We start from the raw sequence: 113704 nt of genomic DNA on the forward strand, positions 1-113704 counted from the left end.
ATACTCCTCAATCACCTTCCTGATCTTATCACAAAAACTTCAGTCCCCTAACAACCCCGCATCCATTCTACCCCCCCCCCCCCTCTCTCCAGGACCACATCCACCCAATGCGGCGCATGGCCTGAAATCGCTATCACCGAATACTCCAATCTCCTAATTGGTGGCCACAGTATTCTAATGGGTTATCTTAACACAACTTAAAAATCACAATCTCCTTGTGCGTTATTTCACCTGCCTCGACAGGAGTTTCATCAGAGGGACATAGAAACCCGATCATTGTTCAGCTAGTCTCTGGACCTAGGACCAGTATTAAGGACATCAAGGAAGTAGAGCTTAGGAAGTGGGGGTGGGAAGGGGGGGAGCATTTTGCTGAACGGGGGACGGTTGGGGTAGAAGAAAACAACAACAGAATATACCGGACAATAGCAGCAGTCCTGACAGTATATGTGGAGAGAGAAGAGAGCTAACATTTCCCCGCTGGGTCACTGTTCGCGGAGTCTGCACGTTCTCCCCGTGTCAGCGTGGGTTTCTTCCGGGTGCTCCCGTTTCCTCCCACAGTCCAAAGACGTGCAGGTTAGGTGGATTGGCCATGCTAAATTGCCCTTAGTGTCTAAAATAAAAGGTTAGGAGGGGTTATTGGGTTACGGGGATAGGGTGGAAGTGAGGGCTTAAGTGGGTTGGTGCAGACTCGATGGGCCGAATGGCCTCCTTCTGCACTGTATGTTGTATGTTTCCAGTCTGGGTGACCCTTTGTCAAAGTAGAAGAGTAGGAGATGTCTTGCTGAAGGATAAAGTGACTCCCTTCATAATCAGGGGGCAAAACGAGGGCTGCTGTAAACTCAGTGAAACTGATCTGCTCATCATGGAGGAAGCTACATATCCCACTTGGGGGGGGGGGGGGATTAACTTCACAGGGTTTCTTAATCTGAAAAGAATCGCAGAGAAAAAAAAATAAAGAGCACAAAATGAATAATTTTTAAGGTTAAATTTCAACATTTTATCAGGAGAATCTGTGTCACAATTAATTTTTTTTTAAAAGCCCAACTGAATATTTGTGCTGGGAAAAATCTGGGTGCAAAATAAAGTAAGAAGCATGAGAATCGTTCGGGGGGGGGGTGGCTTTTCCTGTTCAAAATGGACCAATGGAGACTGATGGTTGGAATTGTGAGAAGGAAGGGCAGGCTGGCTGGCTGACGTCGCCATCCCTCAGTCAGTGTTTGTTTACAGCGGGTGGGGGGACGCTTGTTGCTCCAGCTGAGGAGATCCGGCAGTGATCAAACAAGACTCCATTTATACAGCCAGAGAGAGGGGAGGAAATAAACTCCAGAGGGGGAGGATGCAATTGACAAGGCAAGACATGAAACTGATCAGATTCATTCAGCGCCTGGTGGCAGTGCGAGGACCATTGTTTCCAATCAGTGACTGATCAGGGATAGAATGTAACGTTCTGCGGCCGATGTAGCGAATGTCAGAGGTTCCCTCCCTGCCTCTGCCTCGGAATCATTTTGTTTCGCTAAACCTCAGGACTTTATCTCTCTTTGAATGTTGATGACATGGGATTCTCGATAAGCCGGGGAGGTTAAGAGATCTCCTCCCCCCCCCCCCCCCCCCCCCCGGCAACCCTCATCCCTTGCCCGTGCGGACCTGGGGAGGGGGAATTGGTCCCGACCAGAGAGTGAGTGCCCCCCCCCCGCCCCTGTCTTTTATGCAATTTGTCTCTTTGTTTTTGGTTGCTGCAATGCTGGCGGATTTGCCCCGATCGGGAGGCATGTCCTTGCGGCGGATCTTGAGTGAGACGCGGTGCTGCTGGACGTGTTTAAGCAATGTCCTCCTCCTCCTGGGCTGCTTCCTGCCGTCGGAAAATGGAATAGGAGCTCGGGCCCAGGATATTATCCAAGTGGACGGGATGTTCGACCATGCCTATCTGGTGGTTGTCAACAACAACGTCCAGAATATATTCGCCTTCAATCACACCGTTTCACGAAACAAGGTAAAGAGAAAACTACAAATCAAATGGTGAATGTTTCGGTTGTTGCAATCCACAGTTTCATTAGTGAGAAAGTTTGTGCGCCCCTCCCCCCTCTGATGAAGTCATAAGACATGGGCCCATGTTATATTGTGACAGTGAGAGCAGCCAAGCAGCCGGATCCCCAGGATACACTCAGCTTGCGACCCGGATCTTGCACAGTACAAACCGAGTCAGCTGCAGATCATTGCAAAATAATTCCTCTTGCATGTTGAATTTCTCGTTTTGTTTGTGTGGGTGGGGGGTGGAATACTCAGGGCCTCCAACTGTTTGAAATATTAAATCAAAACTGCCCCATTGCTTTCATTTAGAGATGTGTTTAATACAATTGTGATGTTTTTTCTGTGTGTGGTTGTTACTGATTTTCTCCCCAGTGTCACCTTCATGCCTTCACCGTGTGGTTGTGGGTGCCCCCTTGAACCTAAAGTAAAAGCAGCTATGTCAATAAAGAGAGCAGTTGTAAAAAGAAGGATTTGCATTTGTAGAGCTCCATGCTGGGTAAGAGTGGGCCGCAGAAGTGTGCCCTCCTTCACCCCAGTGGGCCGTGAGATTGATATTGGGCATTTGGTATTGATATCGGGGCGGCATGGTAGCACAGTGGTTAGCGCCGTTGCTTCACAGTGCCAGGGTCCCGGGTTCGATTCCTGGCTTGAGTCACTGTGTGGAGTCTGCACGTTCTCCCCGTGTCTGCGTGGGTTTCCTCCGGGTGCTCCGGGTTCCACACAAGTCCTGAAAGATGTGCTGTTAGGTGAACTGGACATTCTGAATTCTCCCTCTGTGTACCCGAACAGGCGCTGGAGTGTTGCGACTAGGGAAACTTTACAGTAACTTCATTGCAGTGTTAATGTAAGCCTACTTGCGATAATAATAAAGATTATTATTATTTGCACTAACCATGACCCTGTGATTAAGGTCAAATAAATTAAACACACACCAAATATTTCATAACTATTTACAGAAGATGCTTAAATAATCATTCATACATGAATAGAACTGTCATCAATTTCAAATGGCAGAAACAAATGAAATCTTTACTCTTTAGCTACATTAATGTGCTTTGTTGGATTTGAAATTCACATTTGAAACCTGTTGAGCACATTGGGCAGAGACTACTGGGAACTTTGCCATGTGAGAGGAAAGACGTGTTTCATGATGTCTGTTAACATTGTAATTTTTGGGGACTGCTATCTCCTCGTTGCAAATTAAGCACAAATGGTCTCCCTTTCTGTTCAGTAACAAAATTATCCAGCTCCCAGCCCTCTGACCATTCTGCCTTCATCACCCGTTTTTCCCAGTTTTGCTGCTGCTGCTTCTTCCTCTACATTTTTAGATTTTGCTCTTGATTCTCCCTCTTCACCACTTCAACACAAAGCCATCCATGATGCAGGAGCAAAGTAAATAACCGGCAAAAGATTAATATCAAAAAGCATAACCTCCCATACGTGGTCTGGCATCATGAACACAAGGGTCTCCCTGCACCTGTGCACCCTGCATGCACAGAACATGCTGTTTGAACTGCTTCATCTGCAACAGTGTGATTCCAGCATGAACTATCAACGTGATTCCAGCATGAATTATCAACGTGATTCCAGCATGAACTATCAAAGTGATTCCAGCATGAACGGAACGTGATTCCAGAATGAATTATCAACGTGATTCCAGCATGAACTATCAACCTGATTCCAGAATGAATTATCAACGTGATTCCAGCATGAACTATCAACGTGATTCCAGCATGAACTATCAACGTAATTCCAGAATGAATTATCAACGTGATTCCAGCATGAACTGTCAACGTGATTCCAGAATGAATTATCAACGTGACCCAGCATGAATTATCAACGTGATTCCAGCATGAACTATCAACGTGATTCCAGCATGAACTATCAACGTGATTCCAGCATCAACTCAACATGATTCCAGATGAATTATCAACGTGATCCAAACATGAACTATCAACGTGATCCCAGCATGAACTAGGAATGTGATTCCAGCATGAACTATCAACGTGATCCCAGCATTAATTATCAACGTGATTCCAGCATGAACTGTCAACGTGATTCCAACATGAACTATCAACGTGATCCCAGCATGAACTATCAACGTGATCCCAGCATGAACTATCAACGTGATTCCAGCATGAACTATCAATGTGATCCCAGCATGAAATATCAACGTGTTCCCAGAACAAAATATCAACGTGAACTCAGCATGAATTATCAACGTGCTCACAGCATGAACTATCAGCGGGATCGCAGCATGAATTATCAACGTGATTCCAGCATGAAATATCAACGTGTTCCCAGCATGAAATATCAACGCGATCCCATCATGAATTATCAACGTGATTCCAGCATGAAATATCAACGTATTCCCAGCATGAAATATCAACGTGTTTCCAGCATGGAATATCAGCGTGCTCACAGCATGAAATATCAACGCAATCCCAGCATGAATTATCAACGTGTTCCCAGCATGAACTATCAACGTGATCCCGACATGAACCATCAACGTGTTCCCAGCATGAATTATCAACGTGATCACGACATGAACTATCAGCGTGATCCCAGCATGAACTAGGAATGTGATTCCAGCATGAACAATCAACGTGGTCCCAGCATGAATTATCAACGTGATCCCGACATGAACTATCAACGTGATCCCAGCATGAACTAGGAATGTGATTCCAGCATGAACTATCAACGTGATCTTAGCATTAATTATCAGCGTGATTCCAGCATGAACTGTCAACGTGATTCCAACATGAACTATCAACGTGATCCCAGCATGAACTATCAACGTGATTCCAGCATGAACTAGGAATGTGATTCCAGCATGAACTATCAACGTGCTCCCAGCATGAAATATCAACGTGTTCCCAGCGCAAAATATCAACGTAAACTCAGCTTGAATTATCAACGTGCTCACAGCATGAACTATCAATGGGATCGCAGCATGAATTATCAACGAGATTCCAGCATGAAATATCAACGTGTTCCCAGCATGAAATATCAACGCGAACCCATCATGAATTATCAACGTGATTCCAGCATGAAATATCAACGTGACCCAGCATGAATTATCAACATGATTCCAGCATGAACTATCAACGTGAATCCAGCATGAACTATCAACGTGATTCCAGCATCAACTGTCAACATGATTCCAGATGAATTATCAACGTGATCCAAACATGAACTATCAACGTGATCCCAGCATGAACTAGGAATGTGATTCCAGCATGAACTATCAACGTGATCCCAGCATTAATTATCAACGTGATTCCAGCATGAACTGTCAACGTGATTCCAACATGAACTATCAACGTGATCCCAGCATGAACTATCAACGTGATTCCAGCATGAACTATCAATGTGATCCCAGCATGAATTATCAACGTGCTCACAGCATGAACTATCAGCGGGATCGCAGCATGAATTATCAACGTGATTCCAGCATGAAATATCAACGTGTTCCCAGCATGAAATATCAACGCGATCCCATCATGAATTATCAACGTGATTCCAGCATGAAATATCAACGTGTTCCCAGCATGAAATATCAACGTGTTTCCAGCATGAATTATCAACGTGTTCCCAGCATGAATTATCAACGTGATCACGACATGAACTATCAGCGTGATCCCAGCATGAACTGGGAATGTGATTCCAGCATGAACAATCAACGTGGTCCCAGCATGAATTATCAACGTGATCCCGACATGAACTATCAACGTGATCCCAGCATGAACTAGGAATGTGATTCCAGCATGAACTATCAACGTGATCTTAGCATTAATTATCAGCGTGATTCCAGCATGAACTGTCAACGTGATTCCAACATGAACTATCAACGTGATCCCAGCATGAACTAGGAATGTGATTCCAGCATGAACTAGGAATGTGATTCCAGCATGAACTATCAACGTGCTCCCAGCATGAAATATCAACGTGTTCCCAGCATGAATTATCAACGTGTTCCCAGCATGAACTATCAACGTGATCCCGACATGAACCATCAACGTGTTCCCAGCATGAATTATCAACGTGATCACGACATGAACTATCAGCGTGATCCCAGCATGAATTATCAACGTGATCACGACATGACATATCAATGTGATTCCAGCATGAACAATCAACGTGATCCCAGCATGAATTATCAACGTGATCCCGACATGAACTATCAACGTGATCCCAGCATGAACTAGGAATGTGATTCCAGTATGAACTAGCAACGTGATCTTAGCATTAATTATCAGCGTGATTCCAGCATGAACTGTCAACGTGATTCCAACATGAACTATCAACGTGATCCCAGCATGAACTATCAACGTGATTCCAGCATGAAATATCAACGTGTTCCCAGCATGAAATATCAACGCGAACCCATCATGAATTATCAACGCGATTCCAGCATGAAATATCAACGTGTTCCCAGCATGAAATATCAACGTGTTCCCAGCATGAACTATCAATGGGATCGCAGCATGAATTATCAACGTGATTCCAGCATGAACTATCAAGGTGATTCCAGCATGAACTATCAACGTGATTCCAGCATCAACTGTCAACATGATTCCAGATGAATTATCAACGTGATCCAAACATGAACTATCAACGTGATCCCAGCATGAACTAGGAATGTGATTCCAGCATGAACTATCAACGTGATCCCAGCATTAATTATCAACGTGATTCCAGCATGAACTGTCAACGTGATTCCAACATGAACTATCAACCTGATCCCAGCATGAACTATCAACGTGATTCCAGCATGAACTATCAACGTGATCCCAGCATGAAATATCAACGTGTTCCCAGAACAAAATATCAACGTGAACTCAGCATGAATTATCAACGTGCTCACAGCATGAACTATCAGCGGGATCGCAGCATGAATTATCAACGTGATTCCAGCATGAAATATCAACGTGTTCCCAGCATGAAATATCAACGCGATCCCATCATGAATTATCAACGTGATTCCAGCATGAAATATCAACGTGTTCCCAGCATGAAATATCAACGTGTTTCCAGCATGGAATATCAGCATGCTCACAGCATGAAATATCAACGCAATCCCAGCATGAATTATCAACGTGTTCCCAGCATGAACTATCAACGTGATCCCAACATGAACCATCAACGTGTTCCCAGCATGAATTATCAACGTGATCCCGACATGAACTATCAACGTGATCCCAGCATGAACTAGGAATGTGATTCCAGCATGAACTATCAACGTGATCTTAGCATTAATTATCAGCGTGATTCCAGCATGAACTGTCAACGTGATTCCAACATGAACTATCAACGTGATCCCAGCATGAACTATCAACGTGATTCCAGCATGAACTAGGAATGTGATTCCAGCATGAACTATCAACGTGCTCCCAGCATGAAATATCAACGTGTTCCCAGCGCAAAATATCAACGTGAACTCAGCATGAATTATCAACGTGCTCACAGCATGAACTATCAATGGGATCGCAGCATGAATTATCAACGAGATTCCAGCATGAAATATCAACGTGTTCCCAGCATGAAATATCAACGCGAACCCATCATGAATTATCAACGTGATTCCAGCATGAAACATCAACTTGTTCCCAGCATGAAATATCAACGCGAACCCATCATGAATTATCAACGTGATTCCAGCATGAAATATCAACGTGTTCCCAGCATGAAATATCAACGCGAACCCATCATGAATTATCAACGTGATTCCAGCATGAAATATCAACGTGTTCCCAGCATGAAATATCAACGCGAACCCATCATGAATTATCAACGTGATTCCAGCATGAAATATCAACGTGTTCCCAGCATGAAATATCAACGTGTTCCCAGCATGAAATATCAACGTGTTCCCAGCATGAAATATCAACGTGATCCCAGCATGAATTATCAACGTGATCCCAGCATGAATTATCAACGTGATCCCAGCATGAATTATCAACGTGATCCCAGCATGAATTATCAACGTGTTCCCAGCATGGAATATCAACGTGCTCACAGCATGAAATATCAACGCGAACCCATCATGAATTATCAACGTGTTCCCAGCATGAATTATCAACGTGTTCCCAGCATGAAATATCAACGTGTTCCCAGCATGAAATATCAACGTGTTCCCAGCATGAAATATCAACGTGTTCCCAGCATGAAATATCAACGTGATCCCAGCATGAATTATCAACGTGATCCCAGCATGAATTATCAACGTGTTCCCAGCATGGAATATCAACGTGCTCACAGCATGAAATATCAACGCAATCCCAGCATGAATTATCAACGTGTTCCCAGCATGAACTATCAACGTGATCCCGACATGAACCATCAACGTGTTCCCAGCATGAATTATCAACGTGATCACGACATGAACTATCAGCGTGATCCCAGCATGAATTATCAACGTGTTCCCAGCATGGAATATCAACGTGCTCACAGCATGAAATATCAACGCGAACCCATCATGAATTATCAACGTGTTCCCAGCATGAAATATCAACGTAATCCCAGCATGAATTATCAACGTGATCCCAGCATGAATTATCAACGTGTTCCCAGCATGGAATATCAACGTGCTCACAGCATGAAATATCAACGCGAACCCATCATGAATTATCAACGTGTTCCCAGCATGAAATATCAACGAGTTCCCAGCATGAAATATCAACGTGTTCCCATCATGAAATATCAACGTGTTCCCAGCATGAAATATCAACGTGATCCCAGCATGAATTATCAACGTGATCCCAGCATGAATTATCAACGTGTTCCCAGCATGGAATATCAACGTGCTCACAGCATGAAATATCAACGCAATCCCAGCATGAATTATCAACGTGTTCCCAGCATGAACTATCAACGTGATCCCGACATGAACCATCAACGTGTTCCCAGCATGAATTATCAACGTGATCACGACATGAACTATCAGCGTGATCCCAGCATGAATTATCAACGTGATCACGACATGACATATCAATGTGATTCCAGCATGAACAATCAACGTGATCCCAGCATGAATTATCAACGTGATCCCGACATGAACTATCAACGTGATCCCAGCATGAACTAGGAATGTGATTCCAGTATGAACTAGCAACGTGATCTTAGCATTAATTATCAGCGTGATTCCAGCATGAACTGTCAACGTAATTCCAACATGAACTATCAACGTGATCCCAGCATGAACTATCAACGTGATTCCAGCATGAAATATCAACGTGTTCCCAGCATGAAATATCAACGCGAACCCATCATGAATTATCAACGTGATTCCAGCATGAAATATCAACGTGTTCCCAGCATGAAATATCAACGTGTTCCCAGCATGAACTATCAATGGGATCGCAGCATGAATTATCAACGTGATTCCAGCATGAACTATCAACGTGATTCCAGCATGAACTATCAACGTGATTCCAGCATCAACTGTCAACATGATTCCAGATGAATTATCAACGTGATCCAAACATGAACTATCAACGTGATCCCAGCATGAACTAGGAATGTGATTCCAGCATGACCTATCAACGTGATCCCAGCATTAATTATCAACGTGATTCCAGCATGAACTGTCAACGTGATTCCAACATGAACTATCAACGTGATCCCAGCATGAACTATCAATGTGATTCCAGCATGAACTATCAACGTGATCCCAGCATTAATTATCAACGTGATTCCAGCATGAACTGTCAACGTGATTCCAACATGAACTATCAACGTGATCCCAGCATGAACTATCAACGTGATTCCAGCATGAACTATCAATGTGATCCCAGCATGAAATATCAACATGTTCCCAGAACAAAATATCAACGTGAACTCAGCATGAATTATCAACGTGCTCACAGCATGAAATATCAACGTGTTCCCAGCATGAAATATCAACGCGATCCCATCATGAATTATCAACGTGATTCCAGCATGAAATATCAACGTGTTCCCAGCATGAAATATCAACGTGTTTCCAGCATGGAATATCAGCGTGCTCACAGCATGAAATATCAACGCAATCCCAGCATGAATTATCAACGTGTTCCCAGCATGAACTATCAACGTGATCCTGACATGAACCATCAACGTGTTCCCAGCATGAATTATCAACGTGATCACGACATGAACTATCAGCGTGATCCCAGCATGAACTAGGAATGTGATTCCAGCATGAACAATCAACGTGGTCCCAGCATGAATTATCAACGTGATCCCGACATGAACTATCAACGTGATCCCAGCATGAACTAGGAATGTGATTCCAGCATGAACTATCAACGTGATCTTAGCATTAATTATCAGCGTGATTCCAGCATGAACTGTCAACGTGATTCCAACATGAACTATCAACGTGATCCCAGCATGAACTATCAACGTGATTCCAGCATGAACTAGGAATGTGATTCCAGCATGAACTATCAACGTGCTCCCAGCATGAAATATCAACGTGTTCCCAGCGCAAAATATCAACGTGAACTCAGCATGAATTATCAACGTGCTCACAGCATGAACTATCAATGGGATCGCAGCATGAATTATCAACGAGATTCCAGCATGAAATATCAACGTGTTCCCAGCATGAAATATCAACGTGAACCCATCATGAATTATCAACGTGATTCCAGCATGAAATATCAACGTGTTCCCAGCATTAAATATCAACGCGAACCCATCATGAATTATCAACGTGATTCCAGCATGAAATATCAACGTGTTCCCAGCATGAAATATCAACGCGAACCCATCATGAATTATCAACGTGATTCCAGCATGAAATATCAACGTGTTCCCAGCATGAAATATCAACGTGTTCCCAGCATGAAATATCAACGTGTTCCCAGCATGAAATATCAACGTGTTCCCAGCATGAAATATCAACGTGTTCCCAGCATGAAATATCAACGTGATCCCAGCATGAATTATCAACGTGATCCCAGCATGAATTATCAACGTGTTCCCAGCATGGAATATCAACGTGCTCACAGCATGAAATATCAACGCAATCCCAGCATGAATTATCAACGTGTTCCCAGCATGAACTATCAACGTGATCCCGACATGAACCATCAACGTGTTCCCAGCATGAATTATCAACGTGATCACGACATGAACTATTAGCGTGATCCCAGCATGAATTATCAACGTGATCCCGACATGAACTATCAACGTGATCCCAGCATGAACTAGGAATGTGATTCCAGTATGAACTATCAACGTGATCTTAGCATTAATTATCAGCGTGATTCCAGCATGAACTGTCAACGTGATTCCAACATGAACTATCAACGTGATCCCAGCATGAACTATCAACGTGATCCCGACATGAACTATCAACGTGATCCCAGCATGAACTAGGAATGTGATTCCAGTATGAACTATCAACGTGATCTTAGCATTAATTATCAGCGTGATTCCAGCATGAACTGTCAACGTGATTCCAACATGAACTATCAACGTGATCCCAGCATGAACTATCAATGTGTTCCCAGCATGAAATATCAACGCGAACCCATCATGAATTATCAACGTGATTCCAGCATGAAATATCAACGTGTTCCCAGCATGAAATATCAACGTGTTCCCAGCATGAACTATCAATGGGATCGCAGCATGAATTATCAACGAGATTCCAGCATGAAATATCAACGTGTTCCCAGCGCAAAATATCAACGTGAACTCAGCATGAATTATCAACGTGCTCACAGCATGAACTATCAATGGGATCGCAGCATGAATTATCAACGAGATTCCAGCATGAAATATCAACGTGTTCCCAGCATGAAATATCAACGCGAACCCATCATGAATTATCAACGTGAACCCATCATGAATTATCAACGTGATTCCAGCATGAAATATCAACGTGTTCCCAGCATGAAATATCAACGCGAACCCATCATGAATTATCAACGTGATTCCAGCATGAAATATCAACGTGTTCCCAGCATGAAATATCAACGTGTTCCCAGCATGGAATATCAACGTGCTCACAGCATGAAATATCAACGCAATCCCAGCATGAATTATCAACGTGTTCCCAGCATGAATTATCAACGTGATCACGGCATGAACTACCAGCGTGATCCCAGCATGAACTATCAACGTGATCCCGACATGAACTATCAACGTGATCCCAGCATGAACTAGGAATGTGATTCCAGTATGAACTATCAACGTGATCTTAGCATTAATTATCAGCGTGATTCCAGCATGAACTGTCAACGTGATTCCAACATGAACTATCAACGTGATCCCAGCATGAACTATCAATGTGTTCCCAGCATGAAATATCAACGCGAACCCATCATGAATTATCAACGTGATTCCAGCATGAAATATCAACGTGTTCCCAGCATGAAATATCAACGTGTTCCCAGCATGAACTATCAATGGGATCGCAGCATGAATTATCAACGAGATTCCAGCATGAAATATCAACGTGTTCCCAGCGCAAAATATCAACGTGAACTCAGCATGAATTATCAACGTGCTCACAGCATGAACTATCAATGGGATCGCAGCATGAATTATCAACGAGATTCCAGCATGAAATATCAACGTGTTCCCAGCATGAAATATCAACGCGAACCCATCATGAATTATCAACGTGAACCCATCATGAATTATCAACGTGATTCCAGCATGAAATATCAACGTGTTCCCAGCATGAAATATCAACGCGAACCCATCATGAATTATCAACGTGATTCCAGCATGAAATATCAACGTGTTCCCAGCATGAAATATCAACGTGTTCCCAGCATGGAATATCAACGTGCTCACAGCATGAAATATCAACGCAATCCCAGCATGAATTATCAACGTGTTCCCAGCATGAATTATCAACGTGATCACGGCATGAACTACCAGCGTGATCCCAGCATGAACTATCAACGTGATCACAACATGACATATCAATGTGATTCCAGCATGAACAATCAACGTGGTCCCAGCATGAATTATCAACGTGATCCCGACGTGAACTATCAACGTGATCCCGACATGAACTATCAACGTCATCCCAGCATGAACTAGGAATGTGATTCCAGCATGAACTATCAACGTGATCCCAGCATTAATTATCAGCGTGATTCCAGCATGAACTGTCAACGTGATTCCAACATGAACTATCAACGTGATCCCAGCATGAAATATCAACGTGTTCCCAGCACAAAATATCAACGTGAACTCAGCATGAATTATCAACGTGCTCACAGCATGAACTATCAGCGGGATCGCAGCATGAATTATCAACGTGATCACGACATGACATATCAATGTGATTCCAGCATGAACAATCAACGTGGTCCCAGCATGAATTATCAACGTGATCCCGACATGAACTATCAACGTGATCCCAGCATGAACTAGGAATGTGATTCCAGCATGAACTATCAACGTGATCCTAGCATTAATTATCAGCGTGATTCCAGCATGAACTGTCAACGTGATTCCAACATGAACTATCAACGTGATCCCAGCATGAACTAGGAATGTGATTCCAGCATGAACTATCAACGTAATCCCAGCATGAAATATCAATGTGAACTCAGCATGAATTATCAACGTGCTCACAGCATGAACTATCAATGGGATCGCAGCATGAATTATCAACGTGATTCCAGCATGAAATATCAACGCGATCCCATCATGAATTATCACCGTGATTCCAGCATGAAATATCAACGTGTTCCCAGCATGAAATATCAACGTGTTCCCAGCATGAAATATCAACGTGATCCCAGCATGAATTATATACGTGATCCCAGCATGAATTATCAACGTGATCCCGACATGAACCATCAACGTGTTCCCAGCATGAATTATCAACGTGGTCCCAGCATGAACTATCAACGTGATCCCGACATGAACTATCAATGGGATCGCAGCATGAATTATCAACGTGATTCCAGCATGAAATATCAACGCGATCCCATCATGAATTATCACCGTGATTCCAGCATGAAATATCAACGTGTTCCCAGCATGAAATATCAACGTGTTCCCAGCATGAAATATCAACGTGATCCCAGCATGAATTATATACGTGTTCCCAGCATGAATTATCAACGTGATTCCAGCATGAACAATCAACGTGGTCCCAGCATGAATTATCAACGTGATCCCGACATGAACTATGAATGTGATCCCGACATGAACTATCAACGTGATCCCGACATGAACTATCAACGTGGTCCCAGCATGAACTATCAACGTGATCCCGACATGAACTATCAACGTGATCCCGACATGAACTATTAACGTGATCCCAGCATGAACTATCAACGTGATCCCGACATGAACTATCAACGTGTTCCCAGCATGAATTATCATTGTGATCATAGAACATAGAACATAGAAAATACAGCACAGAACAGGCCCTTCGGCCCACGATGTTGTGCCGAACCTTTGTCCTAGATTAATCATAGATTATCATTGAATTTACAGTGCAGAAGGAGGCCATTCGGCCCTTTGAGTCTGCACCAGCTCTTGGAAAGAGCACCCTACCCAAACTCAACACCTCCACCCAACACCAAGGGCAATTTGGACATTAAGGGCAATTTATCATTGGCCAATTCACCTAACCCGCACATCTTTGGACTGTGGGAGGAAACCGGAGCACCCGGAGGAAACCCACGCAGACACGGGGAGGACGTGCAGACTCCGCACAGACAATGACCCAAGCCGGAATCGAACCTGGGACCATGGATCTGTGAAGCAATTGTGCTATCCACAATGCTACCGTGCTGCCCTTAAGAACATATAAATCTACACTATATCATTTTACCGTAATCCATGTACCTATCCAACAGCTGCTTGAAGGTCCCTAATGTTTCCGACTCAACTACTTCCACAGGCAGTGCATTCCATGCCCCCACTACTCTCTGGGTAAAGAACCTACCTCTGATATCCCTCCTATATCTTCCACCTTTCACCTTAAATTTATGTCCCCTTGTAATGGTGTGTTCCACCTGGGGAAAAAGTCTCTGACTGTCTACTCTATCTATTCCCCTGATCATCTTATAAACCTCTATCAAGTCGCCCCTCATCCTTCTCCGCTCTAATGAGAAAAGGCCTAGCTCCCTCAACCTTTCCTCGTAAGACCTACTCTCCATTCCAGGCAACATCCTGGTAAACCTTCTTTGCACCTTTTCCAGAGCTTCCACATCCTTCCTAAAATGAGGCGACCAGAACTGTACACAGTACTCCATTGACATGAACTATCATCGTGATCCCAGCATGAATTATCAACGTGACCACGACATGACATATCAACGTGATCCTGACATGAACTATCAACGTGTACCCAGCATGAATTATCATCGTGATCACGACATGAACTATCATCGTGATCCCAGCATGAATTATCAACGTGATCACGACATGAACTATCAACATGTTCCCAGCATGAATTATCAACGTGATCACGACATGAACTATGAACTTGATTCCAGCATGAACTATCAACGTGATCCCAGCATGAAGTATCAACGTGATCCTGACATGAATTATCTACGTGTTCCAGGCATGAATTATCAACGTGATCACGACATGAATTATCAACGTGATCACGACATGAATTATCAACGTGATCCCAGCATGAATTATCAACGTGAACCCGACATGAACCATCAGCATGATCCCAGCATGAAATATCAACGTGATCACAGCATGAACTATCAACGTGATCCCAGCATGATCCCAGCACAACACGTTGGGGGCAGCACGGTAGCATGGTGGTTAGCACAATTGCTTCACAGCTCCAGGGTCCCAGGTTCGATTCCGGCTTGTGTCACTGTCTGTGCGGAGTCTGCACATCCTCCCCGTGTGTGCGTGGGTTTCCTCCGGGTGCTCCGGTTTCCTCCCACAGTCCAAAGATGTGCAGGTTAGGTGGATTGGCCATGATAAATTGCCCTTAGTGTCCAAAATTGCCCTTAGTGTTGGGTGGGGTTGCTGGGTTATGGGGATAGGGTGGAGGTGTGGACCTTGGGTAGGGTGCTCTTTCCAAGAGCCGGTGCAGACTCGATGGACCGAATGGCCTCCTTCTGCACTGTAAATTCTATGATGAATTATCAACGTGAACCCAGCATGAAATATCAACGTGATCACAGCATAAATTATCAACGTGATCCCAGCATGAACTATCAGTGTGATTTCAGCATGAACTATCAGCGTGGTCCCAGCAGTAAACATCAGTGTGATCCAGACATGAACTATCAACATGATCCCAGCATGAACTATCAGTGTGATCACGATATGAACTATCAGTGTGATCCCAGCATGAATTATCAGTGTGATCACGATATGAACTATCAGTGTGATCCCAGCATGAACTATCAGCGTGATTCCAGCATGAATTATCAACATGATCCCAGCATGAACTATCAGCGTGATCCCAGCATAAATTATCAGTGTGATCACGACCTGAACTACCAGTGTGATCCTAGCATGATCTATCAACGTGATCACGACATGAAATATCAGCGTGATCCCAGCATGAATTATCAGTGTGGTCACGACCTGAACTATCAGTGTGATCCTAGCATGATCTATCAACGTGATCACGACATGAACTATCAGCGTGATCCCAGCATGAATTATCAACATGATCACGACATGAACCATCAGCGTGATCCCAGCATGAACTACCAGCGTGATCACGACATGAACTATCAACTTGATCCCAGCATGAATTATCAATGTGATCACGATATGAACTTATCAGTGTGATCCCACAATGAACTTATCAGTGTGATCCCACAATGAACTTATCAGTGTGATCCCACAATGAACTATCAGTGTGATCCCAGCATGAATTATCAGTGTGATCACGATATGAATTATCAATGTGATCCCAGCATGAATTATCATCGTGATCACGATATGAATTATCAGTGTGATCCAAGCATGAACTATCAGCGTGATCACGATATGAACTATCAGCGTGGTTCCAGCATGAATTATCAACGTGACCCCGACATGAATTATCAACGTGATCACGATATGAACTATCAGTGTGATCCCAGCATGAACTACCAGCGTGCTCCCGACATGAACTATCAACGCGTACCCGCTGGGAAAATTTTCTGGTCTGTTCCGCTCTTGGAGTCATCTTAGACGGGTCGGAAGATTTAATGGAAATTGAACGTTGACCTCAGGAGGGAATTCCTGACCTGGCAGCGGGAGCAACTGTAAAATGCCGCCCACAAAGTTTATGTTTCGCGTTTGTTTCTCTCTCCACAGACTCTGCCAGACTTGCTGAGTTCTTCCAGCATTTTCTGTTTTTATTTCTGATTTCCAGCATCTGCGGCATTTGGTTTGATTTTGGCCATTTCTGAACTTGGCGTGCCCTCAGTATTTGCACCCAGAGACGCCCGGGCAATGTGATGCAAGCCAATTAGGCGGCTTAATTCCAGGCAGCTGCCTGAGACATCGCATCAGGCGATGACGGTGCATTTGCGCCTGGGTGGGTAGAGCTGGAGTTGTCAAGAAAATGTGCCCTTTAAAAATCCAACTTCTTTTCTCCACTCAGTTTTGAATTATAATATAATCATCTTTATTGTCACAAGTAGTCTTACATTAACACTGCAATGACGTTACTGTGAAAATCCCCTAGTCGCCACATTCCGGCGCCTGTTCGGGTACACCGAGGGGAAATTCAGAATGTCCAAATTGCCTAATAGCACGTCTTTCGGGACTTGTTGGAAGAAACCGGAGCACCCAGAGGAAACCCACGCAGACACGGGGAGAACGTGCAGACTCCGCACAGACAGTCACCCGAGCCAGGAGGAGACATTGGTCTTGCTAAATAAGATCACAGTCTTCAAAGCCTGCTTTGTTTTTGGGATGTTAAATATTGAAGAATGGCAGAGGTTTTCCTATTTTTCATTAAGAAAGGAATAAATTTCTTCTCGCGCAATCAATAGACACTGCCCGGAGACAGTCAAGGGACCAATCTCCAGCAACCTGGATCGGTTCCCTCTCAATGTTGGCACTCATTGCTTCGATCAGTCTGCAAGCTCTGCTGAATTGAATTCTTGCCTCTCTCCAAATTCCTCCACCTCCCTATGGTTACTGCCTTAATCCTTAGTGAAACTGCCGAACAGAGTCAATGTTTCTTTTTCCCACGAGTCACTTACTTGACATTGAAGAGTGAATGGATTTTTTTAATAAGCTGAAATTAAAATCTTATATTTTGAAAGGTGCTTCAGGGCACAATTGGAGCTAGGGCACCAAACTGATGGATCAGAGTTTGACAAAGCAAAGTCGCTTGTTTGTTTCAGTGGACTGACGGAGTCCAGGTTGCTGTGGCAACATACACTTTTCCATAGATGTCGTCTCCTGGGGCTATGGATAGTGATGGCGGAGGCTGCAACTTTCCCTCCATCATGTGACTAATCAGGAATATCTCCTCTTACCACTTGCCCGTGGTATATGTTGGAAGGATTTGCAAGTTGATACTCAACCTCCTCAACCTGTTTGGCACCTTTCTTGGGCATCAAGTCCTGGAGTGGGAAGCTTCTGACTCGGGCACGGATGCTACCCACTGCACCACAGGATATTCATCATAAGCAAGTCGAATATACATAATTTGTGGTAGCAGCTCTCAGATGGAACATAGGAGGGTTCCAAGTTTTTCTTCACAGTTAGATTCATGTCATGGAGCATTACAGGTTACAAATAAAGGGCGTGATCTAATGGCCTCGTCTCGTCTGACTTGGTGACGGGACGAGGCCGTTAAATCTCGCGAGAGGGGCGGCACGGTGGTGCAGTGGTTAGCACTGCTGCCTCACAGTGCCAAGGACCCGGGTTTGATTCTCCCCGTGACTGCATGGGTTTCACCCCCACAACGATGTGCAGGGTAGGTGGATTGGCCACGCTAAATTGCCCCTTAATTGGAAAAACAAATCTCATGAGACGCTTTTCGTGAAATTTGCGACGCTTGGAATTCCACGTCAGATCTATTGAGACCTTGAGAGATGTTGCGATCTGGATCCCGCCCTCGCTGGCCGAGATCCAGATTAGTATAGTGAGGTGACTCATTAGGCTCATTTAAATATGTCGACGCCTGATTTTCCTGAGACCCGGGATCGAATGCCCGCGCATAGGAGACCTCGACGTTGGACCAGGCGTAACATCACCTGGGAAGGCTCCCAGGCCATTGGAGGTGGTTGGGCTCTGGACAGGGTGGTACCCGGCACCTTGGCACTGCCAGCATAGCACCTTGGCACTGGCACCCTGGCAATGCCAGCATAGCATGTTGGAACTGGCACCCTGGCAATGCCAGCCTGGCACTGCCAGGGTGCCAGGCTGGCATTGCAAGGGTGCCAGTGTGTCAGGCTAGCAGTGCCCAGGTGTCAGGTTGCCTGTGCCAGGGATCGGGCCTGATGGTGCCCTTACCTTAAAAGATGGGATGAAGGCTGGAGGACTCCCTAGGAGGTCAATTTGGGCGTTACGGATGTCTGGAGGCCGCGATAGGATGTCCGAAGGGGCCATGAGATTGGGGCAGCATTTTACAATGGTGCCCCGATCTCTTCCTGCAGTGGCGAGCTCAAAGTCTCACATCTTTCCTGTTTAATGCCACCAGCTCCACATTTTCAGCTCCCTCTCTCCCTTGTTCATCCTCTCCAGCTCACTGCTTCCCAGATTTTGCAGATTCCCACTCTGTTCCCTCTTTCTCTGTTTCCTCTCCCCAATTCCTGATCTGAAACCCCTCTCTCTCTCTTTCCAGCTCATGATCTCATGCTTCCTCTTTGTGTGTCGGTCAGTGGCTCATTCACCTGCCATTCACAAGGTTGTAGGTTCAAGCCCCACTTGAGCACACAAATCAAGGCTGACACTCCAGTGCCATCTGTCAGACCCGACATCAAACCGAGGCCTCAGCTGCCTACTCAGGTGGCATGTAAAGATCCCATGGCACCGTTTCAAAGACGAGCAAGGGAGTTAAGCCGGTGTAACTTGGCCTGTATTTATCCATCAATCAATTTCAAGCGGTCAGCTCCACGTCGCTGTTACTGGAAGCCTGCTGTGCACACACTGGCTGCTGCGGTTCCTACATTACAACAGTGACTGCACTGCAAGTAGGCCATTGGCTGCGAAGTGCGGCAAATGTGATAACAATGCAAGTCTTTCTTTTTGTTCTCACAGAATTTACAGTGCAGAAGGAGGCCATTCGGCCCATCGAGTCTGCACCGGCTCTTGGAAAGAGCACCCTACCCAAGGTGCACACCTCCACCCTATCTCCATAACCCAGTAACCCCACCCAACACTAAGGGCAATTTTGGACACTAAGGGCAGTTTATCACTGCCAATCCACCTAACCTGCACATCTTTATTCTGCTCCTGAACTGTCTGTACCACATGGAAGATAAGAGTTTTGCTCTCCAGGAAGCAAAGATAATTGACGTGGGGGTTGGCAGGGGGCGGTTCTTTATGGACTTCTTGGATACTCTTCTGTTTGTTGATTGGGAAGTGGAGGGGAGCCATCTTAAGCATGTGTTGTCTCATTATACAAGTGATCTTCTGTTTAAAAAGTGTCAAGAATTAGGCCTTCCAACATCGGCTTTCATTTCTGCTTAAATGGATTTGAAACTTTCTCTTCAGATGCATTGATCTGTGAAGGTGGAAGGCCATATTGAGAGAGTAGCCAGCAAGGCATTTGGGATCTTGGCTTCATAAATGGAGGTATTGAGAACCAAAGCTGGGAATTTATGCTGAACCCATATTAAGATCAAGTTCAGCCACAACTATACAGTATTCCATCCAGTACTGACCAGAGCACTGCAGGAAGAATGCGAGGGTCCTCGAGATGGTGCCGAGGAGATTTACCAGAACGGACGAGGGATTTTCGTTCCAAGGTTAGGTTGGAGAAGCTGGGGTTGTTCTCCTTGGAGTGAAGGAGATTGAGGGGCGATTTGATAAATGTGCACAAGGTTATGACAGGCTTCGATGGACAAAGAAGAGCTGTTCCCATTAGCTAATGGAACAAGGACCAGGGGACACAGATTTAACGTTTTGAGCAAGAGATGGGAGGGGGGGGGGTTGATGTGAGGAAGAACCCGTTTACACAGTGAATGGTAATGACCTGGAACACGCTGCCTACACATGTGATAGAAGTGGAAATGTTGAATGATTTCCGAAGGAAATTGGATGAATGTTTGAGGGAAATAAATTTGCAGGATCATGAGGATTGAGCAGGGACTGATTGGATACCTCAGAGAGCCAGCATGGATTGCGTCGAAGGAATTCTGACAACGGCGGACAACCTCTCTCCAGCTGATTGTTTGTTTGTTTGTTTGTGAGGATCCAGGCGGCTGAATGCATCTGAAGAAATTGAATGTTAACCATGTGAAGGATTGGGATTAGCATTGGGGAAATTGTCCAGATCCTTTTAGACTTTCTGTTGTCAAAATGGATCAGTGCTTCGTGGTTGATCAAACAGAGAACATGTGTTCTGCCGACATGCTCCGAGGAGGTAAAGGCAGGATGGTGCATTAGGGAAAATACCCCTGCCCTCTTCTCGTGGATTCATTGTTATTAAAAAACCCTCTCCCCGTAAAACAGAAATAACAATAATCTTTATTATTGTCACAAGTAGGCTGACGTTAACAATGCAGTGAAGTTACTGTGAATATTCTTCCAATCTGCTTTAATTAACTGTTTTCTGTTCTTGCCACAGACCGAGGGGGTCCGTGTCCATGTGAATGTTCTCTCCGAACAATCTAAAAGCCCGGTGCTTTTTGTCATCCGACAACAGAAAGCGGTTCTCTCCTTCCAAGTGCCATTGATCCTCAGGGGGCTGTGAGTATCGCTGGGCCGGCAGTACTAGGAATATTTTGAAGTGCGGACGCTGTTGTTAGGCCCACAGCAAGACTCCACAAGCAAAGAGTGAGATGAATGACAAATCCATTTGGCTTGGTTGGGGAAGGAATTCTGGTCAGTAGCACCAGGATCATCTCACCTGTTCTTCTCCAAGTATTGATGCGGGATCTTTGACATCCTGGTGAGCAGGGACGCATTGCGTCAGCTCAGCTTCTCCTCTGAAAGGTGGCCGCCGGAATTCTCCGCCCGTTCGCTGGCGGCGGGATTCTCTGGGGGTCACCTTCAGCGGGACTAGCAGGTCCCACCGGCAGCGGGAAGGGCCGGTAAATGATGGTCATAGTCTTTTGAACGAGGTGTGAAATCCAGATCACACTTGTCTGTTTTGCATGTGAAAGTTTATGTGGCGCCGTTGAGAAAAGAGCAGGTTTCCTGGCCAAGCCTATCCTTCAATCTAGCAGCACCAAAGCAGGCTGAGTATGTGTGTTGTATGTGTCTGATGTGTGAATGTGTGTGTTGTATAGGTGTGTGTGTATGTTTTGTGTGTTGTCTAGGTGTGTGCTGTGTGTGTGTTGTATTTGTGTGTATATGTGTATGTTGTGTGGTGTGTGTGTATATGTGTGTCGTGTGTATATGTGTTATGTGCGTGTGTATATGTGTGTTGTGTGTGTATATGGGTGTGTTTGTGTGTGTATGTATGTTGTGTATATGTGTATATTTGTGTGTGTACGTATACTTGCTGGAAGCAACATTTCAAAGATTAATCATCAGCTATAGTGCTGAGGACAGGTTTCGTCATATTTATCAATGATCAAACTGCTTGAGAAATTGACCTCAGATTCGAAAATATAGCATTGTTCTGATCAAGCTTGCAGTTAATGATGGTCTGATGAGGCAATGTTCAACAACTCCCGGATGTGTACTGCTGATACGGTTATGTCACGTATTGTGCGGGTGTGCGGCTGGAACCTGTGAGTGCCAAGTTCAGCAGCTGACAGCCCGTGGATACTTGTTGAATGCGTGGGACACACACACACACACCATCTGACTTTACACTGCAGGGAGCTGTCAGTGAAATATTACAAGTAGCCATTGATCTTTCCCGATGGTTTCTTTGTGTTTTGAGTTTGAATGTCATTGCGCGTCTGACATTCTGCTTTATGAGAGCAAAGGGCATGGCAGGTGACCCCCAGCAGCGTCTAAAGTGCAATTAGGGATGGGCAACAAATACTGGCCTTGCCAGAAATGCTCACACCCGGGAAAAAAATCCGGGATTGGATTCTCCGGCTCCCCAGTTGCATTTTCTCGACAACGGGAGGTGGCGCGCTGGGATCGGCACCTGGCCATCTCTGGTGGGGGTCTGGGGGGGGGGGGGGGTGGCGTGGTCAGGTCACCCACATGCCTGCATGCTGTGGTGGGGCAGTGATTTAGCAATTCTTGTGCTGGGAGGAGGGGGGAGGATACCCCTGCCCGTCAGCGGGGTGGGCAGGCTTTATGTTGAAGGGAGAAAATGGGGGGAGGGCCAGCGGCCGAACCTTGGTAACGGGCCACCCGCTCATGATGATCCAGCAACGCAGGTTCAATTCCCGTACCAGCTTACCCGAACAGGCGCCGGAACTGGGGGTGACTAGGGGCTTTTCACAGCAACTTCACACTTGTGCTAATAAAAGATTATTATTATTATTATGATGATTGCCCGATAACGGGATTCAGAACGGAATCCCTCGGTATCCGTCCATGCATAAATTAGCATGGCGGGACTTCCGGTTGCGGCTATACTGAGCTAAGTCGCACGTTCGGCAGCTCCCGCCAGAAACTGACTTTTGGGCTCTTTTGAGGGGCCCCAGCGGCATTTGTTCGACGGTTCCCAGTGTGGGAAGGTGACAGTACGATTTCCCCGGCACTGTATGCATTGGACCAGGAGTGGAGCGGTGAAAAAAGTAATTCGGGTGCAGCGAAAAGTGCGAGGGAGGAAAGCCAAGATGGCAGCGGGAGGAGACCAGGCAGCGTGGAGGCAGTGGGCGCAAGAGCAGCAGGAGTTTCTCAAGCGCTGCTTCACAGAATTGAAGGCAGAGCTGTTGGAGCCGATGAAGGCTTCGACCGACAAGCTGGTCGAGACCCAGAAGGCCCAAGGGGCGGCGATCCGGGAGGTGCGGCAGAAGGCCTCGGAGAATGAGGACGAGATATTGGGCCTGGCGGTGAAGGTGGAGGCGTACGAGGCGCTGCATAAGAAATGGCAGCAGAAGTTCGAGGACATAGAGAATCGGTCGAGGAGGAAGAATCTGCGGATTCTGGGTCTCCCGGAGGGAGTGGAGGGGTCGGATGCTGGAGCATATGTGGCCACGATGCTGAATACGTTGATGGGCGCGGGTGCCTTCCCGAGGCCCCTGGAGCTGGATGGGGCCCACCGAGTCCTGGCGAGGAGACCCAAGTCTAACGAGCCGCCGCGGGCGGTATTGGTGCGGTTCCACCACTTGGCGGACAGGGAGTGTGTCCTAAGATGGGCAAAAAAGGAGCGGAGCAGCAGGTGGGAGAATGCAGAGGTCCGTATATACCAGGACTGGAGCGCGGAGGTGGCCAAGAAGAGGGCTGGGTACAATCGGGCTAAGGCGGTTCTGCATCAGAAGGGGGTGAAATTCGGGATGCTGCAGCCGGCGCGACTCTGGGTCACGTTTAAGGACCGGCACCATTACTTTGAGACGCCGGAGGAGGCGTGGACCTTTATTCGGGCCGAAAAGTTGGACACGGACTGAGGGTCGGTTGTGAGGGGAGGTCGCGGGGGGCTACTGTGGTTACTGTGCTTTGGGGGATGTTCTGTTCTGTATTGTTTCCTTGGGTGCTGGGTGGGGTAGGGTGAATTGGTTCGAAGGGGGGGTTTTGTGAGAGTGTGGGCGTCGGTGGTTGGAAGGACGGGGCCCCGTTGGGGGGGTGGGGAGATGGGAGGCCCGAGGTGGGGGAGCTAGGATTAGGCCGCAAAAGGGAGGTGCGCCAGAGAGGGTGGGCCGGTCTGATGGAAAGCGTGGGCTTTTTCCTGCGCTAGGGAAGGAAGGGGGCAGGGCTGAGGGGGAAGGGTAGTGTTGGAGAGGAGCGCCCGCTGATGGGGGGGGGGGGGGGGGGGGTAGACTACCACACTGGGTTGGAATGGCCGGAGTCAGCTGACTTACGGGAGTGCTATGGGGAGAGCAACGCAGCTAGGGGGGACCTAGCTGGGGGAGGGGCGGGGGGGGGGACTGGGTTGCTGCTGCATTGGCCAAAGGTGAGCTGGATGGTGAGTGGTGAGCTGCAGGGGGTGCGGGTGGCATTAGTGAATGTATATGCCCCGAATTGGAACGATGCTGGATTTATGCGGTGCATGTTGGGCTGGAGTCCGGACCTGGAGGCAGGGAGCTTGATAATGGGTGGGGGGACTTCAACACGGTAGTGGATCCAGCATTGGTCCAGGCCCAGGACGGGGAAGAGGCCGGCGGCGGCCAAGGTGCTGATGGGGCTTATGGACCAGATGGGAGGAGTGGACCCATGGAGGTTTGTCAGGCCGGGGGCCAGGGAATTTCCCACGTCCATAAAGCCTATTCCTGGATAGACTTCTTTGTTATGAGCAGGGCACTAATTCCAAGGATGGAGGGCACGGAGTATTTGGCCATAGCCATCTCAGACCATGCCCCGCATTGGGTGGAGCTGGAGCTAGGGGAGGAGAGGGACCAGCGCCCGCTGTGGCACCTGGATGTGGGTTTGCTGGCGGATGAGGAGGTGAGGGAGTGGATCCTGGGGTGTATTGAAAGCTATCTACAGGCTAACGATAATGGGGAGGTGCAGGTGGGGGTGGTCTGGGAGGCGCTGAAGTCGGTGATTAGGGGAGAGCTAATCTCCACTAGGGCCCACAAGGAGGAGAGGAGAGAGAGGGAGAGGTTGGTGGGGGAGATTTTAAGGGTGGATAGGAGGTATGCAGAGGTCCCTGAGGAGGGACTACTCGAGGAGCGACGAAGCCTCCAGGCCGAGTTCGACCTGTTGACCACCAAGAAGGCAGAGGTGCAGTGGAGGAAAGCGCAAGGGGCGGTGTATGCGTACGGGGAGAAGGCTAGCCGGATGTTGGCACACCAGCTTCGGAAGCGGGAGGCAGCGAGGGAGATTGGGATAAATGGGGGAACACAGTGCGGAGTGCGGTGGGAATAAATGGGGTATTTAGAGACTTTTATGAGGGGCTGTATAGGTCTGAGCCCCCGATGGAGGAGGGGCGGGGGGAGGCCTCGATTTTTGGATCGACTGAGGTTCCCGAGGTTGGAGGAGGAGCAGGTGGCGGGGCTTGGGGCACCGGTAGGGCTGGAGGAGCTGACTAAGGGGCTGGGGAGTATGCAGGCGGGGAAGGCACCGGGGCCAGATGGGTTCCCGGTGGAATTTTACCGGACGTACATGGACCTGCTGGGCCCTCTATTAGTGAGGACTTTCAATGAGGCGAGGGAGGGAGGGGGGGGGGGGGGGGCCCTACCCTACCCTACCCTACCCTACCCTACCCTACCCCCAACGATGTCCAGGGCGCTGATCTCGCTGATCTTGAAGCGGGACAAGGACCCATTACAGTGTGGGTCGTATAGGCCAATCTCTCTCCTCAACGTAGACGCGAAGCTGTTAGCGAAGGTGTTGGCTACCAGAATTGAGGTCTGTGTCCCGGGGGTGATTCACGAGGACCAGACGGGTTTTGTTAAGGGAAAGAAGCTGAATACCAATGTGCGGAGGCTCCTTAACGTAATCATGATGCCCATAGTGTAGGGGGAGGTGGAGAAGGCCTTCAGAGAAGGCCTTCGATATGGTGGAGTGGGGTACCTCTGGGAAGTGTTGAGGAGGTTTGGGTTCGGGGAGGGGTTCATTAGTTGGGTTAGGCTACTTTACGAAGCCCCGGTGGCGAGTTGGCCACGAATCGGAGGAGGTCGGAATACTTTTGGCTGTACCGGGGGACGAGGCAGGGGTGCCCCCTATCCCACCTTGCTATTTGCATTGGCAATTGAGCCTTTGGCTATGGCTCTAAGGGAGTCCAGGAACTGGAGGGGGCTGGTCCGGGGGGTTGAGGAACACCGGGTTTCGTTGTATGCCGATGACCTGTTACTGTATGTGGCGCACCCGGTGGGGGGGAGGCCGGTGGTGATGCGGATCCTCAGGGAGCTTGGGGACTTTTCCGGGTATAAGCTCAACGTGGGGAAGAGTGAGCTCTTCGTGGTACCCCCAGGGGACCAGGAAACGGGGATAGACGAGCTTCCACTGAAGAGGACGGAAAGGAGTTTTCGGTATCTGGGGATCCAGGTGGCCAGGAGCTGGGGGGCCCTACACAAGCTCAACTTGACGAGGCTGGTGGAGCAGATGGAGGAGGAGTTTAAAAGGTGGGATATGCTGCTGCTCTCCCTGGCGGGTAGGGTACAGTCGGTGAAGATGACGGTGCTCCCGAGGTTCCTTTTTATATTCCAGTGCCTCCCCATCCTGATCCCCAAGGCGTTTTTTAAGCGGGTCAGTAGGAGTATCATGGGATTTGTGTGGGCGAAAAAGACCCCAAGGGTGAGAAGGGTGTTTCTGGAGCGGAGTAGGGACAGAGGAGGGTTAGCGTTACCTAATCTGTGTGGGTATTACTGGGCTGGCGATGATACGCAAGTGGGTAATGGAGGGGGAGGGGGCGGCGTAGAGGAGGCTGGAGATGGCATCCTGTGTGGGCACGAGTCTGGGAGCACTGGTGACTAGGTACACCACGAATCCGGTGGTGGTGACTTTGAAAATTTGGGGGCAGTGGAGGCGCCACAGGGGTGAGGTAGAGGCTTCGGTTTGGTCCCCGATCCGGGAAACCATTGGTTCGTTCCGGGGAGAATGGATGGAGGGTTCCTGAGCTGGCACAGGGCAGGAATTAGAAGGATGGGGGACCTGTATTCAGATGGGACATTTGCGAGACTTGCGGCGCTGGAGGAAAAATTCGGGCTTCCCCCCGGAAATGCCTTCAGATACATGCAGGTAAGGACGTTTGTAAGACGGCAGGTGAGGGAGTTCCCGCTGCTCCCTGCACTCAGGATCCAGGATAGGGTGCTCTGGGGGGTGTGGGCTGGAGAGGGCAGGGTCTCGGCGATCTACCAGGAGATGCAGGAGGAGGAGGAGACCTCGGTGGAGAAGCTAAAGGGTAAATGGGAGGAGGAGCTTGGGGAGGGGATAGACGAGGGTACGTGGGCGGACGCCCTGGGTAGGGTTAATTCTTCCTCCTCTTGCGCCAGGCTTAGCCTGATACAATTTAAGGTTCTTCACAGAGTGCATATGACAGGGGCGAGGCTGAGCAGGTTCTTTGGAGTGGAGGACAGGTGTGGGAGGTGCTCGGGGAGCCCAGCAAAACACCCACATGTTCTGGGCGTGCCCGGCGCTGGATGGGTTCTGGAGGGGTATTGCGAGGACGGTGTCCAAGGTGGTGAACACCCGGGTTAAGCCAAGCTGGGGGTTAGCACTATTTGGGGTATTGGATGAGCCGGGAGTGCAGGAGGCGAAAGAGGCCGGTATTCTGGCCTTTGCGTCCCTGGTAGCCCGGCGGAGGATTCTGCTACAGTGGAAGGATGCGAGGCCCCCAAGCGTGGAAGCCTGGATCAGCGACATGGCAGGGTTCATTAAATTTGAGAGGGCCAAATTTGCCTTGAGAGGGTCTGTGCAAGGGTTCTTCAGGCGGTGGCAACCGTTCCTAGACTTCCTAGCGGGGCGTTAGGAGGTGGTCAGCAGCAGCAACCCAGAGGGGGAGGGAGGGGTGGGGGGGGGGGGGGTACTTTGTGTTTTCTACTGTGTGAATTATTGCTTAATGGGGGGTTTGTATATTGGGGGAATTTGTGATGTAGTTGTAAGATGCTTATTTATGTGTTCTTGGTTTTTCTTTTTTCTGTAAGGGGGGGTTTGTTGAAAATACGTAAACATTTGAATAGAAATATTTCTAAAAAAAAGAAAATAAATTAGCATGGCAAGGGAGAGAGAATCTCACAGACCAGGAGCAATTCCGCTCCGGCGGGAGAGCATACTCTCCCAAACGGAGAATCCTGCCCAATATTTATGCTATTGTGCGTTTGTTTATGTGCTAATTTTGAAGAACAATCCTAGTTTTTTAAACAAGGGTTGTTTTGAGTTACTAATTGGGTCACAAATAGCCCCAAATAGGCAATCAGAGAAAAAAAAAACGAAACCATCTATCACTCGGAGAGAATGAAACGATGCCAAAGTAGATGAATCACCTCTGCCCGGGTTTTGTGCAAGTTTGATGTGTGTGATGAGGATGTGAGAACCAGTGATTGGGTTGAATTTCTTGCTGCAGATTTTTGGAAATTGGATCACAGGCAGGTTATTTTCAGCATGCAAACCTGTTGTTTTTCTTTTATTATTAATTTCCAGGGATATGTGTGTCACGACAAGAATAGCATAATAATAATAATGATCTGTATTGTCACAAGTAGGCTTACATTAATACTGCAATGAAGTTACTGTGAAAAGCCACTCGTCGCCACATTCCGGGTACACTGAGGGAGAATTCAGAATGTCCAAATTACCTAACAAGCATGTCTTTCGGGACTTGTGGGAGGAAACTGGAGCACCCGGAGGAAACCCACGCAGACACGGGGAGAACGTGCAGACTCCACACAGACAGTGACCCAAGTCAGGAATCGACCTTGGGACCCTGGCGCTGTGAAGCAACAGTGTTACCCACTGTGCTACCATTCATTGCCCATCCCTACTTGCCCATGACAAGATGGCGGTCAGCCACCTTCTCGAGCTGTTACAGACCGTGTCGTTACCATTCACTCTGATGTTGGGGAGGGAGTTCAAAGATTTTGACCCGGTGATGGTGAAGGAACGGCTGATATGAGCCCACGTCAGGATGATGTGTGGCTTGGAGAAGAACTTGGAGATGATGGTGTTTCCGAGCACCCGCTGCCCTTGTCATTCTGGGTGGTGGAAGCTGCTAGTTTGGGAGGCTCTGACGAAGAAGCTTTGACAAATTGCTGCAGTGCAATCTACACATGTAGCGCTCGAGGCAGGCAAGGTACCCCAAGAGTGGAGTTAGCGGGTGTTTAAGCCAATGGGTGAGGTGTTGGTCAAACAATCTGCTTTGTTGCAGTTTGCCTGCTTTTATCTGGGGTTAAGATTAAATTTACACTAATCTCTGGGGGAAGTTTCTGAGTGTGCGCTCCTAGTATGAAGCCTCACCCACTGGGAAGAAATATGGGGAATGAAGGAATTTCTGACCAATGTGTTCCCGGCAGGGAAGGCTCCTTGCATGAAGCATGGGCTCATAAATCAGCCCCCACACTGAACATGGAAGATGATGCTGGCTGTCACTCTCCTTCAACTCCTTTGTTCCACCACTTTCTTCAGAAATCACTTAAAACTGTAACTGTGCCCCGCCCTTTAAACCTTGCCGGTCTCTCCTGCCATTCTCTCATTCTCTTTGTGATTAGGTACCTTTGTATGAAAGAACCATTGCGCAGTGTGAGAAACCCTCATTCCCAAACCAGGTTAACAGATTCCCAGGATCACCGATTCACAGGGACGCAATTGGTCAAATCCATACACATCCTTTTGGGGATTTTTACTGTCTTTTAGGTTCGCAATTAAGTCCACTCTTCTGTGAAAACTGCGAACTTGCCGATTTCGTGATGAGTTATTTGTAGCAGGACCACTCACCACATTCCCAGCAGAATCCAATAGCCGGGGGATTCATTGGTACCTATTTCCCAGGTGTGAAACCGATGCCTAAACATCCAATATGGCGGAGAACACGTGTGTGAGATTCTGCACCAGACATGCACCACCCACCATATTGGCAAAGGCAGGAAAAGAAGGGTCCATTGTCCATGTCCCAAAACCTTTGCAAATATGGTCCAAAAATCTGTTTGGAGTTCCCTTTACACAGTTTTTCTGCCTTAATTCCATTGACCATCGCGGTGTATATCTTCACTAGGGGACCACCACCATAGAATTACACTTCTTAAAATGCGCTTTAGGATGTGGAGCCAATGGTGTAGCAGTCCTTCTTCATCTCTCTATGTCCTACTGGAGTGGAGGAAACATTGACAGCTCCTGATCACCCACCCCTCCTTTCTCGATTGCCCCTCCCCCATCTGCCTGTTTCCCTCCCCCAAACTCTCCTGGACACTTCCACGCTCCATTATCCCAGCCAGAAAATGAACTCTTAAGTGTTGACCTTCCTTAATGTGGAGTTCAAGTACCTGCTCCTTGTGGTTTGAACCTATGTTGTGTTCTTAGAATTATAGAATTTACAGAGCAGAAAGAGGCCATTCGGCCCATCTGCACCGGCCCTTGGAAAGAGCACCCTACCTAAGCCCACCCCCCCGCCATATCTGCGTAACCCCACCCAACCTTTTCAGACACTGGGGCACTTTTAGCACAGCCAATCCACCTAACCTGCACATCTTTGGACTGTGGGAGGAAACCGGAGCACCCGGAGGAACAGACACGGGGATAAAGTGTAAACTCCGCACAGACAGTGACCCAAGCTGGGAATCGAACCCGGGTCCCTGGTGCTGTGAAGCAACTGTGCTAACCACTGTGCTGCCCCGTGTTGGCCAGCTGTCACTTTTCCGAAGGTGCGTAAACTCTCAGTCATGACAGTTAAGTCGGGCAACCTCAAGTGTGATCCACAAGTGAGTCCATGCTTTTTGCAGAACCTGCCAAACCCCTCCCCATGGTGTTCGAGCAGGAGCGCCTTTTAACACTAAAATATTTTTGTTTTTTGTGGCTGCTAGATGTTCTGTTGGGCAAGACATGGACAGAATGCAGACTTTTCCTCGAATTCTGAACTCTTTGAGTTTCCTTCACATGTACTTGCATTCACATAGCGCCTTTAACATAGAATCAATGTCCCAGGGTGCTTCACAGGAGCATTGTGGACAGAATCCGACGTCATATTAGGACAGTTGACAAAAAACCTGGTTAAAGAAGCTCTGGATTGCTATTTAGCTTGTTCAATATTTGCACAGACAGCTCCTGTTACATTCCCTACCCACAAAGTAATACAGCAAAATCTGTGTATAACTGGGTTAATCGCATTCATGCCTCAAGTTGACCTGTAGTTGACCACGTCTATCCAGATAAAGACATCATTGAATCAGGCTTGTGTGACCAGAAATAAAAGGGAACGTAACTTCTAAAACAATCCTTTTTTTTTATTCTAAAACAATCCTGACAACTCCTGAGTGTCACAAGTCAACTAGTTAGTGAAACCCTGAGCAGCCCGGATACTGAACTGAACACAGGAAATGCTGGCAACACTCTGCAGGTCAGACAGCGTCTGTGTAGAGAGAAAAACAGAGTTTAGTCTTTTCAGGTCAATGTCCTTTCCTGAGAACCCGATCCTAACAACGTGGCCGGTAGTTGCTATTCTGTAACAACGTTTGAACTTCGCAGCCAGGCGTCGGATTATATTTACAGCCCCAGTCCTCTCTGCTTGAGAACAGAACATCATTTACTCAGGTGGAGAGGCTGAGCTGGACTCAATGTTGGTAAAATTGATTGCGCAAACAGAACTCACAAGATACTTGGCAGTTCCTGAGAGTACCCGAGGGGTCCCTGATGTCCTTCGGATTTCTGTATTGACTGACGGAGGCAGTTTCAGCTTCTCCACTGTCCGCATTCATTTTGAGGTTCCCCCGACGCACGGTAACGTCTTGAGCACCACTCAAAGAGGAGAGGGATGAGTTGAGAAAAGTTCAGATGAAAAACTGCACATGATGATTTGAAGACATGAGTTTGAATCCCACCGGGGGGGGGGGGGGGGAGGGGAGGGGAATTTACCATCTTTACTCGGCCCAGCTCACATGTGACTCCGGGCCCACCGCAGTGTGTTCGACACTTAGCTGTCCTCTGAAACAGCCGAGCAAGGCATTCAGTTGTATTCAAGGTGTTAGCTAACCATCACCTTCTGAAGGGCAACTAGTATTGGGCAATAATTGCCAGCAACGCCCGTATCTTGTGAATGAATTAAAACAATGTATAGATTTTGGTAGATTTTTACAGGAAGGCGGCACAGCAGCAAAGACAAACGGTTCAGGGAAAGAGTTAGCGATTGAAAATCTGGGCCTCGAATTGTGGAGGCCAGCGTGAGGGGTTTGCGCAATGGGCCTCAGGTGGAGTGGAGGAGGGTGTGGGCCGTAATGCATGGGAAGAAGATCTTTTGAATAAAAGATGGCGAGAATGCGGATGGAGTTGAAGCGCCAGGATGACTGAGTTGACGTCAGTGAATGGGAAGCAACGCAGCTGGGTGAACATTACAACCAATAAGCGGTCGTGAGGAGGTCTTGATGAATTCTACCAATTGAGACAGTGTTCCACTTTTTTTGTGTGCCTTGTCTGATAAATCTCCTGAGAAGAGCCTTGGGACCTTTGACTACATTGAAGAAGTTGCAGGAATGAATGTTGTTGCCTTGGTCCAGCGGTGAATTTCCATTGTATCTCTGCGGAGGTCTCCCTGTAAGTCGAGTCAGAGGCAAAAACAAGGAAGCAGTCTTATCACTGAGAGAAGTGGGTGGGATTTTCCAGCCATCTTGCTGATGGGATCTTCGAACCCCACCGAAACTGATCCCCTCGTGACGGGTCCCCCAGCGGTGAGGCGGGCAAGCCACACAGAATCCCACAGACTCCGGTGGGACTGGAAGATGTGGCCATCAGCCAATGGCTCGCTGCGGACAGCTGGGGGGTGGGGGGGAAATCCCAGCTATTGTTAACTCATCCAATCCACAAATCTGATGGAACTCAGGGACCCCAAGCGTGCTGCGAGCCATGTTTGAAAATTTACCAACGTTGACTCCAGTTGAGCCTCTATATCTAACAAATTCCTCTGTTTGAGGAATAAAAGGAAATGGAATAAAAGTTGCGCTTTTTTATTGTACTTTGAACTTTATGGGCGCATTGTCAGAGATATGGCCTTCTCCTTCCCCTCAGTCTTTTCCGAAACCCATTCAGTTGCTGGTTCTGCTGGCACAGTATGCTTCTAGTTTATAAATAACCGGTGTAGAAGCTGCTGACCACTGCCTCACAAAGTGGGCTTCTACAGTCCTGACAGTAGAATCCAGTGTGAATGAGCGCGCAAACCTCTTCGGCAGATTTCACAAAGAATAGATTCTGAGCAGTTTAAATGTCAACCTCGCGCATAGTGCTTAACCCTATTCAAAATGCATCTGCAGTGAGTCACTTGGCGAGGTCACCATATAGACCGGCTGAGTTTTTGCCGCGTTTTCTGCTTTTATTTCATGTTACGACCCGCTGGGCTAGTGCGCGGTCAATTCCAGCCCCACTTGACCCGGAGTCACAACACAATTGAAATTAACGAATAATTCTCAGAAAAACACCAAAGGTCTTTGGCTGCCCAATAATTACAGTCACCAGGTTTGTAAATTTAAACGCAATTAGATTTTATTAACAATAACTATAATTCAATAGGCAGCAAATGCAACTGTTTAACTATTATCTAATTCCTAACTCCTCCCCCCTTTAACTCACCCCACCCTCTGAACACACACAGACAGACAAACACAGAGTGGAAATAGGGAAGTCAAAGAAAATAATCCGAAAAGTAAAAAGGATCAAAGGCTCTGTTTCAGATGGATGTCTTCCGGTACACGTTTCTTCAGCCTCTGCCTTCATTTGGGCGAGGTCTTTGCTTTCAATCTATAATGGTTATCACTGTGGATTCATCAGGATCGCAAAACTTCTCTTCAGGTTCAGAAACCAACAGGCACAAAACATTTTTGGAGAAAGAGAGAGAGAGAGAGCAACTCACGGCTTCGTCTCTCGGTGTCCAGGAGAGTTCTGATTGACTCCTGGGTCCTCTGAAAAGCTCCAACCTGACTGAAGCCAATCATGGTCTATTTCCGGGCAGAATAGGGCTTTGGGCTAATCCATTGACCACCAGCCAACCAATCAAACCAAAAAACCCTCTGATTTCTCGGGCGCCATAAAGCCTGAGCTCTTGTGTTCAGAATCTAAATTTTCATAGCACAGTGTACTATTTTGTAACTTCTGAGTTCCTCACTTCCTCTGCTCGACTTAAAGGTATATATCTATTAAAGATCCATGGATCAAAAATGATAATGACAAAGTAAAGGAATGGGAAATAAGGGAATCAGCAGAAAGGATCCTTACATCTGCATAATCTTCTATTCCTCTATTACAATCCCAGACCAGACCTCAATAGTGGCTGGGACACGACTGAAACCCCAATATTTTAGTTTATTTTGTAAGACTGTGCGGAAAGTATACTTCGCTCCAGGAGTGATTGCAGGAAGAAATAGGGATTTGGTATTTTAAAACAAAACTTTATTATTAACATAGCATTAAAATCTTTAACTTCACACCCAAAAATAACTTACAATTACCCCTTAAACATTACACTAAATGCAATATCCTTAATTACTATCTCTATTCCCAATTAAACAACAAGAAAAAACACATACAGCTCTCATTGTGTCCCAATGGCACAGAGACTTGTTTTCCCGAACAGATTTGGCTCCCTTTTGAACCCCTGCAGATTCTGGCTGGATGTCTTCAAAAATCTTTTTCAACTGGTTTGATTCAGCTTCCTGCTTATCCTCAGACAAGTTTGCACTGCTTTAAATACTATTAATCTTAATTTAACTATCTTACTGTGAGAGCAAAAGGTCTTACTTGTGGACTCAGTGTTAGCCAGATCAGAACACAACTCCAAAGCGTTCTCACAAAATATCTGAATACCTTAACTCCACCCAGTTATGACATCATCTCCCCAAGCTGAACACAAATCAACTCCCCAGGTTGAAAACACATTAACTCCCCAGGGGCTCCCCCTAGTCAATCAACAGTGCATTAGCCCAGGCTTTCTACGCTGGTCAGTTTCACCTCTGGCTCCTAAAAACTTTCTGGAATTGCAAATCAAGATTATTTTTTAAAACGTGACTACTGCAGTCAAACAAACACTAACCCAACTTTTAACCATTAAATTGTCACATGTTTATAACCCAATGTATCTAAAATCCTGCATTTGTCACACCTCTCTCCCTTCGGTGGTTACCTAGCTTCCCCTTAATGCATCTATGCTGTTCTCCTCAATTACCACTTGGGGTTGTAAGTTCTGCATTTTAATCACTCTCTCTGGATAAAGACGTTTTTCTTGAACTCCCTTTTGGATTTATTAGTGACTTTTGTGAGGGCCACGAAGAATCCAGCACGAGTTGAAGGATAGAAAGAAATAACATTTATTTACAATAACATTTTTATATACACACACACAACAACAGCAGCAACTCCCTTGCTGCTCACTCCTCTCTCGCTGGTTCCATACTGGCCAGCTTTATTTATGCAGGGAATATGTTAATGATTTCTCCGCCCCCCCCCCTTATTGGGGAAGCTCATACACTAAGAATTGTGGCATTGCCATTAGTCCCCAGCCAGTGGTAAGCAGGCAGGTTATAACATCCCTTCCCCCAAAGTCCAAGGAATCCACCGAAGACCCCGGCTAAGGAGGGCGTCGGACTCGTTTACGGTACTGTTGTTTGCCCGGAAATAGTAACGCATCCGTTGTGCGTACTGGTTACAACTTTCCAGCGCAGCATCAAAGACATCCAAACGTCCGTACAGAGGCATGGTGTAACAGAAAAAAAACATCCAACCTGTATCCAACAAAGATCCAGGGAAGTGGCTTCAGCAGCGTAGACAGCTGCCCACTTTAACCCTCGTCGCCAGTTTTGTGAGGGCCACGAAGAATCCAGCACGAGTTAAAGGACAGAAAGAAATAGCATTTATTTACAATATCACATCAGCAGCAGCAACTCCCTTGTTGCTCACTCCTCTCTAGTTGGCTCCATACTGGCCAGCTTTATTTGTGCAGGGAATCTGCTAATGATTTCTCCGCCCCCCTCATTGGGAAAGCTCATACTCTCTAAGAATTGTGGCATTGCCATTAGTCTGCAGCCAGTGGTAAGCTGGGAGGTTATAACAGTGACTATTTTATATCCATTGCCCAGAGTTACGCTCTTCCCCCACAAGTGAAAATGTTTTTTCTACACTTACCATACCTTCATAATCTTAAATATCTCTATTGGATGCTCCTCTGCCTCCTTCTTTCTAATGAACAGTGTTCCAGGCAGTTCTGTCAACAGAGAGTTAGAATTGATAGTGCATTCCTGGGCCAGTCAGGGGCGACCAGAAATTAGCCACTACTTTCTCGCTCCTGATTGCTTTCCTTCAACTCTGCTGGGAACTGTTTCTGGCTGAGTTCAGGGTTGGGCTTCGTGATGATGGTTCCCACAGGCCAATAGTTTGCAGGCGTTCATTATGTGGTCCCACACAGGAAGAGTGGCTGCTTGGGGGAAATAGCAGAACGTGCCCAATGCTTGCTGAAATGTCCAGGAAAGGTGAACACGATCCAGGGTTTCCAGTTTGACTGGTTGATGAGCAGAAGCTCACAGATTGAAACGTTCTCTGGGATCAGCTGACTGCCTGCGGCAGATATTACTGTGCAGTTCAAGCCCAAAATAATCTCCCTCTTTCTCCTGTAGTTACCAGAGGAAATACATCTATCAGGATGTGAGTCGTACACTTTGTCAACCAGAGATAAAGAGTGAATCGCAGATGCAATACTTCTATGTGGACGTTTCGACGTTGTCCGAAAAGAACGCTTCAGTTCAACTCTATGTGAAACGCATAGAGCATTTCGTCCTGAGGTAGGTGACATGACACAGAGATACGTTAGGCACCTTCCTTCTCACTGCTTCCACAAGTAAGATTTTGATGCTCTTTCACCAGCAAGTTCTTAGCATATGGATGGTCACCATTACGAAAACAGGTCTGGTTGTTGCGAATCGACCGTTGACTGTTACTCCTCTCCATTAAATACTGCAAGTTTTATCCTTATCCAACTGTCACTGTACACTGTCACTGGACTTGTTGTGCAGTGGATAGTGTCCATGCCTCTGCTCTGGAATGTCTGCGTTCGAGTCCCACCCCAGGACTTGATGGCCAATGAAGGTGGGTTCATAACGCGGCCAAACAGGTTTGAGCGTGTCAACTTGCAAATTCTTCTTAACATGCCAATGGCTGGTGTTAAGAGGGGGAGGGACTCCTGGACGGATCCCTTGATATGCTTGAAGTGGAGCGGTGCCCCTCCAGCTATAAACCCCTGGCAACAGACTAGTGACCTGTTCTAGGAATCACCAGCTATGGAAATGGCCGAAGTCTCAATTTAATTGCACAATTTCTTTAAACTAATCTCTTCCATCGAGTCAGGGTTAGAGATAGTGGAGGTTACTTGACTCAGGTGGGAGAGACAGAGGAGGCCCATGGGAAGATGGATGAAGGGGAACATGGAAGGAAAAAGAGAAGAGGGGAGGGAGAAGATCGAGGAGAGCGGTGAGAATTGTAGTGAGGGGTAAAGGAGAGGGGGAGAAACAAACGGGGAGGGGCATGGGGAGGTGGCATGATGAAAAGGAGATGAGGGAGGACTGGAAATGACAGCGAAGAGGAAAAGGGAGAGAGGAGAGTATGGGGAAGAGAGAGCATCACAAGGAAATAATCCAGGGAGCATGAAGGCAATGAAGGTGACACCAGGATGAATGAGAGGAAGAGGGAAGAGAATGAGTGGATGAGGTGAGGGAAATAGGCAGTGCTGATGGAGGATCCTTAGATGATATTGCAATCGATGGGTAGATGGTGCCCCTGGGAGGTAATTTTCTACACATGACATGACACCAGACGGCCATTTTCTCCTCCATTAGTGCCTCAAACATTCTTGGCCTTTACTCTGAGTGTAACATCTGTCCTTATCAGATTAATATCTAACTACTAAATTGTTCTTGGGAGCAAGGAAATACATCAGAGCTCCACTCTCTGATTCACAATGCCCCCATTGTCTAAAGATTCGGTTAAATGAAGAGGAATGACCTCATCAGTAAAATCAGATGGAATTGGTTGAATGACCTTTTTCGTTTGAACTTATCTCATGATGCTCAAGGTTATCACTTATATGCAAAAAAAAACCTTTCTCCTTCTAATTAGCTTTCTGAGGAACCGTCAGAAAATAATAACTTGTGTTTTGAACAGCAAACTCCTGTGGTGACATGGAGCTGAAACATGTCTGGGAAAACATCAGGAGCTTAGCTCTGACATGACACTCCTGATTCACTGCTTCTCCCTCTCACCGACCTGTTCAGATGGGGAGACAGTGGCATAGAAACCCTACAGTCCAGAAGGAGGCCATTCAGCCCATCAAGTCTGCACCGACCCTCTGAAAGTGGACCCATGTCCACTCCCCTGCTCACCCCACCCTACCTCACACTTCCCTGGACACTAAGGGCCAATTTATATGGCCAACCCAGCTAACCTGCACATCTTTGGACTGTGGGAGGAAACCGGAGCACCCGGAGGAAACCCACGCAGACACGGAGAGAAAGTGCAAACTCCACACAGACAGTCGCCCGAGGCCGGAATTGAACCCGGCTCCCTGGCGCTGTGAGGTGGCAGTGCTAACCACTGTGCCGCCTGCCGCCCATTACGATGAGGTCACTGGGCTTGTAATCCATAAATCTGGGATTGGAGGACATGGGTTCAAATCGCACCTTGGCAGCTGGGACATTTAAAACACAGTTAATTTTCCGGTTACATGAATATTAAATTTATGTTTTACAAATCTAAAATTGAAATAGCCTCAGTAATAGCAACCATAAAACTATCATCGATTAATGATAAACCCATCTGGTTCACTAATGCTCTTTAGGGTAGTGTAATGGATTCATGGAATAACTGTGGTCATGTGTGATATAGACCGTGATGTAACACCTGCTAGACTCTCAGGAAAGAGGATGGTACATTCTGGGCTCATTCTGTACCTACTCTGTAACCTAACATAAATATAGTGTTAATTGTTAAGAAAGCAGTTTGAAATAAGTGCCAGAATAAAACTACAGTCTCTCTCGATAAGATAGGCCACAGCTGCCTGGAACCACACCGCAGGTATGTGGAACACGGTAGCCAGAGTGGTGACAGTTGGTGTCATTGATGAGGCCATGGGAAGAAAGTGGAGGAAACCCGGTGGAAGGAAGAATCTATACATCTGCCAAAGAAGGAGGCAAACGGGGGAGAGTTAACGGTGTCCGTGCCTGGCGAGCAGCCACTGCCCCTGCCCCGCCTCTTCAAAGGTCTCGAGGGTCTGCCGAAAGTGGCCGAAAGTAGGAGTTATGGAAGAAACATTTTCTCCAATATTGGTCAGCTTTGGAGCTGCATGCTAAAGATCAGAAGCACCAAGTTAATTCATTCCATTATGCGGTAGGACCTGTAGCCAATGATGTCCTCTTGAGACAGGGGATGAAATACATTTCCACAGACTTCGATACCATCCTCAATGCCTTCAATGTGTATTTTAGCACAAAGCAAAAACCTCATGGTACCCGAGTCTGCTTGAACCAAAGATCTCAAAGCCCAGGGGAATAAGTCGAATGGTTTCTTATTGAACTGTAACATCTCTAGCTAGCTGTCGCGGATATGGGGCATTGAAAGATGAACTCAGTCCCGACCGCGTCGTCGCCTGGCTCTGTGATGAAAATCTCTCAGATGCCAAGGACGACCTCACTTTAGATCAAGCGGATCAGTGAGCGAGGCAGGCCGAACTCGGAGAGCTAAATCGGGCTATAATCCGTCACAACACCAAGGCTTTAGATTACCCCGTTAACTTGGGGGGGGGGGACAGGGCAATGGCCCCACCCTCTCAAAAGCCCGCCAAAACAGGGGAAAGGGTGGGAAACCATCTTGAGATGGGTTGTTGTTGTGCAAAGAAAGAACACCAAGATTTCCCAGCAGGGGGCGCAGGATGGTTCCAGTGCAGGAAGACTGGATCTTTCCAACGATATTAATAGATAAAAAAGAGAATATTTATAAAATGCTTTCCATCTAAGAAATTGGAAATCATGACTGACAAATTATAACATTTCTAGGAGAAGTAAATGGTCTTAATGAAGACTATTGGCAAGTTACAATGCCAGTTGAAGACTTTGAGACCAACTTTAAGATTGACACTGGAATTCATGTTAACACATTCGCTGATTATCTGGACTAACTTCCGCCAATACCCCTTCATCCATCAGATATTAAATTGCAAAATCCGGGTGCCACAAACATGCCAATCAAAGGCAGGTTAATTGCCCCTCTTCGTTACAAGGGACCTCAGATAATTAATTCTCTTGATGTTGTTCACAATCAAGGGACATCCTTATTGAGTGGACATATTGGCATACTACTGGGAATTCTGGGACAAATTGGGTGATGACCCACATTTAGACATCTTGATGCCTTTCATGGAAGAATTTCCGAACCTTTATGTGGAACCAGTGGGCTTTCAGGCCACAGCAGCTGAGGAGGCTCACTCATTGAGCAGCGATATCCTTTCCATCACAGAGAGACACAATCCACTCGCCCCCTGGTGGATATTGCGGTTGTGGATCTCTGAGTTCTGAAACAAAGCAAGGCCTGAGGATGTAGATCCCAGAAGCCACTGCAGCAGACAGTGACCATCCGCAAGAAGACCTTTTGGACCAGGGTTGGCTCTGTCCTGAACAAAGTAATAAGGACAAGGCCACTGAAACACCAGGCGACCAATAGGAGATGAGGTCCTTGAGGTTTGTACCTTATTCAAATCTACAGCCGAAACATATGAAGTCTCTGTTGTTTGTTTTTGAGGTCAGCTGCTGTCACTGTGACAGTGCAGCATTCAGAACATTATTCCAGTCAACCTTCTAATGCAATGCCTTGTATATCACTGGGTAACCTTGAATAGTTGTCCAGGGAGTACAGGCTTGAGTCCGGAGAGGATCACACTGCCAGAGAGTTAGCAGCACATGTGAGGTAGCGGTGCTAACCATGGTGCCACCCTGATTGTTTTGTATACTCATGGCATGGTTGCTGTCTTATGGTATGTGTGGCCTATCTTCCCTCGAGAAACTGCAGTCTTACTCTGGCACAAACTTCAAACTGGTTTATTAATCCTAGGCCCAGTTGGCAGCAAGAACTTTGAATCGTCCATTTTGTTAGAACAGTGGTGGAAGCTCCTGAGTTTAATTATGTGCTAAAAATTTTACACTTTTTATTGATATCACAGAACTGCAGAACCATTCCGATTCAACGCAACACCATCTCAACCTCAGGTAAGGGCTGACACTTAAAATTGCTGTTCAGCCTAAAGAGGTTTCTTTTGTGCATGGAGGGACCGTCAACTTTTCAGCTTGTTCCCTCATCAAATGAAAAGGATAGAATGAAATGTCAGTGGGATTTGGATATTCATTCACAGAGGTGGGACTGAACAGACTATGTTGCCCAGATTTTGTCAGTTACATGTCAAGATAGATCAACAAGGTTGGCACCAACAGACGTAGGTGCCTTGTGTCATGTGAGAGCACCTTTAAGAAATGGGTGTTTATTACTGCAGTGATGTCAGAGAGTGGGTGGAGCTGGGCTGTCTGTCGGGTTTTTGAGCAGGCTGCAGGGTGTGTTTTAGTTTCGTTTTCAGTGTTGGAGCTGAAGCCAGACCAAGCAGGCGTACTGCTGTTCTCTCTGCCATCAAAAGACTATCACTTGATCATTTAGTGAATTCAGAATTATAAATGTTCTCAGTAGTGAATGTGAACTTAATGTGGTGAATGGTATTTTAAGTCTTATGGATGTTAAAAGGAAAGCTTAAAGCATTATTTAGTGTTGTATTCTTTGGGGGTTGTATTTGAATTGATGGTTGCTAAGATGTTCACTCTATGTTTCAAAAAGGTTAACTTGAGTTCATAGGCTAAACATTGTTTTGCTTTAAAAAATACTTTTCGATTTCTGCTGTACCACACCCGTAGAGTGGGCCGTGTGCCCCCCATACCACAATCTATTAAAAGTTATGGGTCAGGTGAACTCCATAATAGACTTTGGGGTTCTCTAAACCCTGGCCCATAACACTTGGATTGTTGGAACTTTCCCTTGTTCCCTCCCAAAAGTTTTGATGCCCCTTGCTGAGGGTGGGTTCCGGGCCCAGTGGCTGTGACTCACTTAGACCATCGATAATGAGCACTGATTGACAAGTGTGACGCCACCCTGGGCTAGTGCACAGTCAATGCCACCCTGGGCTAGTGCATAGTCAATGCCACCCTGGGCTAGTGCGTAGTCAGTGCCACCCTGGGCTAGTGCACAGTCAATGCCACCCTGGGCTAGTGCACAGTCAATGCCACACTGGGCTAGTGCGCAGTCAGTGCCACCCTGGGCTAGTGCGCAGTCAGTGCCACCCTGGGCTAGTGCACAGTCAGTGCCACCCTGGGCTAGTGCACAGTCAATGCCACCCTGGGCTAGTGCGCAGTCAATGCCACCCTGGGCTAGTGCGCAGTCAGTGCCACCCTGGGCTAGTGCACAGTCAATGCCACCCTGGGCTAGTGCGCAGTCAATGCCACCCTGGGCTAGTGCGCAGTCAGTGCCACCCTGGGCTAGTGCACAGTCAATGCCACCCTGGGCTAGTGCGCAGTCAGTGCCACCCTGGGCTAGTGCGCAGTCAATGCCACCCTGGGCTAGTGCGCAGTCAGTGCCACCCTGGGCTAGTGCACAGTCAATGCCACCCTGGGCTAGTGCGCAGTCAGTGCCACCCTGGGCTAGTGCACAGTCAATTCCAGTCCCACTTGACCTGGAATCGCAACACATTTTATTTAAAATGCCTGAGGTGTCCTTGGTTGAGCCCAATAAACTGCAATCACCAGGTTTGCAACTTTAAAACACAAGTAGCCATTTATTATGCACAGTATGTACAGTATTATAATTGAACAGACAGAAAATGTCACTGACTATCTAATACCTCTTTCCCAACCCCTCTTCCTAACTCATCTCACTCTCTACACACACACACTAACAAACAACACAGAGGGGAAAGTGTGGTGGAAAGGGAAATAAAATATAAATAACATAAGGATCTCTGATGCACTGGGATGACTTCCAGTCAATGTCTTTCTGGAGTTCAGGCTTTCGTTTTGATACTTCTTCCTTCCAGGCTTGAGCTGGTTTTCTCTGGCAAGGTTGTCTACTTTCACTGCTGACTCAGCATCACTTCAGATTCACAGCAAAAGATGCGGCAGGAATTCACTGCTTTCAGAGCAGTTCTTCCATTTCAGCAAGCAGGAGACAGCAAAAGTGTTCCTTTCACTTCCAAGGTCAAACACCTTTGCTAAGTTCTCTCTGAAAGCGTCGCGCTGAAACCAATCACTGACCGTTGTCAGGCAGAACATTGTCCCTTGCTAGCCTACTTGCTGCCAGTTAACAAGTTGAACTGACTCCCTCCAAAGCTGGTCCCTAAGATCCGCTTGCTGCCGAAGAGTCTGGCTTCTCCTTTCCAAAATACAAAACCTGGGAACACAGTGTCCTGACAAGCAGGCTGTTTCACCTTTGAATCTTCTGCTTAAAGGCACATCCCGATTATGGGTCCACGGACCAAAATAATAAAAAGAAAGGAAAAGAAATAGGAAGAAAAGAAACAAGCAGGAAGGACTCTTACACAGGCAATCTGATTAAGGAGGATGGCAAGGCCATCCCATTACTGGCTTCACCCAGTTACTACACTGCTACTTTACTCATGTTTGCAAAGGAACTTGGAACGTTGCTTTATGTTAATTGCTCTATAGAAATGTGAGTAATGTCTGTTATTGTTGTTACACTGTGCAATCGGCAGTTAAATTTCCACAAGAGGATCGCTGGATGGATATTGGAAGCATAAAACCTAGCCAGTTTTGCCTTACCTGACCCAGGACACCTGAAAGCGGTTGCAATGTCCTCGTTCTCCCAATTACAGGGTATTTATTACACACTCTAGAGCACCGTCTATGACAGTGATAATGCGTGCCCAAGTGGTGTGTTGTATGGGAGCTTGAGATGATCGATGTGCAAGTCTGTTGACTCACTCTCTGTTCTTTGTTTTTAGTACTTTAAATACAAGTTCCCTGACGGCGAAGACTCCGTAATAGTGAAGGTGACATCGGATTCAGCGTTTCCCTGTTCTGTAATCTCTATACAGGATGTTCTGGTAAGTGAGAAGTACAGATTAGAGAGCTCAGGCATTTGTATACGTTAGGGACCTGTGTGTGACTCTCAACGTCAGTTCTGATTTTGAAATTGAGACTACCAATTTGGGATGTTGCAGGATGCACCTGAATGATGGCATAAACAAGTTAGCGTCCTTGAGGGATGGGTTATATGGAACTTGGAATCCTTTCTTGTGGAACTGTGGGTCCCTTGCTAACAAAGGAGGAGGCAGCAACTAAAGTGCAGGGAAATAGGACAAATAACAGGTTTTTTTCAAACATGTTTTTGTGTTGCCGTTAATTTCTCGCGCATTTCAGTTTTTTCATTCATTCTTGAGAAACGAGCATCACAGGCAAGGTCGGCGTTTGTTACCCATCCCTAATTGCCTTCTAGAAGGTGTTGCCAAACCATCTCCTTGAACCGCTGCAGTTCACCTACTGTAGGTACGCCCATTGTGACGGGCTGATATAACTGAGTGGCCTGCTCGGCCATGTCAAGGGAAATTTAAGAGTCAGCCATGCTGGTGCGTGTCTGGTGTCACATGTCGGCCAGACCTAGTAAGGGCAACAGATTTCCTTCCCTGAAGCACATTAGTGAACCAGGTGGGTTTTTATGACAATCAGGATCATTATCAAAGAGACTCGCATTTTATTGAATTTGAATTTCTCAATTGCTGTGTTGGGATTTGAACACATCACTTCCAGAGTATTAGTGCAGAATATTACCACTATGCTACCAACCTGAAATCTCCATGTAGACTGGTGAAACACTTTGAGCAAAGCGGCCATGAGGATTAACTTAATTGAATTTTATATAAAAGCAGCTTGAAAAAGGCAGTTGCTTGGGAGCACTGGCTATTTTTGTTTAGCACCTTAAGATGGAGGGGCTCACTGTTATATTTCGTCCTGCCCAGTTCCCAAAATTTATGTGGATCTCTTGCCAAAACCAGGGCCGGGATTCTCCCCTACCCGGCGGGGCGGGGGGTCCCGGCGGGATGGAGTGGCGGGAACCACTCCGGTGTCGTGCTGCCCCAAAGGTGCAGATTTCTCCGCACCTTTAGGGGCCAAGCCCTCACCTTGAGGGGCTAGGCCAGCGCTGGAGTGGTTGGCGTGCCGCCGGCCGGTGGGAAAGGCCTTTGGCGCCACGCGAGCCGGGGCCGAAAGGACTTCGTCGGCCAGCGGAAGTCCGCGCATGCGCGGGAGCGTCAGCGGCTGCTGACGTCATCCCCGCGCATGCGTAGAGGGGGGTGTCTCTTACGCGTCGGCTATGGTAAAGGCTGTGGCCGAGGTGGAGGGAAAAGAGTGCCCCCCAGGGCACAAGCCCGCCCGCGGATCGGTGGGCCCCAATCGCGGGCCATGCCACCGTGGGGGTACCTCCCAGTACCCCGGAGCCCGCCCGCGCCGCCTAGTCCCGCCGGTAAGAGAGGTGCTTTGATTCTCGCCGGCAGGACAGGCATTCCAGCAGCGGGACTTCGGCCCATCGCGGGGTGGAGAATCGCGGGGTGGAGAATCAGGGGGGGAGGGGGGCGCCGACGGGCGTGGCACGATTCCCACCCCCGCCAAATATCCGGTGCCAGAGAATTCGGCAACCAGTGGGGGGGGGCGGTATTCACGCCAGCCCCCGGCGATTCTCCGACCCGGCGGGGGGGTCGGAGAATCCCGCCCCTGAACTCAAATGCTTGGTTGAATGGCACCCTTGCCAGTTTGAACATTGAGGATTCTTGATTGAAACTAAACATGAGAAAATCTGGCAGAAACTAGGAACCCATTAATACAAGGAGATTGCTAACATTGAGGAGCTTCTGGAGAAACCTGTGCCTCATTTGCTCTAAGGCCTTATTTACTAATCTTACTTTCTTTCAATTTTTTTTTCAGTGTCCAGTCAATGATTTGGACAATAATGTTGCGTTTATTGGCACCTATCAGACTATGACTAAAAAAGCAGCAATTACTGTACAGGTAAGCTAAGTGTCACATATGTGAGAACAGGTGAGTTCTGTTAGTAGAGGCAACCAGTGTCTTCCATTAGTGTCGTACGTCGCCTTGGTAGTTCCCCCACCTCTCAAAACAAAGCCTAGACTGACATAGCTTGAGGAGCTGCTGCACTGTCAGAAATGACACCCTTTGGATAAAATGTTGAACTGGTGATCTGACTGTCCATTGGGATGAACTTTTCAAAGAAGAGTTCTCCCAATGTCCTGACCGATATTATTCTTTTAACCAACACCATTCAAAACAAGTTAATTCATGTCTCAATGGACCATTCATCTCCTTTGCTGTGCGTGGGATCTTGCTGTGAGCAAGATGACTACCTCCTTTGCTTACATAACAACAGTGACCGCACTTCCAACGCAGAGCTTTGGATGAGGTGCTATATAAATACAATTATATTTTTTCTTTCTTTCAAAAGTCGAAGCAGTGTGTGAGAGTATGTGTGTTTTTCGAAAGCCTTGCATTAGCATCCATTGATAGAACTGTATTTAAGGCTCTGTGTTGTGGCTATTTGATGATCTTCCTTGGAGTTTAGAAGAGTGAGGGGTGACCTTATTCAAATATGTAAGGTCCTGAGGGGGTTTGTTAGGGTAGATGGTGAGATGTTTTCACTAGTTGAAGAGTCTCGAAGAAGGGGATAGCGACAGGATAAAGAGCCGGTCATTTAAAACTGAGATGCGTAGAAATGTATTCTCGCAGAGGGTGGTGAATCTCTGGAATTCTCTGCCCCGCAGCGTGGCAGCGGCTGGGTCGTTAGAAGTATTTAAAATAGAGGTGGATAAATATTTGATAAATGGAGGAATAGAGGGCTATGGGGAAATGGCACAGAGAAGGAATTGAAGCCGGGGTAGGTCAGCCATATTCATATTAAATGGTGGGTCAGGCTTGAAGGGCCTACTCCTGCTTCTATTTCTTGTTCTTGTATGCCATGTAATATATGCCATTTGTTTGGCCTTATTTGGATGCCCAGCAATAAAGTGTTGCTGAACATTCTGGCAAAATCAAGTTTCCCACACTCGCTGCTCAATATCAGCTAAATCTCGCCCATTTAACAGGTTGAAGTAAATCTCACGCATCCCTCGCGAATCGCCCAATTGTACCTCAAAAGGCAATGTGTAGGGTGGGTCAGTGCGTGGTGGGTTGATGTAGTCACAGAGTTCTGGGGTCCACGTGCTGGTCCCTGATCGGGGTTCAGCCAGCAAGGGGGAGGCAGCGAGTGGAGACTGAACATATTCGCACAGGGAGTGAGCAGAGCAGGAAGGTACGTGAGCTGTGGCCTCCTGGCGTCCACCTCTCCTTACCCCAGTGCTTTAGAGGGCGGAGAGTAGAGAGAGCGAGAGAGAGCGAGAGAGAACTGAGTAAACAGATGGGAAAATTTATATTACCAAATGTGGAAAGAAGAAAAAAATTATATTTGAAAGAATTAATCTGATGTTTCTGCTGAGATGTCTTGTACAGTAGAATATGGATTGTATGTTAATGTCTTGTCAGTTCTTGTTAAGGTTAAGAAAAACAGGTGATGGCTATTTATTGTCTTTGAGCCCTTATAAATAGGGGGCAGCTGGGACACTGGGCTGTGTGGGAGGAGAGACTCTCTCAATATGGAAAAGCTCCTTTCCTTGGTTTTTGCTTCACCGATTGGCTTGGATGGTGATAACATTGTGCTGCTCCATTCCTGGCGATCAGACATTTATTATTCTGCTTTTCATGTCCTGACAGAAAAAGGATTTCCCAAACAGCAGTTTTTATGTGGTGGTGGTGGTGAAGACTGAGGATGAGGCATGTGGCGGAGCATTGCCCTTTTACCCATTAAAGCAAGGTACGCACAAGGGGTCCTTTCCTCTGTCAAAGGTCAAAGGTACAGAGGTGTCCTAATATCCATTGGAAATAAAGAGACTCAGCACTCGCCGAAAACAAGACAGGGAAAGCACTCTGGTATTTCAACCTATCAGGATGAGGTGTCAAGTAGGCCAGCTGATTAAACAAAGGTACTATCCATGTGAAGAGCACACATACTCTTGGGATGCTAGCACAGTGGTCACGTTAGTGGACCAGTGATCTGGAGATGGTGAGTTCAAATCCCACTGGAGGATTAGAATTCAGTTAGGTAAATGGATATGGAGTAAAGAGCTAGTCTCAGTAACGGTGACTGTGAAACTACCTGGTTATTGTAAAAAAACATCTGGTTCACTAATACCCGATAGAGGAAGGCAATCACCCATCTTTACACGGCCTGGTCTACCTGTGACTCTAGACCCACAGCAACCTAGTTAATCCTTAACTGCCCTGAGGGACTTTGGGTAGTGTGAGAAGATAGAGTTGAGGGAGCAGGTCAGTATTGATAAGTATTGAGTGGTGGAGCAAGGCTCAATGACCTACTCCTGCACCTATTTCTTATGCTCTTGCATCCTCTGCATTGGCCTATCAAGCCACTCAGCTGTTCCAATTTCCCGGGAAAATAATTCACTTTGGTCGTACCTGCTGTGTTCATCAGTGATTCCCACATCCCATGACTGAATAAAAGTAGCACTCTGATGTAAAGGACTATAAGCCAGCCATTCAGCCCCTCCGGCCTGTTTCGCTATTCACTATATTACAGGGCGACACATTGGCACAGTGGTTATCACTGCTGCCTCACAGCTCCAGGGACCTGGGTTCAATTCCAGCCTCGGGTGACTGTGCGGAGTCTGCACTTCCTCCCCGTGTGTGCGTGGGTTTCCTCCGGGTGCTCCGGTTTCCTCCCACAGTCCAAAGATGTGCAGGTTAGGTGGATTGGCCGTGCTAAATTGTCCCTTAGTGTCCAAAAGGTTAGATGGGGCAATTTAGCATGGTTATGGGGATAGGGTGGAGGCGTGGGCTTAAGTAGGGTGCTCTTTCCAAAGGACGGTGCAGACTCGATGGGTCGAATGGCCTCCTTCTGCACTGTAAAATCTAAAAAATAGCATTCTGATATATAGGACTAAAAGCCAGCCATTCAGCCCCTCTGGTCTGTTTCGCTATTCACTATATTACGGCAGATCCTTATCTGAACTGTCAGATTGTGCAGCTATTCTGGTAGTATGATCTGAATGTGTGTTTCTTGTCTTCTGTCTCTCCTCAGACGAGCCTGTTGATCGAGGGAACCGGAGTAAAATCCTCACTGTGACTGTGGCGCCTGCTGTGAATTGTAAGCACTTCAGCTTGAAGTCGGCAATCAGGCGAACAGAGTTAATAAAACTGCTTCCTGGGGATGCTTTTAGTGTCTAGAATAAGATAAAAGCAAATTACTGCAGATGCCAGAATCTGAAACAAAAACAGAAAATACTGAACAAACTCAGCAGGTCTGACAGCATCTGTGGAGAGAGAAGGGAGCTCACGTTTCAAGTCTGGATAACTCCTTGTCAAAGCTTTAAGTGTCGGTGGTCTCATAATGAGCCAGCTGTGTGGTACTGAGATGGGGTGGCACTGACACTGTAGGCCTTCCCTTCACCTGGACATCTCGTGTGCCAGAGCCTCCCATCATTGCCTGCCTGACTGTGAGAGCTCGCCAATGTGGAATTCACGGCTGTGCCATTGTCCAGCAGACGCAGGCAGGAGAGGGCTGTTATTCCAGTGACCTGACAGCGAGGGACGATAAGAACCATTAGTTTCCTCTTCATGTGGCGAAGTACCTGTAACCCTCCAGTTAAACTGATGTTGAAACCAGGAGCTCCCTGTCTGGAGACTCACCTGTGTGTGCGCCCCCCCTCCCCCTCCCCCACTGCGTGATGCCCACACGATGGAGCATGGCATTGAGAAAAAGATTGGCTTGGATTGTGGCCCCATATAAACAGCTAATGAAGAGGCCCCAGGCTCTTGTTCCTCGTAAATTTACACCCGTCCATCTTTCAAATGCTCGTACTGAGTGCGATTCCATTTTGTAAATTGTGAATTATTTGAGGGCAGTACTTCTGCTTCTGAATGAAAAGCACGTTAGCTCAGGTCTCACTCCAGAACTTGAGTCTAAAAAAAAAATCAAATATGACACGCTAATGCAGGACTGAGGGGGTGCTGCACTGTCAAAGATGCTGGGCTGGATTCTGCGCAGCCCCGCGCCGAAATCGGCATTCGCACGGGGGCGGAGAATCAAATTTCGAGCCCGTCACCGGTCCGGCGATTCTCCGGGCACCAAAAAACGGCGCGTTCGCGTAGTACTCCAGGCAGCTGGGGGGGGCCATTGCCGGAGACCTGCCCAACGATACTCCGCTCCCGACCGGCCGAGTTCCCGACGGCGTGGAACTAACATGGTACTGCCGGTCAGGATGCTCGCGTGGCGGCTGAGGACTCAGTCCGCGGCCGCCCTGGTGGAGGGCGGGGGGGATCAGGCACCGAAGGGGGCAGCTGGGGAGTGCTTGTTTGTGGTCGGATATAAGTGCGCGCGGCCCTTATGGGGGGGGGCCTACATTTTCCAGCAGCCTGCGTGGTCCAAGTCCGCCATGGCGCTCGGTCCGGCCGCGGGAAGCCCCCGCCGTGCGCATGCGTGGACTTGGAACCGGAAGTGCGGGGGCCCGTATCCGCAGCTAACGCTGCGTGAATCACTCCTGCTCCCTGCTAGCCCCCTGAAGGTGACTGAATTAGGTTTTATTTTTTTGAGGGATCTTCTTACACCAGCGTGGGGACATAAGTCCCATTTTGGGAGAATCCAGGCTGCTGTCGTTTAGATGCGATGTTAGACTGAGATCCCATCTGCAGCCCCCTCTGCCCGCCAGTGGGAATATGAAAGGTGCCACTTTGAAGATGAGCAGGGGAATTATCCCTGGTGCCCGGACCAATATCTATCCCTCAATCAACGCTTCAAAAACGGATTGTTGAGTCATTATCACATTGCGGTTTGTGGGGGCCTGTTGCCTGCAAATTGGCCGTTGTGTTTCCCGCTTAAAACGGGGACGATACTTCAAAAGTACTTTGTTGACTGTAAAGCAATTTGAGATGACCATAGTCTAGATAAACGAGAGTCTTTTTTTATTCTTTTCATTCATCAGAATGATGTTATTGCAACAATTTTCAGAAATGTTTTATCAGTCTGAAAGAGCACTGCTCTTGTTAACCAAATGCTCCTCCTTTCTGCCCCTCTTTGACAGCTGTGGCCTATGTAAAAGGGACACTATTCAGCTTGGGGATTTTCCTGGCATTTTACCTACTCACATTATTCATCGCATGCTGGGAGCACAATCGGTAAGTGTGCGGGGAGCTTCTCCCGACTGTTTAGAGAACAATACTACGATACAAGCATGCATTGTTGTCACACCGCTGCTCTAAGTGCTACTCCATGCCCGAGAACCAATATCCTTCTTTTATTATTGAGAATAACACTCCACCCATTCAAGTTCCTTTCGCCCACCTCAGCCTTCCTGTTCCGCGCTCCCAGGGATTGCAAAAAGAAACTGTGTTGTCATGCAGGGGTAAGGGCACCATTGGGTTTTACTGATTTTTTTTTTAGCCTAGAAATTTGATAAGTTTCATCCATTTATCAGCATCAAACGTACGCCTGCAAAAAGTCAAGTCTTTGATTCATACTTAGCTCTACGTGGAGCCTTAAGGAACAGGAGTGCCGATCTCGCTCCCACATTCAAACCAGGTGCCACTAGTCACTAACAGCAGAATGCAAACTAGCCCTCCGCCCCAGCACAATGTTGCCTGTGCGTGGGACAGGTGGAGCAGCTGTCTAATAATGGACTCCTTTGCAAGGTCTGGGTACACCCAGTAGGCCTCCACACTCCTTTCTCTGCACTGGAACAGTCGACAGAAGCTCACTCTTAAAGAATGGACGTCGCACCAAGGGGTCAGCGCTTTACTAAATCAGTGTTTTTCAAACTTTCTTTTCCCGGGATCCACTTTTCCCAACTGGCTGACCTTCGGGACCCACGTCGGCCGACCTTTGGGACCCGCGCCACGTTCATTTACCCAGCCTATCCTGAGTCAAGGTAGTGTTAGGGACGCTAAAGTTTTCTCCCTCTAGGCAAAGGAGGGAAAGGAGATCACCTAGTTTTTCTGTTCTTAGTCACTATCCAGTAGCCCCTGGTGCATTGAATTTGTGTCAACATTGAGTGAGGACAGAGTCATTGAGCTAACCGGCCCCCAGATACAAAGTACCTGATTTTAAAACAGGCAATACTGGAAATACTCGGCGGATCAGGCAGCAGCTGTGATGGAAGGCCATCAACCTGAAACGCTCAGCCCTTTCTTTTTATCATTGCACATGCTGCCTGTGTGGCTGAGTATTTACGAGGTTCTACATTTGTATAATGAACACATATCCCGAGATGGTGGACGGGATTTCCCGTCCGTTCACACCGGCGGCAGTGAATGGGAGATTTGGCTGTACGCCTAATTCTCCATCCTCGCCAGCAGAGGGAGCGAGGCGGACTCGCGTCGGAGAGTCCCAGCCAATATTTTGCCATTTGATTTATTGCTCGCAGAAGCGCAGCTCAAAGCTGGAATGACAGGTGAGAGAAAGTAAAAGGCGCACTCTTTTTCAGACATCCTGGCCGGGATTCTCCGACCTGGCACCGGGTCGAGAATCCCCGGGGAGGACGCGAGAATCGCGGCCCGACACCGACTTCCTCGTTCTCCGGCGCCGATTCTCGGGCGCCCGTGGGAGTCCCGCCGCGCCAGTCCGCCATATTGCCCGGGGGCCGGCGCGGAGAAGGGAACCCCCCGCGCATGCGCGGAAATACGCCGGCTGGAGTTGTGGGGTCCAATCCGGCGCCGAAGGGGAGCATTCCCCATTATCGGGGATCGTTGACGCCAGAGTGGGTGGCGCCGGCGTGGGACATAGCCCCATTATTAGAGAATCCCGACCCCTGTCTCCCCTTTCTCTGCGACATGGTGCCTTCCATATTCCAAGTGTTGGAAGCGCTGAGATTTACGTTTACTGGATGTGTTGCCTGATTGAATGCACGCACAATCACAGACAGGTGAAATCTGTACAAGTGGGCAGGCATTTAATTTAAATAGAGAGAAAAGGGACTGACAGTTTTTGTGGTCAGTGGTGTGGAGGGGTGAAAATCAAATGCTCAGAATCACGACACAGTCCCGAGCCCATTTGTAGATCTTTCTAAACACGCCCAATGCTCAATTAAATTAAGCAATTAGAACTGAATTTTGGATAGCTTTGCCCCCGAGCCAATGTGCAATTTCACCTCGATGATTTAACGAGGAGACTCCATTCCTTTGTCAATAGACAGATAAATTGATGAACTACAATGTTTTTAAAAATAAATTTAGAGTACCAATTCCTTTTATTTTTCCAATTAAGGGGCGATTTAGCGTGGCCAATTCACCTACCCTGCACATCTCTTTGGGTTGTGGGGGTGAGACCCACGCAGACACGGGGAGAATGTGCAAACTCCACACGGACAGTGACCCAGGGCCGGGATTGATCCCAGGTCCTGGATGCCGTGAGGCAGCAGTGCTAACCACTGCGCCACCGTGCTGCCCCTAGCTACAATATTTATGATCTTGCCCTTCAATAGAGAAGTTGCCTCCCGCCCTTTAACAATTTGGTAGGTTAATGAAATGCCACCTGAAATGCCCCTCACCCATCGGCGGCTGGCTTTACCGGGCTAAGCACAAATTGCGGGGTGGGAGGGGGGGGGGGATTTTTAAAGATATGGACGCAGTCTGTTCTGACCCACAGTGGTCCACACATGGTCACCTCCCTCGAGTTGCATTCACTCTATTGTGATATTCCTGATAAATGTACGTCCATCAGCTTCTATGACCCAAAGCCGAATACTGTGAACTGAAATTACTTATTTAAAATAATCAAAGGAGGGATATTGATGAACATTAATCTGGTGCAACAAACCAGAGTTCCTAACTGTCAAATCTGTCCTCATTGTGATCTGTCGGTCAAGGAGAGGCCTTATTTGACATTTTAGGCAGGATTTTCCCTGCTGGCCTCTGAATAATGCCGCTGGGAAACTCTGCATTTGCGGCTGATGGGTGCAGCGAGAAGCAGTTCGATCGGGCCTCTGCGGCCCTTCCGACACCCGCCTGTTGGGATTGGGACTGTATCATGACTCTACGCATTTTGACAAACCCCCCATGTACTAAACTACTGTCAGTCTTTACGTTACCCGCCCATTCGGGAAGAGAGTGCTGGGAGACTGGAAGAGGCACTGTGAAAATTGGAGTAAACATTACCTCCACCTTTAGCACAAGGGCATTCCGTGCCTGGTGAAGGTGTTTACTGACTGCTTCTTTCCCCTCATTTCAGGCAGCAGAAGAAGAGACAGAGACTCCTGGGAAAAGGCATCTCGTCTCCCGATCAGTGTGGTAACTAAGCAGTCACTTTTACTACGTTTGGAAAATGACAGTAAATGCTTTGTCCCCCCTATTTTCTGCACATTTACAGCCTGACATTGTTCATAGATGAGACATTCTGTAATTTTCCACACCTGTTGCCAGGCGACCCTTTCCTCCTCGCAGTGCCTTTATTCCCTGGTGCACCTGGCAGCTGTTGTTATGGCTTTAACAACCTAATTAACTCGTTCACGTACACGTGACAGGTACAGCGTTGGCCTGGGCCTCAGTGGGGGCTATGAACAGGTAGAATTGGTCAAACCCAGGCCGATTCATCCTGTGGCTGTGCAATTTATGGAGGCAGTGAAACCGTGACAGGCTGCACTGGGCCTTTTCCCATTGATGTTCCTTGTCCGGGGTGGGTGGGGAGTTGGGGTTAGGGGGGTACGTGGTGGGGGGGGGGAGGAAGATGGTGTCCTCCTGATCTAAGCATTGTGACTTTGGCTGAACTGAGGAACATAGACAAGGAGCTGGATGAGGTCACCCCACACCTCCGCCATTTAGTAAAATGGTGACTGATCTTCTATGGCAATTCTCTTTCCCCACCCTAGCCCCACATCTGGTAAATTCCTTCATGCCCAAAACTCTATCAATCACAGTCTTAAATATATTGAATGACTAAACATCCACAGCTCTCAGGGGTAGAGAATTCCAACGATTCACAACATTCCGAGTGAATTTACCATTCACGCCAGCGGGATCTTCCAGTCGTGGGTTGACAACGTTGACAACAGCGGAAGCAGAAGATCCCACCGCCGGCTAATGGGGGGCCATGCCACGTTGCACAGAAAACTCCGCCCAATATATTTCCTCCATCTCAGTGTTTAATGGCCGACACTTTTTCCTGAGGCCGTCAATCCTCATCCCAGACTCTCTAGCTGAGGGAAATAGCTTTTCAGCCTTCTCAGCTGTCAAGCCTTCTAAGAATTTTAATAAGAACACCTTGCATTTTTTTGATTTGATTTGATTTACTGTCGCATGTACCGAGGTACAGTGAAAGTGTTTTTCTGCGGCCGAGGGAACGTACACAGTACGTACATAGTAGACAAAAAGAATAATCCACAGAGAACATTGACAAATGGTACATCGACAAACAGTGATTGGTTACAGTGCGGAACAAGGGGCCAAACAAAGCAAATACATGAGCCAAGCGCAGCATAGGGCGTCGTGAAAAGTGTTCTTACAGGAAACAGATCAGTCCGAGGGGGGAGTCGTTGAGGAGTCTTGTAGCTGTGGGGAAGAAGCTGTTCCTATGTCTGGACGTGCGGGTCTTCAGACTTCTGTACCTTCTGCCTGATGGAAGGGTCTGGAAGAAGGCAATGCCTGGGTGGGAGGGGTCTCTGATAATGCTGTCAGCCTTCCTGAGGCAGCGGGAGGTGTAGACAGAATCAATGGGAGGGTGGCAAGCTTGTGTGATGCGTTGGGCTGAGTTCATCACGTTCTGCAGTTTCTTGCAATCTTGGGCTGAGCAGTTGCCATACCAAGCTGTGATGCAGCCGGATAGGATGCTCTCTGTGGCACATCTGTAGATGTTTCATCTAAGGTCTGGAGAACATGGGCCCATTTATTAAATTTCTCCTCAAAGGCAGCCCCATCATCCTAGGAATCAATGTAGCGAATCTTTGTTGCATCTATTATAAAGCAAGTATATCCTTCCGTAGAGTCAGTGGGTGGGATTCTCCGGTCTTGCTCGTTGCAGGACCCATTGCGAGAGAGTACGGAAGATTTGACATTCCGGCCAAACGTCCATTCGCTTTCAGCTGTACTTGAAAATCGCAGTCGCGAACAAGGATGGAGTATTCCGGCCATAGAGTTTTACAGCACAGAAAGAAGCCCTTCGGCCCATCGTGTTTGTGCCGGCCATCAAGTACCTATCCATCGTAATCCCATTTTCCAGCACCTTGTCCGTAGCCTTCGTCCTTAGTTAAGGACTCCAATATCGTATGCAGCACTCCACATGTGACCTCACCAAAGCTCTGGAAAATAGCAACCAAGGCTTCTTTATTTAGATACCCTATGCACCTGACATCAAAAAAAGATCAGCAGGAACCTGGGATACGAAGGCAAGAAGAATTTTCACTGACTTTCTGTTGACGTTACTGTGTACCTGAAGGAAAATCCCCAAGGAGTTGTCCAACCGTCTGACCTGGCTGCAACGTTTGGACAATTCTCCCCACTGGCTATGACACCAAGGATACACTTCAAAGAATGATTGGTTTGAATAGACCATAAGAAGCATGATGAGGAATTTGAGACTAAAATAGCCTCTTCAATGTGTATCAGAACCTTTCTGCCTAAAGCCAATGGTTGAGATCTTTGGGAATTTTGAGTGAATAATCCCAGTAGGAATATGGAAATATCTTGCTAAAACCCCCGTCTCCCACCCAGGGGCAGCTCTGGGGATAGTTGACATCAATTACTGCAAATATAAAATACATTATCTCCCCTCCCCCCCGCCCTCCTGAATGTACTTTGCACTTTCAATTTATTTGTGGTTCTCATCTGCTTTTGTGATGATTGATGGTGAAATGCTCCTGTGTCTTACTGTGTTGTATTTCATTTTGCTCATTGATGATTCTCAACAATAATCTTGTCCCTTTTCCGTTTTATTTCCTGCCTGCCTTCTCTTATGGTTGATATAAATACAGACCCATTATTAGGTAAGTCCCGGTTCTCAATAGCTTGATAGTCAGACACAGTGGTTATAGTGACAGACTCGGACAGGCTGGCATTCGATCGTCACGTATTCCAAACTGTCCTGTGAGGCCCAGAATCACTGCAGCACCAAGCACATCTGTGTGGACACATGGGGCAGATGTGTTCCAACCAACCCCACTCCCTGAGAAACACGAAGGGGAAAGCCCGATTGCTGGTGCTTGTGCAGAGTACAGGCAGCATTGGGAAAGGAGAATGATTAGAAATGCAGCGCTGCTGACCTGATCAGTGCCTCCGAACCTTACTGAGCATTAATAATGAATGGAACTGAACATATCTGTTGAGATTACAGGCTGGGAACGATGGATTGATTCATTACAAGCGGTGATCGTTCAAATTGAATTCCACTGCATGTTACTTTCCCTTGCTGAAGTCTGGCCTCCTTCGCTGCCTCTGATGGAGATTCTATCAGTTCAGAGAAATCCTGTTTGTAGTGACCTTAATTTCTCTCTCCAGTATCATTTTCATTTCAATCATCAGGAATCGTTAATGCATTTAAAGCCATATATGTATACTTTATATGTATGCGTTTAGTATCTAATATATATATTTAATTATTTTAATGGGCAGCATGGCGGCACAGTGGTTAGCACTACTGCCTCACAGCGCCAGGGACCCGGGTTCAATTCCAGCCTTGGGTGGCTGACTGTGTGGAGTCTGCGCGTTCTCACCGTGTCAGCGTGGGTTTCCTCCGGGTGCTCTGCTTTCCTTGCACAGTCCAAAGGTGTGCAGGTTAGGTGGATTGGCCACGCTAAATTGTCCCTTAGTGCTCAAAAGGATAGGTGGGATTACTGGGTTACGGGGATAGGATGGGGGTGTGGGCCTGGGTAGGCTGCTCCTTCAGAGGGTCGGTGCAGACTTGATGGGCCGAGTGGCCCCCTTCTGCACTGCAGGGATTCTATGATTTAATCTGTGCTCCTCCGATTCTGGCTTTTAGCGAGTTCCTGATTTATATCATTCCACAATCGGTGGGTGTACCACCAGCTGCCAGAGCTCTAAACTCTGCAAATCTCTCCCTCAGCTTGTCGGTCTCTTATTTTCTCCTTTAAGATGCTCCGTACAAACCTACCTCTCTAATCAAGCTTTTGGTCATCTGGTCTGACGTCTCTTTATGTACCCTGGTATCAAACCTTGTTTGATAATTGTTCTGGTTTCGCACTTTGGGACATTTTTTGGTGCTCAAGGTCTTGTATGAATGCAGCAAGTTTTGTTGTTGTGTTACTGGATATCAAAACATGACTTCAATATTAAGTGAAATAAATGGCTACAAGTTTCTACTATGCCATTGGTGGATGAGCATTTAAATTGCTCAGATGATTTCTTCTATTCTAATGAAGAGGTTGATCCATTCGTTTTGGCTCCTCCCACAAGATAATTGAGGAAGGAAAGTTGTGTGTTAAGCGCGCGCTTGCCAATACGGGGAACAGCTATTGCTAGGCTAGAAATTACTCAAGTATTTCCAAAGTTTTGGTCACATGCTGTTATTTCATAGCAAACAGTCTATTTCAGGACATTCTCTGTACATTTTCCCTGTTCCCCCATCCAATAGAAGCAAAGACATAAGTGAAGACATTCTAATCACATTACTACAGCCAAGAGTGGAATGAATGCTCTCTGTCTCTTATTTTTTTGTTGTTGACTGTATGTGGTTTAAGTGAAGTAATGGGGGCCAGTCTCAGACCAGTGCAGTGGAATTACCCATAGTTCTTCACTAATTGACGCAAAGTTGGGCAAATCTGTCAAAGAGGAAAGCCAGAATGACCGGCTCAGGAAATGGAACAACTCACACTGATGCGCTAAGCACTCTCCTGAGGCTGCGTTTGGGATGTGTTGTTCAGTTAATGTGAAAGCAGCTTGACTTTACGGTCGGGCCAGTTAATGCTCACATTTGAAGCGGAAACAAAACAAAAATGTCCCACTCACTAATGTCATGTGAGAGTACCCTTTAAGAAATGGGTGTTTAAGAAATGTACCTTTAAGAAATGGAGCTGCTCATGTTACTGGAGCGATGTCAGAGTGTGGGTGGAGCTGAGCTCTACTTCTGCTTTTTTTTAGTTTCAGTTTGAGAAGAGCTTGGGTGTGTCTGTGTTTTTCAGGCAGCTGCATCTGAAGTCTGCCATCCAAAGACTATCTTAATCATTTGGTGAATTCAGAATTATAAATGATTTCAGTATTGAATGTAAACCCTAATGTGCTCCTGTTTGAAGGTTTGTTAAGTCTTTTGGGTGTTAAAAGGACAGCATACAGGTTATTTAGTGTTGTATTCTTTGGGGGGTGTATTTGAATTACTGGTTGCTAAGATGTTCATTGTTTGTTTTAGAAAGGTTAACTTGAGTTCATAGAATAAACATTGTTTTGTTTTAAAAACCACTGGTCCATTTTCTGCTGTACCATACCTGCAGAGTAAGCCGTGTGCTCCCCATGCCACAATCTATTAAAAGTTGTGGGTCAGGTGAACTCCATGATACACTTTGGGATTCTCTAAATCCTGGCCCATAACACTAATACAGTCTTTACACAAAGGGTGAGAGAGAGAGATCACCTGTGTCCAATTGAAGTGCTGAATCCAAAAGCTCTTGAAGATGTAGCATCTCTTCTCCGTCATTACTGTCTGATGAGGTTTAAGCTTTATACCTTGCAGTTACCCAATTGCGGATATCGACCAGCCATATTTAGGGCTGCTTTCGCTCAGTGGGATAGACAGCTGGTTTGTGATGCAGAACAAGGCCAGCAGCGCGGGTTCAATTCCCGTACCAGCTTACCCGAACAGGCGCCGGAATGTGGCGACTAGGGGCTTTTCACAGTAATGTCATACTTGTGACAATAAAAGATTATTATTATTGAGGGGCAGCACGGTAGCATTGTGGATAGCACAATTGCTTCACAGCTCCAGGGTCCCAGGTTCGATTCCGGCCTGGGTCACTCTCTTTGCGGAGTCTGCACATCGTCCCCGTGTGTGCGTGGGTTTCCTCCGGGTGCTCCGGTTTCATCCCACAGTCCAAAGATGTGCAGGTTAGGTGGATTGGCCATGATAAATTGCCTTAGTGTCCAAAATTGCCCTTAATGTTGGGTGGGGTTACTGGGTTATGGGGATAGGGTGGAGGTGTTGACCTTGGGTAGGGTGCTCTTTCCAAGAGCCGGTGCAGACTTGATGGGCCGAATGGCCTCCTTCTGCACTGTAAATTCTATTATCTACCCCGCTTCTCCTTTCCTGCTGCAGGTCCACCATGAAAACCTGGTGGCACAGTGGTTAGCGCTACCAAGGTGTCAAGCTGGCATTTTTTGCACTGGTGCGATCGGGTTGGGGGTGCCCTGCATGGGTGTTTGGGAGGGGGGGAACCCTCCCATAGTGAGTTGAGGCTTGGGGGGAGGGGGGGGTATCGGGGGTCGCTTTCGATGTTTCGGAGATCGGGACGCCATTTTTAAATGGCGTACGGCTCTCTCGCTACACTGGGGAGTTCCGGCGAGCGGGGCTCCTCAGTGTACAAAACGGGGCTATGGCGGCCTCGGCTGCGCGTTCCCTGTTGAGGTCCCTTATCGAACGCGAGTGGCGTTTTATAACCATGTGTTTCTTGCTGCATCAAGCGCCGGGAAACATGCGGCTAAACCTATCCGCTATGGGACTCAGTTCCATTTAGTTTAATCTCGCCCCTTGTGTTTTGTTTATTTTTTGTACAACGCCTAGTTCAGGAGTGATGACAGCATTCCACCTTGGAGCCTGTCTGCAATAATGTCAGTAGATTTTGGGGATATTAATAAAACATCTTCTGGATGGCATTTAAATTCCTTGTGACAACATTCGAGCATTTCTATACATTTCTATACTGTCTTCTTTAAGAAGTTGGTGGGCAGACAATATGCAAAGTAGTCGTTAAAATATTTTGTGGAACAAGTTAATACGGGATCCATCATTTCTGTGTTAAGTAAATTAGTGGAACATGTTGCTTCCTTACAGTTGCTTAAATGTTTATGCAGGGATTAAACAGAGGTGTAATCAGAAATGGATGGAAACAAGGAGGAATTAGGGAGGGTGTCTAAAAATGTGGTCAAAGTGACGGCTTTTAAGGAGGGTCTTGTAGGAAGAGAGGGAGATGAAGTGGTTCAGTGAAGGGCATCAGAGTGGGTGCCTCGGCAGTCAGAGGTAGGCATGGTCTTCAATAATGGAGCAAAGGCAGACGAAGAAGCATAAAAACCCCTATTGGTCAATATCTCATATTTATGGCCCTGTGGTTTGGGCTCCCCACAAGTGACAATGTCTCTACACCTGCAAAATCAAACACAACCTAAATCTTAAAGATCTCATCAGGTCACACCTTAGTCTTCTTTCTAAGCATCTGGCACAATGGACTTGATTTGGATCAGAATTTATTATTGAGCCATTTGAGTTGGAGGTCACTGGAATATTTCTAACTCCGCTCCTTCACCGAACATTTTAGGGAAAAAATACCCATGGACGCAATTTAGTTGCGGGGGGGGGGGGGGAGAAGAGGAGACCCGTTTTGGGCGCGTTTAGCGGGGTGTTTCCAGGTGTTTGCAGAGCCAAGAACGATTCTGCTATTAAATTGGACTCTACTTCCTTTGACATCTTGATCCCCCACCCACCGCGGCCTCTGGACCCCCCTCCCCCAACGCCCCAATTTACCAATCCAGAGGGCCTCGGGCCTCCTGCACCCCACCCCATAAGTGCAGGGCACCCCCAGGCCTGGTCCAGGGCACCTTGGCACTGCCAGCCAGCCTGGGCACCATGGGTACCCGAGGTGAGATTTGGGTAACTCCGGCGCAGAAATATTCAAGTGAGCCTAACTGCCCGCTTGAATATGCAGAACTGGCTCACGCCCACTGAGGGCGAGATCCAGATCGCGATGCCTCGCGAGGTCTCAATAGATCTCGCGAGGCGTAACGAGCGGCGCGAGATTTAACGGCCTCGTTGCGTCCTGAGCCGTATTTCTAATCCGAGCTAGATTGTTGTGGACTGAAACCTGTTCTGATTTCCCAACCTTGCAGTCACAGACGGCTGGCTAATCTTGTTGCATGTCTTGTTGCTGAAATTGTGTATTCTTGTTGTACTTTAGTAATTGATTTATTGAAGGCCATTGAAGTTGTTAGTGGCTCTGATGGACCCCACGTGGAACTGGCATATGTACCTTAGTCTGATGTTTCCTGGCAGAACCTCAATGTCCCATTTACCAGCTAATTAGATCACAAGATAGGATATTCATTGTCTTAGTGCGCAGCCAAAACAAGTCATAGGCTAATGACCAATCTAGCAATTAAACGTTGGAATTCTTTTTGCTATGTGATAGATTTATATATTTTCTTGTCAAAAGTTTTTTTGCACTCCACCAGTACCAGGGAAGGATGAACTTTCTGATTTAGACCCTCATTGCCAGCTTCAAGTCCTTCCAGGTCAGGTTCCCTGCAGAGGAAAGCCTGCCACAATGATGGGCCTCCGCCATAATCTTGGACGAGCTTGCCCAGTGTGAGAAATTTCCATTTCCTGAACCAGCCGCAATGTGGCCCTCTGAAAGCACTTGCTAAGTTAGTGTGACATTAAGGGGAAGCTTGTGCTGTGCGTCCATTCCATATTGGATCAAGAATGCTCTTATCTCAATTCATGTGTTGAAATAGGCCTTCACCAATGGTGCAAAACAGGCAAAAGTGAACCAGCAGCTCATCACACACCAAGACCGAATTTCTTTCTCATTGAAGTGACTTGAAAAGTAAGTTGGGTGTAATGTAGCTGTCAATTCACCATCGGTGGTTGGTGCCATTGGTGAAAACCAATTCCATTACCCACATATTTTCAGCCAGAATATATTATTGATTTGAGCTGGATTAAGACCATGACCCTGGAGGTGAATCATATGTTTTTCTTTTGATTGGGAGAAGTGTGCAGGAGGTCACGATCACTGTGAAGTAGAACGGGGGAGGAATGTGATGTTAAATCTGTGTAAAATCCAGAACAGTAATCCAGTGACAGTTACCACACCAGGCAGTTATATCTCTTTTTGGGTTTGCTTCTGAGGTAAACTGAACAACTGGCTTCTCAAGACAGGCTTTCCTCACAGACCCAGCTTGCTGGGGGTTAAACAGCGATTTCTGCTGTGGCTGAAGTGGGGCAGCACGGTAGCACAGTTGCTTCACAGCGCCAGGGTCCCAGGTTCGATTCCCGGCTTGGGTCACCGTCTGTGCGGAGTCTGCACGTTCTCCCCATGTCTGCGTGGGTTTCCTCCGGGTGTCCAAAGGTGTGCAGGTTAGATGGATTGGCCATACTAAATTGCCCTTAGTGTCCAAAAAAGATTAGTTGGGGTTATGGGGATAGGGTGGAGGTGTGGCGATAGTGTGGAGGTGTGGGCTTGGGTTGGGTGCTCTTTCCAAGAGCCGGTGCAGACTGGATGGGCCGAATGGCCTCCTTCTGCACTGTAAATTCCATGATTCTATAAGTCTGAGCCAGCTCCCCTTGCATTGATTTAATTATCCCCTGATCTACAATTTTCCCATTTGATCTTCCCTTATCTGAACTAATCTCTTCAGAAGACAAACTTCATTTTGTCAGTCTACCTTTTCATGTGTAAATGCAAAGCCAACACCTCGTCTCCGTATTTGAACCTCGAACCTCTTATTCAAACCATTTATGTTCTCTTCCCCAGTTTTACCAGGTTGCCATAGGTAAACATTTGTTTGCAGTGATGTTAGGCTGTTCAACAGATCAAAAGCACCAGTTCCATTAGGGTAACCAGTCTGCACCTGCCTTTAAGCAGCGTACATTGCCAATTGTTCTTTTTTAAATATGTAACCAGCAGCGAACATTCCAATTAATTGGATTTCCATTATATTTTCATGTCATCACGCTGAGGGCCCGGGTTCGATCCTGGCCCCGGGTCACTGTCCGTGTGGAGTTTGCACATTCTCCCCGTGTCTGCGTGGGTCTCACCCCCACAACCCAAAAAGATGTGCAGGGTAGGTGGATTGGCCACGCTTAATTGGAAACATTTTTTTAGAAGAAAAAAATATTTCATGCCATCGCTACTTTTCCTGAGAGAGGGATGTGAAGGCATTAGAGAAAGTAGGGGAAAAAAATCATGAGAACAATCCCAGGGATGTGGGGGGCGATTCTCCGATATGGCGGCCAAGTGTTTGAGCTGTTGTGAACGCCGTCGCGTTTCACGACGGCGCGAGCAGGGCCCGGGCACGACTTATTCTGGCCCCCTTAGGGGGCCAGCACGGCGCTGGAGCGGTTCACGCCGCTCCAGCCTCTACGCGGTGCCAAATGGGCACCGTGCCAACCCGCGCATGTGCAGTTGGGGCAGCTCAATCCTGCGCATGCGCGGGGAACTTGTTACGCGCGCCGGCCCCGACGCAAAATGGCGTGGCTGTTCAGGGGCCGGCCGCGGCAGAATGTAGGCCCGGGGTGGGGGGGGCGGGGAGAGGCCGGCCCGCCGATTGGTGGGCCCTGATCGCGGGCCAGACCCCTTCGGAGGCCCCCCCCTCCCCCCCCCCCCGGTGAAGGAGCCCACCTACCCCCCCCCCCCCCCCCACCCACCCACAGGCCGTTTGTGGCGATTCTCCGAGCGGAGCCCACCTCCTCCTCCCCCCCACCCACAGGCCGTTTGCGGCGATTCTCTGAGCGGCCCGGCGCTATTCGCGCGGTGCTGGTTTCTGGGGGGGTGAGTGAATCACTTGCGGGGGTCGGGGCCCGGTGATTCTCCCACCCGGCAAGGTGGGGGGGGGGGGGGAAATAACTCCCATGGAATTTCAGTTATGTGGATAGATTGGAGGAGTTGGGAATTTGTTCCTTGAGGAGAAGGTTGAGCAGAGATTTAATACTCAGAATCAAGAGGGGTCTGGTCAGAGCAGGTAGAAAGGAACTGTTCCCCCTGGTGGAGGGATTGAGAAAAGAGGCCACAAGTCCAAGGTAAGTGGCAACAAAAAGCACTGGCGACATGTAGCGAGTGGTTAGGAACTGGAATGCGCTGCCTGAGAGGGTGGTGGAGGCAGGATCAATCGTAGCTTTCAAAAGAGAAACGGATCATTAACTGAAAAATAAAATAACTGCAGGGCTACAGGGAAAAGGGAGGGTCATGGCACTGGGTGCATTGCCTCTTCCGAGGGCCAACATAAACATGATGAGTCAAACGACCTCCTCCGTGTTGTACCTGTTTTGATTTTCTGATTAATTTATTAAAACTCAGTATCTGTTCAGTTTCAGCTGGTAGTTACACTCCCCAGAGCCCTGACCTCTACACTGGAAGTCCAGCGTGTCAAAGCTATGGCTCCTTTGGTAAGACTGGCTATTGAATAATGTATTATGGCTATTGTGAAACATATTAGAGTGTGACTCGGGGGGGGGGGGGGGGGGGCTCCGCTCTCACTGCAGTAACCTCACGTAATGGGGGGGGGGGGGGGGCGCTGCTCTCACTGCAGTAACCTCACGTAATGGGGGGGGGGGGGGGGGGCGCTGCTCTCACTGCAGTAACCTCACGTAATGGGGGGGGGGGGGCGCTGCTCTCACTGCAGTAACCTCACGTAATGGGGGGGGGGCGCTGCTCTCACTGCAGTAACCTCACGTAATGGGGGGGGGGCGCTGCTCTCACTGCAGTAACCTCACGTAATGGGGGGGGGGGCTCTGCTCTCACTGCAGTAACCTCACGTAATGGGGGCGGGGGGGCTCCGCTCTCACTGCAGTAACCTCACGTAATGGGGGCGGGGGGGCTCTGCTCTCACTGCAGTAACCTCACGTAATGGGGGGGGGTTGGGGGGGCTCTGCTCTCACTGCAGTAACCTCACGTAATGTCGTTGCGGAGGTGGGGGATGGAGGAATATGCCTGATTTGAAACAATAAGTTTGGTGATCTCCGCCCAAGATTTTCTAATCCATGTTCCCATCGTACGCACTGTGCATAATGGAAAAAGTCTTCAACAATTAATCATTTAGAAAAAATAATGCTCAGCGTTTTATTGGCAAGACCACCATTTCTTGCCCTTTCCAAATACCCTTCTTGAGTCATATTCAATGGTTTGCTACAGCCCAGTGGCTTGTTAGCTCCATTCAGAGGAACTGGGGAACTTGAGGCGAGACAGGATAAAGGCGACAGATTTTCTTCCCTAAAGGCCGATAGTGAACCAGTTAAGCCTCATTGTCACTTTGACTGATACCATGGGCTGGATTCACTTTTTTGGGACAACGTTCCCACAGCGTCATAGAAATTGTGGCCTTTCACGCCAGAAAAACTGGCTTGAAAAGGCCACTCATTCATAGCCCTGCAGAGGGCTAGCACGGACCCGTCGGGAAGCACGCAGCTTTAGCTGCAGACACGGGACCCCGCACTTACGGGTCAGAGGCTGCGTATGCAGACGGCGGCGGCCTCCAGCGGACTCAGACCGTGGAGCTGGACCACCCAAATAGTGCCCCCGATCAGCCACGGGCCCAACCCGGACAGCCCGCCCAAAAATACCCCGGGCCCGTATGAGGACCCCTGCCCTCCGATCGACCCGCCCCCGACCATGGCGGCCGCGGACTGAGTACGCAACCGCCTCGCGAGTATCCCGAGCGGTAGGACCACGTTAGATCCACGCCGTCGGTATTTCCGTCGGTCGGGGGCGGAGAATGGCGGGGTGGGCTTCCAGCAACAGCCGCAGGTAGGGGATACCAGAGAGTAGGCCGCTTTTCGAGGCCCGGAGAATCGGGGAACCAGCGCCCGTCCCTATTCCATGCACGGAAGTGGATTCTCTGCCCCGGCACCGGACGCGATTTCGGCGTCAGGGTGTGGAGAATCCTGCCCCATCTCTTTACTTTCAAACTAAATTAAATCTCTGAAACTGACCATTGCCATTTCGAATCACATTCTCCAGATTATTAGTCTATTAATCCAAGCCTCTGGATTATTAGTCTAGTGACACCACCCAGACCCCAGACTTGATTTATAAAATCCAAGTATCATCCTAAATGCCACCATTTTCTATTGAGCAACTTTGATCATCTGCCCTACTTAAGTTGTTCAGTATTATTTTGAGGGGAGAGTTGGTTGGAGAGCTCCTTGACCACTGTCGCCAGCAGATGCTGGGATCTGTCGCACTAAACTACCCTCTCTAATTTTGCCTTGCCATACTAATAGATATGGATCGATAGACAGGCAGATAGATAGAACATCCTCCCCAATGGCACTGCGGGTGTACCCACACCACATGGCAGATGTTCAGAACGATGGCAATAAACATGCTGACCACGGCATCAACCCCCAAGTCCCTTGAAAGAATAAAAAAGAATATATTAATGCCTCTACTCTGGTACTTTCCCACTTAGTCTGTACCTTCCCACTCACTGGCACTCGGGTCAAGAGGAAAGCGACAATTCCTACGATTAATTATATGACGGAGAGGGGCGGCACGGTGACACAGCGGTTAGCACCGCTGCTTCATGGCGCCGAGAAACCGAGTTCGATCCCGGCCCCGGGTCACTGTCCGTGTGGAGTTTGCACATTCTCCCCGTGTTAGCGTGGGTCTCACCCCCCACAACCCAAAGATGTACAAGGTAGGTGCATTGGGCCACGCTAAATTGCCCCTAAATTGAAAAAAAGGAATTGGGTACTCTTTTTAAAAAGAAATGTTTTTTAAATGATATGACGGAGAAACAAAGACAGATATGTTGATGGGATGAGATGGCGAGGGTGGGAGGAGGCTCGAGTAGATCACAAAAATTAGCATGGACATGTTGGGCCGAATGGCCTTTTTCAGTGTTGTCAACATAATTCAAACTGACTTAACTTCATTGGTTATTGCAGAGAACGGCTCCATTCTTGGATCTGAAGCGATCACAGACAGCATGGAGTCAGATTCTACCTACGGTTACATGGGTAAGGTGTCAACTCTGATTGTTCAGCATAGCATCCCAGCACACAGCCCAGCATGCAACCGTTTGCCCGAACATTCAAAATTAGTTGAATCATCATCAATTTTGGTTGCCAACTCTTCCAGGATTGCCCAGGAGCCTCCAGGGATTGAAGTTGAATGAATATTTTGGACACGAAAGGGAATCCAGGGAAATAGGAACAGAGCGGGCAAGTGGACTAGACGTCGAAGATCAGTTATGAGCTTCTTGAATGGTGGGACGAGCTTGAGGGGCCAAATTACTGTCCCCTCTTTCATTTCTTTCTTTCTCAATTCCCTGAGAGCAAGACTGAAGGAAAATCATTCAGGGCTTAAAATAATGATGCGTTTTTCCCTATTCGTTGAACACTTTGGATAATTATTTATGGAATGTGGAAAATGGAGGAGGAAAAGGTTAGTTTTACTGGGCAGGAGGTCATGTGATTTAAATACATCCAATCAGAATAGGCAGGCTTGGATGACTTGCTTATTGCCCGGTCAAATTATTGTAGAGTTGATCAATAAAGGATCCTACCAAGTCAACCGTAGAGACCAGACTGGACCCAGGCTTGATCCAAGTCAGTTGTAATTCATTCGTCATTATTTTGAATGATCAGCAGATTATTCACAGCTGAATAGAGAACGTTGTGGAGGGTGAATGCTGTCTCGTCTGTATCCCCTCAAGGGAGGAGGAATGCCTTTTCTCACTGAGGGGTTAGCCCCGGGAGTGGGGGGGGGCAGGGGGAGAATCGGGTAGCGAGGCAGAGAGGAAACCACACTCAAGCCGTTGGAGTACTAGTGTAGGAGTTAGTGGCATCTATGGGGAGATGATACTAAAGCCAGTTGACCTTCGGTGAAGTTATTGATTTATCAGTTTGCAGGGTGTGTCAAAAACATTTCAATAACCAAAAGCGGCCCCCTTCCCCAACCCCTCACCAAGTGACTCCCTTTATAATCCACTGTTTAACAATCCATATAATTGCTTTTTACTCACTAGGGCAAGACCAATTGAAACGACAGAACTTCTGTATTCGCCTGAGAGGTTTCGATATCGGTAGCGTCTTTTTATAAGAGACTAAAAAAATCTTTGCTGCAAAAAGAATCACGAGAGAATCACTGCACGGTGGCGATCTGATCGACATGACCCAGACGTTTTAATTGCCGCTGGACATTGTCATCTAGTGAAACATAGACTTAGCAGTTTCATGTGGGGAATATTCACGTAATCAGCACTTTCATTTGGGAACTTTCTATTTGTTTCAACGTTATACCAGGTTGGGGAAGTTATGTAAAGATGTACTTTTGTCTCCAGCCTTGTAATGCTCTGTGTTGTGAGGATGGATCGCAATAGCGCTGAGTTAACTGATTGAAACCCAGGGCTAGGGCAGGTTAAAGTCGACCAGAGCTCCTCCTCTTGATTGTTCGCCCATCTACTTCTCCAGAAAGTGTGCATGTACATCGACACCATGCAAGGTCTAAAGTGTGAGGTTCCCCGAAGAGGAATTGCTGGATAATGATAAATCATAGAATTTACAGTGAAGAAAGAGGCCATTCGGCCCATCGAGTCTGCGCCAGACCTTGGAAAGAGCACCCCCTACCTAAGCCCACAATTCCACCCTATCCCCGTAACTCAGTAACCCCACCTAACGCTTTTTTTTGGCCACTAAGGGCAATTTATCATGGCCATCCACCTAACCTGCACATCTTTGGACTTCGGAGGAAACCGGAGCACCCGCAGGAAACCCACGCAGAAACGGGGAGATGGCGCAGACTCCGCACAGACAGTGACCCAAGCCGGGAATCGAACCTGGGACCCTGGAGCTGTGAAGCAACTGTGCTAACCACTGTGTTACTGTGCTACCCTTTGCTCAGTGATGCTCAGTGTCTGCTTGCAGATGCTGGTAAGTGACCACTGCCGCCGAGCAGATCCCTGCCCAGTAAATGTCAGTGCCTTCAAGAGAGGAGCGGAATATGTGAGGAGGATGGGTGGAGCGGAGTATATATGAGATGGAATATATGTGAGTGGGATGGAGGGATGAGGGGAGAGGAAGGTGGCGATGAGGACGGGGGAAACTGAAATAAACACCATATGAACTTAGGGAGCTGGTGTGTGAAGTACCAGCTGAGTTGGGGTTATGCTGATGTTGAAGCTGCTAAGTCTATGCACCAAATACTGATTGTTGTGATTTGAAAGCGTCTTGTCACAAAAATGTGCCACGGTATACAACCCAGCAGACCCTCTGTGTAATGCCCTCATTGGAGGTTGAGTAGATTGGTGAGGGTGTGTCTCTAGAGAGCTAGGCTGGAGAATGTAGTGCATTTACAGGTAATGTTAAGAATAGCTTCAAGGTTTGTGAAGAGAATTAACAAAATTATGAAGTGAAGGAGTCAAATCCCAGGCCACAAGGTAAAAATTAGGATGTCGGTGCTAGGTAGCGATCAGTCCGAACTGTCCCCATTGGGTATTCTTGGGCAAGAACATTATCGTGGACATTTTGAGCAGGTTTCAGGCGAGAGCTGGATTTCTGGAGAGGGAAGCAGTTGAGATAAATGGTGGGATCAGAAGGACTGGATGAGCAGGTCCACCCAATGAGGACGCACCTTCATTTTGTTAGCCAGGCCAACTCACATCATTTTAATTACATTTTGCTTCTCTCTTTTCCTCTTTCTCTCTCGCTCTCTCTCTCCATACCCATTCATACTGAAGTACACATTAACTCTCTTTTAATTATAACAACTGGTTTGGAAGCTATGGCATTAGGACAATGTGTCTAGGTCCTGACAACCTTTATATGAAGAAGTTGGGTAGATGGGCCTGATCTATCCAAAAGGCTTGTTGGAATAAATGGGTTTAAAAACTTTGTATTTTAAAGGCAACCTCATTTTAACGGCAACAGAATTGTATATTAGAGATGATAGTCGACCTGAGAATATTACAGTGAGGATCTGCTGGCTCACCGAGGATATGTTCAATTGTGTTCTTAAATTCACCTCGAATCAAGTGTTGATGCCACTTCATGCATGCCTGATGTCGATCATGATCTAACTTCTAAAAGTGTTGGAAACACACAAAAAAAAAACCTGAGAACAAATTTCTTCGAAGAAATGTGATGTAGCTGTCTCAACACTGATCCCCAGGTAATTAGTGGTCAGGTGACTAAACTGGGCTAATATCAAACAAAGAACAAAGAAACGTACAGCACAGGAACAGGCCCTTTGGCCCTCCAAGCCTGTGCCGACCATGCTGTCCGTCTAAACTAAAATCTTCTACACTTCCTGGGTCTGTATCCCTCTATTCCCATCCTATTCATGTATTTGTCAAGATGCCTCTTAAATGTTGCTATCATCCCTGCTTCCACCACCTCCTCCGGCAGCGAGTTCCAGGCACCCACTACCCTCTGTATAAAAAATTTGCCGCGTACATCTCCTCTAAACCTTGCCCCTCGCATCTTAAATCTATGCCCCTTAGTAATTGACCCCTCTACCCTGGGGAAAAGCCTCTGACTATCCACTCTGTCTGTGCCCCTCATAATTTTGGAGACCTCAAATCAGGTCGCCCCTCAACCTCCTTCGTTCCAGTGAGAACAAACCGAGTTTATTCAACCAAGTTTTCTCAGCCATGAGATAACTATGAGGCACGTGCGTTACAGAGCAAGCCTGTAGTTCACACTTGAGAGGCATTCGATCTGAACACATAACTAAAACGTGGTTTTATTGTCACTAATTGGCCCAGAGAAAATGTTAAAGCAGGCCGATTCCCGGTGTTTCTGGATGAGCAATTCAACAATACATCTTAGCGGAAAGCTCAGTGTGGTTTAGGGCATTAGGCAGCTTCTCACCAGCAGAAATGAAACCAGGTTCAAGACAACACTTTGTTAACACATTTAATTAACTGGGTTAACAGCTGCATAAAAATGGAACATAAAGAAAGGCTCACTGATCAGTGTTGAATTGGAGCAAGTTAATCTCTGAACAGCATTGCATTGTAACTGTTATACCAGTCTCAAATCTAGGTGAGAAATTAAGACAAACACAATATTCATGTATTACATGTACACAACATCGAGTTCATGTATGTTAACATATTATACAGGATCAACATATTCCTGAATGTTAATGGGGGAGATATATTTCCTTCAGGCAGGTGGAACATCTATTCAAATCAGGACGTTCCCAGTTCAATCTCTGGTGCGCTCACTGATCTGCGGCAGATAGGGAGTTGCAATTGACCTCAGTTTCCTGGAGAAGGGTGGGGCCTGGGCTTAAGTCAGCCAGGAATCCAGATCAGATGCTCAAGGAGTTCACATTGGGTGAAGACAAAATCTGCGTTGTGATGCCTTCCAGAGAGAAATAGCCTGCCAATCTTCCCTGGCCAATATTGGACAGGAAGAATTCCTGTTCACGGTGAGGTTTTGGAGATTAGCTAGCATTCCTGGAACATTAGCCCAGGCAAGAGTCTGTACTCTTCAAGGATACGGCCTCACCAATGCTCTGTGGCTCTGGACAGTGGTTTTGTTCAAGGTATCTGACTTCCCTGGGAGCAGAGTGCTTTGTGGAACAGGCTTGTTGCATGCTAACCTTTTGTTAACCTTCCCTGCCCCCTCTCAGAGCGGCCGCTAGAAAATGTGATCCGGCCTCGTCTCGATTCTCTCAGCTCTATTGAGGAAGACGAATACGACACCCTGGCAGACATTGATTCTGATAAAAATGTCATCAGAACCAAGGTAGGTGTCATTAAATTCGCAATACATTAAAAAAAAATTAAGATGCATTCTTGGGAAGTGGCCATCATTGGAACGGTTGGTGTATATTGCTCATCCTTCACACATGATTTGAGTGGATTATTCGGCCACTTTAGAAGGCAGCCAAGAGTCAACCACTTTGGTGGGGGATGGGCGACTGGTTTCCTTCACTAAAGAAATTACTGAGCCAGTTGGGTTTTTATGACAATCTGACGCTTATTCCCGACACCAGCTTATTTCTTTTGAGATATTTGTAGCATCTCAAGCTGCCACAATGAGCATTTGAACTAATGTCCTGCAGGGGATCATTACCCCGTGTCTCACATTACTAGAACCATTAATGTTGTGCTATCTATAATGGTGTGACGACCCGCTGGGCTAGTGCACGGTCAATTCCAGCCCCACTTGACTCGGAGTCGCAATACTATTTAAATTCATAAATAATTCTTAGAAAAACACTCAAAGTCGTTGGCCCTTGGCTGCCCAATAACTACGAGCTTTGTAAAGGTAAACACAATTAATTTTATTAATAACACTAACTGCAATTAAATATGTAGCAAATACAACCGCTTCACTATAATCTAATTCCTAATCCCCCCGTCTTAAACCCGCCCCACCCTCTACACACACACAAGACAGACAAACACAGAGGGACGAAGAGGGGTGGAAAAATAATAATGGAAGCAAAAGGATAAGAGTTTTTGTTTCCGATGCTTGTTTCCAGCACACCTTTCTTCAACTGAGGTTTTCAGTTTGGGGTCTTCACTGCAGATTGATGCGGATTCTGTGCACAGTTATGCAGCTTTCCTGGAGAAAGCACGAGGGGGCGAGAGAGAAGATTCTTTCCTCTGATCGTCCAGGACTCCAACTCCTTCCCCTGCCTCCCTGAAAATCAGCCCACTCAGGCAGGACCCAATCGCCACCTGTTACCGGGCAGAATATGACCTTTTGGCCAATTCATTGATCGCCAGCCAACCAATCGAACCCGAATCCCACCGATCTCTCGGGTGCCGGAATGTCTGAGCTGTGCTGTTCAGAAGTTAGCACGGTGTTCTCTTTTCCAATTTTTGAGTTCCTTTCTTCCCCTTTTCAATTTAAAGGTATATATCCATGGATCAAAATGAGAACCGCAAAAATAAAGAAAGGGGGAAAAAGGGAATAAACAGGGAGGGTCCTTACATTGGTTTCCTTATCTCCTGTCCTAGGCTTTAGAACCAAGGTCATTTTACTGCTGTGTTCTGCCATTAGCAAAATCGTGGCTAAACATGATTTTTGATTGTTATAATAATCTTTATTAGTGTCACAAGTAGGCTTACATTAACACTGCAATTAAGTTACTAGCACTCTTAAGTTCCATGATATGAGACATGACATGACATGCACCACAGTACCAGACCTTAATGCATTCCTCTAAAACACCTTGGGCGGGATTCTCCGACCCCCCCCCGCCGGGTCGGAGAATCGACGGGGGCCGGTACGTTCTCCCCGTCTGCGTGGGTTTCCTCCGGGTGCTCCAGTTTCCTCCCACAGTCCAAAGGTGTGCAGGTTAGGTGGATTGGCCATGATAAATTGCCCTTTGTGTCCAAAAAGATTAGGTAGGTGGGGTTACTGGGTTACGGGGATACGGTGAAGGCATGGGCTTAAGTAGGGTGCTCTTTGCAAGAGCCGGTGCAGACTCGCTGGGCCGAATGGCCTCCTTCTGCACTGTAAGTTCTCTGATTCTATGATATCGCACCTTTCACAACCACAAGGCCTCCCGAGTAAGTCAATCAAATACTTTTTTGATGTATGGTCTCGCTTGCAATGTCGGGAACTAATTTGTGCACAGCAAGCTCCCACAAACAGCAACACAATGAAAGACAAGATAGGCTGTTTGTTGCCTGAGGGATTAGTGTTGCCCAGGTTACTGTTGCCCAGGTTACTGTTGTGTTTCAAAATGTGCCGTGGACTCTGTTCTAGTCACTTTAGATAGAGCCTTGGTGTCTAGTCTGAAGGAGGCATATCCCCTCAGAACTACACTGGAAGAACAACACTGGAAGAGCAGCACAGGTGTGCGTAAATCTCCTGCTGTGGCCTTAAACTCATGACTATTTGACTCAGAAAAGTGTGCGCAATCCATTCAACCATTATTTAATATTTCTATTCTATCATCTGGAATTCCATATGTCATAATATCCGCTTGGACACTTCTGCAGTGTTTCTGCTGATTTTCATGGACATTTCCTCCCCCGCTTGCCCAAAGTACCACACACATTCCGATAGAACAAGGCAAGGTACCAAGTGCTGGGATTAGAATAGAATCGCTACAGCGCAGAAGGAGGCCATTCAGCCCATTGAGTCAGCACTGACCCCCTGAAAGAGCACCCTACCTAGCCCCACTCCCTCTCCTTATCCCGGCAACCTCACCCAACTTGCACATCTTTGGACACTAAGGAACAATTTAGCATGGCCAATCCACCTAACCTGCACATCTTTGGACCGTGGGAGGAAACTGGAGCACCCGGAGGAAACCCACGCAGATATGGGGAGAATGTGCAGACTCCGCACAGTCACCCGAGGCCGGAATTGAACTCGGGTCCCTGCCGCTGTGAGGAATCAGTGCTAACCACTGTGCCGCCGTGCCGCCCTTAGATAGGTGCATCATGGCTGGCGCAGACATGATAGGCAGAAGTGCCTCTTTCTATGCTGTAAAACTCTGTGACTGTGATTAACTGCACTTAAACCAGGAAGATAAGTCGTGGGATAACGAACCTGCTTCTAATTCACTGATAGTAGGTGTGCCTCAAGGTGCTTGATTTATATTTTTCAGACTGTGAGGTGACTACATGTCGCTCACCATTCCCTGGGCAACGCCACTGGCAGGAAACGAGCAGCAAACCCTTTCTAAACATCCCTTCCTTTCTTTCTGTCTCTGCAGAAGTTTCTGTACGTCTCTGACCTCGCCCGGAAGGACAAGCGAGTTCTCAGCAAAAAATACAAAATCTATTTCTGGTTAGTCAAGTTTCTAATGGAGGCGATTTGCTGAATTTGTTTCGGAGATTGTTAGTTTTCATTGTAACCCTTGAGATTTTAGCTCCACATCACTCCTCCAGGCTCTGATTCCAGCTGGCACGCTGTTCCAAGAGCACTGTCGGCCTTGTGACACTTGCCCAAGTAGCCACGGTTCTTGAGTCTGGGCTGGCTGTTTAACCAGGGAGGGCATCATCTTTTCTTCATGTGCAATTTCCAGTGATGAGGAATTTCCTGTGATGTGCGTTTATGACTCCGAGTTCCCTGACTCAAGAGTCTCAATTGTGCTGTTCCTAACACAGCTCTGACTGAGATTAGATAACCTGCAGCGGACTGGAGGGGTGGGGGCGGCGGTCACATGATGTAAGCGTGGGAGCGGCTGCGTTTTTGCGTGTTCTGGCACTGCTCATCTTTTGTTTCTTTCTTTTTAATCCTGATGCACACCCCCATAATTATTTGATCCTGATGTGTGTGATCTGTGCTTTGTTCTTGGAAGATCCTGGCTAGATTTTGGCGACGGGAGCCGGGTTAAGTTGAAAGAATCCTTGGTTGATTGAGGCGGTGGGAGATGGCCGGGGCTGGGTCCAGTTTGCGGAGGCGGGTTCGCGGGCATTCGCTCCGGCGATGCCGTGGCCGTCGGGATGATTGGTGCCATTGTGAGTGATGTCGACCTTGGCTCTCTGGCGCACGGTTATTGGTGCTCACATTGATGAACTGCGAGATATCCCACAGAGAATGGATGAAGCGGAGAAGACTCGAGAGGGAAGTCTCCTCGGTGGGGGCTCACCTTCAGTCCTCGCAAATTCTGCTGCACGGAACGTCGAACATCCTGGTCAATCCAGGGAGATGGGGCCAGAGGTGGAGTGTTTGTGCACCTGGTCTCCTGAGGGAAGCGGGGGGTGAATTCCCGGCCGCATTTGAGAACCGGCGTTCACAATCTCGATTTGAAAGTTGGGAGTTTTGAGTTCGACGAAGCACCTTGCAACCGGATCTTCGAGGACTGGGGTCGGTCGGAGATCCCGACCACTGGCCTTAATTTATCTTGTCCTTGGTGTTGATTGAGAAGAATTGGAGACCGCCGAAAATGAAGGGTCTTTGCCACCTGCCGGGGCCTAGGTGAATCTTTGGGATGATGACAAGGATGGATCCTATTTGCTGCTTGACATTCCTGTCATGGCTGTGGCCTTTCCAAGCTCCGTGGATGATTATATTCTGCAGTTCATCATTAATCCTGAACTGTGCTCCCTTGTCATTATATTTCTGGTTGTGTGTTATTGCCTTTTATCCTGACTTGGTGTATGTGAGCAGCAGAGGTGCGTTCCACCCTGTTATACTGAAAACCATGCTGAAATGGTTGTAACAACTGTGTTTTTCTCTGCGCTGTGCCATTCGCTCCCCCCGCCCCCTTTGTCAATGGGATTTCCCATTGATGCCACCCCACGCTGCCAGGAAACCTGTCGGCAGGGGTGTACTGATGGCGGGAAGAAGGAACCCCAACAGGCGGAGAATTCCGGCCAAGGTGGGTAGTGCCATAGCGAGTCGGTGGTTTGGTATGGAAGTGGTTGAGGGCGGCACGGTGGCACAGTGGTTAGCACTGCTGCCTACAACGCTGAGGTCCCGGGTTCGATCCCGGCCCTGGGTCACTGTCTGTGTGGAGTTTGCACATTCTCCCCGTGTTTGTGTGGGTCTCGCCCCCACAACCCAAAGATGTGCAGGGTAGGTGGATTGGCCGCGCTAAATTTCCCCTTAATTGGAAAAACAGTGATCCGGGGCCGGGATCAAATCCGGGTCCTCGGCGCCATGAGGCAGCAGTGCTAACCACTGTGCTCCCCCCCCCCCACCCCCCCCCGTGAAGAATGTTAATAAAACCCTGTACGTCAGGGTGGCAGAGTGATTAGCACTGCTGCCTCGTGGTGCCGAGGACCCCGCGGCTGGGTGTCGGAGAATCCAGACCCTTCTTTTTTGTGTAACTTTTGTTTTTGGTTTGGTTGAATTTCCGGCGGTTAAAGACTATTTTGGCTATTTAAGAATTAACTTTACAATTTTCTTCATTAATCAGGAATATTGCGACAATAGCGGTTTTCTACGCACTGCCGGTGATTCAACTGGTTATCACTTATCAGACGGTAAGAAGTTGAATTATTCACGCTGATTATTCACACTTACTCGAACATGCGTGCAGTTAGGGACGTGAGTCATGGGTTTTGAGGGCAATGGAAGAGTTTGAAAAATGCTCCGTGGGTAATGTGCCAGCACAGCTTAGGGGGTGTACTTGCCAATTGGTAAAGTTCACATCCTCTGCAATGGTTCAGGGCCAACTAAAAATAACACACACAAAATCTGGTGTGTGTGTGTGCTCAAGGTGCCTGCATCTGAACTGGAAACATAGTCAATGACATTGTAACTAGTGCAGAGATGTTGAGCACTGCAGTGTCGCAGTTTCGCCATCCTTTATTCTTTCACAGGATGTGGGAGTCGCTGGCTAGGACAGCATTTGTTGCCCACAACCTAATAGCCCTTGAGAAGGTGGCGGTCAGCCGCCGCCTTCAACTGCTGCAGTCCATGTGGTGTAGACACACCCACAGTGCTGTTAGGGAGGGAGTTCCAGGAGTTCAACCCAGCAACAGAGAAAGAACGGCGATATTGTTCCAAGTCAGGATGGTGTGTGATTTTAGAGGGGAACTTGCCTTTGGTGATGTTCCCACGGGCTCTGCTGCCTTTATTCTTGTAGAGGGTAAGAAGCCCAGGATCTGGAAGGTGCTGTCGAAGGAGGCCACTAAAGGAGTCGGGACAGGATTGGTCAAAGTTAGCCTCCGTTAGATACACCGCCAATCACAGTGCGGAAAATGCTCATTAATCTCACACGTACTGAGGAATGATCTTCACTTAATCCTTGCAGAGGGGTGAAAGTCTGAGTGAATTCTGTTGTGATTCAAATTGAGTCTATTCAATTCTGATTCTAAGCCTATCTCTCAAGGGACTAACATTTTGGTCGCAACATGGAAATAATGATGCCGGAAGTGATCCCTCTGGTGGCACCGGTCTGGAAGTGCACAATTAAAAGTTGATATTTCAGCCGTTCATATTTGAGGCCTCCGTGCGGGTGTGAAGAAGTGGGTCCAGGAGAATGAGCCTTGGGAAATCCGTGTGCCCAGTACTGGGCCGCCTGAAATTTTTGAAGCAAACTGCTTTAATGGCCAGAAATTTGGGAATACAATGGGTTGGTTTTGCCGATTTCCACACCCGCGTTTCCCAATGCTGGGAATTTAACAGCCATGAACCGACTGATGAAACTACGGCTCCTGCCTGCTGGCCCAGACTCGATTCAGGTGCTGGAAACTGTGGAATGAGAGTGGCTCATCGAAGCCTCATACCACACAGGCTGCACACAGCCCGGATAATCGCAGACAATGGGGGTATTTTTCCGCGCGCCCCCCCCCCACAGTGTGTTCCTCTGAGGTGGCTAGACTCCACGCTTTCACCTCCCGATTCAACTTCTTCCCCGCTGACCTCACCAACTCCAACTTCCGCAGAGTTCCATCTTTTGACACACGCTTTGTTCCCCCGCCTTGCTGAACCTTGCCAGCTCAAGACCACTGTGTCGTCTCTCCCCCCCCCCCCCCCCCCCCAGTCAGCTGCACCCTGCCCTCGAGAATGCAGACCCTCAAGCTCTTCATCTCGTTAATTCTCTCTCTGCCGTTAGAAATCTCCTGAAAACCTACTTCACCTTGTTTCTGATCATCCCTCCTACTGTCCCCGCTTGATATCCAGACTGTCCAGAGTGAGGCGTCACAGTCCATTTTATTACTTCAAGGGCGCTATGTCAATGTAATTGCTGGAGAGAAAGATGAGTCAGGCACCGTTACACCAAAATGTGACCCAAATAATTTTTAAGGAGCTGAATTGACAAATGACCCCTCCTCATCAAAGTTTGTGAAAAGATTGGGAGGCCCAAGAGCAAACACAAAGGGCAATACACACAAAAAACAATCAAATAACATCAGTTGACCCAGTGTCATTGTCAACTGGAGCTTACTGATAGATCTATTTATCATTCTCGTCCAACAGGTTTTCAATATCACGGGAAATCAAGACATTTGTTACTACAATTTCATGTGTGCCCACCCACTGGGGGTCCTCAGGTCAGTGACCGTGCCATTGCTGCTGTTTAGACATCTTTAATGCAGTGACCATGCTGATCTCATGGTGTTGAGGCAGAGGAGATGGGTTTTATGGTGGGCAGTGAGAAGAAAACATATTCTCTCGATTGAATCTGTGCTCCCTGACTTTTGTTAGACTGCATGCTATAGGGAATAGAATCGCCTTTATAAAGGACAATAATTTATTTTCTGTTTCGGGTTATGGTCATTGCTAGCAAACCCATTATTGTCATCCCTAATTTCTCTTCAGAAGGTGGTAACGCCACCACTACCTCTTACGAAACCCTCCCCGAACCCCCATTGCTGGTTTTCCTGTGGCGGATGTGGCAAGCCATTATCCATTGGTGGAATCTTCTTGACCCGCCAAAGTCTACTTACCTTTGCGTGGCTTGGCTACTCCGTTGCCAGGGAACTCACCGCTGGGCGGGGTGGGGCTTGACTTTGGCAGGATCGGAAGGTCACGCTGGCGGGAAGGGCCGGAAAATGTACCCTGCAATCTTTGTGGTAAATTTGCTCCCAGCCAGGGTACGGTAGGGTGCTTTACGCCAGGGACACTTAAGCCTTTTTCTTTTGCAAAAATATACTTTTTTTTCTTAAATAGCTGAATGAACATTACAACCATTTCAAGATGGCCATTACACAATGTTCAATAATATTCCAGTTCTCTACATAGACCAAATTGTACTCTTGAGTTGCTCCAATATAGTCAAAGAAACATTACAGACATTTCAAAATGGTCATTACAAAAATATATTTAAGTTGTCCACATCAATCAAATTGCACTCTGAGGTGCCTCCTTACAATTGTGATACATTCACTGTATACATTCGGTGTGAGTCATTCAGCCCAAGAGGGTTCTGTACAATTCCCAGCCCCTGGGTTCACTATGGCTGAAAGGTCACTTAAGGAACAGCCTCTTTCTTTCATTTTTACTCCATTCTTAAAGTTACAAAGGCAAGGTGCAGAATGGACAGGGCGGAGTGGACAGGGCAAGCCCTTAATCCATCTCTTTGCTTGTTCAAAAAAACAATTCAAATTGAGATTGAACCCAATTCATGGTCTCCACAAGAGAGACAGGGGCTGGTTTAGCACACTGGGCTAAATCGCTGGCTTTGAAAGCAGACCAAGGCAGGTCAGCAGCACGGTTCAATTCCTGTACCAGCCTCCCCGAACAGGCGCCGGAATGTGGCGACTAGGGGCTTTTCACAGTAACTTCATTTGAAGCCTACTTGTGACAATAAGCGATTTTCATTTCATTTCATACAAGACTCTTGGGCTCCATCTGACACTTTTAACCTTAGCCAAAAGGCCAAGAAGCCACGCGCTTCCATGGAGAAAAGAATGGTGTGTAACTTGAATCTGGAGATGACCATGCTCCCATGTACCTGCAGCCCTCGTCCTTCTAGGAGGCTGCGGGTTGGAAAGCAGCATCTACTCTTATGCATGACAGTCTGATGTAGAATGGGAGCTGGCTGTTAGCCATCCCTGTTTATCGCTCTCTTCTGCTGGTGTATTCAGAGTTAATTGTGTCCTTTTCCTCTGACAGTGCATTTAACAATATCCTGAGTAACCTTGGATACCTGATGCTGGGCTTGCTTTTCCTTCTCATTGTCCTGCAGCGTGAGATTCTACACAAACGAGCCTTGATGCGGAACGACATTTGTGCATTGGTACAAACCTCCTTCCTATTTGCTTTAGCTATCGGGTTTGTATTAATGATATTGGGCGTGGTTAACAGTATTGTAACATGGTGGGTTAGGGTGTGGGGCCTATCATATGCATTAAATTACCTTCAATGACTGCACCCTATTTTTATATTGCACCCTTAACATAATAAAACATCACCAGGTGGCCTCACGGGGGCGTTAAAAAACAAAGTATAGTGCCAGATACGCAAACTGTGATGATCTAAAGCTTTGCCAATGAGGTAGGTTTTGGGCACTATCTTAAAGCTGGAAAGTGTGGCAACGAGGTGGAGGTGTAGGACTGGAATTCCAGAACTTAGGAGCTAGGCTACTGAAGGTGCGGCCACCAATGCTGGGACACTCAAATTCAGGGTGATCAAAAGGCTAGAATTCGAGGAACGCAGGTACCTTGGGAATTGTGGGGATGGAGGAAATTCCAGAGGTTGGGAGGGCGAGGCCGTGAAGGGATTTGAAAACAAGGATGAGAATTTTAAAATCAAGGCATAGCTTGACTGGGACCCAGTATAGATCAGCGAGAGTGTGGGAGACCAACAAGGAGTGCATTGGAAAAATCCAGTATAATAGTAATGACAGCATGAATGAATCATCTATGATAGTAAGCTTTGTGATATTATCACGTGACGGGTTCATGTATTTGTGCTAAATTATTTTGTTACTGGTAAAATGTAGAGGGACACAGCAATTAATAGGCTCAGAGAAGGATCACCCAACAACAACACCAATTTATAATTATAGAGATTCTTTATGTAATAAAGCATCACAAGATCCTCCATAGGAACATTAGAGAAGAACATTTGACACCAGGGAGATACTATAGCAGATAACCAAAGAACTTTAAGGAGTGTCTTCAGGGAGGATAAAGAGAAATAGATGTGGGGGATTCAGGGGAGAATTCCGGATCCTTGGCAGCTAAAGGCATGGCCAACAATTGAAATCAAAGATGGTCAAGAGGCCAGAATTGGAGGACCACAGATATCTCAGAGTTTGGGGACTAGAGGAGATTGTAGAGATAGGGAGGGGGTGAAGGGAGAAAGTAAGGATGAGAATTTTCAACTGCATATTGATGAATGGCCAGCCTGTCTATTTCAGAGAGAGGTAACAGTCAGGAAAGTACAGGAACTTCCCTACAATGGGGCCTTTCACATCCTCCAGACTATGAGACAAATGTGGCTGACACTCTGGAAGGGCAGGGTAATGCCTTGGCTGCGATGCCTAATCACAACTGGAGAAGCGTCCCACCCATAGGTTAACCCCTTTCTGATGGGCTAATTGTGGGATCTAGCCAAGCAAATTTGGGCCTGAGGGGATTGAACTTGATCTCACATTGATCTTATCTGAGGGCTGGCCATGAGTCCATTCTTAAGACTCGCTGATCCAACGTGCCCTGAAATGTAAACATAAAAGAAGAAGAATCCAAAAGCTGCACTTGATATAACACGGAGCAATATTTGATCCGTCTGTCTCTCTGATTGTCTCTGTCTTTGTAGGAGTGTGGAATCCCTAAGCACTTTGGTTTGTTTTATGCGATGGGGACTGCCCTGATGATGGAAGGGCTGCTCAGTGCCTGTTACCACGTGTGCCCGAATTACACTAACTTTCAGTTTGGTGAGTTTGATCTCATTTCTAACGTAGCTAAGGACCGCCACGTCATCTCAGGCTCAGGGGCAAGGGGTGGTACCTGAACCTGTGTTTAGGCTATTGCTTTGCTGATGGTGAGTCCATTGAGAATGACCAAGACCGACAACTGCCCACCACGAGGCTGAGAAATGAGGAGAGAAGCGAGTGAACGTCTGTTTTTAAAAATCAGACAGGATAGATCTTAGCGTGTTTTCAGCGGCAAAAAGTAGCGCAGTGCATTGTGTCACTGACAGAGGGAAGGGAAAGATGACAGTTCTTCAGAATGAGGAAAGGAGAAATGGAGTATAAGTTATTCAGGACTTCTGTGTCACCTCCTTTTTTTAAATAAATTTAGAATGTCCAATTAATTTTTTCCAATTAAGGGGCAATTTAGCGTGGTCAATCCACCTGCTCTGCACATCTTTGGGTTGTGGGGGCGAAACTCGCGCAGGCACGGGGGGGGCGAGATTCTCCACTCCCGCGCCGGTTGGGAGAATCGCCTGGGCCGCCAAAATTTCCCGGGATGCCGGTCCGACGCCCTCCTACGATTCTCCCAAGCGGCGGGAACGGCCCGGTCGAGTTTCGCAGGCCAGAGAATCGCCGGAGGCACCCAAAATGGCGATTCTCCGGCACCCCCGCTATTCTGAGGCCCGGATGGGCCGAGCGGCCAGGCCAAAACGGCGGGTTCCCCCCGGCGTCGTCCACACCTGGTCGCTGCCGTCGTGAACGCTGGGGGGGCGGCCTGCGGGGGGGCGAGGGGGGATCCTGCACCGGGTGGTACCTGAAATGTGGTGTGGCCCGCGATCGGTGCCCACCGATCGTCGGGCCGTCTTCTCTGAAGGAGGACCTCCTTCCTTCCGCGGCCCCGCAAGATCCGTCTGCCATCTTCTTGCAGGGCGGACTTAGAGAGGACGGCAACCACGCATGCACGGGTTGGTGCTGGCCAACCCGCGTACGCGCGGATGACGCCAGTAATGCGGCGCCGGCCGCGTCATCTATGCGGCGCCGCCTTTACGCGGGCGACAAGGTCTGGCGCGTGTAGATGACGGGGCCCCGATCCTAGCCCATTGTCAGGGCCTGAATCGGTCGGGATCGGGGCCGTTTCGCGCGGTCGTGAACCTCGACGGCGTTCACGACGGCGCGGCCACTTCAGCGCGGGAGTGGAGAATCCCGCCCGGGGAGAATGTGCAAACTCCACACGGACAGTGACCCAGAGCCGGGATCGAACCTGGGACCTCGGCGCCGTGAGGCAGCAATGCTAACCACTGCACCGTGCTGCCCTTCTGTGTCACTTCCTGAGGTGTCTCAGAGCTGGGACAATTAAAATTCTTGGTGATCAAAGGACTAGAGTTAGAGGAACTCGGGTACCTCAGGAATTGTGGGGATGGAGGAAATTCCAGAGGTTGGGAGAAGGTTACAGTGTGCAGAATAAGTGGAACTAGCAGGGGTTTCTTAGCAACTGGAGGTCCTTGTAAGGATAAAAAAAAGCTTTTAAGTTTTAGTTTTAGCTGAATTTGTGGGCAGTTGGAGACAGGACCTGGGAGAGTGAACATCGCTCAACTCTGCCAGAAGAAAGACTGGACAGGACGGGAACTGCAAAGAGGCAGGCTTCCTAAAGTACAAGTTACAGTACAGATAACCAGGGAATTGGGACAGAAAGAGTATCTAAGATGACTGGATTTAAGTGAACATAGACCAAGGTATTGTATGGAAGAAATCAAGGAAGAGTAAAAAAGAAGTATTTTGAGTTAGAGACAATTACAGATTTAAAGTGGGACAGCAGACTTCAAAGGCAAATCAAATGTCTGATATCATTTTAATACATTCTGTGGATCAAGAGTTAAAGCAATTGTGAGCAGTTTGCACAGCAGTCAAGACAAAGAAATCCTAAAGGAGTTGATGTAAAATCCTGGACTGGATTCGCTGTTAAAAGTGGAGCAGAAGCTTTATTTAAAAGGGTCATTTGTAAAACCTGGTCTGGATTTCGGAATGCAAACCGCTAAGGGAAAGCACACTTCATGGAATCATAGAATTTACAGTGCAGAAGGAGGCCATTTGGCCCATCGAGTCTGCACCGGCTCTTGGAAAGAGCACCCACCCAAGGTCAACATAACCCTATCCCCATAACCCAGTAACCCCACCCAACACTAAGAGCAATTTTGAACACTAAGGGCAATTTATCATGGCCAATCCACCTAACCTGCACATCTTTGGACTGTTGGACGAAACCCACGCACACACGGGGAGGATGTGCAGACTCCGCACAGACAGTGACCCAAGCCGGAATCGAACCTGGGACCCTGGAGCTGTGAAGCAATTGAGTTTAGAAACTCTCACTTGACAATCTTCTGGGGGGACTTTGGGGAGACATCCACAAACGTTCACTTGGGGTTCAGAGTGGAGATGGGGAGAAGGCAGGAGAATGCAGATGAGAAAATTATCGGACATGATTGAATGGCGGAGCAGACTCGATGGGCCGAGTGGCCCAATTCTGTTTCTATGTCTTATAGTCTTATGGAGAGTGTATTTGCCCACAGTCATCTTGCGTGCTTAAAAGAGACTGTGTTAATGAGACCATTATCTCTTAAGATGTATTTTGTGATCCGTGTTAATCCTAAAACCTGTGTGTATTTGTTAAGCTAAAGGGTGGGGGGGGGGGGGGGAGTAAAGATATTTGGTATCATAATCACATTTTTTCATGCTTAATAAATGTTTCTTTCCTTTTGTTAAAACTAATTAGCGGTCCCGTAACTCTGTTCCTCCAGGTTTTATAAAGACAAATAAAAGGTCTTTTGAGCCAGGGTTCTTTTCTGGGATCTTCCCATCCAGTTATAACACCAACTTTGATCGCAAACATTGAATAAAACTCCTGTTACGCACATAGATGCTAGTGTATCATCGCTGCTTAAAAGACAGCAATGAGCACAGCTCATCTATTTTACAGTGAATAAGTATTGAGGTAGGAATGTGTTACTTGTTATGTCCTGACGCGTGTTTCTGTTTGGCACACAGACACATCTTTCATGTACATGATAGCAGGTCTCTGCATGCTGAAGCTATACCAGAAGCGTCACCCGGACATCAATGCCAGTGCCTATTCCGCTTATGCCTGCCTTGCCTTAGTCATATTCTTCTCCGTGTTGGGAGTGGTGAGTATAGCTTTTCACTGGGAAGCACATCTGATTCTATCCTGAGGTTATCCAAAGCTCTGCTGCCAATATCTTAACTGGCGGCAGGGATCCCGGGGAGTTCAGCTGGGCAACCCTGGAACAATTGCAGAGGATTCCCTGTGCAGAGACTGGCTGAGCACCATCACTGAATCGCTTTTAAAAAGAAACATACAACAGACCACAAACCTCACCCCCGCCCCGTACACTCGCCATGCCCCATCCATGGCAAACAATGCCCCCACTCCGAGCCCCCTCATACCCTCCATGTCAACCTACGCACCCCACCCATCCCCATGATCCCAATACATGCCATGCAAACCTATGTCTCCTCCCCCCATCCAGCCCCATGTTCCTTTACAGCTCCTGTGCCAACTTAATATCAACTCATGCCAACACATGCCCCCCAGCCACCAGCCTTTGCCAAGCTTACCATGCTAACTCCCCCACTATCCATTTTAGGACTCGTGCTAAGATTAAAATAAAGTTCCAAGTGTCTATTACAGACGTATTTTTTTTAAAACACTCATTCACAAAACAAAATTATTAAATTTTCATTCCTTCAACTACACTGTTCCTTATAACAAGGAACATTTAATTTGTTTGCATAATCCCTTATAAAAACGGCACTAGAATTCATACTTACACTTCAAAAAGTCCATAACCACTTGGAGATGCCAATCAAACTGAAATAGCAGCCACCCGACTGTGATAATGCACCATTGAAAAATGGGTCATGCAGCACTAATCCAGTAATGGTAGCCCTAAGGCTTATGTCAACCGAGTGGAATAGTAAATATTGTTGCCCACCTTTGAACTGAGTAGCTTGCAAGGCCATTTCAGAGCGTAGTTAAGAGTCAACCACATTGCTGTCAGTCTGGAGTCACATGTCGAGCAGACCAGATAAGGATGGTAGATTGCTTCCCTACAGCACATTAGTGAACCAGATGGGTTTTTAACAAAAATCATCACTGGGGCTAGTTTTCAATTCCAGATTTAATTAATCAAATTTAAATTCTTCCACCTGCCAATGGGGGGGGGGGAGGAATATGGATTAATAGCCCAGTAACACTCTATTACACCAAGCCTCCAACCTTAGCGGTCAATGGCTAACAAAGCCATCTAGTTAGAGAGTGTGGAAGGACCTTTGATTTGTACAGGCTAACAGCAATCAAGTGGGGCCAGGTTCCTTTGGTTCAAGGGGTGGGAGGGGAGAGCGGGGAGGCGGAGTCAATCCTAGCTGCGTATTTCAGCCAGAAATTGACAAGAGAGAGTCAGGAGATTTGTTTCTAATGCCAAGGAATTCTCTTTATGTTTGCTTCTTTCTGTGCAGGTCTTTGGGAAGGATTACATCGTATTCTGGGCTGTTTTCTCCTTTATTCACATCCTGGCCACACTTTTGCTCAGTATTCAACTCTACTATATGGGCCGCTGGAAACTTGGTAATTATTGTCTCTTCCACACTGGGATTTTGCTGGGGAATGTTCTGAAAATAAATGTGTTTTTTTTAGCTGTCCATTCTCTCTGCATCTTATGTGGCATCAGACCAAGAGGACAGGCTGCAACCCACGCCTCCCTTTGATAAGCACATGGGGGGGGGGGGGGGGTACGAATTTAACGTGGGTTTTACAATTCACAACCACCAGCTCTGCATTTGGTAAGTTTTATTTTCTGTTGGGCTTCCTGTGGAAGCTATTGATTTGGGTGTAAAACAAATGGCTGGATCACCATTGATCCAGTCGCTACTTCCGGCACAGTGGTTAGCACTGCTGCCTCACAGCCCCAGGGATCCGGGTTCGATTCCGGCCTTGGGTGACTGGCTTTGTGGAGTTTGCACTTTCTCTCTGTCTGCGTGGGTTTCCTCCCACAGTCCGAAGATGTGCAGGTTAGGTGGATTGGCAATGCTAAATTGCCCCCTAGTGTCCAAAGATGTGCAGATTAGATGAATTGACCTTGTTAAATTACGCCTTAGTGTCCAAAATGTGTAGGTTAGGAATGCAGGGGTGGGGCAAGGCAGTGGGCCTGTTTGGGTGCTCTTTTAGAGAGTCGGTGCAGACTTGAGGGGCCGAATAGATCCTTCTGCACTTTAGGGATTCTGTGATTCCGTCCAAGATTGATTTCCTTGCTTTATTATGTTATGGGATGTGCACATCCCTGGCAAAGCCCAGCCCTAATTGCCCTCAAAATGAATGGCTCACTCGGCCATTTCAGAGGCATTTAAGAGTTAATCTGCATTGTGGTGGATCTGGAGCCACATGTTGGCCACACCAGGTAAGGGATGAAATTAGTGAAGCAGATGGGTTTTTGCAACAATCAATGATAGTTTCCTGGTCACCATTATTGGGATTAGCTTTCAATTGCAGTTTTTCTTTCAATTAATTTAATTTAAATTTCACCAGCTGCCTTGGTGGTGTTTGAACCCATGTCCTCAAAGCATTATCCTGGCTCTCGCGGTTACCAGTTCAGTGATGATATCGCTATGGCACCACCTTCCCACTGAACTAGGTTAGGGATCACAGGCTCCCATTGTGTCAGAGCATTCCTGAGCTGAGCTGTCACGTGGATACCACCATTTTACGCACAAAAATGATTTGATTTGGAAAGAAATACTTCCATTTATTTAACATCTTAAATGCTAGGTGTTGTATTTTTACAGTTACCAATGTTACATGAAAAAATATAGAAACTATTGCACTTGAAATGTCTTCTGGGGTGCCTCAGAATGACCTGCCCAAATGATGGCTGAATAATGGTGTTGTTTGAAGGAGGAATATTGGTCGGGATATCAGAAGTCACCCTGCTTTTTAAATAATTCCCTGGGATCTTTAACATTCATTGAACCGCCAGAAGAGGCGAACACGACCAACTGAGATTGAGTGCTGCTCAGTCAAAGAGATAGTGAGCTGGGTATTTGGGCCTCTTAATAACCTCTGGGCAGAATTATACAGCCCCACCACAGCAGGAGGGTCGCAGGAAAATGCGGCGAACTGTTCAAATCCCGATTGACTTTGCCGGGAATGGAAGATCCCTCCGGCGGGAGCGAGCGGCTGTAAAATTCCGCCTCTGGTTCCCAAGGAGATTCGGCCCGGCAGAATCATGTGTCATCTGCGCCCTGTCCAGGTGCAACATTAAGTGGACTTTGTACGAAATGTGCCTGGTTGACAGAAATGAACCACACTTGAGGATGTTCCAGTTCGTCGGTCATGGCTCAGCAAACGGTCAACGAACATCTCATAAAATTATCTAAACAGCACTCAGAAAGGATAACATGTGTTACGTAAACATAACACAAACCAGAGAGCTGAAGTTCTACCTGGATTTTCTCTCATCACTGACATTAGCTTCAGTGAAATGAAATGAATGAAATGAAAATCGCTTATTGTCACGAGTAGACTTCAATGAAGTTACTGTGAAAAGCCCCTAGTCGCCACATTCCGGCGCCTGTTCGGGGAGGCTGGTACAGGAATTGAACCGTGCTGCTGGCCTGCCTTGGTCTGCTTTAAAAGCCAGCGATTTAGCCCTGTGTGCTAAACCAGCCCCCTTCTACACGAATAAGTGGGATCTCCGCTGAACTTACGATGTCAGAGCGGGAAAAAACACGAGGTAACTCAACGCCCCCCCCCCCCCCCCCCCCCCCCAACCCAACCGACCTGGGAACGCTAATATTCTGAAACTCTCTTCCTTAAATCCCTCTTCAAACTGTTCTCAAGAACAACTTATTTCGCCCATAGGATCATTTGCCCCTAATTGTTCTCGTGCTCGGAATCTGTTCCACCTCTGTCAGCCACCTTGGAGACATTTACTCCGATACGTGCAAATTGTTGAGTTGGAATGCTGAACTGGGTATGGATGTGCCTTCCCCCAAGGATGTTACTATCATGGATCACATGACTCAACAGGAATTGACCATGTTCCTGTAAGCATCGTCTATGTGCCGTTGTCGAAGAACATATTCAGTTTTGGGTTTTTACTTTTTCAGACACCGGGATCTGCAGAAGAATAATTCATGTGATTTACACCGACCACATCAGACAGTGCAGTGGACCCGCCTATATAGTAAGTGCCCCTTACATGTTCTATATTTGCAGCTGCAGGCAAGGGGATTTCTCTCTCTTGGCTGTGGTGCACACTTGGTGAAATAGCTGACGCGGCCACTTGGTGAGACCACCATTGAAACTGCCTCAGTGCGTCAATGCCTTCGAGAGAGCGGAGGAAGGTGATGAAAGCGAACTGTCGACAAATATGGTGATCTGTGCTCAGCAAAGCCTCGATCACGATGCAACTCCGCGGGCAAGTCCTGAAGCAACTTAATCGTATGCAGTTGATGAATACAGATTCGGTGGAGGCCTTCAAAAGGAAAGTGGATAAATAGTTGAAGCAGAAACAATTGCAGGGTCATGTAAACAGAAGAGAGAGTTGGACTGACTAGATTTATCTTCAAAAGAGCTAGTGGCCTCTTTCTGTGCTGTGCTATTGCATTTCAAAGATATGTCAGCCAACAGGACTCTCACCGTTCGAATAGCAGTCACTTTGGAAGTCTCTGACCATCCTGACGTCTGACTGTTGCTGATATTCAGTGTCACCCTTAGGGAATAGGATTGGTGCACACTAGCTGTCCCTGACTGGCCAAGTTTTAACAAAACTCTTTGGGTACAATATACAAAACATTAAAAGTGCTTTTGCACACACAGGGTTCGCCTGCTGTCTCCACTGTTGAATGATCTGCAGGGAGCTGTAAATCCGTGGAGATGTGGGCACTGCCAGAGATTGAGGTCTCCTCTTTCTGTGGGTCCCAATTTAAGACAGTCAGTGGGCGGGTTGCTGAGGCTGCAGGTCCAGGTCGCGGACCCCCCAATTGTGGGAGGTCAGCAGCCCCCTCCGAGAAGTCTGCATGGCTTAGGTGGAAAGTAGAGGCCCCTTGGAAATGAAGAAAGAGGCCCAAAGCCAGTAGGGCCATCCGTCTGAATAGGAGGGAAACCCCATCCAGAGGATTTGTTTTCCTCAGGTGCTTGTGCCCCCCCCCCCCCCCCCCCCCGCGCCCCCCCCCCCCCCCCCCCCCATCAGGGTGTGGCGCCTTTAGCTCTGGTGACTGCTCCATGCCTCCTCTATGTTGCTGCCTAGCTTGTCACACTTTTTATTTATTCAGGGCATGTGGGTGTTGTTGGCTGGGCCAGCATTTATAGCCCATCCCTAATTATCATTGAACTGAGCGGCTTGCTAGGCCATTTCAGAGGGTGTTTCGGAGTTAAACGCATTGCTGTGGTTCTGAAGTCGCCTGTAGCCAGACCAGGTAAGGAGGGCAGATTTCCTTCCCTAAAGGGGATGAGTGAACCAGATGGGTTTTCATGACAGTGAATTCCAAGTTTTTTTTTAATGGATTCAAATTAATAATAATCATCTTTATTATTATCACAAGTAGGCTTACCACTGCAATGAAGTGACTGTGAAAAGTCCCTAGTCCCCACATTCCGGCGCCTGTTCGGGTACACGGAGGGAGAATTCAGAATGTCCAATTCACCTAACAAGCACGTCTTTCGGGACTTGTGGGAGGAAACCGGAGCATCCGGAGGAAACCCACGCAGATACTGGGAGAACGTGCAGACACGGCACTAGACAGTGACCCAAGCCGGGAATCAAACCTGGGACCCTGGCGCTGTGAAGCAACAGTGCTAGCCTCTGTGCCGAATTATTTCACCATCTGTCATAGTGGGATTCGAACCCACAACATTACCCTGGGTTGCTGAATTACTAGTCCAGTGACAAAACCTCTGTGCTATCGCCTCCCCTTAGGAGGAGTCCATTCCAATGCCAGGAAGACCCCAGTGGAATTTTCCTCATTCCTCCTCAGTAGACCCTGAATCCACTGCCAGGTGGGTAGCCGCTGACATTGATCACCCGCCGCCGGCAAAATTGGCCAGAGCCGGGAAAATGCTGGCCCACCAACTCAACGCCATAATATGCAAGTTTGCTCCAAGCTCCCGCCTTCAAACCCACCACCACGGGACTGGGACGATTCCATCCATAGTCATCCTTGCAATCCAAGGACAATGTAAAATGTGAGAGCGGTGCCTCAGAGGCATCGGGAAAATAAAACCGATGATGCGAAACCATAGTTCCCGACAACAGGCAGATCTTGCGCGTTGTGAACTATGCCAGCCATAACAACTCTGATTCTCGATCTTCACCTCACGTTTTCATCTCTTGTTCTCAGGATCGGATGGTATTACTTATCATGGGGAATATTGTGAACTGGTCACTGTAAGTATTCAACTGTTGTGCCTCTCCATCTTGCACATTATTATCATGGAATGTCTACATATATTCTACTGGGTTTGGAAATATTCACCTTACATCAGTCAAGAAAGATTGATCAGGTTTGGGCTCCTTTCTGTAGCGAGGCGAAGATTGAGGGGGTGACGTTGATAGAGACTTAAAATTATCAAAGGGTTTGAAAGGTAGATATGGAGAAGGTTCCGAGGGAGCCCAGAACTAGGAATGATCAATGTGAGATACTCACTAATAAATCCAATAGGGAATGTAGGAGAAACGTCTTTACTCAGAGAGTGAGTAAAATGTGGAACTCTCTACTGCAAGGGCACAGTTGAGGTGATTGGCAGAAATATATTTTTTGGGGGGTGTAGTTAGAGAAACACATGAAGGAGAAAGGAATAGAGGATATGTTGATGGGGTTAGATGAGGAAGGTTAGGAGGAGGCGCATGTGGAGATGAAACACTAGCATGGACCTTTTGTGCTGAATGGCCTGTTTCTGTGCTGTGAATGCTCTCGGCCGAATTTACCACCGCGGTGGTAAACATGGCAGCCTGGCCCACTAAAACATATGGGAAGCTGCAAGTCAAATGGCAGCCGGGAAATCTCCCACGATTAAGTTGGAGGAGGAAGTGGGGCTAAAGCATGCACCTTTCCGCTCAGAGAGGGCTGTCAATGTGGCTCATTAATGAGCCACTTGCCACCAATTATCTCTGGACCTGGAATTTAATGGTGGTTCAGGGATTAACTGAGGGATGCATGGTTCTCCCATGCTGCCTAGAAAACCCTGGCATGGGGGTGGTGTGAGGGTGGGGGGCGGGGGGGTTCACAGGCACTCGGTGCCCATCGAGGGACCCAGCACCGGGAAGCGTTGGCAGTGAAAGCCGCCACTCTGGCCTTTCCTCCAAATCCCTGTCCTTTGCCCTCTGGTGAACATCTCCCCATGACTCCCATTCCTCCCTCACTCACCTGCGTCCAGGGATCCAGTGACAATCCCTGGTGAAATTCATAGAGGATTTCCGACAGCGGCCACGACTCCTGGCAACACCGCTGGAACTGGAGAGGATGGCAGCTCCAGAGAGACATGATTTCTGCCCCTTGGTCCCAACTCCAACGCTGGCACTTAAACTCATCTTGGAGCGTTCCTGTCTCTCTGGTTCTCCAACCAGTGGACACGTCTCCAGTCACCCACATTTAATTCAGTCCCAGTAATGTCAAAGATTACCTTAATATTTTCACTGAGGCTCTGGGCATCAAACTGAGTCAGGATTTTTTGGGGTAATATTAATTAAATTTTTCTTTTACACTTGGTAACTGTTTCAGTGTCATCTTTTGGGTTTTGTAAGGAAGAATCCAGTTTGACATTGTGCTAACTCGGATGGTGCTGCCCGGGAAGATGTGGTAAACACAAAACTATTGTAGTTCAGTGCCAAAAAAGAAGTAAATACATCACATTTAAACACTGCCTTCCAAAACTGCAAAGCGCTTTACTTCTTTTCAAAGTTCATCACTGTTGTGATGTGGCTGACATCAAGCTCACACAAATCAAATGAATGAATGAAATTGTTGGACCGATGAACCATGTTAACTGATATTGATGTCTTAAATCGTGCTGTACTGACCCATTGCTCGAAGGTCATTGCTCGGAGCGCTAAATCCTAAAATGGAGTCCGTACTGTTTTCCAAATATGCCTGTGATAAACGCTGGTGGAATATCAAACTCAATCTACCTTTAGTCTTATCCAGCTGCTCAATTTACAGATGTTGGATTCTTTCTGTGATGTTTCCACAGGATCCCTACAGTGCAGAAGGAGGCCATTCGGCCCATTGAGTCTGCCCCGACCCTCCGAAAGAGCGCCCTGCCTAGGCCCACTCTGTTTCCCTGGAGCGCACCTAACCTGCACATCCTTGGACTGTGGGAGGAAACCGGAGCACCCGGAGGAAACCCGCGCAGCCACAGGGAGAACGTGCAGACTCCGCACAGTCACCCGAGGCCGGAATTGAACCCGGATTCCTGGTGCTGCGAGGCAACAGTGCTAAGCACCGTGTCACATTGTGGTGATTACTGCGCTATTGGCAAACTGGTAGAGTTTGCATGCACAGGTGCCTCGCTTAAATCTGGGGAATCGTTTTAATCTCTCGTTGGTAGGATCTGAGGTTTTCTAAAAGTTGATTTTTTAGCATTTCAAACTGACCATGATGAGGAGGTGCGGAAAGGAAGTGCGATCCTATCTTGCAGCTGCTTAGTAAGCCATTCACGCAGAGGCTTCGAGAGCAACTCACCTGCCCCTGTGTTCGTAGAATGATAACAGTGCAGGAGGAAGCCACTTGGCCCATCAAGTCTGCACCGACCCTCTGAAAGAGCACCCTAACCAGCTTCCCACGCTATCTCTGCAACCCCATAACCACACTTAACCTGCATACCGCTCAACTCTAAGGGGCATTTTACTGCGGCCAATCCACCCAACCTGCACATCTTTGGACTGTCTGAAGGGCGATTTGTGGACAGGTTGATTGAAGGGCGGAGATTGCATTCAGAGAGAAAAGAAAGAATTGATTTTATAAAGTGCTTTCACAACCTCTGGATGTGCTTTTCACAGCTAAAATACATTCTTTTGAAGTGTAGTCGCTGGTGGTGGGCATATGGAATTCTTCACCCAGGTTGCTGGTTGAGGCAGAAACTCTCAACTCATTCAAAAAGCACTTGGATCTGCACCCGAACCTCTGCAAGGGCTACAGACCTGGGGCGAGATTCTCCGACCACCCCGCCGCGCCGGTTGGTGGCCCGGATGGGCCGAAGTCCCGCCGCTAAAATGCCTGTCCCGCCGGCGTAGATTAAACCACCTACCTTACCGGCGGGACAAGGCGGCGCGGGCGGGCTCCGGGGTCCTGGGGGGGGGCGCGAGGCAATCTGGCCCCGGGTGGTGCCCCCACGGTGGCCTGGCCCGCGATCGGGGCCCACCGATCCGTGGGCGGGCCTGTGCCGTGGGGGCACTCTTTTCCTTCCGCCTTCGCCACGGTCTCCACCATGGCGGAGGCGGAAGAGACTCCCTCCACAGCGCATGCGCGGGAATGCCGTCAGCGGCCGCTAACGCTCCCGCGCATGCGCTGCCCGGAGATGTCATTTCCGCGCCAGCTGGCGGGGCACCAAAGGCCTTTTCCGCCAGCTGGCGGGGCGGAAATTCGTCCGGCGCGGTCCTAGCCCCTTAAGGTTGGGGCTCGGCCCCCCAAGATGCGGAGCATTCCGCACCTTTGGGACGGCGCGATGCCCGACTGATTTGCGCCGTTTTGGGCGCCAGTCGGCGGACATCGCGCCGATACCGGAGAATTTCGCCCCAGGTGCTGGAAGGTGGGATTGGAATGGACGGCTATTTTAATGTTCTTTTTCGCCTGCCGCAGACACATGGGCTGAATGACCTCTTTCTGTGCCTTACCTGTTCGATGGTTCTGCGTAGGAAACACAGCAGCCACTTTTACATACAGCCCCCACAAACACTGAGAAATTCTGAATCAGATGATCTGTTTTAATCTTGTTGCTCGAGGGCTAAGGCTGGCGAGGACACCAGGAGAAGCTTCCTCAATTCTTTTCCCTGGAATAATGCTGTGGGGCTGCTGACGGGGCCTCGGTTCAGTGTCCGAAACACGGCACCTCCGGCAGTGCAGCCCCCTCTCAGCCCTGCTGCTTACATTTTCTGCTCGGGTCTCTGGAGTGCGGCCTCGGAGTGGGACCGCCTCACTCCCAGCCCAGATAGCCACAGTCAGCACCTAATGTGAAAACCTGGTGAAGGAAGCGTGCCCCTGTACGCCGACGCCAGTCCTGTTCTGTTGGCACCCACAGAAAGGCAATAGTGACGGGTAGCTTACAGTTGAACTCTGGTCTCTAGATGGTGCCCCTGTTTTCATGATGGGACCAGGAATGTGATTGTGTGAGGAGTTGTACGAGACTCTGTGCCACTTGCTATTGAATGTGTGGTCTCGCGGTCCCTGGTTTTATTACCTCTCCTGCGCATGTGTTAAGTCGTCTTACGTTTAATTTTCAGAGCTGCATATGGACTCATCCTAAGACCTAAAGATTTTGCATCCTATCTGCTGGCAATAGGGATCTGCAACTTGCTCCTCTACTTTGCTTTTTACATCATCATGAAGGTAAGAGAATGACCGATTACAATGTATCTACAGCACAGCGATAGGCCCTTCAGCACATCTGGTCCATGCTCCACATGACCCTCCTCCCACTAACCCCATCAACACGGTGAGCACGGTAAGGGCAGCACGGTAGCACAAGTGGATAGCACTGTGGCTTCACACCACCAGGGTCCCAGGTTCAATTCCTCGCTGGGTGACTGTGCGGAGTCTGCACGTACTCCCCGTGTCTGCGTGGGTTTCCGCCGGATGCTCCGGTTTCCTCCCACAGTCCAAAGACGTGAAGGTTAGGTGGATCGGCCATGCTTAGTGTCCAAAAGAAGGTTAGGATGGGGTTATTGGTTACGGGGATAGGGTGGAAGTGAGGGCTTAAGTGGGTCGGTGCAGACTCGATGGGCCGAATGGCCTCCTTCTGCAGTGTATGTTCTTTGTTCTAACACCTCGTCCTTATCCTTTCTCCTTCATGTGTTGGTCTAGCTTCCCCTTAAATGTATCGATGCTATTCAATCCCAACTATCTCTCCTGTCCTTGCTGCCTGCCATTGGCGAATGTTGGCAGCTTTTGCAGGTTGACACTCAGCCTATTTGGCCGCATTATGAACGCACCTTCCTTGGCTGCCCATTGCTGGGGTGGGAATTGAACACCTAGCTTCTGGCTCAGAGGCAGAAGCTACCCACTGAGCCACAAGACCTCCACTTAGCAATTATCTCTCCGTTAATCAAGTACCAAATGTGTTTGTTGGACGTTGAGGCTGTAAACAACGTTGCAGAGATTTTTTTTCAAGGGGAGTTGCGTTAGATAAATTGAATTGTCTGTTGTTTTGCTGAGTTGCTGAACATTTTATATCTGCCTGCTATTTTCTCTGTTGCCCTAGTTACGAAGCGGTGAAAAGATCAGACCCATTCCCCTGATCTGTATTATCTGTACAGCCGTAGTCTGGGGTTTCGCTCTCTTTTTCTTCTTTCAGGGTCTCAGCACGTGGCAGGTAAGCACATCCTCCGTTAATCCAGTAGGTCGAGATTCAGTGTGTGCTTGTTACTCGACAATGTTGCGGAATCCTTCTGTGTAACGTACATTGTCAGAACCCGAATCTGAAGGTCCTCGACCTGAAGTATTAACCCTCCGTCTCGGCCTCCGCAGAAGCTACTTAACATGCTGAGCGTTTCCAGCATTTTCTGTTTCGATACATCATTATTTAGCAGGTCACCTATCGGCTCAGTAATGTAACGTTGCCCGATCTGTAGTGGCCCCAGCTATCTGCAGTGCCAAACGGTTCAACGCGCCGAATAATTATTTGTTTCCCTCACCGTTTTACAGAAAACCCCAGCGGAGTCCCGCGAGCACAACAGAGAATGTATCCTGCTCGACTTCTTTGATGATCATGACATTTGGCACTTTTTGTCCTCAATAGCGCTGTTTGGCTCTTTCCTGGTGAGTAACGCCCTCCGCCTTACTAACCCCTGTCTCCTCATTTCAGATACCCCTTGAAACCTGTCTCCTATGATAATCTATGATTAATCTAGGACAAAGGTTCGGCACAACATCGTGGGCCGAAGGGCCTGTTCTGTGCTGTATTTTTCTATGTTCTATTAAGTCAAAACAGAAAATACTCAACAGGTCTGGCAGCATCTGTGGAGAGAGAAGAACATTTAACATGTTAGACCAAACTGATCTGATGAAAGATCACTGACTTGAAACATTAACTCTGCTCCTCTCTCCGTTGATGGTGGCCTGACTGCTGAGTATTTCCAGAATTTTATGTTTTTTATTTCAGATTTCCAGCACCTCTAATATCTTGTATGGCGAGTAGTTCCTTGTGAGGCCTGGTGTCAAACCTTGTTTAATAAAGGGGCAGTTGCGTTGAAGGAGCTATCCGCTCTTTTCAATGGTGGCCATTGAAGCTAGAACAGGGGGCCAATATGAAGTTCAATCCCTATGTGACATCTTCCCGGAGGAAGAACCGCAAGAGGCACTTCAATGCTCCATCTCGCATCCGCAGGAAAATTATGTCCTCTCCACTCTCTAAGGAGCGGAGGCAGAAATACAATGTTCGCTCAATGCCCATACGCAAGGCCGATGAGGTTCAGGTCGTCAGAGGGCATTGCAAGGGCCAGCAAATTGGTAAAGTTGTCCAAGTGTACAGAAAGAAGTGTGTAATCTACATTGAACGTGTACAACGTGAAAAAGCCAATGGTACCACAGTTCATGTTGGCATTCACCCCAGCAAGGTGGTGATTACCAGGCTAAAGCTGGACAAGGATCGGAAGAAGGTCCTGGAACGCAAGTCCAAATCTCGCCAAGCTGGCAAAGATGAGGGCAAATAGAAGGAAGAGTCTGTAGAAAAAATGCAGGAGTAATTGAATATTGGAACGTTGCTACTTTCAATAAAGATTCAGAAATTGCAATTGGTTTACTTTTACCAAAGAAAAAGGAGCTAGCCAATCGCGTGTTATTGGGTGGGATTATCCAGCCCTACCCATCTTCCGGTCCCGCTGAAATCGACGCGCCCCCCCCCCTAACCCCACGGTGGGTTCCCCGGTGGCGAGGTGCCAAACCAGGCAAAGACCTGTAAACGTCGGCAAAACCATAAGATGCCGCCAGCGGCCAATGGCGAGCTCCCTCTGCCGTCGGAAAACATGCCACAGGGGAGCCGGAAAATTCCCGCCATTGTTCAATTGCCTAATTTCCCAGAGACAGCCAGAAATGGATACACGGGACTGTGCTGAGTTCAGCGCCCATTTGATGGAACCTGTTTCGCAGTCGATTCTCACCCATCTTTTTTCAAGCATTTTATTTTTTGCCCCAGTGTCTCTGAGTGTTTCCCAACCAGTGCTTTACTTTTCTAATCGCTGCTCAGTATGGATAGCCACGCGAAGCGGCTTTGGTTAATGCGGCACATCCTAATTCTATAACTAGGAAGATACAAGAAGCAAAGTTTGAGTGAATGAGGTCCCTCATCGATTACAAAGGAGAAAATAATTGGGGAACAGCCAATCTGAAGCAGGAGACGCTGGTTCCACAGTAAAACGCTTCTACCCTACCCCAGTCCAGAAGACCTCACCCGGCTGATATTTCTCATTTCCCACCCTTGCACCCTGCCTCCTCTAAGTTGGAGATTGCTAATTAGTGTTGGATTGGAGGGGTTATTCTGCTGACCATTTGTAACGTTGCCCGATCCTTTCTTTTTTCTGTGATGTGTTTGGAATTGTGAACTAAATTGGCTCCGCGCCCATTTACTTGTTAAGAGCTTCACTCAAAGAGAATGCAGATCAGAGGTGGGGATCCAGCACAAACTCATGGGGTGGGATTCTACACTCCCGCGCCGAAGTGGCCGCGCCGTCGTGAACGCCGTTGAGGTTCACGACGGCGCGAAACGGCCCCGGTCCCGACCGATTCAGGCCCTGACAATGGGCCAGTATCGGGGCCGCGTCATCTACCGGCGCCAGGCCTTGTCGCCCGCGTAAAAGCGGCGCCGCATAATGGACGTCATCCGCGCATGCGTGGTTGCCGTCCTCTCTAAGTCCGCCCCGCAAGAAGATGTCGGACGGATCTTGCGGGGCCGCGGGAGGAAGGAGGTCCTCCTTCAGAGAGGACGGCCCGACGATCGGTGGGCACCGATCGCGGGCCACCCCACATTTGAGGTACCCCCCGGTGCAGGATCCCCCCTCGCCCCCCCCCCCACAGGCCGCCCCCCCCCCCCCCCCCCCAGCGTTCACGCACCGGCCACGACTGCAGCGACCAGGTGTGGACGGCGCCGGGGGGGGGGAACCCGCCGTTTTGGCCTGGCCGCTCGGACCATCCGGGCCTGAGAATAGCGGGGGTGCCGGAGAATCGCCATTTTCGGTGTCTCCGGCGATTCTCCGGCCTGCGGCCCGCGGAACTCGACCGGGCCGTTCCCGCCGCTTGGGAGAATCGCGGGAGGGCGTCGGACCGGCGTCCCCGGAAATTGTGGCGGCCCAGGCGATTCTCCCAACCGGCGCGGGAGTGGAGAGTCCCGCCCACGTTCTCTAACCGGTGCTTTGTTTAAACACGATTCCTGTCAGAGTCTGCGATTGGCAATTCTAGCCATCATTTGCCGTCGGTTCCTTTTTTCCTGGCACAGAATGGACAGCTCAGAAATAGACCTTTAGGTCATTAGGTCAATCCTATTATTTATCTTCCACAAGAGCCTTGACTCACCATTCGTGCTGTCTCAGCATGACATCTATTCCTTTCTCCTTCATGTGTTTTTCCAACTTCCCCTTAAATACATCTGTTATTCGCCTCGAGCTAATCCCCATGGCAACGATTTCCACATTCTCACCACGCTCTGGGTAAAGAGATTTCTCCTGAATTCACGATTGGTTTTTTTTGTGTTTTTCTTATGCTTATGGCCCCTGGTTCTGGTCTCCATCACAGCCAGCCTATCAAAACCTTTCATATTCTCAAATGTCTCCATCAATTCACCTCCCAGTTTTCTCGTTTTTTAGATAAAGGCGTTCGCCCTGTTCAGCCTTTCCTGGTAGCTGGGGGGGTTGCCAACGCTCCACGATTGGGGCAGAGCCTCAGGAATTGAAGCTCAATCCCCCGTGCACTGCTTCTTTATTCTTTAATGGGTTGTGGGCTTCGCTGTCAAGTCCAGCAACTGTTGCCCATCCCCAATTACCTTGGAACGGAGTTGACTTGCTCGGCCATTTTGGAGGACAGTTCCCATCATAGATCATCGAATTTACAGGGTAGAGAGAGGCCATTCGGGCCGTCGAGTCTGCACCGGCCCCTGGAAAGGGCACCCCACCCAAGCCCACACCTCCACACTATCCCAGTGACCCCACCTAACCTTTTTTGGACACTTAAGGGCAATTTAGCGTCGCCAATCCACCTAAACTGCCCATCTTTGGACTGTGGGAGGAAACCGGAGCACCCGGAGGAAACCCACGCAGACACGGGGAGAAGGTGCAGACTCCGCACAGACAGCGACCCAAGCCGGGAATCGAACCTGGGACCCTGGAGCTGTGAAGCAACAGTGCTAACCACTAGGAACAAAGAAACGTATAGCACAGGAACAGGCCCTTCGGCCCTCCAAGCCTGTGCCGACCATGCTGCCCGTCAAAACTAAAACCTTCTACACTTTCTGGGTCCGTATCCCTCTATTCCCATCCTATTCATGTATTTGTCAAGATGCCCCTTAAATGTCACTATCGTCCCTGCTTCCACCACCTCCTCCGGTAGCGAGTTCCAGGCACCCACTACCCTCTGCGTAAAAAACTTGCCTCGTACATCTTATGCCCCCTAGTAATTGGCCCCTCTACCCTGGGAAAAAGCCTCTGACTATCCACTCTGTCTATGCCCCTCATAAACCTCTATCAGCCCGCCCCTCAACCTCCGTCGTTCCAGTGAGAACAAACCGAGTTTATTCAACCTCTCCTCATAGCTAATGCCCTCCATACCAGGCAACATCCTGTTAAATCTCTTCTGCACCCTCTCTAAAGCCTCCACATCCTTCTGGTAGTGTGGCGACCAGAATTGAACACTGTGCTACCGTGCCGCCCTTTAAGAGGAATTGTTGTGGGTCTGGAATCACTTGTAGGCCAGGCTGGGTAAGAGAATTATTGAGCCAGATGGGTTTTCTTGGTCATCATTAGACACTCGATTCCAGATTTTTATTGAATTCAAATTTCACCATCTGCTGTGGTGGGATTTGAACCCGGGCCCCCACCCCCAGAGCATCATTGCCGCTGGGTCACTGATTACTAGCCCAGTGACAATACCACGAACACCATCATCTCCCCACACTGCTGTGTGCAACCCTAGAGAAAAATTATCAGGCCATGAAAAAATTAATTCTCTTTGAAAAGTTCTCTACCAGATATAAAAGAATTGATAATGGGGGGGGGGGGGGAAAGGCAGTTTGGATGACGAGCATTAACCAATTGAATGATGAGTCTTGTTGTTTTCCAATTGGTGTAGGAAGACAAAACGTCGCAAGGATGTGTTGGCCAATGTGACTAATGGTTGAGGTGCGGGGGAAAATCAAGTGATGAAGCCTCCAGGGATACATTTAACTGCAGTTGGCAACCCTGGGAAGTTCTAACCACTCTGTCCCGGTATTACCTTTGCAAATCCTAACAAGTGCCCCTCACTTCCTTCTGCAGATATTGCTGACTCTAGACGAAGACCTGGATCATGTGCAAAGAGACAAAATCTACGTCTTCTAATCCCTGGCATAGAAACACCGAGTGCACAGCAGACTTCCTTCCTTCGTACCTGGGGCCCGTCCCTCCGGAGCTACAAGACGAGACGCGGGACTCGCATTGCAGCTGCTGCGAGCGGGCTTCGGAGGCGACCGGGTCCCAAGAGCCAGTCGCACTGCACTCGCCCTTGAGCTGCCAGCCCTTGCGTTTAAAGCAAAGTTTTTTTCTTTTGTCCGAGATCTTTGTGCCACTGCATTGGTCTTCAGCTGAGTACATTTGTACTGCTGAGGTGATGGGACTGCTGGCTTCTCCAGCATTGATCAGTCCCCTACCTCGCGGTCCACAGCATCACCATTATCTCCTTTGCCAGGTTACTTATAAGAAGTGTTTGAAGAAATTCATTTTCTGTGCAATTTTTGGAATAAAATCAGGTCTTCGCGATTATGTGGAAATGGATACTCTTCAGCGGAGCAACGTTTATCTGCACTTGTTTCATTTTGCTAGTCCCAGCCAAAACTATTAACGGGAGAAGAGTACGGGCGTTGAAGAATGAAGGCACCTAAGGCTTTTAACGCAAAGACTTTTTGAAAATTTGTGCTTTGCCACATAGTCGGTGATGGGAAGCTGTTCCTCTGTCTGCAGGCATGGGTCTCGATGGAAGATTGACACTACACCCCGCTGTTGTGTCGGGTGCACCCATCAGACCCGTTCATTGAACTCAAGTCAGCATTGAATTCCTGCTGCTGATCATTCTGTAGGGTAACACTGAAACGGTGGAGGCATCTGTGACCAGTAGATTGGCACAGAGGTTTAGAGGTTTAGTTTAGGTACAGATAAGGGGGTGGGTGGTGGGGTGGGAAGGGGTGGGGGAAGGAAGGTTCCTGTTAAGGAAAGTAAATTCACAAAATTATTTCTGCAAATTCATAACCTCAGGCCGAGGTGGTGAGTTTTACCTCGCCGTTGCTTGTTGCAAAGTCGAAAGTAAAATGAAACATCTGAATCCAGACTCTAATGCAAAATCGATTCTCAATCTTGCCAAAAGGGATAATGATACGATGATCCGTAATAAACAAAGAACTTTCACTAGCGTTGGTTTGCCTTGATGGGAAAGTTTGAAGCTGGGGTTTACTGTAATAGAAACACCAACTTCAGCTGGTAGACACTCAAAGCTCCTTTATAATATATTCATTTGAATGTGATATGGGAATACTTGGTGCTATTATTGGGTGTAACGTGTGAAAATATTCCCTCACTCATCTTAATGTTACACTATAGCTGGGGAATTTCCCCTCCGTAGGGTCTGTACATTCTGCGTTGTAAGATCCATCATGACTTGTACCGAGACACAAATTGCATCGTAGCAAGCACATTACTAATCCACGCTTTATCACTGCACTCTTTAATATCCTCAGATTAGTTCACAAAGAGAGATTGACCTCCCCACAATCTGCTCAAGAGACACTGGTGGCCTCACACATTAGTATAGGAACAAGCAGTGGGTATGTCAGGTGCATACATGTTAGACCCACAACACACACAACATTTGTGCATCCATATAAACCAGGGGCTCTCTACAGCTGCTGAATGTCCATATTTCTCTGCAATGGCGGGTATCATATAATGCGTTGTATGCTATAGCCACGGGCACATTTATAACTCAAAAGTCCAGCTTTCAGACGGACCTAAAAGCGGTCCACGCCAAGGATTTTACTTGGCCTAGTGATGAGGCATTGATGGTGATGACAATGCCCCCTCAAGGAGCTCGCCCACTCGGAGATGTGACTGAAGGCTCCAGTAGCATTTTGGATGTACGCACCTTGTAGTGTTGCATTCTTAAGCAGGGAAAGTGATCTGGTTTAGCATGAGATTGCACAAATCTTTCCACTTACCGAGTGCGAGTATATAACGCATTTCCTGAAGGTGCAAGTTTACATAAAATGCCCCCTAAGACAATGCAAATGCCTGTATTTGTTTTTGGATCGCTTGCCTCATCAACTCACTTGCTCAATCGTCATACATTATACTCATCATATACGGAATACCTAGGAGACAGAGTCTGAGTAAATGAATCTCACAAAGTTGCTGTATTGTTGCCAGAAAGGGAGAATTAAGTTAATCATAAATCTGATAGCTAGATTCTGCCTTTTTAAAGAAAGGTATAGAAAATGCTGCTATAAGTTAATGCTGCTGCACTAACTGCTCCGTCCTGCTGTGGTTATTGGTTGTCAAATACTCAGCAAAGAATCAGATAGCACAAGTTTTTGCTAAGTTTTTTCTTTACATTTTCCTCGAGTTCAGTAAAATTTAAACTATTCCTTGGAATATTTTGTGGCCAATAGTCCATGGTGGTTGCGGAGACAGCTATTGAGGTTCTTAAGAGAGATCTTTATTTCGTTGGCACAACATATGGAATGCTGATGGAGCATGGGTCGTAACTTGAGGCAGAGCTGGTGAGGAGGAAGGCGGGTCCATGGGTGAGATTAAAGCAATGTCCCCTGTGGTGCTGGTGTGGGCATTGGGGTTTTGGCATGGCCCAAGTCATCAGATAGTGGCAGCATTATTTCGGCTCTGACATGCTATTTCTGATGATTGCGACATGCTATTTCATTTGATTGCAATGAAGCAAACATGGTTCTGGCAGTACATTAGAACTAAAATAATCTAGAGATTGTTTTTAAAATGGTTGAAAACTGATTTACAAAATGCAGGTGAGAAAAATCAGGCTAGGTGCTTTCATGATTAACCACATTGACCAAATTGAATGGTGGTTGTCCAGTTACTGAGCAATATTGGTGACGGGGATGTAGCTTTATTCGCTCTTTAGTTTCTATATATCAAATCAGCACAGGGCGACTGACACCGCCAGCGAAGCAAGTACAGGACTCGATTTCCTTCTCAATCTCCACATCCTAAACTATGGGGCTGCCTTTGTCTTGCTCGAAGGAAGGAAGGCTGTGAGATGCCGGTTGGGATTTGACACATGACTCTGGGACTTCCATCCACGGAATGCAGTTTAGTCAGGTTCGTACAGTAAATATTGTATTATTACTTTGATATGCTGCATTTTAATCCCCTTTGACAAACGGAGAAATCCATCATTCCGTTGTGCTATTAACTGAGATGTGATATAGACACAGCACCACCTAACTTTATTTGGCAAACCTTTTCACATAAATCCCACGTTCTGACCCAGTCAAGTGTTATCATACACCCAATATTTATCTAGCAACCATAGAATGGTTGATTGCAATACACCCACCTAAAACGCTTCGGAACATTTAACTGCAGCCAGGTTGAGTCTGAATTTTTTTTCCACCCGCTCTTTGACGATCAGCTGAGGGACCTGCCCTGAACATCGTGACACTTGGGGGGGGGGGGGGGGCGGGGTGTGTGAAATGTATTGGTTTGCTTGTGATGGGAATGCTGTCTGTTGCGAGACTGAAAAGAGGTGGAACAGGCACAGTGAGCAGACCTTCTAATACCAACCTTAGTTAGATGCCACTGCCAGGTGAAGATCATCTCTTATCACCTTCATGAGATTTCTGTACAATCGGTACAATTCGAGCACAAGTATGCTTATTGTCATTTCCCAGCTTTTTAAAAAAATATATTTTATTAAAGTTTTAAAACACAATTTTTCCACTTTACAAATCAACATTAAAAAAACACAATAACTAATAAGTAGCATTATTTAAATAAAATAGTGAACTAACAAAGTAACAAAAAATAGTGCTCCCCCCCCCCCCCCCCCCCCCCCCGCCCCCTCTGGGCTGCTGCTGACGATCTATTTTCCCTGAACGTTCCGCGAGATAGTCACGGAACGGTTGCCACCGCCTGGAGAACCCCTGAGCCGATCATCTCAACGCAAACTTCATCCGTTCCAGTTTTATGAACCCTGCCATGCCGTTTATCCAGGCCTCCACGCCGGGGGAGTTTCGCTTCCTTCCACATAAGTAAGATACTTCGCCGGGCTACCAGGGACGCAAAGGCCAGAATATCGGCCTCTTTCGCCTCCTGCACTCCTGGCTCTTCCGCTACCCCAAATATCGCTAACCCCCAGCCTGGCTTGACCCGGACCTTCACCACCTTTGAAATCACTCTTGCCACTCCCCTCCAGTACTCATCCAGTGCCGGACACGACCAGAACATGTGTGTGTGGTTCGCCGGGCTTCCTAAGCACCTCCCGCACATGTCCTCCACTCCGAAGAACCTGCTCAGCCTTGCTCCCGTCATGTGTGCTCTGTGTAGAACCTTGAATTGTATCAGGCTAAGCCTGGCACACGAGGAAGAAGAATTTACCCTACTTAGGGCATCAGCCCACAGCCCCTCCTCAATCTCCTCCCCCAGCTCTTCTTCCCATTTTCCCTTCAGCTCCTCTACCAGCGCCTCCCCCTCGACTCTCATCTCCTGATATATTTTGGACACTTTGCCCTCCCCGACCCATACCCCCGAAATCACTCTATCCTGGATCCCCTGTGTCGGGAGCAGCGGAAATTCCCTCGCCTGTTGCCTCGTAAACGCCCTCACTTGCATATATCTGAAGATATTCCCCCGGGGCAACTCATACTTTTCCTCCAGCGCTCCCAGGCTCGCGAACTCCCCATCAATAGACAGGTCTCTCAATCTCCTAATTCCTGCCCGATGCCAGCTCTGGAACCCTCCGTCCATCCTTCCTGGGACAAACCTATGGTTATTCCTGATCGGGGACCACACCGAGGCACCCGTCACCCCCCTGTGTCGCCTCCATTGCCCCCAGATCCTTAAGGTTGCCACCACCACTGGGTTCGTGGTATACTTTTTCGGGGAAAGCGGTAGCGGCGCCGTCACCGGCGCCTTTAGACTCGTTCCCTTATAGGACGCCATCTCCAGCCTGTTCCACGCCGCCCCCTCTCCCTCCCTCATCCACTTACAAACCATCGCCACATTGGCGGCCCAGTAGTAGTCGTCCAGGCTCGGCAACGCCAGTCCCCCTCTGTCCCTGCTGCGTTGCAGGAACCCGCTCCTTACCCTCGGGGTCTTCCCTGCCCACACGAAACTCATAACACTCCTGTCTATTTTCTTGAAAAAGGCCTTAGTGATCAGAATGGGGAGACATTGAAACACAAAAAGAAACCTTGGGAGGACCATCATTTTTACCGCCTGCACTCTGCCCGCCAGTGAGAGCGGCAGCATATCCCACCTCTTGAAATCCTCCTCCATCTGCTCCACCAGCCGTGTCAGATTGAGTTTGTGTAGAGTTCCCCAGCTCTTGGCTACCTGAATCCCCAAATATCGGAAGCTCCTTTCCACTCTCCTTAACGGCAGGGCGTCAATCCCTTTTCCCTGATCCCCAGGGTGTACTACGAAAAGCTCACTCTTCCCCATATTTAGCCTATATCCCGAAAAATCTCCAAACTCCCTCAATATCTGCATAACCTCTGTCATCCCCTCTACAGGATCCGCCACATATAGCAGTAGGTCATCTGCGTAGAGTGACACTCGATGTTCCTCTCCCCCTCTAACCACCCCCTTCCATTTCTTAGAGTCTCTCAACGCTATGGTCAGTGGTTCAATTGCCAACGCGAACAGTAATGGGGACAGGGGGCACCCCTGCCTTGTTCCCCTATGTAACCGAAAATACTCCGATCTTTGCCGATTTGTGACTACACTTGCCACTGGGGCCCCATATAGGAGTTTGACCCAACTGCCAAACCCCTCCCCGAACCCAAACCTCCTCAACACATCCCATAGGTACTCCCACTCTACCCTATCGAATGCCTTCTCTGCATCCATCGCTACCACTATCTCTGCCTCCCCCTCCGCTGGGGGCATCATTATCACCCCCAACAGCCATCGCACGTTGACATTCAGTTGTCTCCCCTTTACAAACCCTGTCTGATCTTCATGCACCATCCCCGGGACACAATCCTCGATCCTCGTAGCCAGCACTTTTGCCAGCAACTTGGCGTCTACATTCAGGAGCGAGATAGGCCTATATGACCCGCATTGCAGCGGATCTTTATCCCGCTTCAGGATTAGTGATATCATCGCCTCCGACATTGTCGGGGGTAGAGTCCCCCCTTCTCTGGCCTCGTTAAAGGTTCTTGCCAACAGCGGGGCCAACAAGTCCACATATTTCCTGTAAAATTCCACCAGGAACCCGTCTGGTCCCGGGGCCTTCCCTGCCTGCATGTTCCCCAGCCCTTTAGTCACCTCATCCACCTCAATTGGCGCCCCCAGACCTGCCACCTCCTGCTCCTCCACCCTCGGGAACCTTAGTTGGTCCAGAAACTGTTGTATTCCCTCTTTTCCCTCCAGGGATGAGGACCTATATAGCCTCTCATAAAAGGTCTTAAACACCTCATTTACCTTCCCTGCTCTCCGCTCCGTAGTTCCCGTTTCATCCCTGACTCCCCCAATTTCCCTTGCCGCTATCCTCTTGCGAAGTTGGTGGGCCAGCAGCCGGCTCGCCTTTTCCCCATATTCGTATCTCATCCCCTGAGCCTTCCTCCACTGTGCCTCTGCCCTCCCTGTGGTCAGCAGGTCAAACTCTGTCTGAAGTCTTCGCCTCTCTCTATATAGTCCTTCGTCCGGGGCCTCCGCATATCTTTTATCCACCCTCAAAATCTCCCCCACTAATCTCTCCCTTTCTTTGCCCTCTTTTTTCTCCTTATAAGCCCTAATGGAGATCAACTCTCCCCTAATCACCGCCTTCAGCGCTTCCCATACTACTCCCACCTGAATCTCACCATCATCATTGGCCTCCAGGTATCTCTCAATACATCCCCGCACCCTTCTACAGACCCCCTCACCCGCCAATAGTCCCACATCCAGTCGCCAGAGTGGACGCTGTTCCCTCTCCTCTCCTAGTTCCAGATCCACCCAGTGCGGGGCATGGTCTGAAACGGCTATGGCCGAATACTCCGTTCCTGCCACCTTCGAAATCAGTGCCCTGCTCAAAACAAAGAAATCTATTCGGGAGTATACCTTATGGACATGGGAGAAGAAGGAGAACTCTTTGGCCAACGGCCTAGCAAATCTCCACGGATCCACTCCCCCCATTTGCTCCATGAGCCCCCTAAGCACCTTGGCCGCTGCCGGCCTTCTTCCGGTCCTGGATCTAGACCGATCTAACCCTGGATCCAGGACAGTATTGAAATCCCCCCCCCCCCACCCCATTACCAGGCTTCCCACCTCCAGGTCCGGGATACGTCCCAGCATCCGCTTCATAAATCCCGCGTCATCCCAGTTCGGGGCATACACATTTACCAGCACAACCTCCTTTCCCTGCAATCTACCACTCACCATCACATTTCTACCCCCGTTGTCCACCACTATATTCCTAGCCTCGAACGACACCCGTTTCCCCACTAATATCGCCACCCCTCTATTTTTCGCGTCCAACCCTGAGTGGAACACCTGTCCCACCCATCCTTTCCTTAACCTAATCTGATCCACCACCTTCAGATGTGTCTCCTGAAGCATGACCACATCTGCTTTAGTCCTTTTAAGTGCGCGAACACTCGGGCCCTCTTAATCGGCCCATTTAGGCCTTTCACATTCCAAGTGATCAGCCGGATTGGGGGGCCAAACATCTAGCATGGTTACTCCCCCCATGATGCTTCCAAAAGTCAGCTGACTCCAACTGACCCCGGCTTCCCCCGCTCTCTCCTTGACCCCCCCGTGTGTGGAACTCTCATCCTCCTGCCGCCTATCTTCCCGCCATCATCTCCCTCGCGTGGGAAGAAACCCGCGCTTTCCTGGATCGGCCCCGCCCCCCCATGGCGCAGCTTCCCCATCCCCCCCTCAGTCCCTTTTTCCATCGGCGCCCACATTTCTCAGTGTCCCCCCGTCAAGAAGAGAAAAAACCCCGTCTATCGTCTCGATACTGTGAACCTCCCATTCCCCAATTTACATTTCTATACATCGAGATCGTCGTCTCCCCCACAGCATCAGTCCCTCAGTTCTGGTCCAGTTTCTCTTCTTGGATGAAGGTCCATGCCTCATCCGACGTTTCAAAGTAATAATGTTTGCCTTGCTTTTGTGACCCACAATCGCGCCGGCTGCAGCATCCCAAACTTTATTTTCTTCTTGTGAAGCACCGCTTTGGCCCGATTAAAGCTCACCCTCCTTCTCGCCACCTCCGCGCTCCAATCCTGATACACTCGTATCATCGCATTCTCCCACCTGCTACTCTGTACCTTCTTGGCCCAGCTCAAGACAGCCTCTCTGTCAGTGAAGCGGTGAAATCTCACCACTATGGCCCTTGGTGGTTCTCCAGCCTTTGGTCTCCTCACAAGGACCCGGTGAGCCCCTTCCACCTCCAGGGGGCCCGAGGGGGCCTCAGCTCCCATTAGCAAATGGAGCATCGTGCTCACATAAGCCCCAACGTCAGCTCCCTCCACTCCTTCGGAGAGACCCAGAATCCGGAGATTCTTTCTCCTCGAGCTGTTCTCCAGGACTTTGAGCCTTTCGATACACCTCTTATGTAGCGCCTCGTGCGTCTCCATTTTTACCACTAGGCCCAGAATCTCATCCTCGTTTTCGGATGCCTTTGCCTTCACCCCACGGAGCTCTATCGCCTGGGCCTTTTGTGTTTCTTTTAGCCCTTCGATTGCCAATAACATCGGCGCCAGCACCTCCTTTAATTCCTCCACACACCGTCGGAGGAATTCCTGCTGGTCCGGGCCCCATGTCGTCTGGGCTCCATCCGTCGCCATCTTGCTTCTTCCTTCTCTTCTCTGCTGCTGCTCCAAAGGATCCTTCGCAATCTGGCCACTACCACCGATCCTTTCCATACACACCCGGGGGGGACTCCTTCCTTCGTCACCCCACACTGGGTTTGGTCCAAAAAAAAATTCCGTTGGGGCTCCCGAAAAGAGCCCAAAAGTCCGTTAGAACGGGAGCTGCCGAAACGTGCGGCTTAGCAGTGCATCGCCGCAACCGGAAGTCTCATTTCCCAGCTTTTGACTAACCGTGACTTCAGTAATTTCCCTACTGTCCCTCGCCCCGTGGATTCCAATGTTGAGGAACACGCTGTACGGATTTAGAGTTTGTGGTGCAGCCAATCTCATTCAAAAACACTTGGAATGCCTAGCCAAGTTTGCCATATGTTTAAAACTTATATTGAGGCATTGGAGGAGATACAAAAATGATATGCAAGGATGCCACCAAGAACTGCGAGGTTATGCCTGACAGGAAAGGATGAAGTTGCTGGGTCACTTTGTCTTTCTTGAAAGGACAAGGCGAACAGAGGCCTTAAAGTATGAAAGGCTTCTACAAATCAGATAGCGAATTCAGAAAAATCTTTTTTACCCCGTGTGTTGGGGGGGGGGGGGGGGGGAGAGGAATGAGACCCCCTGGGGGAGACCCACCCCCACACACACAAACTCACAAGACTTGTAGCTTTTTACTCTTGAGGTAACATCTGTGAGCCAGGGTCAAATGATTGTTAACACTCAATGTTTCAGCAAAGTGGCTCAACTGTGTTTGGTTATCACCAAAAGGGTCACATGAAGATGAAGACTTTTAGTCTCTTATTATTCCATCCCTTTTATACCTTTAGTGAACTAAATGTTCTCTGTTGGGTTGAAGATAAAGTGCAGTTCAGCTCTTACCAACACGATTCGTTTATTAAAGATTGTCATTGGATTGTGCTGTCCTTGAACATGAAGGACTGTGTCTTAATTTATACAGGGGGTGAAGATTTGCGTTGAAATCCCAGCTTGTGATGGTCAATGATGACCAGGGTCCCTCAGCAAAGACAAAGAATTGTAAGTCCGTTGCTTCATTTGCGTATTTCATATTCTACATCTTTCTATCAGAGTCAGATGGCTAAGGAAGGTGGTGGGTGTTGAGACTGGATTTTCCTGTGGCAATATGAGGAAAGGTACAGATTTGAGCTGAGAGCTTTGCTTGTATTTGATTG

General features: G+C 48.0%; 2 protein-coding genes across 3 annotated transcripts; both read left to right on the top strand.

Annotated features, from left to right (window-relative positions):
* The first annotated feature begins 1198 nt into the window (after positions 1 to 1198).
* Positions 1199 to 104880, top strand: sidt2 (SID1 transmembrane family, member 2). Of its 2 annotated transcripts, XM_072486542.1 has the most exons (27): positions 1199 to 1990; positions 21719 to 21840; positions 37401 to 37565; positions 41987 to 42032; positions 44819 to 44920; positions 46794 to 46877; positions 48630 to 48729; positions 50011 to 50076; positions 52010 to 52103; positions 55150 to 55208; positions 66154 to 66231; positions 68731 to 68802; positions 69813 to 69869; positions 73424 to 73539; positions 76475 to 76548; positions 78626 to 78692; positions 80635 to 80708; positions 82273 to 82396; positions 83920 to 84037; positions 87062 to 87198; positions 88550 to 88658; positions 91196 to 91272; positions 93428 to 93474; positions 97525 to 97630; positions 98502 to 98612; positions 98945 to 99058; positions 103759 to 104880. In XM_072486542.1, the coding sequence occupies exons 1-27, from the start codon at positions 1706 to 1708 to the stop codon at positions 103819 to 103821; spliced, it is 2667 nt and encodes an 888-aa protein (XP_072342643.1). In that variant the 5' UTR covers positions 1199 to 1705; the 3' UTR covers positions 103822 to 104880. The 2 variants fall into 2 exon arrangements, with proteins under 2 accessions (XP_072342643.1, XP_072342644.1); XM_072486543.1 differs by lacking the exon at positions 69813 to 69869.
* Positions 99489 to 100036, top strand: LOC140398191 (large ribosomal subunit protein uL24-like). Its single transcript, XM_072486547.1, has one exon. The coding sequence runs from the start codon at positions 99547 to 99549 to the stop codon at positions 99949 to 99951; it is 405 nt and encodes a 134-aa protein (XP_072342648.1). The 5' UTR covers positions 99489 to 99546; the 3' UTR covers positions 99952 to 100036.
* Positions 104881 to 113704: the final 8824 nt, after the last annotated feature.

Source organism: Scyliorhinus torazame, chromosome 21 (genome assembly GCF_047496885.1).
Source record: "Scyliorhinus torazame isolate Kashiwa2021f chromosome 21, sScyTor2.1, whole genome shotgun sequence".
Taxonomy (NCBI): Eukaryota; Metazoa; Chordata; class Chondrichthyes; order Carcharhiniformes; family Scyliorhinidae; genus Scyliorhinus; species Scyliorhinus torazame.

Coding starts and splice junctions, on each gene's coding strand:
- LOC140398191 (XM_072486547.1), top strand. CDS start 99,547: ATGAAGTTCAATCCCTATGTGACATCTTCCCGGAGGAAGAACCGCAAG.
- sidt2 (XM_072486542.1), top strand. CDS start 1,706: ATGCAATTTGTCTCTTTGTTTTTGGTTGCTGCAATGCTGGCGGATTTG. Junction 73,540..76,474: donor AAAATGTCATCAGAACCAAG/GTAGGTGTCATT, acceptor CTGTCTCTGCAG/AAGTTTCTGTACGTCTCTGA. Junction 84,038..87,061: donor TTACACTAACTTTCAGTTTG/GTGAGTTTGATC, acceptor TTTGGCACACAG/ACACATCTTTCATGTACATG.